This window comes from Thermobia domestica, chromosome 4 (genome assembly GCF_964235325.1).
Source record: "Thermobia domestica chromosome 4, izTheDome1.hap1.1, whole genome shotgun sequence".
Lineage (NCBI taxonomy): Eukaryota > Metazoa > Arthropoda > Insecta > Zygentoma > Lepismatidae > Thermobia > Thermobia domestica.
In genome coordinates, this window is record NC_137457.1 from 139,641,270 (window position 1) to 139,785,448 (window position 144,179).

Genomic DNA, 144,179 nt, shown 5'->3' on the forward strand with positions numbered 1-144,179 from the left:
TCTGTGCATCAGTCGCGAATTACGAAATTGTTATGAGCTAAGTGGCACAGAACCTGCAACTTTCTACGAGTTATTCGTTTTTAAATATTTGACTTTTAATTCGATGACCAGTAATTTTGTGACATGTAGTAGATGGTGACCTAATAATTTATGTTGAAATAACGCCTAAAATCGTTGCTCCGTTTAAAAGAAATTCGGTTTTACACTTTTGACCACGACAGACAGTACTTATCTGAGTTGCAGTACTTGTCCTATTACTAAATGTGGCATTAGCATCTCAATATGCTTCTTTGTTTATTAGTTATTCTGGTTTATATAGTCGACCTTTGGCCTCGACGGTCAATTCTCTTAAAAGGTGTAGTAGTTAATGAGCCATTACTGAATGTGGAAACAACACCTTAATTTGTTGCTCAGTATACGAGTTTTTTGAGTTTAAGCGAGGTGGAACTAGGAAATTCGTTCTGTGCATCAGTAGAGACTAAATATTTTAAATGGTTATGAGCTAAGTGGCACAGAACCTGCAATTTTCTACGAGTTATTCGGGTTTAAATATTTGAGTTTTAAGTCGTTTACCAGTAATTTTGGGACATGTATTAGTTGATGAAATAATAATTAACGTTGAAATTGCGCCGCAATGCTTGGCTCAGTTTAAAAGTTATTCGGTTTTAAACTTTTAACTCGATGGACAGTACTTTGGTGACATGAAGTACTTGTCCCATTACTAAATGTTGCATTAGCATCTCAATATGCTTCTTTGTTTATTAGTTATTCTGGTTTAAATAATTGACTTTTGTCCTCAATGGTCAGTACTTTTAGACGTGTGGTAGTTGATGAGCCATTACGGAATGTGGAAACAACACCTTAATATGTTGCTCAGTATATTAGTTTTTCGAGTTTAAGACAGGTGGAACTGGGAAATTCGTTCTTTGCATGAGTAGGGACAAACGAAATGGTTATGAGCTAAGTGCAGAGAACCTGCAATTTTCTAGGAGTTATTCGGGTTTAAATATTTGAGTTTTAAGTCAATTACCAGTAATTTTGGGACATGTATTAGTTGATGAAATAATAATTAACGTTGAAATTGCGCCGCAATGCTTGGCTCAGTTTAAAAGTTATTCGGTTTTAAACTTTTAACTCGATGGACAGTACTTTGGTGACATGAAGTACTTGTCCCAATACTAAGTGTTGCATTAGCATCTCAATATGCTTCTTTGTTTATTAGTTATTCTGGTTTAAATAATTGACTTTTGACCTCAATGGTCAGTACTTTTATGCGTGTGGTAGTTGATGAGCCATTACAGTATGTGGAAACAACACCTTAATATGTTGCTCAGTATATAAGTTTTTTGATTTTAAATCAGATGGAACTGGGAAATTCGTTCTGTGCATCAGTCGCGAATAACGGAATGGTTATGAGCTAAGTGGCACATAACCTGCAACTTTCTACGAGTTATTCGTTTTTAAATATTTGACATTTAATTCGATGATCAGTAATTTTGTGACATGTAGCAAATGGTGACCTAATAATTAATGTTGAAATAGCGCCCCAATGCGTGGCTCAGTTTAAAAGTTATTCGGATTTAAATATTTGACCACGATGGACATTACTTATCTGAAATGCAGTACTTGTGCCATTACTAAATGTGGCATTAGCATCTCAATATGCTTCTTTGTTTATTAGTTATTCTGGTTTAAATAGTCGACCTTTGGCCTCGATGGTCAGTACTCTTAGGAGGTGTAGTAATTAATGAGCCATTACTGAATGTGGAAACAACACATTAATTTGTTGCTCAGTATACGAGTTTTTTGAGTTTAAGGGAGGTGGAACTAGGAAATTCGTTCTGTGCATCTGTAGAGACTAACTATTTTAAATGGTTATGAGCTAAGTGGCACAGAACCTGCAATTTTCTACGAGTTATTCGTGTTTAAATATTTGAGTTTTAAGTAGATGATGAGTATTTTTTCGACATGAAGTAGTTGATGACCTAATAATTAATGTTGAAATAGCGCAGCATTATGTGGCTCCGTTTAAAAGTTATTCGGTTTTAAACTTTTGTCCTGGAGGGACAGTACTTTTGTGAAATGCAGTACTTGTCCCATTACTAAATATGGCATGAGCATCTCAATATGCTTCTTTTTTTACTAGTTATTATAGTTTAAATAGTTGACCTTTGACCACGATGGTCAGTACTTTTAGGACGTGTGGTAGTTGATGAGCCATTACTGAATGTGGAAACAACACCTTAATATGTTGCTCAGTATATGAGTTTTTTGATTTTAAATCAGAAGGAACTGGGAAATTCGTTCTGTGCATCAGTCGCGAATAACGAAATGTTTATGAGCTACGTTGCACAGAACCTGCAACTTTCTACGAGTTATTCGGGTTTAAACATTTGACTTTTAATTCGATTATCAGTAATTTTGTGGCATGTAGTAGATGGTGACCTAACAATTAATGTTGAAATAGCGCCCCAATGAGTGGCTCCGTTTAAAAGTTTTTCGGATTTAAATATTTGACCACGATGGACATTACTTATCTGAGATGCAGTACTGATCCCATTACTAATTGAAGCAGTAGCATCTCAATATGCATCTTTGTTTACTAGTTATTCTGGTTTAAATAGTCGACGTTTTGCCTCGATGGTCAGTACTCTTAGGAGGTGTAGTAGTTAGTGAGCCATTACTGAATGTGGAAACAACACCTTAATTTGTTGCTCAGTGTACGAGTTTTTTGAGTTTAAGCGAGGTGGAACTGGGAAATTCGTTCTGTGCATCAGTAGGGACTAACTAAATGATTATGTGCTAAGTGGAACTGAACCTCCAATTTTCTACGAGTTACTCGGGTTTAAATATTTGGCTTTTAATTTGATTATGAGTATTTTTGCAACATGTAGTAGTTGATGACCTAATAATTAATGTTGAAATAGCGCAGCATTATGTGGCTCCGTTTAAAAGTTATTCGGTTTTAAATTTTTGTCCTGGGGGACAGTACTTTTGTGACACGCAGTACTTGTCCCATTACTAAATATGGCATGAGAATCTCAATATGCTTCTTTGTTTACTAGTTATTATAGTTTAAATAGTTGACCTTTTTCCTCGATGGTCATTACTTTTAGGATTTGTAGTAGTTGATGAGCCATTACTGAATGTGGAAACAACTTTTTAATTTGCTGCTCAGTATATTAGTTTTTCGAGTTTAAGACAGGTGGAACTGGGAAATTCGTTCTTTGCATGAGTAGGGAAAAACGAAATGGTTATGAGCTAAGTGGCAGAGAACCTGCAATTTTCTAGGAGTTATTCGGGTTTAAATATTTGAGTTTTAATTCAATTACCAGTAATTTTGGGACATGTATTAGTTGATGAAATAATAATTAACGTTGAAATTGCGCCGCAATGCTTGGCTCAGTTTAAGAGTTATTCGGTTTTAAACTTTTAACTCGATGGACAGTACTTTGGTGACATGAAGTACTTGTCCCATTACTAAGTGTTGCATTAGCATCTCAATATGCTTCTTTGTTTATTAGTTATTCTGGTTTAAATAATTGAGTTTTGACCTCAATGGTCAGTACTTTTATGCGTGTGGTAGTTGATGAGCCATTACAGAATGTGGAAACAACACCTTAATATGTTGCTCAGTATATAAGTTTTTGATTTTAAATCAGATGGAACTGGGAAATTCGTTCTGTGCATCAGTCGCGAATAACGGAATGGTTATGAGCAAAGTGGCACATAACCTGCAACTTTCTACGAGTTATTCGTTTTTAAATATTTGACTTTTAATTCGATGATCAGTAATTTTGTGACATGTAGTAAATGGAGACCTAATAATTAATGTTGAAATAGCGCCCCAATGTGCGGCTCACTTTAAAAGTTATTCGGATTTAAATATTTGACCACGATGGACATTACTTATCTGAGATGCAGTGCTTGTGCCATTAATAATTGAAGCAGTAGCATCTCAATATGCTTCTTTGTTTATTAGTTTTTCTGGTTTAAATAGTCGACCTTTTTCCTCGATGGTCAGTACTCTTAGGAGGTGTAGTAGTTAATGAGCCATTACTGAATGTGGAACAACACCTTAAAATGTTGCTCAGTATATGAGTTTTTTGATTTTAAATCAGATGGAACTGGAAAATTCGTTCTGTGCATCAGTCGCGAATAACGAAATGGTTATGAGCTAAGTGGCACAGAACCTGCAACTTTCTACGAGTTATTCGTTTTTAAATATTTGATTTTAATTCGATGATCAGTAATTTTGTGACATGTAGTAGATGGTGACCTAATAATTTATGTTGAAATAGCGCCTCAAATCGTTGCTCCGTTTAAAAGAAATTCGGTTTTACACTTTTAACCACGACGGACAGTACTTATCTGAGATGCAGTACTTGTCCCATTACTAAATGTGGCATTAGCATCTCAATATGCTTCTTTGTTTATTAGTTATTCTGGTTTAAATAGTCGACCTTTGGCCTCGATGGTCAGTACTCTTAGGAGGTGTAGTAGTTAATGAGCCATTACTGAATGTGGAAACAACACCTTAATTTGTTGCTCAGTATATGAGTTTATCGAGTTTAAGACAGGTGGAACTGGGAAATTCGTTCTGTGCATGAGTAGGAACTAACGAAATGGTTATGAGCTAAGTGGCAGAGAACCTGCAATTTTCTACGAGTTATTCGGGTTTAGATATTTGAGTTTTAAGTCGATTATCAGTAATTTTGGGACATGCATTAGTTGATGTAATAATAACTAATGTTCAAATAGCGCCGCAATGCATATCTCAGTTTAAAAGTTATTCGGTTTTAAACTTTTGACTCGATGGACAGTACTTTGGTGACATGAAGTACTTGTCCCATTACTAAGTGTTGCATTAGCATCTCAATATGCTTCTTTGTTTATTAGTTATTCTGGTTTAAATAATTGACTTTTGACCTCAATGGTCAGCACTTTTAGGACGTGTGGTAGTTGATGAGCCATTACTGAATGTGGAAACAACACCTTAATACGTTGCTCAGTATATGAGTTTTTTGATTTTAAATCAGATGGAACTGCGAAATTCGTTCTGTGCATCTGTAGAGACTAACTATTTTAAATGGTTATGAGCTAAGTTTCACAGAACCTGCAATTTTCTACTAGTTACTCGGTTTTAAATATTTGAATTTTAAGTAGATGATGAGTATTTTTTCGACATGAAGTAGTTGATGACCTAATAATTAATGTTGAAATAGCGCAGCATTATGTGGCTCCGTTTAAAAGTTATTCGGTTTTAAACTTTTGTCCTGGAGGGACAGTACTTTTGTGAAATGCAGTACTTGTCCCATTACTAAATATGGCATGAGCATCTCAATATGCTTCTTTGTTTACTAGTTATTATAGTTTAAATAGTTGACCTTTGACCTCGATGGTCAGTACTTTTAGGAAGTGTAATAGTTGATGAGCCATTACTGAATGTGGAAACAACTTTTTAATTTGCTGCTCAGTATATTAGTTTTTCGAGTTTAAGACAGGTGGAACTGGGAAATTCGTTCTTTGCATGAGTAGGGACAAACGAAATGGTTATGAGCTAAGTGGCAGAGAACCTGCAATTTTCTAGGAGTTATTCGGGTTTAAATATTTGAGTTTTAAGTCGATTATCAGTAATTTTGGGACATGTATTAGTTGATGTAATAATAATTAATGTTCAAATAGCGCCGCAATGCATGGCTCCGTTTAAAAGAAATTTGGTTTTAAACTTTTGACCATGACAGACAGTACTTATCTGAGATGCAGTACTCGTCCCATTACTAAATGTTCATTAGCATCTCAATATGCTTCTTTGTTTATTAGTTATTCTGGTTTAAATAGTTGACCTTTGACCTCGATGGTCAGTACTTTAGGACGTGTGGTAGTTGATGAGCCATTACTGAATGTGGAAACAACACCTTAATATGTTGCTCAGTATATGAGTTTTTTGATTTTAAATCAGATGGAACTGGGAAATTCGTTCTGTGCATCAGTCGCGAATAACGAAATGGTTATGAGCTACGTTGCACAGAACCTGCAACTTTCTACGATTTATTCGGGTTTAAACATTTGACTTTTAATTCGATTATCAGTAATTTTGTGGCATGTAGTAGATGGTGACCTAATAATTAATGTTGAAATAGCGCCCCAATGCGTGGCTCCGTTTAAAAGTTATTCGGATTTAAATATCTTACCACGATGGACATTACTTATCTGAGATGCAGTACTGATCCCATTACTAATTGAAGCAGTAGCATCTCAATATGGATCTTTGTTTACTAGTTATTCTGGTTTAAATAGTTGACCTTTTTCCTCGATGGTCAGTACTTTTAGGATTTGTAGTAGTTGATGAGCCATTACTGAATGTGGAAACAACACTTTAATTTGCTGCTCAGTATATTAGTTTTTCGAGTTTAAGACAGGTGGAACTGGGAAATTCGTTCTGTGCATGAGTAGGGACAAACGAAATGGTTATGAGCTAAGTGGCAGAGAACCTGCAATTTTCTACGAGTTATTCGGGTTTAAATATTTGAGTTTTAAGTCGATTACCAGTAATTTTGAGACATGTATTAGTTGATGAAATAATAATTAACGTTGAAATTGCGCCGCAATGCATGGCTCCGTTTAAAAGTTTTTCGGTTTTAAACTTTTAACTCGATGGACAGTACTTTGGTGACATGAAGTACTTGTCCCATTACTAAATGTTGCCTTAGCATCTCAATATGCTTCTTTGTTTATTAGTTATTCTGGTTTAAATAATTGACTTTTGACCTCAATGGTCAGTACTTTTAGACGTGTGGTAGTTGATGAGCCATTACTGAATGTGGAAACAACACCTTAATATGTTGCTCAGTATATTAGTTTTTCGAGTTTAAGACAGGTGGAACTGGGAAATTCGTTCAGTGCATCAGTCTGAATAACGAAATGGTTATGAGCTACGTTGCACAGAACCTGCAACTTTCTACGAGTTATTCGGGTTTAAATATTTGACTTTTAATTCGATGATCAGTAATTTTGTGACAGTAGTAGATTGTGACCTAATAATTAATGTTGTAATAGCGCCCCAATGCGTGGCCCCGTTTAAAAGTTATTCGGATTTAAATATTTGTCCACGACGGACATTACTTATCTGAGATGCAGTACTTGTCCCATTACTAATTGAAGCAGTAGCTTCTCAATATGCACCTTTATTTACTAGTTATTCTGGTTTAAATAGTCGACCTTTGGCCTCGATTGTCAGTACTCTTAAGTCGTGTAGTAGTTAATGAGCCATTACTGAATGTGGAAACACCTTAATTTGTTGCTCAGTACACGAGTTTTTCGAGTTTAAGCGAGGTGGAACTGGGAAATTCGTTCTGTGCATCAGTAGGGACTAACTAAGTGGTTATGAGCTAAGTGACACAGAACCTGCAATTTTCTACGAGTTATTCGGGTTTAAATATTTGACTTTTAAGTAGATGATGAGTATTTTTGCGACATGTAGTAGTTGATGACCTAATAATTGATGTTGAAATAGCGCAGCATTATGTGGCTCCGTTTAAAAGTTATTCGGTTTTAAACTTTTGTCCTGGAGGGACAGTACTTTTGTGACATGCAGTACTTGTCCCATTAATAAATATGGCATGAGCATCTCAATATGCTTCTTTGTTTACTAGTTATTTTAGTTTAAAAATTGACCTTTGACCTCGATGGTCAGTACTTTTAGGACGTGTAGTAGTTGATGAGCCATTACTGAATGTGGAAACAACACTTTAATTTGTTGCTCAGTATATGAGTTTTTCGAGTTTAAGACAGGTGGAACTGGGAAATTCGTTCTGTGGATGAGTAGGGACTAACGAAATGGTTATGAGCTAAGTGGCAGAGAACGTGCAATTTTCTGCGAGTTTTTCAGGTTTAAATATTTGACTATTAAGTCGATGATCAGTAATTTTGGGACATGTATTAGTTGATGTAATAATAATTAATGTTGAAATAGCGCCGCAAGGCTTGGCTCAGTTTAAAAGTTATTTGGTTTTAAACTTTTGACCTCGATGGACAGTACTTATGTGACATGCAGTACTTGTCCCATTACTAAATGTGCCATTAGAATCTCTAGCCTATTTTTACTAGTTATTCTTATTTAAATAGTTGACTTTTGACCTGGATGGTCAGTACTTTTAGGACGTGTAGTAGTTGATGAGCCATTACTGAATGTGGAAACAACACCTTAGTTTGTTGCTCAGTATATGCGTTTTTCGAGTTTAAGACAGGTGGAACTGGGAAATTCGTTCTGTGCATCAGTCCCGAATAACGAAATGGTTATGAGCTAAGTGGCACAGAACCTGCAACTTTCTACGAGTTATTCGTTTTTAAATATTTGACTTTTAATTCGATGGTCAGTAATTTTGTGACATGTAGTAGATGGTGACGTAATAATTATGTTGAAATAGCGCCTCAAATCGTTGCTCCGTTTAAAAGAAATTCGGTTTTACACTTTTGACCACGACGGACAGTACTTATCTGAGATGCAGTACTTGTCCCATTACTAAATGTGGCATTAGCATCTCAATATGCTTGTTTGTTTATTAGTTATTCTGGTTTAAATAGTCGACCTTTGGCCTCGATTGTCAGTACTCTTAGGAGGTGTAGTAGTTAATGAGCCATTACTGAATGTGGAAACAAAACCTTAATTTGTTGCTCAGTATACGAGTTTTTTGAGTTTAAGCGAGGTGGAACTAGGAAATTCGTTCTGTGCATCTGTAGAGACTAACTATTTTAAACGGTTATGAGCTAAGTGGCACAGAACCTGCAATTTTCTACGAGTTATTCGGGTTTAAATATTTGAATTTTAAGTAGATGATGAGTATTTTTTCGACATGAAGTAGTTGATGACCTAATAATTAATGTTGAAATAGCGCAGCATTATGTGGCTCCGTTTAAAAGTTATTCGGTTTTAAACTTTTGTCCTGGAGGGACAGTACTTTTGTGAAATGCAGTACTTGTCCCATTACTAAACATGGCATGAGCATCTCAATATGCTTCTTTGTTTACTAGTTATTATAGTTTAAATAGTTGACCTTTGACCTCGATGGTCAGTACTTTTAGGAAGTGTAATAGTTGATGAGCCATTACTGAATGTGGAAACAACACCTTAATTTGTTGCTCAGTATATGAGTTTTTCGAGTTTAAGACAGGTGGAACTGGGAGATCGGTTCTGTGCATCAGTAGGGACTAAATTGTTATGAGCTAAGTGGCACAGAACCTGTAATTTTCAACGAGTTATTCGGGTCAAAATATTTGGCTTTTAAGTAGATGATGAGTATTTTTGCGACATGTAGTAGTTGATGACCTAATAATTAATGTTGGAATAGCGCAGCATTATTTGGCTCCGTTTAAAAGTTATTCGGTTTTAAACTTTTTACCTGGAGGGACTGTACTTTTGTGACATGCAGTACTTTTCCCATTACTAAATATGGCATGAGCGTCTCAATATGCTTCTTTGTTTACTAGTTTTGATAGTTTAAATAGTTGACCTTTGACCTCGATGGTCAGTGCTTTTAGGACGTGTAGTAGTTGATGAGCCATTACTGAATGTGGAAACAACACCTTAATTTGTTGCTCAGTATATGAGTTTATCGAGTTTTAGACAGGTGGAACTGGGAAATTCGTTCTGTGCATGAGTAGGAACTAACGAAATGGTTATGAGCTAAGTGGCAGAGAACCTGCAATTTTCTACGAGTTATTCGGGTTTAAATATTTGAGTTTTAAGTCGATTATCACTAATTTTGGGACATGTATTAGTTGATGTAATAATAACTAATGTTCAAATAGCGCCGCAATGCATGGCTCAGTTTAAAAGTTATTCGTTTTTAAACTTTTGACTCGATGGACAGTACTTTGGTGACATGAAGTACTTGTACCATTACTAAGTGTTGCATTAGCATCTCAATATGCTTCTTTGTTTATTAGTATTTCTGGTTTAAATAATTGACTTTTGACCTCAATGGTCAGCACTTTTAGGACGTGTGGTAGTTGATGAGCCATTACTGAATGCGGAAACAACACCTTAATACGTTGCTCAGTATATGAGTTTTTTGATTTTAAATCAGATGGAACTGCGAAATTCGTTCTGTGCATCAGTCGCGAATAACGAAATGGTTATGAGCTAAGTGGCACAGAACCTGCAACTTTCTACGAGTTATTCGTTTTTAAATATTTGACTTTTAATTCGATGGTCAGTAATTTTGTGACATGTAGTAGATGGTGACGTAATAATTATGTTGAAATAGCGCCTCAAATCGTTGCTCCGTTTAAAAGAAATTCGGTTTTACACTTTTGACCACGACGGACAGTACTTATCTGAGATGCAGTACTTGTCCCATTACTAAATGTGGCATTAGCATCTCAATATGCTTGTTTGTTTATTAGTTATTCTGGTTTAAATAGTCGACCTTTGGCCTCGATGGTCAGTACTCTTAGGAGGTGTAGTAGTTAATGAGCCATTACTGAATGTGGAAACAACACCTTAATTTGTTGCTCAGTATACTTGTTTTTTTGAGTTTAAGCGAGGTGGAACTAGGAAATTCGTTCTGTGCATCTGTAGAGACTAACTATTTTAAATGGTTATGAGCTAAGTGGCACAGAACCTGCAATTTTCTACGAGTTATTCGGGTTTAAATATTTGAATTTTAAGTAGATGATGAGTATTTTTTCGACATGAAGTAGTTGATGACCTAATAATTAATGTTGCAATAGCGCAGCATTATGTGGCTCCGTTTAAAAGTTATTCGGTTTTAAACTTTTGTCCTGGTGGGACAGTACTTTTGTGAAATGCAGTACTTGTCCCATTACTAAATATGGCATGAGCATCTCAATATGCTTCTTTGTTTACTAGTTATTATAGTTTAAATAGTTGACCTTTGACCTCGATGGTCAGTACTTTTAGGAAGTGTAATAGTTGATGAGCCATTACTGAATGTGGAAACAACACCTTAATTTGTTGCTCAGTATATGAGTTTTTCGAGTTTAAGACAGGTGGAACTGGGAAATTCGTTCTGTGCATGAGTAGGGACTAACGAAATGGTTATGAGCTAAGTGGCAGAGAACCCGCTATTTTCTAGGAGTTATTCGGGTTTAAATATTTGAGTTTTAAGTCGATTATCAGTAATTTTGGGACATGTATTAGTTGGTGTAATAATAATTAATGTTCAAATAGCGCCGCAATGCATGGCTCCGTTTAAAAGAAATTTGGTTTTAAACTTTTGACCATGACAGACAGTACTTATCTGAGATGCAGTACTCGTCCCATTACTAAATGTTGCATTAGCATCTCAATATGCTTCTTTGTTTATTAGTTATTCTGGTTTAAATAGTTGACTTTTGACCTCGATGGTCAGTACTTTTAGGACGTGTGGTAGTTGATGAGCCATTATTGAATGTGGAAACAACACCTTAATATGTTGCTCGGTATATGAGTTTTTTGATTTTAAATCAGAAGGAACTGGGAAATTCGTTCTGTGCATCAGTCGCGAATAACGAAATGGTTATGAGCTACGTTGCACAGAACCTGCAACTTTCTACGAGTTATTCGGGTTTAAACATTTGACTTTTAATTCGATTATCAGTAATTTTGTGGCATGTAGTAGATGGTGACCTAATAATTAATGTTGAAATAGCTCCGTTTAAAAGTTATTCGGATTTAAATATTTGACCACGATGGACATTACTTATCTGAGATGCAGTACTGATGGTATAAAAATAAATTTGAATAGATTTCGAATGTAACGTCCTTTTCGGCGCCGAGGACATATCAGGCGTTTAGCTACTGATTAGCGTGGAATCCGAATGACATGAGTTCACATCGATAATCGAACCGGGACTCTTACCTTAAAGTAGTGTTGCCAACGTTTTTAAGGAAAAAATCTTGACTGCACGAACAGTGTTGGAGAATTCCTTCCATTCCCCGTGGACGGCTACAAGAACGGCAATTCGTTGAAAACAATGTAAATAATCAGCGGAATAACACGAACTTGAGTGAATGCGGCAACTTATTTTTTTATTATTTTCCTGCCTACTGTTCATCACTAGGTATATCGCACACTCGGTTGAATAGTTTTACAATTCAAAAAATACAGATTTTGAGTTACCATCGCTCAAAAAAGAATAGAAAAGGAAGCTGTACCTGGTGGTATTTTCGCAGAAACGCAACTAAATAAATATTACATGCAGAAACGTACATGGCAGAAATATTTGTATTTCATATACCGATTTTGATAGAATAACAAACTTTAAAACTCATGTTCCCCCAAATGCTTATTTTTGACAGTCTTCCACCGGGTGTGCGATATGCAACAAATTCAAACCAAAACAACTGCAATTTATTTAATATAAACAGAGTTTAGAGAGATAACTATATAGAGCTTTTCGTCACAAATGAGTGTATAATAAATTACTAACAAAAGGTATTACTAAAATGAAGTCTTTTTCTTTGACTATCATCATACAACAAATTCAAACCAAACAACTGTAATTTATTTAATATAAACAAAATACAAAATTTTAAAATTGTCTCTATATATAAAGCTGCGCGTGTAAAACAGTAAGTTATTCCTTTGTAAAATGACACAGTAAAATATTAATTCACTTTGAAAGTCGATAAATATGCACAACATGCGTCCCGATGAGTGTCCCGTAGGCACGCGGGACCAATAAGTCAGGCGTCGATACACTGCCGCCAGAATCGGGACGTTTAGCAACCCCCCGTCAAAGCTGCGTACGCCAACCGTTTAGCCACAAAGAAACTCGGTATGAAGATAGCATCCACACATTACTTCATATTATTTCATCGACAGATTTCTGTTTTATGATCAGTTAAATTAGTATTTCTGGACACTGTAAGAGAAAATGTAATTGCTATTTGTTGCACTGTGAGAAAAATAAATAGCATAAACACAATAAAAGCGTAATAATTAAAAGAATTCAATGTAAAGTGCTTTGTTTCTCTCGTATAAAATACTCAATATATTACAAGTGCATAGGTACCTCGAGCATTTGTAGTAGAGCTATTAAAACGTGCTGATGGTGGTGATAACTTGTCTGTGTGGTCCAGTGGTTTGCACGTGCGTCTTTGGTGGACAAGGTCCGAGTTTGAATCTCGGTGTGAAAACTTTTGGAATTTTAAATGTTGTCAGTGTTTCTGTGTTCCAGTCTCTGTTGCTCGAGGTTACTGGAAATAACTGTAAAAAATGTATAACCGAGTAGGAAATATACACAAGTTACTGGGAACCGGAAAACAGACTTTAGTAATTGATTTCGGGACACCTTTCGCGAGGTAGGAGTGCACAATTATAGTGTCAATATTACAAACTGCAATAGCCAGATAATCCTTTTTAAAGTTTTGACTCTCCGCATAAATGATAGAACGCGTTATCAAGTGAAAGAGTGAGGAGCATCTACACCTCACGAGCAAGAGGTCCCGCTTGAGTAATTTTTGTTGCTTTGACCAATAAAGTGGCTATTTGTAACTGAAAATAAAATATTAATTCACCATATGTTCATAATACATACAACAATAAAGGTGTTCAAATCACTTGTATGCATAATTATATTGACAGTGGCGTACTTAGGGTGCCTATCGGGCTCAAGACCACCCCTAAATAAATTTTGTATGTACACAATTCATTAAAATTTTCCTGTACCCAAAAGGAAAAATGAAAGTGCTTTTTCACGTGTTTTGCGTAGCCAATCCCCCAAACAAAATCCTAAATACACCACCGTATATTGATATCAATAATTATATTATGGTTACTACAATCGTTGTGCAAAAAATGTTCTTGACGCTTCATATCCATATCTGTGGACAGTGCAAATTACAAGGGATATGAGAGGAACTCCCCTTTGGTAATACTGGATGTATGCTACAACCAGGGGCATCATTTGAAACTTCGTTTGAGGAGGCAAGAGCACCGTCGACATAAGACTTTCATGTTTTGTACAAGTATGTAATAAACAATTGATTAAATTATATTTATTCCTCAAACTATTGGAAGGTAATTGCCTCTTCTAGCTCCGCTAAATGACGCACTTGGCTACAACTGTTATAGCTTCCCATGCCAATGTCGTCTGAAATGATGCCCCTGGTTATAGGACACGTTCAGCATAAGGGGATATCAACTTATCCCCTTGTAATTCGCACACTGTCCACTAATATAGACAAGAAGCGCTAAAAACATTTTTACGCAACGACTTTAGTAACTATATTTTATCTAGTGATATCAATATACAGTGGCTCATTTAGGATTTAGTTTCGGGGAGGGACTTTGCACAACACATGAGTAAGCACTTCATAAACAAAGGGCGGGAATCAAAAATTTATGAGAATGTGTGTTAGCAGGCCCGTGCTGTGTTGTCATACGGTTAGGAATTCGCCTGCGAAATCAGATATCTTAATTTCAATTCCGCGCAAAGTAACAATTTTATGTGTACTTTTCTCTACTAAAATAATAAGTTCATACTTTTAACTTCAATAAATATAATGTATTTTTCCGCAATTTATTAACTTGCCAGGAAAAACATATTGAAACAACAATGGTTTGTTTTGTTGTAAATAATCCTATGATCTCTAATCATAATGTCCCTATTACTAAGTACCACTTCCCAAAGCTAGTTTTAAAAAATATTATCGAATTTGGATTGTGGGCAACTTCAATAAATTAATAACACTAGTTAACAAAGGTTTTGTTACATAAAAGGAAATACCTGTTCTTAAAGGAACTTTTTGCACTGAATTCGAATATGCACTCGGTTTTTCTCCATCACGTACGATTTTCCCGTAACAGAGGGATTTTCGGGAAAATCCCTCAAAAATTTCCCTTTTCGTTTATTTTACACCCCAAGATCTTGCCCCTTGCATATACTAACATAGAAATTATACCTAAGTATACTTTGGTTCATATTTAACAAACCCTCCAAGTTTCGTAATAATCGCATTATTCTTTCTAGAGAAATAAATATGTTTGTATGTATACTGTGTGTACTGTTTATTGCACCTTATAGTAATGCTTTCAGATCTCTTAAGTTGAGGTAAAACGTTTTGCTTTATTACCACAAACACATATATAAAATATAATACAATGTAATTTACAAGTGTGACAATTTACAATAAACAATAATACAAATGTACCAAAAGGTCATGAAAAGACAATCAAAACTATCACAATATATGAAACTTCCATTGGGTTACAAAAACGTACACTACTTCCTTCTTTTGTAAGAAATGTTGCATTTTCTAACAAGACACCAACAATAGTCCCCCATCATTGAAGGATCCCATCGTCCCGGGTACCTTTTCTCTATTGCCATTATATCTTCGTGGAATCTTCCCCCTGTTCGTCGCTGAGAGCACCTAGGTTAGCAGGAAAGAAGGTGAGGTGGGAGTGCAAAAAGTGGATTTTTAAAGACATCCTACAACTCAACTCTTTGTATTTCTGTATCATATCCTGTACGATTTCTGTGTAACTCTCAGCTTTATTATTGCCCAGAAAGTTGCGCACAACACACTTAAATGCTGTCCAGGCAGCTAGCTCAGCACTGTTTAACTTGCTGTCAAAGCTATCATCAAGCACTAATTTCCTAATTTGGGGACCAATAAACACTCGCACTGAAATCTTAGCATCACTCAGGTTAGGGAACTTATCTCGCAAATACTTGAAACCTTCACCAGATGTGTCCATTGCTTTGACAAAGTTTTTCATAAGTCCTAACTTGATATGAAGTGGCGGTAGTAATATCTTATTAGGATCTACCAAAGGAGCGTATTTGACGTTGCATTCTCCAGGTAAGTAATTCACTCTAGGTTCCCATTCCTTCACTTCATAATGATTGTCATCAGCTCGGCTATCCCATAAACATAAAAAACATTGGTACTTCGTGTAACCGCACTGCAGTCCTAATATAATACCAACTACCTTGAGATCACAACATATTTGCCGGTCCATGTAATTGATAAGATTTAGCAAAGTTGACATGGTGTCATAGGATTCCTTAATCTTCACTGAGTGCGCAAGTGGTATAGAAGGTTTTTTATTTCCATTATGTAAAAGGACAGCTTTAAGGCTGACCTTTGACGCGTCGATAAATAACCTCCATTCTTCTGGAACGTAAGGAATTCCTAGCTCCGCCATCAACCCATTTATATCCGTACATACGCACACATTCTTGCATTGAGAAATAGCTTGAAAATTGAACATGCCTTTTCCTGTACACTGATATGTTCGTTTCTGCATCCAATAAGTTCCACTGCTGGAGCCTTGATCCCAGAAGTTCCGCCTCTTGTTTTGTCAGGTGCAAATCACGGACTAGGTCATTAAGTTCACATTGCCGGATGAAATGTGGCTCGCGAACACAGTCAGGGATGAACGTTGGATCCTTGAATGTACATGTTGATGTCGATGGTTCATCAAGGTCATGATCATCATCAGAGTCTTTTGGCCATATCTCTTCCCAGTTGGTAGTGGGCTCGGGAAGTGGAAGTTCATCCCCGTGCGGAATAGGTCTATTTGCGGATTTAACGTTGGGATAACTTATTGTGTATTTGCTTTTTTTAGAATGTCCCTTAACTACTGTGAGACAAAAATAACAATCATCCAGATGGTTGGTGGGTTCTCTCCACACCATTGGTACAGCAAATTTCATGAACCTCCGTTTCCCTTTGGCCCATGCAAGTAAAGTGACGTAGCACGACGCACAAATTATGTTGGGTGCCCAAGTTTTTTCTGATCTCCCACACGACATCCGAAATATATATAATATGCTAGTTTCACCGATGGCGTAATGGATCTACACTGTCCTTTAACTACAAACTAGCCACAAACATAACAAAAACAATTTGGTGAGTTAACACACGAACGCCGTCATCTTGACGCCATTGTACTGTTCACAAACTAAACTTCTGGTCTTGATTGGGTATAATGCTGTTAAGATCAAACATGAAAGCACTCTTAGCAGCAAAGACAACTTTGAAAGTGAAGTAGTGTTAAACCACACGTCAATATAAACATGTACAAAACTCCCTCACCAGGTGTCAAGAACACAAGAAAGAAAGAAATGCGCGGGGGGAGGGGTAAACGATACCGTAGTGGAAAATTCAGACTGCATTAGTTCATTGTTGTCAACAATGAGTCTGTATTCCATTCTTTCTTTCTTTTGCATTCTGTTACATTTGATAACAAATATTGATAACCATTTCATGAACAAAACGAAAAAACTTGGAGAATTGTATATATATGTATTAAGATATACATATACTGTACATTAAAAAAAAATACGTTGGAAGTACATTCTATTTTTATACACTTTTCTAATTTACAGAGAGCAATACAAGTGTGTTGTTGACTATTGTAAATATTCATTTTTATGTCTGTGTTTGTAGTAATAAAGCAAATCGTTTTTACCCCAAATCAGGAGATCTGAAAGCATTACTATCAGGTGCAATAAGCAGTGCACACAGTATACATACAAATATATTTATTTCTCTAGAAAGAACAAAGCGATTTTTACGAAACGTTTAGGGTTTATTAAATATAAATCAAGGTATACTTAGGTATAATTTCTATGTTACTATATGTAAGGGGACAGGAGCTAGGAGAATAAAATATCTGAAAAAGGGAAATTTTTGAGGGAATTTCCCGAAAATCCCTCTGTTACGGGAAAACTGTACATGATGGAGAGAAACCGAGTGCATATGTGAATTCAGCGCAAAAAGTTCCTTTAAGATCATGTGATTTTTCTCATGTAACAAACAAAAAGTTTAAATTTGTTAACTAGTGTAATTGAAGCTAAAATGCATAAAAGTATTTGGGAAAAGAGATAAAGAGTTTGCCTTGTGCAGGAATCGAACTCAAGACCTCTGAGGCCGGACTCCAATACAATTACCATCTGACCACAGACTACGGGCTGATAATCACCATCTTCATAATGTTTTCTTACTCCTTTTTTGTATGTCAATTCAAGGGCCATCCGTGAAGGGCCTGTCTAAATTGTAGACCAAGACTAAGATAGGAGTTGTCTCGGTCCTGGTCTCGGTCTAGCACATCCAGTCTTGGTTTTGGTCTTCCTTTGGAACCCTAGATCTTGGTCTTGCTCTTGCACACCTAGTCATGGTCTTGGTCTTGGTCTTGCTTGCAAGAGTCTTGCAAATATTGCATTTAAGAAATCTTACACTTTTCATAGGTAAATTTTAGTTTGGGCATAAGGGATAATAAGTTCTACAATGCGCCAATAGTAACAGAAATACGAAGTATGTTTCTAAATGTAATACAGTTTACTTTTGTGTAAGTATGATGATAATGTAAAACATACGTTATGACCTTTATTTTTTAATGGGTGCTCACACTTCACTACTTATAAGATAGATCACATTGTTTCATAATCTGTTTATATTTTTAACAGATCGAACACACCATTGGTTCCCAAACTTGGGAGGCTACCCCTGAGATGTATAAAAGAAAATCAAAACATCGCAGACTATTGAAATATAATGAATTTGCAAAATCATTTTTACACTCTAAAGGAGTCAGATTTTTATTTTCAACCACGATTTGCTAATCCTTGTATTAGACAATTTTTCAATTAATTATTGAGATTTTGTTTTACTGATTCCAATATGCACTCTATGGGGCTGAAACATGGATATTACGCAAAAACGAAAATATAATTGCAGGCTTTCGAAACGTGGGCATGGACAAGAAAGGTGAGAATTAGCTGTGTTGAGCGAAAAGCAAATGAGGTGTTAGAGATATTAGCAATGGGGAAAAAAGAAGAATTTGAGATATTGTCAAGAGGAGGGCGAAGAACTAGTTCGGATATTGGCTGAGGAGGAACTGTATCATGAAAAACGTGCTAGAGAGTATAGTATAAGTAAAGACATGGAGAGACTGAAGGAGACTGTAGTTGAAAGAATGTATTAAAACAGAAAATTGCTACATCAAGAGGAAGAGAATAGCTGAGGTCCACCGTACATCGTAGCTTCTCAGTTGCAGGAAGTAACCTGCCAATAATGGTAGAATAGCTATGATTATGATGATGATGATGACATTTTGCAATATTGACAAAAAAGAGAAAAAATAAAATAATAATTATAATCAAACCTCTTAATATTTACAATAATTTGAGTGAAAACTGAAAACGACTCAAATGTCTATGTCTTTTGCTTCCCAGTCTAATTTGTCGTTATGGATTACAAGGATCAATTAACATCATCGCTGTTTTTTTATAAAGATATAGATATCTTTCGTTAGTCACTCACTTTTTACTATTACTAAAGCGCTCTCAGATATCGGTCATTTTCGGAAGTTGCGGGATGGATTTTCATTTAAATTGCATCGGTGGTGTCGCTGTTTAGCTCAGAGACACCGAAACCTAAAGATTCGGCATTTTTGGTCATTTTCAATTTAATATATATATTGTGTGGATCCCCACGTCACGACAAGATCACTTGTCAATTCAACATGTGCTATTGATTATAAACAACATAGCAAAGAAGAAGGCGACACGACAGACGCCGAGGAACGCCGAAAGAAGACGGCCTCACGGAAGGACCCGTAAAAGGACAGATAAAAGGCGACCAACCTGGAGACTGCTATGAAGCTAAGGAATTATCCTAACCACAAGTAATTCCTGGAGGCTGCTATGAAGCTAAGGGGATCACTTTGAATCCCATACCTCGTGAGGGCTGATATGAGTGGAGGTTCCTTAGAAACAAGTCCTTGAGATTCCCAGAGGCTGCACTGAAGCTAAGGAGTTGTCTGTACAAAACACTATGAACTGTTATCTTGGTCATTGAAAGATATTGTATTGTCAGACCTTTTGTAGACACAAAAGAATTAATTTTATAATAAAATTGGTGAAGGGATAAATTCTCGCTCCATTATTGTCTCTAGCAAAAGTCATTACATGGTGATAGGTACCTGAGGCTTGTACAGGACTCTCTTTTTATTAACTTCTAACAAGCACTGATATGGTCAGTATCAAAATTTATCTGAGTTTTGCTAACAAAATTCAACTAAATTTTTTATAAACCCCCTCGCTCCTTTTTTCTCTTACTTTTTAAAGTGCGATTTATGCCGTTAACTAGAGTAGGTATACAAACATACAGACCAGGAGAGAATAACACGAATATGACAGACAGTGCATCTAATATATCCTTCAACATGCCACACTTATCGAAATATGTGGGACACGTTCACGGAAACCCGGACAGGTTATTCATGCTATTGGACCATATTGCAGCCATTCAGTCATTGTCGGCGGCTAAGAAGAAGGAAATTCGACGAATATGTTTACAATACACGGCACTAGATCACGTATTGCAGCTTAAAAACCAAAATCAATTTGATACGATGACATATGCAATTAAAAATTTTATTTAGTAGCACTATGTAGTCAAAAGGTACCATCGTATAAAGCAGAACAGGAAATATTCGATGTATAACAGGGAATGGATGTTACAATAGACTCATACAATTTATGTAAGCTTCGAGCAATAGGGCGTTACTACCAGAAGCGACTGAACAGCAAGGGTTCCATCATATATCCTTGGGTTTGCAGAGGGATTTCATTATTAAGATAGCATTAGAAAGGTTCGAACGGTACACGCTCTACAAACTAAATTAAACATTTTGGAAGCCGTTAATGACCTTCTGAGGAAAAGAGAGCATGCAGAGCTATCACAGAAATTACACATGTTATACGGCCAGAATCATATACCTAACCCGCAGACTTATATCGTATGGCTTACTAACCGACCCAAAGAGAATTCATCCTGGACAACAGTTACGTCAAAATACATATCCCCTAAAAACGCAACCTGTCACACAATCAATGCACAGTTATGCACCTGTATATCAACAACAAAGTAATCCTTCCATGGCAATGTCTCAACTTAACCCTCAAGAGTTTCTAACAACAAGTCAGGAACCTAAGACCCTTCCCCACCATGAGCAAAATCCTCCAAAAGTGCCCCTCTACCTTTATCAATAAAATGGCAGAATTGTCGCTGATGATAGCCCGGAGATTACAGAAAGCAACCGAAAAATAGGAAACAGGGAAACAGAAGGAGAAATGACAATAACAACAATAAGAACAATGAGCAGGCTATGGAAGATCAAATTTTGGTATGTGCGATATGCCTTTAGCGGGAGCATGGTGCATCTGGTTCTTACAAGTGTCAAAAAAGACATGTAAAGCAGCCCCTTGACAAGTGGGCTGACAGTCATCATCACACAAAAAAAGGACACCAAAGAGAAACTGGTAAAAAATACGAAATTCCAGTAACGAAAGAACAATCAGGGCAATTGGCGGAAAGAAGGAAAAGCATTGCGTTAGAGGAGGAAAATAACAGGTTGCACTTAACAATTAAAACTAAATCAGGCCCTCAGAATGCGATAATTGACACAGGAAGTACAGCGTCCCTCTGCCCAGCCGATGTCGTTCCTCCTGAGACAAGTCTAATTCAATTTCAGACAATAATAGAAGGAATTTCAGACAATAATAAACGTTTGAACCAAATTGCATTAATAAAATTAAAATAAATCAAATAACATTTACTCATTACTTTAGAGTAATAGACAAGACTACGCCAATAATTGAAGGAATTGACTTTCTCCAACGTTCACGTTCCACCATCGACTTAAACAAGAATACAATCTCCTTTTTTAAACGTCCGAGGAAGCCACAGCTACCAGCAAGCAGAGAAAATAGATTCTCAGCTTTCAAGACTCAGATAGTATCGCATACGGACCAGAATTGTTTATACACGAAACTAAGCAAGGAACTTTACCTCCACACTCTCATACAATTATACAAGTTGCGAGAAAAAAAATAGCTAATAAAGATTTCTGTATGCTTCACTGCGTCCTGGAATATACCAGAAGCATAGTTTAAATGGACCCCATCAGAAGATAGAAATAAATAAAATGATAATTAATTTCAAATCCCAATGGCAATAGCGTCACTATAAAAAGGAATACACCAGTGGCGGCGGCTCTCGAGGTAGGGTACTAAATTTCCTTAACGCCTTAGAAGAACCATTTTTTAGATAAAGCATCTCAGTTTAAGACAAAAGAGGAAACGGAAGAACGTTAAAATATACAAAAACACTTTTTGATAAAGAGCTCTTAGACATTAACCCCGACCTGGACAGAAAGCAAAAGCAACCTGATTATGACTTATTATTTAATATACAGAGAAGTTTTTACTTTCGAGCTCAGTCAATCCAGAAAATCATATCAATTTTTGAGATGCCCAATGGGATATAAAACAAGTTTCCAAAGCTTGAGTGTGGACACGAGAATGATTTTTGAAGGACTACCAGAAAGGATTACAAGTTTTGTCGTCGATCTTGTCACCAGTTCATATAATTTTCCACAGCACTTGCAGGATTTAGAATTATTATTTCAGAAGCTTAGGAAACACGAGTTTCAGGCATCACTCAAGAAGACAGACATTGGCTACCAGGAACTTAACGCATTTGGACAAGTTGTTAGTGGGGAGTCCATTAAAATAACTCCAAAAATAGCCAAGAAGATACGAAATTTTAAGAGACCGCCTACTAAGCGATTCTCAAAAGCTTTATTGTACTATGTTCATACCTTAGGGCGCACATCAAAGACTTCGCGATAAAAATTGAGCCTTTCCAGCTATTAGTCACATCTAAACCTAATTTAAGTGGACGGAGAACCACGGTGTTCTCTTTGAACAATTGAAGGAACACATATTTAACGCCCCATCACTCGCTCATTTTGACGACTCGCTAGAATTCCGCGTCTATTGCGATAGCTGTAAAATGCAAATTGGCAGAATACTTGTCTGCTATGACCCAAAAACCAATACTGACAAGGTTGTTGCTTATTGTTCTCGAAGACTGACAAACCGAAGAGAAAACTAGCATATGGTGAAAAGAGTTGTCCGCTCTCATATACATATTGCGCAAATTTCGTTATTTTTTTTACTAAATAGAAAATTGAAACTCTACTTAGACGTAAAGTATTTGCGGCAATGAATACACAAACGGACAAGGTCGAGAAATATATAAGCTCTTCTTAGCTGATTATGATTTTGATATACTGTATTTACCTGGGTACAAACATCCAGCACACATCATCTGTAGACTTGAACAAATGGAAGATATAAAGAAATCAGGAGAGAAAGAACAAAATGACGAAGAAAAGATGAAGACTACCTTGCTTTTGAACCAAATAGTCTTCAAGTTAATATTGTAGAATCAGGAGATTACAACCTTTTACCAAACATGGCAAGGGAACAGCGTAAATAAGACAATTACAAAGACATTATTTCCGTAGACAAAAAAAAGCCAGATCAGCAAGATTTTCTGTCTCAAAAACGATATATTCTATGGAAAACAAAACCACCCTGAGTATGGCTTAGTATATCTTTAATGTATACCGAAGTCGATAGCCAATCTGTGGTTCACAACGTTTCAGCGTCTAGCGACTAATCCGCATTTTGGGTTTTGAAAATCGTACACAACCGCTATCGAGAAATTATATATGCCGTATCTGAAAAACTATCTTGCTCACAAAATACGCACGTGTGAAAATTGTCAACGACTAAAGAAACTGGCACAAAAGAGGGAAGCCGAACTACTATATCACCTGGTTTGAGAGATAGCAACAACATGGATATATGACGACCTAGGGCCTTTCCGAAGCAGAGAAGGAAGAAATAAGTACATACTTGTAGCCACGGAACACGATATGTGATCGGAAAACAGTGGATGGCATAAACCAGGAAAATATAGAGAAATCCTTGAAACATGATATTATCCTCAAATTTGGAGCTTTTACAACGCTGTATTGGGATCAACTTCCAGAACATTGAGCAACTCGTTTACAAAATGTAGCGCAGAATTACGATTTCGTCTACAAGTACTCATAAGCATATAGTCATGCTTCCTCAGGATTAGTAGAACATACCAACAATATTGTATATAATTGTCTTAGGTTTTTCGTACAAGAACAACATAGCCTGGGAAAGATGTTCACCGCACTTTATTTTTGGCATCAATACATACGTACAAGTAGGAACTAAATAATCAGCAAGCTAATTATTATTAGGTTACGAACCCAGGATCCCGACAGAGTGTACACTCGCATCAAAATAATATATACAAATTGACAGAGATAAACTAGCGGCCATCAGGAAGAAAGTACAAAGTAACCTGGAGCAGGGGTATAACAGACAAAAGCAGTTTTACGATAAGCGCCATAGACAGACAACTTAAAATCCAGGGGACCTTGTTTTGCATATTATCCCACCAGAAAAATGGGTTTACCCGTACATTTTACCGTTCACTATGAAGGCCCGACACGAATCTTGGAGAAGCTTAATTCAAATTTATATAGACTCGAATTACCATCTAAATTCAGACATAGAATTCAGGACATTGCGGTAAAACTATTTTATGAGGACCAAAGTAAGGGAACACAAAATTGAGAGAGGCACAAATCCAAGAAGAAGAATCTAACAAAATTACCGAGACCACAAGAGGAACCGACAGCCGTAGAAACCAAAAAAAAAAAAGATACACTGGCATCAAATCCGCACTTCTTTATTTCATCTATAAACTATATATCATTCTGTTACATAACTTCCCTACTGTAGTATTTCCGTTCTTCTCGCAAAATACAGGATAATCATTTTTTCTCCTTTTTTGTCTGAAAAGTATTTAATCCTTGCAAGGTCGAAATAAAACGCTTTCCTGATTCTCGCATTGCTTCTTCAATACCAAATACATGAATGCTTATTACGTCATTATTCTCTTATACAGGATGTTCATAAAATCTGGGCTTTGATTCCTGTTGGGAAATATGTTTGGACGAAAAGTAATCGCTAATATGCGAATGTTAGGGAAGCGGATGTGTAAAGAAGGTAGTTCTTATTGTCGGAGGTTTCAAATGTGTTGTTTGATATGTGTAACAAAGACTACTTAGAGCATAGAAATTTGGACTAGAAGTGGAATTATAATTATGATTTGTGTGAAGCAGAGAGTGCAGGGTGTACAGATTTAGAATAAAGATTTGTAGGAACAATTCTAGTATTTGAAAAATAATAAAAGAAATAAAGCAAATTACTTTTATATATTAGCGCAGTCGGTATGATCATAATAAATCCAACAAACAAATTATAATTAGCACAATGATTTTATCGAAACCCGTTACGATTTCTTTTCGATGTGAAATCACGATATTAAATTTATTCTAGATATAGGCGCTATTGTATCTGCTATAAGTGTTAAGCATAAACAACAATGGTTTCCATTAAAAACGGTAATGAAATTTCAATGTATATTCAGAAATGCAGATACAACCTCCATTGCTACTATGGGCTATTTTAATATCGTGGTTACCTTTCAGAATCGAAACTTTAATCTGTCGTTAGTCATTCTTCAACAAGATATGCCAATACCCATAATGGGCCGCGATTGATTAGATGTTTTAACGCAGATGTGGAGGCAGGAACGTGTTGGTAATTTTTTGAACCAGTATATGTTAGCACGTGCGTTGGAAAAAAAGAAATTACCCAGAATATCTTCACCAGAAATTTTTACAAGATTTTAAGTCAGTATTTTTTGAATATATTGATAGCCCAGTTCAAGGATATAAAGTCACGATACCTATAAAAGAAGGTGCCATACCAATATTGAGAAAAGTCTATGAAATTCCTAATGCTCTAATGGGTGCAGTCAAAGAAAAGTTATACAAGTTATGTAAGCTAAACCTTTTGCAGAAAGTGGAGAATTCGGATTGGGTTTTGACACCGATGGTGGTAGTTCGGAAAAAGAATGGGGATATACGTCTATGTTTTCTTTTCAAGCAAACAGTTAATCGTTACAAGGAAAAGTGTGCTATCCTATCCCTAAAATTAAGGATATGTTAAATAAGGTGGTGGGAGCAAGGTATTTCGCGGTTTTCGGTCTGAGCAATGCGTATTTACAATTAGCAGTGGACGAAAAAGCTACAAAGTATTTGGTTATAAACACTCCTTGGAGACTTTTTCGGCAATTAGATTACCTTTTGGATTAAATTTTTCACCTCAAATATTTCAATGTTCTATGGACCAGACTCAAAGAATGTGACGGTATTGCAACGTATTTGCATGACATACTAATTTGGGGTCAAACAGTGGAGGAATGTTATAACAGAACACTAAAGATGTTAGAGAAATTTAAGGAATTTAATGTGTCGGTGCGTGAAGACAAGAATGTCTTTTTTAGTCCAAAAATAACGTATTTAGGATACGATTTGGATGGAGACAATATTTCACCAGAGAAAAATTTTAAATAATATTCAGCCGCCAAAGGGGGTTCAGGAGTTACAATCGTTTTTAGAAATGATAATTTCTACTTTCGGCATATTCCCGGTTTGTCTATGAAAATTAACAATCTGTTTAATTTATTACATAAAGGTGTGAGATGAAAATGGAAACAAGAAAATCAAAATTAATTTGAGTTAATTCAAATTCAGCACAGATTTTACATCCCTTTAAGGAAAATGATCATTATGACCGACGCATCGTAGGAGCTGTAAAGCGTAGGAGCTGTACAGTTAAACCGCAGTAATAATCAGTTCCAAATGGTTCAATGTGCGTCTGCGACGCTGACAAATGCTGAACGAAATTACTCCCAGTTTGAAAGAAAGGTTTTGGCAGTAGTATTTGCTTTAAAAAATCCACAAATACATTTATGGAAGACCATTTAAAATTTTTACGGACTCTCAGCGAGTGTGCTGGATATTTGGGGTGAAAATACCGCCATTCACTATTATGCCACGTCTTTAAAAATGGTGTTTGTTGTTAAACAATTATAGTTTTGAAATTGTGTACCATAAAGATGTTAAAGTATCAAATTTTTTGTCAAGATTTCCATTGTCCAACTCCACCCAAGATGAAGAGATATTGACAAATTACGTAAGTCAATTACAGATATTTCTGTAAACCGAAATTGAAATAGCCGTAGAAATGCCACAAAATAGTTGGATGAAGACAGTTTTAAATTGGATAAAAGAAGGTTGGTAGAAGTAGATACATGCAAATCCGGACGCCAAAGAACATACGGTCTTTCTAAGCATAGATATGAATTTTAAGTACAAGGGAACTTGCTGTTCTTTCAGGAAAACGTAATTGTGCCGTTTAAATCACAGCATTTGTATTTAAGAAGATTACATGCAAAGCACTAGGTATTAAAATGATAAATATGGCCAAAATTAAAATGTGTTAGCCCGTGTTAATTAATGAGATACATGAGTTAGTTTGGAGGTGTAATTGTTGCTATGCAGTGGAAAATGCACCTGCAACAAGAAAGTATATTTTTTGGCTAGAATCAAAACAACCCTGAGAAAGGGTACATTTGGATCATTTTTCAATCTTTTGTTTTAGTTTATTATTGTTAACTGATCTATGGTCGAAACGGATAAAAGTATGGGTTGCGAAAAGTACAAAATGTGAGGAAATAATCGAGAAGTTAGAGGAAGTATTTCAATGGTGTGGCTTTCCGACGACTTTAGTGACAGATACTGGGTCTCCATTTTCATCGATACAGTTTACGAATCTTTGTAAGCAAAGAAATATAAAACTCTTCCAAACACCTCCTTATCACCCGGAAAGTAACGGTGTTGCAGAAAGAGCCGTTCAATCAATAAAGAAATTATTGAAAATAAAATTTATACAGGCAAATTTCTGGGCAACACAGATGATGTGTGACAATTGGTTACGGCAGGATAATTATGTGGTTTTACATACAAACTCAAAATAAGTACAAGAAACGCCTGCGGAAGCACTGTTTTCATTCAAACCCCGAACATGTTTTACCATTCAACGAAATGATCAGATTTGCGGGACTACGGAAACAGCATGTAAAAAAAAGTACAGTGTGGGTTAAAATCAACAGTCCTCTATACAAAAAATTCATAAAAGTTGAACTGCTAGGGAAAATTGGAAGGAACACGTATCGAGTGTTAGTAAATGGATATACACGTATTTATCATGTGCATCAAATTAAATTTGGTTTTCAAGATAGTAACTTAGAAGAGAGGAACGAATCAAATAGTGGTTCGAATGAAGAAAACGAAAGGGAAACCACAAATAGAGTTGACCACTTGTTTCCTACTCGGTGGAGGTATTATACGAATACAACCGGTACGAATTGCGAACAACTTACTTCAGAAGTCCAGGAAAATGTCAGAAGATCCAGTCGACAAAAGAGACCGCCTGACAGATGGGGATACACTTTTAGGGAAGCAGCACTACAGAAATGAATTATTAGTTTGTTGTTGGCTAGATTTAAATCAGTGGATCAGATACGTCCAATTCTACTTTTGTAGAGGGGGAAAATTGTCGGGAAATATCTTCGGGTGAAAAGTGCTCGCTAATATGCTACTGGTCATTACGTTGTTAGGGAAGCCGGATGTGTAAAAAATGTCGTTCATAATGTCGGATGTTTCAAATTTCTTGCTTTCTATGTGTAACAAAGAATATTTAGACCATAGAAATTTGGTTTAGAAGTGGAATTGTGATTATCATTTGTGTGAAGCATAGACTGCAGGTTGCACAGATTTAGAATAAAGATTTATAGGAACAATTCTAGTATTTGAAAAATAATAAAATAAGTAAAGCAAATTACTTTTATAAAATTCCATAATACAGAATGACCAAATATTCACATTTTATCTTTTTTAAGAAGACAAGCTACCAAATTCCAAAACTGATTCTTCTCTTTTCATTCACTCTAATAATAATTAATTTGCTTGCTAATAAAAATTGCTTTATATCCAAAATAATCTTCCAGATTATTTTTTCCCCAAATAATGACCGAAGCACATGTCAACTCAACACGTGCTATTGACAGTAAATTAATTTGTACAGTAAATTAATTCAAACACTGCCTAAGGAGGCTAAAATTATATTGATAAACGATTATTCAACGTATAAGCATCCGCCCATGAAATCAAACTTGGAGTTACATGCATTAAGTTTTTGTCAATGTCATAAAAATGTTATTTCGATATTAATTTTATGAGCACATATTCAAAATTTCCAACGGATGCTTGAGTCTTAGAGCCAAGGCCATACCTATGTAGTCGGCACCTATGGTGTATGGAATTATCGATGTTCAATACATTTCTCTTTTGTTTTGGAAGAAGAACACTACTAATATGCTTTGAAATGAAATGAAGTATCTCGTTTATCGTCCCACAGTTTTGCACAAGGGCTAAGGGAGACGCTGATGATGAGAAATAACTGAAATGGTGGACTGAAGAAAGTAGGAGGGAACGAAAAACCCCGAGGAAACCCACACACACGGTGTTGTCCACCGAGAAAACTCACATGGCGCAAGTTGACGCTATATGGATTGAAAAGAAGCAATATTTACAGAAAAGGCGAACAACCAATTCAGAAAACGAGATTCTGTAGCTACAAGCTACACTGGCAGATCGGCTCATACCAATTGCATAAACTACTGGGAACATATTAACTTCAGCGTCATTTTTACTGAAGCCAAGAAATTCAAGTAAAAGAAGTAATGATTTTTTCACTTCTTTTTAGCATTCTATAAAAAATTCAAGTACTAACGGTACTTGTGCAAGATTCTTAGTCTTAATCTTGGTCTTGCAGGTATAATTTTTGTTTTCGTCTTGCACCCCTTGCCCTTGGTCTTGGTCTTGCATCGTGATTCCTGGTCTTCGTCTTATTCTTGGTCTTGGTCTAGCATGCAAGACTCTTACAAAAACTGCAAGACCAAGATTCTTGGGCGCATCACTATCTGTTTTCAATTCTGGGTCAAATCATTGATCGTTTTATTCTGGAGAATTCAAATATGCAATAGGAAATGTGGGTTCACATTAAAAATACCACACGTGGGAATACCTCCGGTACTTCCGAAGGAGGTAGGGATAGGGGTTGCCTTTGGTATCATTGGATAGCCTTTTCAAAAGTATTTAGCACATGTATTTTCTGTTTTCCTGATATGTATATTTCGCGAGATATTTGATCGTTCCGTGGCTACGATAGCACACACACACTTACATATATATATAGTGTGTTTTCCATAAGATGTCACAATTGTAATTATTAATTTTGTCAATTTACAAAATGTTTCCACATAAAAAGTCTCACTTCCCATGGATTTAAATCACAATACTAACAATCAGTAATAGTCAGGTTTTCTATTTTTTTCGCTTCTTATAATAGCCTCGCTGCTGAAAGAGATGTTAAACTCAAAACGAACTCAACTCGTATCCTGATATAAGCGTACTGATACAAGATTTCTTATATCAGAACAGACGCTATGGTTGTTGTTGGATTGAATCGTGCTTCTGGAGTGGATCTTTAAAGTTGTTATTCTAATGTGTTGTAATAAAAGGATATACAAGTGTAGAAGGTGCAAAGCAAATACATGGTTAAGGAGCAAATATGTTCAATGATTTTTGAATGATTAGCATCCTCATCAATGGTGCGAGACATCTGAGTTTGAATCTCTAAAGTAATCTACGAAACTGCAACGAAACTTTGTGTAGTGACAATATGCAAAAAATAAGTGAATATGATATTTTTATTTTAGATCGAAAAACGATTTTAGGTGGCAAAAGCCCCCACCCAAAATTTTCAATGTAGACGGATGAAAGGCTAGAGGAGTGCACCGAAGTCAATGGAACTAGGCACAGATATTATAGTAATCTGAGTTTTGAATGTGATAGCGCATATGGTTTATTATAGAGGAAGATTTCTACTGAGAATTTTCTAGAGAAGGAAGACCAATTGACTTACATGTAACACTTCTCAAGTATAACACTCCGATTTTGCTAAAATATAGCAGGTAGATACTACACATAAACGAATGCGTTTTTTTTATTTTCTGCGGACAATGGTTTTAGGGGGCAAAAGTCCCACCCAAAATTTTGAAATTTGACGCCCGAAAGGCAAAAAGAAGTGGATCGGAGTGTATAAAATTGTGCACAGATATTGTAGATGTAAAATGATGGAATAATATTTCGTATTTTTCTGGAGAAAACGGTTGGGTGGGGCACGAACCCCTCCAAATCTTTGATCATGAAATAACAAAAGTACTAATAACAGTATGTCAGAAGTTCCTAAAGGACATGAACAATTTCAACGAAACTTTGTGTAGTGACAATATGCAAAAAATATATGAATATATGTTTTTATTTTAGATCGAAAAGCGATTTTAGGTGGCAAAAGCCCCCACCCAAAATTTTGAATGTAGACGGATCAAAGCCTCGAGGAGTACACCGAAGTCAATGGAACTAGGCACAAATATTGTAGACGTTAAGTGAGGAAATACTGTTTCGTAATGTCATATAAGAAACGTTGGGAGGGGCCACTGACCTTCCAAACCGTTGATTACGAAATATCAAATGTGCAATTCGAAAGGGGACTTGTCCCCAATACTGTTTTGGGGGCCGAAGTCCCCTCCGGAAAAAGAAAATTTTACAGTAGTAGGCAAGAAAGTGTGGACGACAGCAAATGAAATTGTGTGTAGGTATTGTGCATGTTAAATACGGCCTCTCGTGTTTGCGAAGTGTCCGCATCTGATTTGGGAACATTCAAATTGGGCTTCAAGTTGGGCACCTCAACTGTAAATAAGAAATACACCGACACGTCTTTCTCTTTATGCGGTAAAACATTATAAGGGTTAAAGGCTGCTCCCGAAATACTATATAATACGCTATACTCTTTGTGCTTAATGTTGATGTGCCAAATTTGAAGAAATTGGATGAGGACACATATTGACCACAAATGGCCTTATTTTACATATGTAATAACTACACGCAATTTCAATCTCTTCGGTCCATTCTTTCCGCCACCTAACGCTACAGTCCACAGAACCGTTCTTCTTCTTCTTCTTCTTCTTCTTCTTCTTATTATTATTATTATTATTATTATTATTATTATTATTATTATTATTATTATTATTATTTACAGGAAAATTCGAATAACGTATTCCCTTATCTTTCAATATCTGTACGCAATTTAATTCCCTTTGGTTCACTCTTGCGTTTCGAGCGTCAACTGTCAAACTTTTGAGTGGTACTTCTGCCCATAAAGACCTCTCCATAGAAAATGAAAAAAACACTTATTTGTTTATTTTTTGCGTATAGTCCCTATATAAAATTCCGCTGTAATTTTTGATGTTCTTTAGGCACTTCTGACAAACTGTTATTAGCACTCTTCATATTTCGTGATCAAAGGTTTGGAGCGGTTCGTGACGACAACCTTCTTTCTTTTTTTAAATGTTAAGCAAGAGTTCCCTACGTTACAATATCTATGCAGAATTTCATTCACTTCGGTTCACTTCTTCTTGCCTTTCGGGTGTCAATTTTCAAAATTTGGTATGGGGAGCTTTTGGGCCCTGAAACTGTTCTTCCGCAGAAAATAAGAAATACGTATTCATTTATGTGTAGTATCTACCTGCTAAATTTTATCAAAACCAGAGTGTTACACTTGGGAACTGTTACATGTTAGACTTATAGGACCTTATGCAAAGTCGTTCTGATGCGTGATTAATGCCTACTAAAGAGTTCGAGTAACATATGTTTCCTGTTGTAGTCAGGCTTTTAGTATGACACTAATCACACGTAAAGGCAACTCTGCATAAGGTGGGTAGAGTTTAAACCGGGCTGCAGTGACTCAGTAGTAAAGCGTTCATTCGCGTTCGTAAAGCGTCTGGTGCATTCGATCTCAGTTCGCGCTAAGGTTATTGCACTTGACAAGCACAGTGTGCGTTGGTTTTCTCGGGATTCACCCAGGTTTTTCATTCCAGCCTTGCATTCATTTCTCATTATTACCGTCTCGTTTAGCCTAGGTTACATAACCGTTGGACGTAAAACTTAGACTTCATTTCATTGTACAGTTTAACGCCACTTTCAGCAGCGAGGCTATATGAGACAGTACCTATTGATTAACGTGGTATCTGAACCAACGAGCTCCCGCCGGGAATGGAAAACCAACTAAGTATATAACAAGTAGTGTATATTTACATGAATACATGTACCATATACAAATCTCTTTAGTTCTGATACTAAAATACTACTACTACTACTATTATTATTATTATTATTATTATTATTATTATTATTATTATTATTATTATTATTATTATTATTATTATTATTACATACTACTCGAGATGCAACCTATAGTTGCAGTATTGTAGAAGGAATATTGCCTAACTGATAATACCTATGAGAATTGTTAGGTTTCCAAAGGGAAAGTAAAAATTTTTATATCGTTTTTTTTTTCTGTAAAACATGACTGTTTGGTTTTGCTGGAGAAAGTTGTTTCTGTCAGGAATATTGAACGTTAAAAAACAGTAATGGAATGAATTAATTTCTTTATACCGGTCAAAACAAAAAGTTATCATTTCCAAATAGACCAGAAAGATAGGAAGTAAATACAAATCTAAACATCTGCTGAGCTAGTAATCACAGAACAGTTTGTTATGTCAAAAACATTTTTTAACATTTTGATTTTATCTAATGCCTTGAGGCAATTACAAGGTCAGTACAATATATTCAGTTAACGTTTAAAAATTGCCTGAAGGAAAGTGGTACTACATTAGATCTTATCACTTGCTAAACAGTTGTGCAGTACGCACTTTAAGACAAACAACATATATTGTAATAAGCAGTAGATCCTTGGTGTTAGCAAATAAAAACTACTATTTTATAAGCTGTTGAAGCTATCAACTGCACATACTGCTAGAAATAAGAGCGATTGCTAGAAATAAAAGAGATTCAAATGCTTCAGTAAAAGTGAAAATATGCTTCTTACCAATTTAATTCCGGCTTTGAAAAATTGCCGCAGTGAGAATCGTAATGTGATTCCCACGTTAGTAGTACATGACTTTACCGTCTGAGCAGCGATTATTGCTTGCTTTTGTGTGGTATAGCAATGCATTTTCGGCTCCACTTTGGAACATGAACATGAATATTGATTTACATGAACATTGAAAGGAAATAATTAAAGTGATGGGATTGTCTGTTTGAACTCTCCACTATTGCAACGCTAGTGGAGCAATACAACATTACGCAAACTCTGTTTTTATATATAACCATTATTATACATTTCATTTTCATAAATTTGTTCTACGGATAACAATAACGATTTCGTAATTGAACTCAAGGTATAGATAATTTTTGAGTTGAGTTGATTTTGAATTTTGAGTTAAGTCATTTTCAATCTATATAAGAGATTTATAAAAGACGGAACCAACTTATTAACCCTTTTAAATTATGATGCTACAACACCTGTGCCATGGTGTCGACCTTCGTAATTTGCTTTATAAGTCTCTAGCAAAGCTCTTTAGACCGTTTTTTTTTTTTTTTTTTTTTGCATTTATTCAAATATGAAAGCATCATATACCATATTTTAAGGGTATTTTGTAGCCTCGCGTGATCTGTCTGGGGACTGTAACGTCACAAACATGGACGATGGGTTTAAAAAAGGGGTTTGAGGAGTTTCTTTTTTTTTAATATCCCTGCAACATTAGTCTTTACCCTAGAATCGCGATTTGTGCCTCGTTGGTTTTGTTATGAAACAGGCTTTTGAAAGATATCACTCACATTTTTCTATCGTGTACCTGAAGCGGGAAAATCTCGTCTAGAATGGAAAAAAGGGGATTCTTAAGAAAAATTTCCCTTTTTCCCATGTTTCTCTTCACAGGTACATGATAACGAAATTTGAGTGGAACCATTTGAAAGTCGGTCTTACACTAAAGAAAATGAGGTATTACTCATGTTTGCTAGAGTCAACAGACGTGTGTCAAAAAACTCGAATTCTTTATTTTTTTCATTTTTTACACATTTTTAGTCAATTACTTTAGTAAACTATCTACAGTACTACCACTATTAATTCTAAAATCATGATACATATCTTTGGCATAAACCAGTCTTTCAAACGAAATCACTCGCATATCTGTATCACGTACCATAGTGGAGAAAATTTGCAATAAATGGAAACTTTTGTAAACAAAAAATCACAGTGTAAAGTATATTTAAAATTTTTGGAGGCTCTGTGGGTTGAAACAGGGGCCGGCCAGAGGGGCTCAAAATCAGGGAAAAGGGATTTTTTGACAAAAATTCCCTTTTTCGCAATGGTTCTCCCCGTGGTACATGCTAGAGACATGGCGAGTGGTACCGTTTGTAAAACTGTCTCATGGCAACGAAGACGAGGTACAACGAACAGTCTTGATGATGATCATGATAGTATAGAAATTCACTAAAAAGGTATTATCAAGGGAAAATATGTAAATTGGTTGAAGCATCAAAACTATTCATTCCCATTCTATTCTTTGTATCTTATTCTCTTCACCATAAAGCAAAGTCTTTTTAGTAGCATTCTCAAGATCGTATCCTATACCAAAAAGGAGATATTTGTAAAAAAAAAAAAAAAGAAAAAAAAAGAAAGAAAGAAAAGAAATTATTTAAAAACAAAATCCTTTTTTCCCGTTTTGAGCGGAAATATCCCGCATTTAGAAAGCTTTAGGGAAATTTTACAGATGCATTTGAAAAACACTGCTTTAATTGAAACAAAACAGGGTATGAACCATGATCCTACGATAAATAGTCCTGACGCAATAGATAATTGAGTGAAAGTCTACAAAATACCTCAAAGAAGCCATAATTTAAAAGAGTTAACATGGATTCCGGTCAACATGAACTCCCGTCTAGAGTCGAATCAGTGTCTCCAAGGCCAGGCTGCTAATATTCTTGCTATAAAGTAAAAAAATAACTAAAGATGTGACGTAAATAAATGAGAAACCTAAGATATTGCGGATTACTGAAAGTGCAATTTAATTCACTTTTAAACATTGTACAACAACGGGAAGTTCTTTATAAAGATGCAGAATATGAATTATACTAATTTTTTCAATGAAATGAAATCATTAAGTATAGCTTCCCAAGCTTATGTCGGCTAGTTAAAGCAGACGGCGATCAATGAAAATTGAGAAATCGATTGAAATTATGGACCGAAGAAAGTGGGTGGAAACAGGAGAACGCTGAGAAAACCCAAGCACACGGAGTTTCTCCACCATTAATCTCAATTTGTGCAAGCTGAGATCGAACCAAAAATCCCATGTGCCAGCGGTGACCGCTCTACCACTAAGCCACCGAGGCCGTATGAAAAATACAACTATATTTATTCTCTCTCTCTCTCTCTCTCTCTATATATATATATATATATATATATATATATATATATATATATATATATATATATATATATATATATATATATAGAGAGAGAGAGAGAGAGAGAGAGAGAGAGAGAGAGATTGATAGAAAGACATATATCAGGAGTATGAATAATTTTCATTTTTGACGTATGTTTTCAAGTTACTATTTTACTCAGAACTCTATTTTTGATTAGTTGATTTGATATAGAGTTTAACGTCCCTTTCAACAGCAAGATTATATGAAATGTGGTGGTATTAATTAACTTAAAAACCTAACCATGTGAACTCTCGCCGAGTGGAGATGATGATGATTTTGAGGTTTTTCGGGTCAGGGTTAGCAGCGAGGTTATTTGAAGCGTGGACTTACTGATTAACATGGAATACGAACCACATGAGCTCCCACCGGGAATCGAATCCGGATCTTCTACGCCAAAGGCGCATACCGTAACTCCAGACAGGAATTGAAATCTGTTCTCATTGTTAGAATGTTAACGTTAATTATTTTACTTTCTTCGTATAATTTGATACACATAGCGAGTAAATACGACTGAGCTTTGAAACCTGACAGTTCATCTATTTTGTTTTTTCTAGCACTTCAAAATAAAACATTATATTTTTCAAAAAGCCATCCCTATATTGAAAAAAGAAATTCGCTCTCGCCGCTCTCGGTTTCTAGAACTTCAACAGCATTATTAAACGCGCTTGACCACAAATTCAACTGCCGAAATTGCGTAGTGATATAGCTAATAGAATCGCTCCAAGCGCAAGTTTACACTTTGAGTTTTAAATAGTTATTTTCTGTCTTTCTCAATAATTTCAACTGAAGCTATTAAACGATTTCCCATATTGGAACTTTGCGTGAAGTGTTAATTTCTAACTTCGGGTCCGCGGTGGCTCAGTAGTAGAGCGATCCCCTCTGGTGCTTTGGTTCCCGGGTTCGATCCCAGCCCCCGCCATGTGAACTTTGTTGTGGACAAACACCGTGTGCGTGGGTTTTCTCGGGGTTCTCCCGTTTCCTCCCACTTTCTTCATTCTACCATTTCGTTCATTACTCATCATCACCGTCCCCTTTAGCCTGACCGGCATAAGCGTGGGACGTAAAACTCAAAGATTTTGTTTCATTTTTTTAAATTTTTAAGTTCATGTAAAAAAAAACATATATTTCTGTTCTTTCAGTTTTGCGTACTTGTGAGTGTTCCTAACACCTGTGCACTGTGTGGGGTCTTTTCCCTCAAATTTTCCTCGGAATATTCTTCGTGTATTTATCTGATAGACTAAAGGTTCATAACATCAAAGCTTTTTGCATATAATTTTCCTATTTTGCTTTATTTTTTTCTCAAAAATCATAAATAATTATTCATTACTACACAGCTTTCTTATGGAAAGCACAAAGAAGTGATAATATATTAAGAAACCTGAATTATTAACGAAACTGTGGAGGTTACAGTATATGCGAACTTTTTTATGGCGGATGACAATATATAGAACAATTGTTATAAAGCCTGTAGAAAATAATAAAGAGAATGAAGAAATAATATTAGAGAAAGTATATAGGAAAGAATTTAAGCGTGTTAAACCTAAATACAAAATTAATGATTACGTTCGTATAAGTAAATCTAAGTTTATGTTTGAGAAGGGGTATAATAAATTGAATAAAATTTCTCTAGTCCTTCACGCATACAATCCTTAGGGAAAGGGGAAGGTCAAGGATCTTGAAATGCAGCAGCCATGGCCTTACAAAAGGTACTATTTTGGCTTTCGCCTGGTGGCACTGAGAAACTAGGAAAACTTCAGTCAAGACGGCTGCTCGGAGCAAGCTTGGTGTCCACGCTCAACCTACCGAACGATGCTTGGGAACAAGACACACTATCCCTACATCATCAGCTGAGTAGTAGTAATAATGAAAGAGATTAGGATATATAACTTTAAATATGAATGAAACGAACTTTTAATAAGAATGGAAGTAACAAATCGATTAATGGCAGATAATGTATTTTACTATTCCGTTTTCCTAAAAAAAAAAAAAAAAAAAAGCTGTCCACACTAGTATTGAAGAAAATGCTACAGTTCAATAGTACCGGTTCTCGTATAACGTTGCGGAAGTTGTTTCGATTATTAACTTTCAGATATCAACAAAAAATGGTACTTCAGTACCCGAAGTATTTAAGGAAAGACTCCTGTACTCAGAGAATGAAATTAAATATTGAGTTTAACGTCCCAAAACTTTGCTCCAAGGCTAAGGGAGACGGTGATGATAAGAATGAAATGGTGAAATGAAGAAAGTGGGAGGAAACGGGAGAACCAAGAGAAAACCCTTACACATGATGTTTGTTCAACACAAAGTCCACTTAACGCAAGCTGGAATAGAACCAGACTCCACGCACAAGAGGTGAACACTATCACTGAGCCACCGCAGCCCCGTACTCAGAGACGAATATGGCAGTATCCCATGGGCCTGTAAGGGTCTGATGAGACAGTCCACAAAATTAACTTTAAAGAAGATGGGTTTATGCGGAGGCGGCTCCGCGTTCTGGATAGGTGCTAGTATAGAGGGTTATAAGGTATTTTTTCAGACTTCCTTTAATTCTTTTCAAATGAAAGTAAAGCTTTTTTTTTAAAAAAAAATATCAAATATTAATAAATTGTAAAACCACAAGCGCATATTAGAATGCCATTCTGTGTCAAACAGTATGTTCATATCAAGAATGCCATAGAATTGATGGAGGAAAGACAGGGTCACCCTATGCGACAAAATAGATGAAAACTTGTAACTAATACACAGGGTTTGCCCAAGTGGGCGCAGCCCGAAAAAACCCGGTGGGTTTTTTCGGGTTGGACCCACCTAAAAAACCCACCTGGGTTTTTAACCTATTTGTTAGTATATTAGTGGTACAACTAAGGTGATCACATTGTAAGTGATTTTCATCAGATTTTAGACTTTCCTTGGGCAAATTAGAGGCTTTCACGTTAAGGTATACAATAACATTCAACATAAGACCTTTATAAAGTTTTAAATGTACTAAACGATTTTTTTTTTTAAAAAAAACTTACCTTAGCTTGAGATAGTTATACAACAAATTAATGTATGGGTTATGCTTATAGCCTATTTGAAGTAAAATAAGCGATTTTGTACTTTCGAAAATTTTTCCGTGAATAGTATGCTCGTCGACTTGGCGACACCGAGGGACATTATCACTCATACGTTTGACGGGTTTAAGGAAATAGGTGCCGGTACTAGTTGTACATATGTAAATACATTAGTAAAACTACTAGTATTATTTCTTACTTTTGATGTAAAACACAAGTTTCTTCAACTAAAATTTGGTTCTCCAACAGTAACAGTTTAGTTCAGTCATTTATTGCTACTCTTCAAATAAGCATTCTGTAGAATCAACAATAGCGTAAAAATTCTTGTCACATTTAAGAAGCTTAATGCTCGGGGTTCCGAAAACTATGTACCGCTTACTCTTTCAAGTGCTGAGTTCAAATTTCCGTACAAATGGAAGTTTTGATGTACACGCCGTGAAAGAAGTGCTCGGGAAATTAAACGCAGAAGGATAGGAAATGAATACTTCAACAATAAAACTTTTTATTTTACGCTTAAGCCTGCCATACGTCCCGTAAAAAACGTGACAGTCCCGTTTCTGGGCCCGAGTGTCCCGCGTCCCCGTAAATTTAGTCGTGACAGGGAAATGTCCCGTATTTTAACTCCGTTCCATTTCTGCTATCAATATCAGCTTATTCGAAAAGTGAAAAAGAAAATCTGACTGGCTGGAAATCCTCTAATTAGTGAATGAACAGTGCGCTGTTACAGGTAACAGTTTCGAGGAAGTTATTACACCACCCTGTTTGACTTAATAGCGAGCGAAATTTGCAATGGTACTTTTTCCATTGCACTTTATGGAAACTCGGATACTTTCCGGAACATTAAAAAAAATGGCTTTGAGTGTTTCTACATTTACAAACACAGGGAAGATGACTAACCTTTTCTCCAGCAACACATTAGATAAGTTAACAAGAATTATAATCATTTTCAGAGGCTAGGGCACAGAATTGTGCTTGGGTCCAGGTCTTAGAAAAATGTAAATCTGGTCATGCCAATTACACAAGACACAAGGAGAAAAATCAGCTTTTCATCAGATTAAACTGACGAACGTAATTTTGGCAAATACAGCCATGTAAATAAATATCGCTCAAAGCGTGAAGAATATTGAAGGTAGATTGTACCACTGATTTAAATAATTTGCATATTGTTTTCCTGTAAAGCATTTTTATAGCACATCTTAAGTTTTTAGGCATCTTCAGTCCGTACAACTAATTGCAGGGTACGAAGAGAGAAAAGCAGCTGGTGCTTACTGAACTTTCGCTTATTATATATTCTTGAAAAAAAAATAAATCTTTTAGTTTTAGTCTCACGGTTATGCCTGCTATGCTCAAGGTGATGGAGATGATGAGAAATGAATGAAATGACGGAATGAAGAAAGTGGGAGGAAACATAAGATTCCCAGAAAACCCACACACAAGGTGTTTGTCCACTACAAAGCTCACTTGGCGCGAGCTGGGATCGAACTAGGGACCCCATGCACCAGAGGTGAACGATCTACCACTGAGCCACGGCGGCCTATTATATTTTTGTTCATAACCAGACTACAGTTCGTTGCATTGTGTTGGAAAGTTGAGGCGGGATCTGAGGTGTCCGTATTCTCATGGAGAAAATATGGGAAGTTCATTTACGCTGGAAGATGTTAATTTCATATAAAACATTTTGAAACATTTATTTATTTCATATAACATGAATTGTATCTTTGTTTTAAACTAATAGACCCCTTTTAGTATTCATATTTGGCAAACGTCAGTCAGGCTTCTGGATCACTTGATCTATATTTGTTCGTTTGTCTGCCGAGCTCCTTCATGACTAAGCGGTTAGTATACGCGTCTTCGGCGTGGGAGACCCAGGTTTGGTTCCCGGAGGGAGCTCATGTGGTTCGGATTTCATGTTAATCAGTAGGTCCCGTCTCATATAGCCTCGCTGCTGAAAGGGACGTTAAACACAAAACCAAATCAACTTGTTTGTCTGCCTCTACCACACACACTACAGGGTAAAACTTCCGGCCTTTTAAGTTAAAATTTTCAGAGTACAAGCACGAGACACACTAAATTTCCTGTATAGATTTTGGCGGTATATCAACGTAAAATATCAAAATGGCGGCCATTTTTTCAAAACAGCGAGAATCCACTGTAAAAGCGCAATTTTCAGTCTTTTAAGTTGAAATTTCGACGGTAGAAGCACGAGTTACGCTAAATTTGCTGTACAGATTTTCTCGATAAACGAATGTAAAATTTCAAAATAGCGGCAATTTTTTCAAAAGAGTAGTGAGTAGAAAATTGTTGCAAGTTGTGACAATGACAATCTTGAAATATAAATCACATTTTAACACTTTTAGCCCAAAGACATTGAAATATTTCGAAAAAAAACGAAAAAACCCAATTAAACCCGAAAAAACCCATATGGGCCCAAGTGGGTTTGGCTTTTTCAAAAAAGCCCGGGTTTTTGCAAACCCTGCTAATACACAGCATATTATTTATTTATTTAAATGTGGTGTGTAAACAGATGTGATAAGAGTTATTGTAGCTAAAATAAAACTCACTATGATTATTTATCCTGTATTTTGGAAAATACAAATAGTTCACCTTTTGCTGGACCTCGTTCAATATCTGTTCGATTTAACAAACGCGGTGTCGTTCTAAAATATTAGCAACTTCCCACAATCCAACGATGCGGTAACATTCCGCTAAGTAATTCCATCATCCCTTATGAAACAAATACAACTTCACGTATTATCAAGCATACAGACGACAAATTCTCCATTTCGCACGGTAATTTTCTCAAAACTTTGACTAAAATTACGACATGCCCCTTTCCCGGTTTCCTATGGTGACTCGATAATCTTGTGCCTTTGTTTGCCCTCGGGTAATTTGGAAGCGGATCCATGGTTCCCAAACAAATCACTAGCTTCAGTTAGCTTAGTTCGGGGAAGGTTTTAGAACACTGATCCTCTCACGTGAGACAGATTGGCTGCTTTCTGTACAACAAATGGTTGTACTTAATCCACACGGACTATTGCCGAGCGAGTGAAAGCGCGTTTGAAGCCCCGCAGGGCACGTTGCTTCTAGGTTTATTAAAACTCAATGGAGAGGGAGAGTGTTCTCGAATCTTGCTTCTCGTCCCAGAGCAAGCAGGATGGGGAAGGGGGGCTTCGGCACTTTTGTGGCAATATATGTTGGTGTTCCGGGCAGGCGGTTAATACACTTATGTCGTTTGGGTGATTGGGACTGTCATATTATAAAGTTTTTGCAGCATCATAGTGTGTTAAAACGTATAATCAACTATGTGGCGTGTGGAAAAAGAAGTAAAAATTCAAAACAAACGAATCTCTCCTCGCAGCGGGTCATTTGTACCCGGGAAACCAGTGAAGCCATTTTGAAAGTAAGAGTTATTATAATTATTTAAGTGTTTTTGAAGGTGAAAACTATTGCGGATGTCTTATGTATTTTTACACTATCATTGTTTATGCGTATGCTCCGCTCGGCCCCCCTGCTGCGCTCCTGCCCTGACTCGGTTCGATAGCATTCGTGCTTTTAGTGGCCACCTAGCACAAATTAGTTCGTGGTTTATGCATTAGCTCCTCTTTTGTGCATTCTCTGCAAGAAGAAATCGGAAAACGCAATAAATGTGTGAAAATTCGGTAGAGCCGTCTGCTCGAGTAATGCCGCAGCTTTTTACAAAGTGAAACTGGAGGGGCGTTCCTAGAGTTCTCCATTATTTTGGATTAACTTTAGTTGCTCCCCTTCGTTTTGACAAGACATCTGCAAAATTTGTAGGAGAAATGAGGTAAGGAATGGTAATTTCGAGTTCTTCCTACTGCTACTACTACTACTACTACTACCACGGTAATGAATTTCAAAAACACAACGAGCGTTGCGGGGCTACTAACCCACCTTAGTTCACTCGGCGATACTGCGTGAATTAAGTAGGCTATTGAACTTATTCGTAGGTTTGATAGAGCAGGGATACATCTAAAAGGTAATAGTACTCTGTGAATTAAGTATTTCGATTTTTTTCTAGGTTTGATAGTGGAGGGGAATAATTAAATCTAAGCCATTATTTGCAATTACCATCGGTATCTCTCCCCCGTTCTCGATTTTAATGGAGCGGAAATCAGGATCAAAAAGCTACAATTACATAAGTATTCAATTAACTATCAATGTACACAAGGGTATAATGCAAGTAAACTTCACAGTAAATCTTCACTTGCAGTAGCACAGTATTTAAACATGAGTTCGAGTACATATTAAATACAGAAGTCACATTGTGGCCAATGTTACAAAACATATTTTTACATTGGTTTTATTAACCAATACATATTAACATCGAATAATGATAGAGATGGATCAGTGATAAGTTATTTTGATTTTTTTTTTTTTTTTGTTCTGATTGTTCACTTCATAGTAACAACTGAAAATAGAAAGTAGGAATTACGGCTCATATCAGATAATTAAGATGTGTGTGTGTGTGTTTTTACGCATATAAAGACATATTCTGCTGTAGAAACTGATTAATTTTGTATGCCACTTACAAACCAAACATTTACCGTATACGCACATACATTCAGTATATTTTTCTCAACAACTTAGTCAAACAATACACGTTTAAAATATAAATTATCTCTAAATCTGGATACTTACGTAATTATCTTAATTATCCACTTCTACCTATATACGAACCTTGCTTCTATCTACACTTAGCACCTGTACAAATGGCGACCTGACAGGAAATTTCTAAAATTAGACTTTTGTGCCACCTGTTGGTAGAAACTAGAACTGATACACTTGCTACAAATCTCCAGCAAGCCTCCGAGGTAAGTAAAATCTAGCAAGTGAAAATCAAATTACGACATTTGCGGGTAACTCTTTCAAACAGCCTGCAGCAGGTGTACAGTGCACGGAAAGTCTAGCAAGTTAAAATCAAATATAATGAAAGACTTGCTGCAAACCAACATGCTATTAGGGTTTGATAAACGTTGTCTCGATGAAATTCCTATCGAAGATACTATATCAGCATAATCACTTATAAAGTGCTCAGATAAAGTTGGAAACCATCATAAACCATTCCAATCAACCTTATCACCAAACTCTATTATGAAATCTGATAAGTCGTTGTACGTTTAGACTTCCTAATTGATCTCATTCTTATATTTACGTATAAAATCGTCTTTAACATTTTCAGTAAAACGCTTATATGACCATTGCTTATCTGTTGGTGTATCTAATATTTCATCTTACAAATTCATAATATACTTCTCATTAATATTTTGTTCAAGGCATTTGATATGCTCCTTAATAGCTGTTTTTAAATAAATGATACCAATAGAAATACAAAAATTAATCAAAAGAGGTTTATCAAAATTAACTCATTCATCTGGATAATCTGGGTCATAATCATCATCATCTTAATAATCGTCTAAATAATAACATACGATTGGACACATGTGTAAGAGATAATACTTTTTCAGCAAGTGATAAGTTCGATTACGATTTTCTCTAAAAATTATAGTTAATTTCATATTGAAAGATTTTCTTCATAATAAATATAGATAATTCAATATATGATAAACTTAACCTTATTCATAAAGATCTTAAATAAATAGCAGGACTACTGAAAAAAAAAACAAATATTATTAAATGAAAAATTAATGTTGTTAAAATAAATAGAATTAAAGGGAATACAGCACTAGAAAGATATACACTAGATTCAAATTGGGATAGTGATAAAGAAAACGAATCCGTGCAGAGTGATGATGAGATAGGTTCTTAAATATATAGTTCAGAATCTATGGTTTCTATGTGATAAATTCATAGAAGCCACTCTATAATAATTAAGACGAGTACTGTTAAGAAAATGAAATCAGATCAAAATTCGCAAGTACGAAATAAGATGAGTTTAAGTATTAATAGTAGTGTTACGAACGACATAACAAAAATGAAATCAGACCAAAATTTGTAAGGACAAAACAAGAAGATGAAATCTTTAGTTAATCATGTGGTGGTAGAGTTAAGGACTATATGTAAAGATAAAGAGATAAGAAGTTATTCCTCAATAAGCAAAGTAGAACATTTTGATCGTATTAATAGTAGTGTTGAGAACAATATAACAAAAATGAAATCAAATCAAAATTGCAACGACTAAACAGGAAAATGAAATCTTTAGTTAAATATACTGTAGTAGAGTTAATGAGTATATGTAAAGATAAAGGGATAGGAGGTTATTCCAGACTAGGGAAAGCCGAATATATTTACTTACTAGAAAAATATGATCTTTAAGCATTTAAAGAAATTCCAAGCAGACAGAACGTTTTCCCATTCCATGAAGACATTTTTAGAGAACCAAAACTTAAGCTTTAAAACTGTTTCAATTTAAAAAGAAATAATTGAAGAACCGAGTGCAACCTAAATCCCTACCAATTATGTAAAGTTCCAAGACTCATCATTTAAATCAAGATTAGAAACGTGGAGGTTTAAAACAGATTATAAAGAACACGATCCTTTAAAAAACAATATATCACTTTAACTAGAGGAGGTCAAAATTCTCAGTCAAAACTCCCACACTCAGAAAATGTCAAAACGCCCACACAAACGGTCATAACCCCTACACAAATTGAGATATCTCCCAAATACAGGAACGGTCATACCTCACACAGCGAAAACTCCTACACTCAGATAATTTCAAAAACGTCCACACAATTGGTCATAACTCCCACACAAATGGACAGAACACCACACCTTGAAACGGTCACAATTCCCACACAAATGAACAAAACTCCTAGACGTCAAAAATTTTGACTCTTATAATTAGAAAATTACACTTTTCCTCAGTATATGGAGTTTTCTTTTTTTATCATTTATTTCTCCACTCCTAACATTGTATCTGTCAATGTATCCCCCTTTACCTATTTTAATCTTTCTCCCTCTTTTTTCTCTTAATATTGTCCGCCATGGTGTTCTCCCGCTGCAACACTTCTTAAAAAGGACCCTGGTTTGGACCACTTCATCACTCATGATGAGGAATGTAGCATATATTCTGGTTATGAGCTCCCATTTCTTTGCTCGGAGAAAAGAAGCCAGCTCGAACAAGTCAACAGAGAAATATGTAAACTATATAACCAAATGAGTTATTAAAGAAGTATAGCGTAACAATTGTTATATGTCACATATTATGATAAGGATTTGCGACTATTTTACATAGTATATTACAATAAATGGGCTACCTAAATCAGAAGTGGCCCACCTACAAAGATACTATATAACGGACTCACATTTATAATCATTTCCAATGATATCTTTTTTTAAAAAAATAACTGTAAACAGCAAACTATAAAACTACAAGCTACATAATTATGTTTTTGCTAACATAACAGAAACATAGATTCTTCTTGAGATACTGAACTTCAACTTTAGTTGTGGAAAATTTCAAAATTTTGAGTTAGGCCATTTGGCACCCAGGAAGTGCACTTTAAAATAATTCCCTTGTCAATTTACTCTAATAGTGTAGGTACTTTTGGAACCTGTGGATCTTACATCCTCTCTAACGGAAGCTAACTGATTACTCATTATATGATGATTACATACAGGGTGGCCCATTTTAATATTTACACGAAACTATCTCGGAAACGGTTGAACATAAATGAACTGAACCAAACCTCAAATAAAGACTACCATAGAGCAAATCGATTAGTGATGTCGCGGTGTCCCCCAGGTCCAACTGTCAAGGTTCAAGTGGGCTCCAGATCCAACTTTAACATTTTAAATAGAAACTAGAGGGAAGTGACACAACATTTGGTACATCTTTAAAAACTAAATGGCGATGTGGCAAAATATTTTTTATATTGGTTATCGTATTCAAATGGGCCGCCAATATTTTTTACCTGTATCAGATAAACTTTCAGTAGCACTAATATGAATACGGTTTAACATAAATGAACAAAACAAAAACTCAAACAAGAATGCCATGGTAAAAATTGAATGATGTTAGGGAGGTGCCTCCAAGGTCTTCTCTCATAAAGCACAGGTCCAACTTACATATTTTAAACGAAAATATGGATTAAGTAATACCACGTTCGATAGATCTTCATACACCAAGCAGCGATGTCTCAAAAGATTTTTCATATGAGTCACCATTTTCAAAATGGCCGCCAAGACATGGGACCTGTATAAGATAAAACGTCTTGCACCACTACTATGAAAACGGTTGGAGATAAATGAACAGGATAAAACTCGTATAGGAAATCACAGAGGGTGTTTATCATTTCACGCCTCGAGAATAATTCAAGGCAGAAAAATATTATTAATGTATAAGTGACATATTGCTGAGGTGGATATCTAATTTTGAGAATATTATCTTTCCAATCTCCCTTCGTAAGTGGGTGAAACGGGAATGAATGGTAAAATCTCAACTGATAACCCCACGTTTACTTGCAACAGGTATGGCTTGTCTGAAACACTTTGGTGTACAAGTGACTGGTACTGTAATGAACCAATAATCTGTAGACGACTTTGGAGGAAAATCCACGCTTGTACACATTGTTCTAAAATTGCATTGTCCGACCAAATGGTTTCGCATTCAGTTGATTCATTTTTGCACAAATCATTGCCTGCAGTCAAAATGGAAGGTATCATGTAATAAGAATTTTACCTACTCTCTCCATTACATATATCTATCTCTTATAAAAACACATTTGAGATAATTTTGTTATGTAGATACAATGTGCAAAAACTAAGGTTCACATTGCAATTTCAACGTTCCTTCCCGTCTCGTCTTACCAGAGGACATTAGAACGATGATTTTCTAGGAATTAGTTTTCCTCCTTTACATTATGACACTTTTACTCTAATCATCTTCTCTGTTGCAACATTTTCGAGCCGTGAAATGATAAATACACTCTGTGATTTCCTACTGGAGTTTTATCTGTTCATCCGTTATTATCTTCAACCGTTTTCATATTTGTGGTACTGGACGTTTTATCTGGTACAGGAACCATGTCTTGGCTGCGAGTTTGAAAACGGTGACCCATATGAACAATATTTTGCCACAACACTGTTTAGTGTATGGAGAGCTATCGAACGAAGTATCACTTAACCCATATTTTCGTTTAAAATTTCTAGGTGGGACCTGGCTCTAAATGAAAGTTGGTCCTGTGGGGCACCGCGAAAACATTATTCGATTTTCCTCATGACTTTCCTATTTGAGGTTTTGTTTGTTTCAGTTATTATAAACCGTGTTCAAATTAGTGGTACTGGACGTTTATCTGATACAGGTAACTTATCTTGACGGTCATTTTGAATACGGTAACCGATATGAAATCTCTTTTGCCAGGTCGCTTTATAGTTTTAAAAGATCTATCGAACGATGTGTCACTAGCCCTAAGTTTCCATTTAAAATTTTAAAGTTGGGCCCCAGGACCCCTTGAAGAGCGACCCTGGGGGACTCCGCTACATTAGCATTCGATTTGCTCCATGGTATTTACTTTTCGAGTTTTTGTTCAGTTCATTTATGTTTAACCGTTTTGGATACATTTTCGTGGAAAGATTACAATTGGCAACCCTATATAGGCATTCTCTGAAAGTTAAATAGGGTGTTAACTTTTTAATTTTGTCTCGTGCACATCCGTACTTAGTATATTACTAATATATATATATATATATATATATATATATATATATATATATATATATATATATGTAAGTTTCTATTAATATGAATATATATAGGTTTTATTCCTTATTAACTTGACAAAGATTTCTCGGTCTTATCACGTAGGTTTCTTTATTGAATAGATATTGATTCTTTGAATCGCTGAAAGAGAGATGAATTTAGTCTTTCTTTCTTTTGTTTTCAGAAATTCAAGTTTTTCTTCGGAAGCGTTATTTCATTCGTTTACCAGTCTGGTTTTTATCTGGTGGCTATTTCCTTTTATTCTTTCCATGGAAATTGCAGATAGTTTTGTCTTGTGCTGGCAGCATCCTTTATATCGATTCACGTGAAATAAAGTATTCGTTTTGTATTTAGTTTTCAATTTTCAGAAGCTTTTAAATTTACAGTATATGCGCTAAATGTTCAATACGCTTAAATACTTTTATTTTTACGTAGCTCACTGAGGAAAATCTATTTAATAATTATAACATTATGACTAAGAATTTATGAATGTAAAGAGAACTTGAACTAGCCCTGAACTAGACACCCACTCTGAATCAGATCTCTCTTGAGTTTTCCTCATTCACACCACGCAAATGTCAGGATGGTATCTAACATTCACTTCCATGGAAAGTGTGCTTGACGATAGACGTTGTCCCCTATACGTGACGGACTAGATGGCGGTAATCCCAGAAATATTTTTAAATAAATAATCAAAATAATTTTTAAAACGGACCGAAGCCAAAGCTTTCCGCAGAAGTATAATCCTCTTTTATTCTTCTACTTATACTTATTCTTCTACTTATATGAGTAGTGAGATGATATGAGTAGTGGTTTTTCACCAGAAAGAGACTTAAAACTATGGTATATTTCTGAATCCAAGATGCCTCCGATTCCAGGATTATCCCCCATTTTTCAACAAACGGTTACAAAAAAATTACATGTGCAGGACATACTGGATATATTTTTAGAACTTACTATAAAAGTATACGAAAAATCATATGACAATATACTTAGCTTAATCTTAATCACTGGACGGATTCACTGAATCTGCAAAAGTTTGCTCTTAAGGAAAGCTCGTGATTTCGTTGAGTAAAGGAAACCAAAATAAAGATCACATGAAGACGACCCCATACTTTAGAGCACAAAATTACGGCAAAAAATGTCATCTCGAATTCAATCAATTATATAACCTTTTTAACTTACTATTGATAAATATCCTGAAGTTCATAATGATTCTGATTGAGATTCATATTTTGTAAATATCTTACACACTGTTTTCAAAACCGAAAGTATGCGTCTTCTACAAGTTTCTATCATAATTAACCATTTTGGGATCCTATGGACAATTTGTACCATACGCGTTTTTCATGGTACATTGCGTTAATCCTCTTCTATTTGAGCATTTTCGTCCGTTTTTTTTCAAGTACAGAGGCATTGTAGAAGACATTACCTATGGTTTCAGACCGTCCTGCGTCCAGACATAGGAGGTGATGACGTCATAATTCTAAAATATATTCTTTCATTTATTAAGCCTATGTTTAATATTTTTTGGAGCGCTTATTTTTGCACGTAGAAGATTGAAATTTTGCACAAGCATTCAGTCTATCAAATAATATTTACCAGATTTTTTTTAGATGTGTGAGCTAAAACAGGGGGGAACTAGAGGGGCAATGGGTTGAAAAAAGGGATATTTTTACCCCCAAAATCCCTTATTTCGGGATTTTCCCGCCATATATACATGATGGAGACACGTGAGTCATATCGTCTGAAAGGCAATTTTATTCTGAAGAGAATGATGGGCGAAACATGACCCTAGGGAAATTAGAGATGTCTCAGGGAATTTTTAAAAAGTATCCCTCTGTATAGGGTAATATGGTACATTGTCGGTATATATATTTTTGGGCGGGCTTACTTTTGTACCTAGAAGATTGAAATTGTGCATAAACATTCAGCCTATTTAGTAGTAGTTATCAGATTTTTTCAGATCTCTGCGTTAAAACAGGGGGTCCAGAGGGGCTAAAAGTTGAAAAAAGGGATATTTTACCGAAAAATCCCGTTTTTCGTCATTTTCCAGCCTTGGATACATGATGGAGACACGTGAGTCATACCGTCTAAAAGGCAGTTCTATTCTGAAGAAAATTATGTGAAATCCATGACCCTAGGTTAATTAGGGATGTCTCAGGATTTTTTTCCCTGAGATCATAGTGTATTGTGGTAATTGGGGGCATTGTGGGAATTCATGATAAAATTTCTCCCTCCCTTAGTATTAAAGATAGAAACTTGAAATTTGGCACACCCATTCAGTATACCAAGTAATATTTATCAGATTTTTCCCAGATGGCTACGTTTACACAGGGCCGTTCCAGGGTGGGCCAAAATGCGAGAAAAAATTTCCCCCCGAAAGTTTTCCCTTTGATATCATTTTTCCGCTCCTGGTATGTGGTATGAGCATGCAAGTGATACCATTTGAAAGCCAGCTCTGTTCTGAAGAGAATTAGGTATGAACCATGATCCGAGGATAAATAGTGACGATGCAGTAGCTGCTTGACTGAAAGTCTAAAAAATACCCCAAAAAGCCGGGATACCAAAAGGGTTAAATAATTGACATTAGCTTTAATTTGCAAAGAAATAAAGAACTAAGCCTGGCATATACATGCACAAAAGTACGAGTTTCGAAGTTAATAAAGCAGTTGAGACGACTGAAAATTCTTGAAAGAAAAGCAACTCGACAGATTCGACCAAAGTCCATTTGTTTTTAATAAACATTATCATCGATAATACTTCTGTAACATGGGTGAGGGCCATTAAGTGAGTCATATTCGACTGACTTCAGCTCCAAGCACAGAGGATTATGTGAGAATCTTGGTAAACATATACACCATATTGGGTCGAAAATTGAACAATTTTCACGAGAGTAGAACATATTTTCTTTAAACCCGTGAAGGGGGAAAGAATATAAGTTTAGTCTCAGATTCTTCATTGATTTCATATCTATGTATTGAAAATAATAGTGCAGTCTGAATAAACATGCGCAATATTGCATGAAAATCCAACAATCTTAGATATCACGAATCATATTTTCATATATCATATATCACATGAATCATATATAAACGTGTCTGATGTAGTGGGGATTAGTCCATCACAAATTTGGGGGCTAAATTCACTGCTCTTATTTGACTGATTTTTATCAAAAGTATCGGGAATTACAAAAAAGAGCAAGCAAACAGGCAATACACAACATTATATCAAAATGAAATGAGATTTGCGAAAGTTGTGTCAGCTATTTTGCCGGTGGTCGCAGAATACGTATACTTATGATGATTATAACAGTTGAAACTCTACTAAAAGAAATGTCGTGGAGTTCACTACTTTATTCTTTACAGATTTTAACTACGTAGAGAGAGAATGATTATGAAGCCTGAAAGAAATGTATGATTTACCAAAATCGAACATTTTGTAACGAAAATAAACGTTTAACTTTTCCTACATTGGAGAGGGAGTAAATTTGCCCCTTTTATTCGAGTCAGATTTTAACTCCAAGCTTTGGGGACAAACAGAATTCCATAAATAAATTATAAACTAAGTTTTGTCATAATGGAATATTTTTTACGTGATTTACGTTGCAAAATTATCTTGAATGTACTATCTACCTTCAAATTTACGAAGTATTGCTGGATTCTACGCCATATTACTCTTTATTCTTTATGGATTGCAATCCTAAACAATGATTATATCTTCAAGTCGAGACGAAACACCTACAGGGAATCAATATAATTGGGTATATTTTGCAAGAATTGTAGTGAAATATACGAAAGAACGGCGAGGGATTTCTGTGTAACATTGTGGGGGGCCCTATGGGAGATACATATTACTAAAAGGGAAAAGCGAATGACCATATTCCGTAGAAATAGAAGAACCTACTTCAACTTAGCATTAGGGGATCCCATTTCAACCTTGAGGGGAAGGTTCCCATAACCCCTGGGATCGGTGCACTTAACAGACAGATAGACCGGCAAACTGGCGTACATAGAAATACCGGTCGAGTTTAATGGTAGAAGATTCGCAACACTCGCATCAATAATAATATTACACGGATAACCATTCGCCACGGCAAAATTTTCGGGATTAGCTGTTTTAACCCTCGTCTGGAACCACGAAAAAAATTACACTATAGGGACCATGGGGTCAAATTTGAAAAATGAAAATGAAATTTTTGAGTTTTACGTCCCACGATTATGCCTGTTAGGCTAAAGGAGACGGCGATGATGAGAGATGAATGAAATGATGGAATGAAGAAAGTGGGAGGAAACGGGACAACCCCGAGAAAACCCACGCACACGGTGTTTGTCCACCACAAAGTTCACTTGGCGGGAGCAGGGTTTGAACCCGGGACCCCAAGCACCAGAGTTAAACGCTCTACCACTGAGCCACCGCGGCCCCGTGGAGGTCAAATTTGACCCCACTTACAAAACACTACTATACAAATAATATTACATCTAGAATTATATTTCTTTATCCAGACATCTTTATTAAAGAATGTGAACAACATTTTCATTATGCTTGAATATCAATGTGTTATTTGTGTACTCTCATCTTTAGCACATTGCACATTGCATTTATACAAGAGTATTCGTTATTTCTGTAATTGCTCCTTTGTAGTTCTGTTTAGTTGTCCTTGCACACGTCGCACTTTACAAGATTCTTGCTATGCTGTTTGCATACAAAGTTGATGCACTTGGTGCAGAATTCTTAAGATTTTGCAAGGAATGAAGGTGGTATGCATCTCTTGTTTTTCTTCATGATTCCGACCAGTGTCGGGCCCCATGACTTGAGTTGATTGGCCAACGGAATTGGTATATAATAATTGACCGTTGTAATGTAGCGATTGGTCGCAGGAAGAACTCCTATCAAGTCGAGTGCAGCTTGAGTAGGAACTGGCATACCAGGATCGTGAGTACCTTTATATATACTTTGGAACACAAAGAATAGAAAATCGTGATATTAGGTAACACGTACATTTTTATTCCATACTTACTGGGCTTTTTCCGGATATACTATTTGAAACCGCATCTTCCTCGAAACTCTAACAGAGATTCATCCACGGTACACTCACTCCCAGGCATGTAGTTTGCTTTGCAAGAGTCCAAAAAACATCTCAAAAACTTCCCCGATTGTGCTAATTTGTCAACAGCCCTACACTGGTCTCGAATACTCCTGTCATCGAATCTCAAGCAGTAAAGAAGAAATAAGAACCGCTTCAGAGTCATAGCTGCAATGCAGAGAAGTTTTCCAATACCATCCATTGCCCAAATGCTTCAGAAACTTTCCTTTGAATCTTTAGTTACACCGAGAAAGAGTCATACTCCCAAAAGTTCTTTTAGTTCATCCTCATCAGTCTTGTAGGTGAAACAGCATCTACCCTTGTACGTGGATTCACAGCTTCTATTTTCTGGTTTGTACATTTCACTATCACAGATATCATTCGCTATCACGTGAATAGCGAAAATGCTTTCAATGGAGTGTCGGCTTGACTTCCAGCTCCTTTAGGACCTGGTTTTCCGCTTACCAAATTTCTTGCGGGTGTTGTTTTTGATCGTTTTGACTTTGTTTTCAAGACGTATCTATCCTTCCCAAGCACACACCACTATCGTTTTATTCATCGCACTCAGAATCACTTCCACTTTCCTCACTCTGGAGTCAATCGCTCCGTTGAATTCTTTGTCAGTCTCATCCCAAACTGTCCTGGATAGTCTTCTTTGTCACTGACTTCCTCCAAATAGGGCAATGTTTCTTCAACAGGTAGCTTTTGTCTCGCCCTAATGTTGTTTCGTTTACCTCTGCTTGATAACAATGTGTTTACTGATGCTAGCGTTGCCAACTACAGGTGGTGTAATGAAGCCAAGTCTAGGAAAAAATATCTCATATTCCAGGAAAATATATTAGACTCAATATGATCCCGTATTCAAAGATTTGTTCACTTTGCGATTGTAATAATAATAATAATAATAATAATAATAATAATAATAATAATAATAATAATTATTATTATTATTATTATTATTATTATTATTATTATTATTATTATTATTATATTATCTGCTATTTATTTTAGTAGAAAAATTAATACATAGGGTCTAAGTCATAAAAAATGAATCTAACATACTACATAATTTAGAACACAAGAGGTACCATGGGGTCAATTTTGACCCCAAACACTTATACTAACAAATACCTGTCATTATGTAAACCCGAGGTCAAGTGTGTACTAAGCATAATTGCTGTCTGAAAGCAAAGGTAAAATACAAAAAAGGGCTTGAAGCTATTTCGAATGTATTAAAAGTTACAGCAGTGGAAAGAACACTGGGGTTAAAATTTGACCCCATGGTACCTGAAGTGGGTTAATAATACGAACTATATCAAGTAACACATATTCATCAACTTACGTGCTTATTGTAAATCCTTTAGTCCTGCTTTTATTACATGTTTCGGCATTTTATGTAATGGACTTTGACAAATAAATAAAATAGTTTTTCTATAAATTACAATTATAAAAAAAATTATCAATGGTAACATTCCTGTGCACATTATAATTATGAATACGACATCAGGTCACATTTATTACTGAAAGTGCAGTAGTTAGCAACATTCAGGAGAATGTTTCATGTAGCGAAATTCTTAAAAGTTGTATTTTTTTTTTTTTAGTTTTTCCCCTTATCTATTATCATCATAAATACACGTATTGTGCGATGACTGGCAGATCTTTTGTCATAAATTTATATCCTTCTATGCTAACGGTGCAGCCAATGTCTTCGTATTGACGGAAGAATGTAATGCGTAATCCGCAATCATAAACTTTTCCTACTCTTATCTATCAATTTTAGACAACACTTCTTTGGAGATCGCATAGCCGGCGGTACCTCAGTGGTAGAGTATGCATCTCTACTGTTTAATGTCCTTGGTTTGATCTCGGCCATTGTCAAGTGCTATCTGCGTTCAACAAGTACCGTTTACGTTGCTTTTCTCATGTTTATCTCATTCCTTCCAACTTGACTCCACTAAGTTTTCCATTATCATTCTCGCCTCCCTTCATTCATACTCTCGAAACATGACGGTGAGATATTACACTTATATTTTATTATATTCGCTTGTCTTCTAAGTGGGTTCCACTCAGCCAATTCTCTCCAATCTTTTACATTCCTTCATTTCCAAAATTTCTAGATCTTTTACATCGTTCTTCCGTAATATTCGCATTTCTACCCCGTACAGTACAATTCTCCAGACGAAGCATTTGTTGAGTCTCTTCCTTAACTCTTTATTTACAAATCCACCAAATAAGATTTGATTATATTGTTGTGATCAGTGCACGAGCCTAAGGATATTCTCTGCAATGTTTTCGGTCGAGAGAGAGGAAATACTTTTGATGGTCATGTTTGTGTTATATGTGTGTGTGCACGACGTCTCCTAGACAAAAATGGTGAAATCCGTTCAAAAATAGGCTTAGTGATTATCTTATTATAAAGAAATAAAAGATCTATCGAACGTTATAATTCCGACATAGTATTCCAACAATGAAATAAACAGCAACGGAAATTCGTTAAAAACGAACATTTAAACTTTTTCAAATATTAATATCATCAATACTTCTTTATCACTGATAAAAATTATTTTATTTTGTTGTGCACCTTCTTACACATAGATATACGATATGAATTAATGGAATCTTCAAGCAGCGTTCCCAGTGTTCAATCTCCATCAGTTAATTCAGCGGAATCAGGTGAAACCGATAACCCCGGCAATGACTTGGACTCCAGCACTGGCAGACCAGCCAGAGGCCACTTTTCAGCCACTCCTAGATCTGCGAAGGCGTTACCTTGTCCCCATTGTGGAAAGTTTTATGTGAATGCAAGAGGATTAGCCATTCATATAGGTAAAAAGCATCCGATCATAAACGCAGAAGAGGACTGTCTTCATATCAATAATAATAGCCTTCCTGACTGTAGAGCCACAAATGTAAGCATCACTAACTGCAATGGTAGCACAAAGGATTTAACGTTACCTAACTTGGGTAAACTGTTGACGTCATTAAGATACTCTACACACATCCTAAGACGTGTCCCTCGTGGTGATCGAACTGAGGTTGCCGATGCACTTTCCAAGTTATTACAACAAGTAGCTATTTCAAATGGAGAAAGAGAATGAATCAACCTGTTTATATTTCCATTTGTAGCACTAACTGCTCCCAAACAATCCGAGAATGTAAAGAACCCTACCTCATGGGTAAAACAAAGAGTTCGTGTTTGGGATAATACAGGTGTTGACGCCTTAACCTTGCAATCGACAAAGATCAAGAAATCCATGCCTAAACAGAATGTGTCAAATCTGAAAATTATAGAAAACAAACTAGCCGATGGTGATATCCGAGGAGCAGCCCGTTTACTAATGTCAGATGCAAAAATAGCAGCCCCTGACACTTCAGTGTTTGAGACGTTGTTGGAGAAACATCCAGCCCACCCTGGAACATTTACTTCACCGAATCTTCCAGAAGATGAAAACAGGGTTCAAGGAGTTTCAATTAACGAAGTTAAAAATGCTATACATTCTTTTCGATCTGGCAGCTCGGGAGGTCTAGATGGTCTTCGCCCTTCGATTCTCAAAGATCTTTTATCTTTTCAAATACTCGAATCGAAGGAAAAGCTATTAAAATCACTTTCTGATCTGTTCAATCTCATTATTTCGGGAAAAATACCCTTAGAAGTTCGACCTTTGTTTTTCGAAGCAAGACTTATCGCTCTTAAATAGAAGTGTGGTGAAATCAGACCTATCGCCATAGGGAATATTTGGCGCAGAATATCAGCCAAAATTATATGCTTCAAAATACGAGAGCCTGTTAAGAACTTTTTGTCTCCCCATCAACTTGGAGCTTGTATTCCCAACGGAGTCGAAGCAGCCGTTCATGCAACCAGGATATATTTCTCCTCCACACAAAGAGCTCCAAAGGATATCGTAAAGCTGGATTTTCGCAACGCTTTTAATGAACTTCGCCGGGACTCCATGCTTACTGAGGTATTGAAATATTTTCCCGCAATATACCCATATGGTCACCAGTGTTACGCCCAACCCAGTAACCTATTCTTGGGCCAAAAAACTATTTCATCCCAGAGAGGAGTACAACAAGGTGATCCCTTGGGCCCAGCACTTTTTGCCATAACAATACATTCTTTAGTAAATTCGATTAATACTGAACTAAACATCTGGTATTTGGATGATGGGACTATTGCTGACACACCTGAGGCAGTCCTTTCAACGTTAACACATATAAATGAGAAATGTCAGATCTGGGCTTACATTTGAATTTCTCAAAATGCGAAGTTGGTTTTCTTGGATCAGATGAAGTCACATCCGAACAATTATTCAGACGATTTGGAGAAGTTGCACCAGGAATACGTTTCCTAAGCAAACAGAATGCTTGTCTTCTGGGTTCTGCTCTCACAAAGGAAGCATTTACAATTGTGCTATCAACTAAAATATCCAAATTAGAATATTTTCTGTCTCGTTTTGACTCGATTTCAGCACACGGAGCTTTTTTCCTTCTACGTCCTTCATTGTCAATCCCTCGCCTAAACTACTTTCTACGGTGCTTTCCATCTTGGAATCAGACTCCACTGCTGAAGAAATATGATCATATCCTCAAAATGGGTCTGGAGTCAATTTTGAACTGCTCCTTGAGTGACGAATCTTGGATGCAATCATCCTTACCTGTTGGATTAGGAGGCCTTGGTATTCGACGAACCGTTGATATGGCGATTTCTACCTTTATAGCGTCCTACCACGGATCCCTTCGTTTAATCGAGGCTCTCCTTCCTCAAGGCTACCACCTGGACCCAGATGGGATAGTTGAAGAAGGCTCTACCAAATGGATAAATATAACAGATACGGACCTTCCAGAAATCAAAAAAGAGGTTCTCAGGCATCTTGGTACACACGAATAGTAGTACATTTCCATAAACTTCTTTTACAATCCGTTTCTGTTCCAGAGGATAAAGCTAGACTTCTTGCTGCGTCATCTCCCCATGCTGGTGCACGGTTAAATGCGTTACCTTCTCCCCAATTAGGTCTTCACATGTCTAATGAAACCTTTCGAATCACTGTAGCCCTAAGACTAGGTTCAGCTGTTTGTGAGCCACATCGCTGTCCAGCTTGAGGGGATCAAGTTACCCAACGTGGCCTGCATGGCCTCTCATGCATGAAGAGCATAGGCAGAAACACCAGACATTCATCTGTTAATGACATCATTTTGCGAGCCCTCACGACGGCAGGAATTCCTTCGATTCGTGAACCGTCAGGCTGTTGTCTTTCCGATGGTAAACGACCTGATGGCATGACATTAATACCTTGGATGAGAGGCAAATCTCTGGTATGGGATTTTACATGTTCGGACACATTCGCCCATTCAAGCTTGCCGTTGACCGTTGTGAATGCTGGAGAAGTTGCTAGACGTAAAGAGGCAGAAAAGGAAAGGAAATACAATAATCTCCTCGATAAATTTATATTTGCTCCAATAGCTATCGAGACCAGTGGAGCATGGGGTTCTAGAAGCCTTGATTTTATCAGAGTGGTAGGCAGACGCATATCTATCGTTTCTGGAGATGTTCGTTCAGCATCCTTCTTATTCCAACGTATATACATTGTGGTCCAACGTGGAAACGTTTCGTCAGTTGTTGGTACGTTGCCACCTGGAAAGTAACTGGAGGAGGAGTTTCTTCTCTAGTGCAACAGAAACAAGCAAACAATAGAATAATGAAAATAATATATCAACTGTTCAGACAAATTTTACATATATATTATATTGTTATCCATTGTTTCTAAATACTACATACTATACGCTATATCTCCGAAACTTATTTACATATTTTTACAATCATATATTGCTGTAAATTACTGTTTGATGCAAATGTATAATATCACAGTAATTGAATAACATATTTTTATTTCTATTTATTTCTTCTGAGATTCCCGTTCTTTGCTCTATTTCCATTTCGCAGTTTAAGGTTTCTACAACAATCAACATATTCTACTTTCTTCTCCTCAAGCAGGGCGCAGTTTCCCTTGGCATGCTATTCTATTGTCTCCAGAGAGGTTAATGCCCCTGCAGTTAAAAGGGTAGAAGAGATGGAATGTGAAAGTGGTTTTCTATTTTGCTTGTGTTCTATAGTGACAATGTATAAACATATCGGCGTGTTTCCTGAACAGTTTCTGAAAAAATCCCATCTTAATACCAGCAAACATGGTTCTGAGTAATACTTCAAACTCCCAATATGTCGCAAAACTAGGACGTAAATAATAACTTAACTTGAAGGAAGTCGAATGATTCAAGTATAAAAAAGAGGCTTTTAAAATACATTAACAAACAAACAAATAAATGATAAATATCAAACTTTGACTTCCCTATTAAAGTCTATGCATGGTGTATTTCTTGGAAAACAGTATTTTAAACACCAGTGATATTTTCGACAGAAGAAGCGCTATTATTTTAATGCACACAGAAGACAGCATTCTTTTGATTGCGTATATTAGAAGTCTTTTCTCGTAAAAAGCTTTCAAAGTACTGATAGAAAACTTTATCTTCATAGTAGGGATGAGAGAGAGGTATACAATATTGTTCTTAATTATAAACCTTTAAATGCTGGGGAAATAATTTGAAACTAACACATTACCATCGCCTTAATTACCAAACTTAGTTCAGCATTCCACAAGGTTTAAAATAATATATTTCACTGCTTGTAATACTTTTCGGAATTATTAAGAAATTCATTCTTAACCGACAATAGGAAGCATTCTTAACCTTGGGTATCTAACTATTCTGGAGACGTTAAACAAAAGCAACTTGTTTCATTGCCGCTATAACGAAGACTACACTGAGAACAAATTCTGTAAGATATTCAGGGATTCTTGATGCTATATTCTAACCGTATATCAAAATGGAAGTAAACTAAATTCCCCTCTCTCCCACACACACACCTCTGTAGCGGTTCATTCCCATTCTGCCTAAACACCCTTCAGCACTGTAGAAATATTTCCAATAATCCTATATTTAGGATTAACGGAATTCCGCTCTGCTTAATCATTAGACACAGATAATTTTAGGTTCCCTCCTGTTCTGCCTAATGACCCTCTAGCACTTTGTAATAAAATATTACCTACTCCTATCTTCGGGCAGAACATGAATTCCTGTTCTGCCTAATTCTTGCAAAAGGTATATGTAAATTTAAGGGACATATATTATAATATATTTTCTCTTGATTTTCAAATATCATTCCAGAGTCCTCTCCGCTACTGTAATTCTTTAAGAAATAACAAGTCATACAGTCATGTTAAAAATTGTACTTATCATAAGGACTATATTTAACGCTAAACACTATTTTAAAAAAACTGATGGTATATTCTACTGTATTCTTTACATGTTTCAACTTATTAGCTTGAAGGACACAAGTGACACATTAAACTATAAGTGTAATTTCTGTCAACTGTTTTCTATAAAAAAAATGCATAAAATTTTAGCTTGCAGGTTGAATAGAGAACATTAAAAAGAAATGGATGTTCAAGGTTTTGTTTACCTTCATTGCTGAGCTTGAGGTAACTCAATAGTTAGCTCGCGGCACTTCAGTGTGAGGATTACGTGTTGTTTGCCACGATGTAATTTCCACGACTCGATTTTGGTGTTGTTTGCCAGGGTATTGTTCTCTCTGGCTTATCTTATATCATAATCGTGAAAGACTTATAAAAATTGATTCATAAGCTGTGGGTTGCCAGATGAACATATTATAAGAATCAAATATCGCATATTTATAAACAGAATACATACAATACAAACGGTCCCAAACACGTTATTGGGTTATTGCTCCTATTATGTAACCTAGTTCTTAGTATTGATTAAATATTTCTCTCCAAAGAGATTTTAGGAGTGTTTTAGTTTATTCTTAAAATTTAAATACAGCATGTTTAAATTGGGCAATTTCCAAAACTGAAGGGGTGGGTCAAGGTACAACTTCCAAATTTTAAGAAGGGTGCACAAATATACCTATGTCTTATGTAAGATAATTGACCCCTATCCATATACGTATAATCATATAAGATAATAGGATTACATATAAGGGGATAACTTATGTCAAAACCAAACACGTGGTCGTACTAATTTTCGAAATTTTTTACCCATGAAATGGAACGAGTTGGACCTTCCAAATTTAACATGATACGTATTGATATCCTGTCCTATAGTACCGAGTGCTTAAATTGGAGAATTTTTAAAATTTAAGAGGTGGGCCAAGGTACCCCTCCCAAAAATTTAAAGCGATGCATCAATATACCCATGTTTTATGATAGGGAATTTACCCGTGTATACGCCCATATAACCACATAAGGTAATAGGACCTAATCAAAGGGGATATTCCAAAATTTAATGGCTGGGTCAATGACCCTTGCCAAAAATTTAAAGGGGTGCATCAATATACCGATGTCTTATGAAAGGGAATGGACCTCAGTATACGCCCATATAACCATATATGGTAATTAAACCTCATCAAAGGGGATAAATTAGGTCAAAAATCCCCAAAATTTGACTTTTTGTCATTTTTCTGCCCACGAAAGGGAACGAGTTAGACCTCCAATACTTATAAAGGCACACACTATACTTCTAGGCTACAAACCAAATTTTTGATTTGACAATTTTACGAAATTGAAGGGGGTGGCCCTATGTACCCCTGCCAAAATTTAGAGCGTGGCCCCAGGTTCCCCTGCCAAAATCTGTAGGGGTAGTCCTATGTATCCCTAGGTTCTTGAAACCGGGAGGGAGGTCAAATTCCAAAGTGAGACGAAGTGGTTCTTGTACTACTATGTATCTAACACCTCGACCAGAGTATCTGGCGGAAAGTTGAGCTAGTCGATGACTATTTTAAGAATAAGGAGGTGCCCCGCCATGTTCGGATGTCTGCAGCACTGGCCCTAATACCAATAGAATATATTCCTTGTGGTTGGTTGATCATCATCCAAAACTGCCCAACTGGACAAAATGTCGATGATTTTAACGATTACTATTTAAGGAACAGTCCCCGGAAAATCCAAATCTTCCTATCGAAAGTTGTAATTGTAGCAGTCAGGTGCATCGAACAAATAATACCCTAGATTGTTGGCGTAACTGATTAAAATAAACGATATCCAGAACCTCTCTGCACATGTTTAGCCTTTAGCAGGTGCTGAAGGAAGGTGCTATGTTTAATTTTAATGTTTGCAGAAGAATGGAAATGCAGAGCCTTCATAGGAAGAAAAGAAGAGTAATCTATGTAAGACTTGATAATGGGATACATTTAACACAAAATGTGACCTGAGGACATATCTCAGGAACTTGAGCTTTGTACATATATTTCAATAGTTAATAGCACCATTTTATTACGGATTTATATTTTTCTGCATAGACGACGTACAGTTTATACAGAATGCAGAGGACAAGTTTCTAATAGGCGAGGCCTAGGAGTATGAGCAAAATGTGATATAGTAATAATAAATACTTTATTTCATGCTTGTTAGTTTAAAAATTGTAGCCTATAGTATGTTATCTCTATAGAAAGCCTGCTGCGGAATATCAAAAGTGAGTTAGAAATAGCAGAAGGGCTATATGACATCAACTATGACCTTCGTAACATATATTTGTTTGTTACAGTTGACATTTTGTAACTTTTCCTATTCTTAAGACCGCTTGAACTATATATTTTTCTTAGGCATGTAGGGGCAAAGGTGGGTCAGTAGGGTGGATGGATTCATCTCTGGTGCTTGGGGTCTCTGGTTAGATTCCAGCACGTGCGAGGTGAGCTTTGTGGTGGGCAAACACTGTGTGTGCCGTTTCTTGGGGTTCTTCTGTTTCCTCTCGCTTTCTTCAATACACTATTTTTATTCATTATTATTATCTTCATCATAATATCCTTTATCTTACACGGTATAATCGTGGGACTTAAAACGCAAATATTTCATTTCGTTTTTCTTAAGTAGTCTATTTAAAATCCAGTTCTTCAGTCGCGTAGCATAACGAAGAAAAGAACATTATGTAATAGGAGATGATATTAAGAAATCCGTTAAATAAGAAAATGCAATAATAGGATTATCAATTTGATAAGCTATTGTGATATTAATGATGTTTTGTGTTCATTTGTTTGCAGCTAAATGTTTTCTCTCTGCAGCGAATGTAATGAGACCTCTCTGCTTTGAAGGCGAGAACACTTACCACTTGTCCCAGAGAATCAAAATCAAAAGTGCGTGGCAACCCTTTCTTTCACTTCAAATGTCCGTGTAGCTTCGCTATAATCAGATCTGATAACATCAAAATACAAAGACTGTGGCACAATCGTGGCAAACAATATCAACATTGAGTAGTGGAAAACAACACCGTGGCAAAAAACACGCCACCAGTGTGAGTGGTCGCTGATCTTAATGTCGTTAGAATCACTAAACGTTTGTCGTGACCCAGCAAATTTTGTGACATTGGAGAGTTTCCTCGTCACATTTAAATGTGAATCTTGTAGTTCTTATTTTGAAGAAAGAAAAAGTAAACAAAGTCAAAAATTAGATTAATGAATTGGTTGGTACTAATTGTGTTGCATAGCCAAAGAAAGGAACACCTACTTTCTATGTTAGTTGATTTTCAATTCTCTGCATCATTTTATCATAAGCGCAGTCCACATATAGAACACATAGGAATAAGCTACTCTCCGTTGCACTGTATTCTTACTCGCAAACAGAAGATAATTTTCCCTTCTGACCGATGACGTACAAAAAATGACAGTCTTTTTGTTGAGGGCAAGAGTGAGATGCATAAATTGAATGTTCAGTTTGGTTTGTTTCTTCTCATTGGCGAAAAAAATGTTTTATGCTACCAAACAGCCCTAAAAGTATTTTTAGTATTAGTGGAAGTGTCCAGAATGATGCAAAAAATAAACGTAGAGTAAATAATTCCATAATTTGTTGCAGATAAATACTTTCAAATACAGTAAAAAGTCGTTAATACGCACGCACAGCACTCAGAACACCGCCTTACTCAGAACGGCTTCCAGTTGTCGTCTCTACATACAATAATGCAATCGTTACATTTCCATTTTACAATAATGCAATCGTAAACAACTGTAAACAAAACTGTCGGGATTAGTCAGGTCAGTCCATGTTCAACGTTGTACAGTATGTACATGCCTGTACTGTTGTTGCTTGCAGTAAGCAGGGAGTTAGCAAGATGTCGTCGAAAAGCAAACATGTTACTCGAACTTTAGAAGATAAGTGGAAGAATATAAAGAAACTGGACAATGGAGAAAGTTTAGGAAAACTTGCTTCAGAATACGGTGCTTTCAAATGGACAGTATCATTAAAAGTAAGAGAGATACATTATCTCTCACTGCTCTCGCAGGAAAGCGGCAAACTTTGAGAACGGTTAAAATGTGGATGTTGAACAAGCACTTTACATATGGATGATGCACCAGAAGGCCAAAACTAGCATGCTAAGTAGAGACATTCTCGCAGAGAATCCTAGATCTTTTTTAACAGAAAAGTAATGGGCAGTGATAACTACGGTCAGTAAATTTATGTATTTTAAACTTTGCCGGTAGATTTTTTAAAACATTCCTTAGTAATCCGAACTTTGTGACAATCCGAACAGCTCCAGCAAACAAGAAGCTTTACAAGAAAAACATTGCGCTACAATAACAATTTAAAATACCGCAACAAGAACTTAAGTTTTAAAATCTTAAAGGCTTCACACATATCTAATTAATTAAAGAATAACAGAACCTCGAAACTTTAAAATTCGTTCTTATGTACACATATAATTGAAACATGGACATATCCGCTCACACACAACTTTCATTGTTCTAAATGTAAGCAGTAGGAGACAGCGTCTACATACAAAACTAAATGTAAACGAGCTCATTCCAATCTACTGTATAAGGACTTGGCCCTATTGTGCACACGCTTTTATTTATTATTTTTTCTTTCTCTTTCTCGGATTTTTTCCGACATCTAACATCTTTTGCTAAAGTTTCAATGAAATACGTATGTTCTAACACAGGGTTAGAAATCGCAACATTCGAAGTGGGAGGAGACGGAAGTGCATAAGGAAATGTTTTTCGCACTGAAATGTTTAGACATAGGGAGCTCATACATTTGAATATCCATAATTATCAAACACGCGACTAAATATTAGTTCATCCAGGGACGTGGTGGCTCAGTGGTAGAGCGTTCACCTCTGATGCATGAGGTCCTTGGTTCGATCCTAGTAGCGCCAAGCGAGCTTTGTAGTGGCAGCATATAACGTTTTATTATGATCAAAAAACTTTTTGAAAGTCAGGGAGGGCCGTAAGTTTCGTATTATTATGATTCATGGTGTCAATCACCTTCCCAACAAGACGTTATGTTTTGCCATATAGTGATAAAATGTAATGTGTTCATCGGGCAGACAGTCTCCGTTTGGCAGGGTGTGAGCATATTTGCGTACATCATTAGCATGAAGTTGTTTTATCCATGCCTTCCTTTTGTGAATTGCAATCATATTTTGAGGGGAGCTGGGTAGGATCCAAAGTTCATGAAGCGCTCTGTAAAGATACGCTAGGGCTTCACGTTGTTCTCGTTTCTGTTCAGCTCCATGCCATTTGAAAAAAAAAACTTGTTATTTTAGGCTTCGCATATTTGACCCACCAGTCATTTAGTGTCGGGCAATAGTGACGTCGTGGAAGCCAGTACGTCCATTTAGTTCTAAATAAACAATTCGTGTCGGCGTCAGTAAGTAATTGAGTATTCAGTTTCCAAGCTGTTCGTCCATAGGTTGTAGAAACACCTAGCAAATTTTCATGTCAAAATTACTGCGACATGATCATTAAACGGAACTAATTTTAAATGAATATCAGTGATAGAGGATACTAAATCAGTGGATACCAAAACTCGGTCCAACCGACTGCTCATAGTAGAATTTTTAAAAGTGAATTGGAGATCTCGCCTGTGGTGTACCCAGACGTTCTTGAAAGGTATTGACGAAACTAGCTGCTGTAGGGCAGGGGAGGGAATAAACTTTCCAGTGGTATCGATTGCTCTTGAGACAGCATTAAAATCACCTGCAAGTATTATGTTAGTCGGGATACTCGGAAACACTGGTATCATTTCAGTAGAGTAAAACTGTTCCCGTGCTATTCGATTATTAGTGCCAGAAAACGCATAAATATTAATGATAATAATATTTTCATAAGTAATGTTAATACCCCTGCCAGACGGCAAATAAATAACATTTGAGACCTCTATAACTCGTTTACATAATATAGCTGTACGAACTTCTTGCAGTAACACGGATATAGCGCACAGGAACAGCAGAAACAAAAAAGAAAGGAATTGACATCTCTGGTACGTTTTGTAACAAACTGCACATTTGTAAACAACCTATATAACAGCTTATAATAGAAGGACATTGTAAATGAAGCTTTGTTATCGCAGCCACTATCACGTAAATCCTACTTTAGAGTCAAAATTACAACCATACCGTGAAACTATCAATCTTGAAAGAAAAAAAGAGAGAGAAGAGCTGTTCGGTGTGTTGTTGGTCTTGTGTCTGAAACGTGTAAGATCGCAGAACGATACAAACACGTGGAACATGGTTTCTTGGGAATCCACTGGCTAAAATTGTTTTCACCATTTGCTGGAGTGATGGAAGACACTGCACTAGAAAGCCACATGGATAAAGCATTTGCCACGTCATTCCGTTCATTAGACACTTTTGTTTTCCTTTTCTTTAATACGTTTCCACTTTGCCTTGGCTGTAACGGAGGCTCTAGTACAAAAGGGGCAGTTACGGGTGCTTCTTGCTTAATAGACAATTCTGGCTGTTTAGAGTCGGGCGAGAGGTCAGATGTCAGGGTCGTTGCAGTAGTGGGAATCATCGTCGCGGTGGCTTGAGGAACACTGCCCTCTTTACTCTGCTTCTCGGATACAGCTGACTGAAGAAATCCACTTTTGAGGGCAACTGGGGAGAATTCCTGTCATCCTGTAAATTAATAGCCGAAGGGGAGGGGGTGCTCTCTAGGACCATTGGTTGGGCAGTAGAAACCTTTGGTAACTGTAAATCGGGGGAAGAAGGGCAATAACTAGGAGTTGTACGCATCTTACCACCCAAAAGTTCACTCATCTTAAATTCCTTGGTAGCTGAAGTAGATATCAATTGGGGTTTAACTTTCCGTGGACAAGCACTTGCGACATGGTTAGACGCCAGACAAATAAAGCAAGTAGGCGGTTGACCTTGATACATGACACTAGCACGACATGCACGAACCACAATTTAAAGGGAATATCTTTCCCTAAAATCATTTGAACGAGTCTAGTGCCACTATAAGATGGAAATGGTAACGTACTGCAACACATTTCCTCCGCGATACGTATCACTTTTCCATAGGGGCGAAGCACTGCTCTAAGTTCATCATCAGTGATTTCCATGGGGATATCCAATATGAGAACACGGGTATATTGTAGACTTGCAGTGGACAACTGTACTTGACTTATTGTGCCATTTTCATGCTCAAAATTCATGGTTTCCGGGTACTGACGAAGAAATTTGTCCACGTGATCTTGACATTTAAACTTGATGTACAAACTATAATCCTCATTATGAAGTTGAATCGCTGAAATATCCTTAATATGTAACTTCAATTCGTTTGTCAACCAAGCCTTTATCCTGGCTACACTGGGCCTGATATTACGCGTCATCTTGTCAAATGCAATTCGAACTATACTTTTACGTACAGCATTGTTGTACGTGGTACATAACTATTGTAGAGTGAAACAACAACTAATATTCACTAAAGAAAACTAAGCAGAAATCCTGATTAGGTACACTGACAGAAACACAACTGAAATTGTATCACGCACGAAGTCCGTCAAGGCGAACGTATAACCAAGTTGCAGCGGAGCTGACACAGAGGTGCACTTAACCGCGTTTCACAACGAACTCCATCAGTCAACCACGATCACTACACCGTAAACGTTAGGTTTCTTTGCCTCCGCTTGCAAAGTTGTATGTTATATTTTATCGTTTCAGACCGTCTTTTGTATATCTTTTATGATGATGTAAGTGGATAATATCCGGCAAAGTTTATTATAATAACTTGAGTTGTTATTAAACCTTTGGTTCACAAGTTTGTTTCTTCTACACACGAAACTACAGTTATGACAAATTTAATTCTCATACTTTGCACTTGCTTTCAAAGCAGTCACCAATCACTGGTAAAGCATTTTTTTCCGTCACGGTTAATGAATTTTGTAAAAAAAAAAACAGTCAAGAAATGAGTTAAATAAAGGATGGAAGAGTTGATATCAAAGTTGAGTACTGTAAGCTAATGAAAAGCATGTAATGTCAGCTACTTTTAATTCACTAAGTGGTATTAGATTTGGTTCAAGCTTGAAGATCTGGAATGCACAAACTCAGTGTAGCTAAAAGAAAAGCGCAACAAGAATAGACGAGATTCGAACGTAGGACCACCAGTAGAAAACCCGTTCACTATCGCCTCATCTACCAAGCCAACACGATTTATAAATTATAAATTTGCATGCAAAATATACCATTATACGTTTGTGCAATCAATGTTTTGCTCTTTTTATGTTCAAAAACGTAGCATGTGTACGACGATTCGTTTCGTTTTCCATTAAAGCTTTGAAAGACATGATTTGTGCTTTAGTACAACATCTTACTTAAAAAAGGCAATAGACTGATATCGAAAAAGTAATTAACGAATTCCTCTCGGAGAAAGATCACATGTACACTTATTTTTCAAATGGTAATTTATAATTATACTTTGGTTGAAATTTCCCCATAGTTACGGGGGCGAGACACTGAAACCACCCCTATCAAGAGGTAAAATGACATGTAAAAGACATCAAATACGAACGATATTAGTGTCGCATTCATGTGCAAAGATGAACAGTGACACTGTGGATGCTGCGTAAGACCAACCCACAGAGCACATCACAGCCAGTGGACGTACATATTAGATCCAGAACGTCCAGTTTTAGTAAATTGACTAATGCGTAACATCCATTGGTGGTCCATATTACGTTCGGCAATGGATATCCACATTCTGAACTTGAGTGGACTGTCCATTGGATGTCCATATTACGTTCAGAAGTGAATATCCATTTTCTGGACTTCAGTAGATGGTCCATTGGATGTCAATATTTAATCCACGAATGAAACGTCCACGGACCTACATGATCTGGATAAAAAAGGGACGTACGGAAAACAACATTCAATTGTTAGTGACGGCACATGCGCAGATCCATGCACAGTACACTCTCAGCCGGTTTGAATTGAGTGGTTGATTACAAGCGTAGAAATTTCAGTAATATTAATTCTTTTAGTTCTATGTTGGAGTGAAGAAGGAAGAGAGAATAAGAACTGCGAAAAGTAAGACATGATGAGTGATTTGTTTATATAGATTTATTCTGGTGCACCATTTATTATACAACTGAAAATTTGTGTATGTGGACAAAAGTAACTCATTATCAATTATAAATCAATTCTTAATTAAGAAGGAACAATTCAGGACGTGGATAACTTCACTATTACGTCGACATGCCATTTCAAATCTTATATTCGGGTGTATTATAATAGGCTGGGGTAACGTAGATGGGTACAAGGGAATTGGTAATATATATATATATATATATATATATATATATATATATATATATATATATATATCAGTGAATTCAGATGGTGAAGGGTGTAATAACACCCTCATATAAGATACTAGTGAGGTTCGTTCCTTCAGTACCAAAGCTCAGGACTCAATTCGACATTACTCAAGAAGACGGTTCTACCAAATTTTGACAGATTTCTTACATTCCCAGGTTAGATTAGAGTTTTGTATTTCTTTTAGCCCAGCATGCACAAAATGAGGAGCTCCATTACTACTTGCAGATTGACTTCAGGAGGGCTCAGTATGGGTTAACTACTGTATCGCCGGACCAATTTTAGAAAATTTACCAGATAAATTGGAGAGTTTCTTTTGGTTCGTGAGTAAAAGTAAGTTGAGGGTCATAGTTACCAAAATACTTGTCGTTAGTTATTTTTGATATTGTAAGCTACATGGGGGGGCGGCAGGGACTTTTGGCGGTATATTTGTTATGATTTTTGGGAAAGGCAGTGCGTAAATGACAAGGTTGTGTCATATTGTGATTGAGTTTTATGAAGTTATACAAAAATGAGTGTCAGTTGTCGAAATTGTGTGAAAGGCATGGTCTACTAAACAGGCAAAAAGTTTATTGTGACTAGTGCAAATTGAAGCTACAGAAAAGAAGAGGAACATTTAACCAAACCTAATCGAGTATAATCTAATTTAGTACATTTTGGTACTTTTTGGATTGCATGTATTACCTCCCCCAAAGCTGTGCAACACATAAGGCGTGCATTGTATGAAATAAACTGTTTGATGAAATTGATTTTCCACCATCCTCGTTTATGCGTATTCTCATCGCCGCTGACACGCTTCTCCCTACGGACGCTGTTCCTGCTCTCCTGTTTTAACTCGGTTAGGTGGCATTCGTGCTTTTTACTGGCCACGTAGCAAAAATTAGTCAGTGTTTTATGTACTAGCTTTTATGCCCTACGTTCACATCGTATTTCGAACAATAATCATTATCAATGAGCCAGGGCCAATATCTAGTATTTTGGGTGAGAATCTAAATAATATTCCTTTCCTTATTTTCGTATTCTGGCAATACAGCAGTAATACCATAAGTATAAATACATTGCGGATGTGAGCTCCTCCATGGCTAAGCAGTTCGCGTGCGAGACCCAAGTTCGATTACCGCCGAGAGATCAGGTTGTTCGGATTCCACGTTAATCAATAAGTTTACGTCTTATATAGCCTTACTGGTGAACGGGACGTTAAACTCAGCAGCAACGACATTGCGGATACCGGTTCTGAAAGACTGGCCTGAGCCTAATAAAAAAAATTACGGGTATGTGGCATAAAGCCTACAGTGCATGATGATGTACCAACTTGTGCTAGGTGACCAACAAAAAGCACGAATGCTATATTCCCGAATCAAGGCTGGGGCGCGGTAGGGAGGGCGTACGTCCGTAGGGAGCGGGCGTCTCAGCTACGAGAGTTATACGCTAAACGAGGATAGTGGAAAAACACATATACACATAAAATACTTCCACTATCACTCGAATTCATTTTAATATGGTATGCACTGACAGTAATTACTCATATTCACACTTTTATTCCTTCACGAAATGTGTTTCCCATCATATTTTACCCATAAATTTTCTATTTGGTGGAATCGTTTGCTTGGATGAACCCCTCAATTCACATAGCGATCGATAGCGGATAAAGGCGGGTTGTTAGAGCCTCGTAGGGCACATTACTTTCTTGTTTCATTACAACTGAATGGGAGGCGAGTCAGTGGTCTGCACCCCTGCCGCTTGAATATGTTGAAATGTTCTGGGAATGATCTAGAAAACTGTTCCAATATTATAAGCATTTACATCAGATTACGTTAGGCCTAGTTTGTTTCAGAGTATAATGAGGGTTCTTGGATATTTTACACTTCAAGTTATCGCTTAAAAGCTCTTCTCGCATCATTTCTCGTCTGCTCAGAGGAATGGGGTGAACATGTATTCGCCAAGCGGTGCTTAGTCTCTACTGAAGTTGCATACAGCACAACCCAGTAATGTGTATGGTCCACCTCTTTTCCTTTTTTTACCTTTCTTCTCTTCACTTGCCTCCCCTTCCCCCTTCTAATCACTTATGCTCCGTCGTTTCGTAAATGAATGAAAATTATATTTTTGAGTTTTACGTCCCACGGTTATACCTGTTACGCGAAATGAGACGGTGGTGATGATTAGAAATGAATTAAATGGTGGAATGAAGAAAGTGGGAGGAAATGGGAGAACCTCGAGGAAATCCACGCACATGGTGTTTGTCCACCACAAAGTTCACTTGGCGGGAACAGGGTTTGAACCCGGGGCCATATGCAGCAGAGGTGACCGCTCTACCACTGAGCCATCGTTTCGTAAAGTGAGAATACTTCAAGTCAACTGAAGGCATTATTTTATAGTGAAGATACGCTTTCACAATACGATATACTAAAAACTTTTAGATGCAGTGTTTATCTACTTAAACATATCTGCAGATATTGTAATATAAGTACTGAAAATACTCCACAATAAAAACTGAAGATGCTGGATCATAGACACTCAGATGAAAGTATTCGCCAAATTGTGTATTTCTATGTACTTGTTTTTTATTTTATTTTAATTTTTTTATTTTTATTTATTTATTTTTTCCCCTGAGTTATTTTTTCTCTGTTCTGCCTGAAACACTCCCGCATTTCAATACTTCAGTGTGTAACTTATCGTTACAATGATTAGAGAGAGAGAGAAAAAAACTCTTTTCATACCCTCCCCCTTTTCCGTATAGATTTTTTTATCGTGTATTTAAATATCAGCGCTTTGCCAAGAAACAAAAATGTCAGTTAATAAATAAACGTAAAAGGTCTATAGCATTATTTTCATGGGAGGATAATAATAGTAAAGTTTATTATTTACAGTATCCTTTATATTTACTAAGTTGAAATAATTACTAGCAAATGCTAGCAGTGTAATTTTTTCTTCGTCACATCTGCCACAGGTGGATAGAAGAAATGTCATTTGTTAAAGATTTTTAGCTCTCAGATTTCTAGAAGCTGGGAGTAGGAGATGTAGAAGCGTCTTTTCTTCGAACATCGGGGTTGGATTAACACGTACAATGTAACTATAGAAATTTTCAGTTTTAAAGTTTCGACGTAAAAGATATATCGACCAGATGAGGTTGAGTGGAATTTAGTCGCAATTCGGTGTGTAAGTGAAGACGAATAGTGTAATGACATCTATGCGTATTGGTATCTTGCGAAATTTCATAAATACGTCCATATATTATTTAGTAACGTTATTATATTATATATTTACAATATTTCCAATAACGAGGAAGATTTAGTAAGGAAAAAGTAATACAGGTTAACACATCCTATGGTTTTTTTCATTATTTCGGTATTTTCCAGTTTTTTGGTTGTACTTTATTTTCATTCGAATTAAGTACTTTCTTCCTTCTTTGTTTTCGTGTGAGAGGAAATTTTCATCTCCTTGTATACTTCATGGCGTTTGTCATGGTTCCTTCGGGGCAGAGCGGTGTGATGTGGAGGGACATGTGTGTGAGCTCACAGTAAGAAAGTTTAACGTTATTTTCCATCACCGATGGGCTTGTACTAATAACTATCCTATTTAATTTTAAGCTTTCCTCCGGATATGTAATTTATTCCTATTTACTTAGTTCACCTTTTGATTAGAGTAATTTCTATTATTAATTTTTTTAAACTGGATTTTTTTATTTTCCTTTCTATTATCTTTGCTTTTTAACCAACTTTTGGTGGTAACGAAGTTTGTTTGTTATATAGAATTTGTAAATTCCAATTCTGAAGGTCGTCTAGTTGACACGAAATAACTAAGACGCAGTTACTAAGAGGGAACTTTCTAACGGTGGTCCTCCTTCGTATCTCTGCTTGGTCACAGACTTATAGCTGGTTTGAGGATAGTATAATCGGTCTGTATTGAGAGGACCATACGTTTTTAGGGTATATGTCTAATTGTTTCGGTTTAAGTCAACAAATGGTTATAAGTTTTATAAATCCATAGCACACCATCTCCAGAATTAAATGGCATTTGCAGTACTGTCCTAGTAGAAATGCAGTGTTAGATTCATACGTGTAGCATGTTACCAGAGACACGCGTTTGAAATATAAAAAAATGTCAAAAAAATTGCATCATCAATTTGGTTTTAGTCTTAATATTTAAATATTTGGTTTTAGTCTTAATATTTAAAGGCTAAATTGTAAGCTATAATGGACGTAGACAAAATTGTAATTTAATTTCATAATTTCTTCTAAGACAGTTAATGATTTTTTTTTTATCCAGGATAACACGGAAATAAAATTTACTTGAAAGAAAAGGGTCGGGTTGAAAATGGGCTGTAGTGTAATAATTTGACGTGCAATGACTCAAATATGTTTATCTCCTTTTTTTTAAAAAAAAAAAATAGTACAATTTTTATGTTCCACATTTATGGGCGATAAATATATTTTCGTAGTAAATGGGCTGAATGTTAGATACATAAAATTTTTAAGTCGATTACAAATATCTACCTTATAACATTTGTCCTTTCAATTACACATAATATATCATGCCTTCCTCTAAATTAAAGTTAGAGGCAGCGCCGTAACTTAGATTTTTGGGGGGCGGAAAGCATTAATATTTGAGACCCCTCCAAAAGATTGTTTTGGATTCCCCACAAAATTCGAAAATAGATCTCGTCTTTCCATCTTTCTCTTACTCTTTGCGGGCCGACAATGACAAATTAACTAAAGGGACAATATTTACAAATGTCAAAGCCATAAGAATAAAGATTTCTGGGGCACTTAATAATATAGACATTTTTTACTGAAGTGAGTCCATGACACATTTTTGTTTTATCTACCTGTTGTGTGCTGTTTTGTGTATGTAATGTAGTGAACCTGTTTGATGCTTCATTTATAATTACATGTATTACAGTATACGGAATAAAGAATTGTCTTAAAGTAGGCCCCTCGAACGGCGGGAAGCTTCCCTGGAGGGGCAGTTGCCCTCCCTGCCCCCACAAGTTACGGCCCTGGTTAGAGCAAACAGGCATGATTACGTTAATTGCTGCAAAATTCTTTAGTTGCTGTTTTTACATTTTCTGGTTATAACTATTTTAATTCTCATAGATTTTCAGATGTTAGAATGTCAAAATAATACACACAGACTCAAGTATAACACTTATTCTTCTTTCCACAGAATCCGTAGAAAAAGCTTGCGGGACAGTTACAGAGAAAAAGTGGAGACGATAATTCAGAAGCGAATGCGACGAACGAAGGAGAGACAGGAGGGAAGAGAACAAAGGTTAGTTATGATTTATTGAGCAAGTATAGTTTTAAGTTATAAAATTAAACAAATTTCCAAAGTAGTAAAATGATATTACGGTTGTTTTAATAAATTGCGTAGAACATAAGGTAGACGAACAAGGTAACGTACAGAATAGAAACTGAAGTTTAATGTACTCTGGCAACAAACTCTACGATACCAAGAAGCTGTGTTGTATTGAAGTAATAGTGTACTTGCTTACTATTACCGTTTAATTTAATTTTTTAAAAATATCAGGGTGTTTACTCAGTGTTTAACAAAACTTTTGAAAAGAAAAATGATAGTTTCACCGAACAGCCTCATATTCATTTGTATTCATGCTGCATAAGTAGTAGATTAAGATACGAAACTATAAATAAATACATAGAAATGTTTAAACCTTTTAGGATTTCCCCTTTTTAAGTAAACCTGAGACTCTCACTCAAACCACTACTGCTTCCTTAAAATCTGTCGTAGGATCAAGGTTCATATCTTGTTTCTTAAGGATAGAGGATACTTTCCAATGGTATCATTCGCTTGTCCGTATTATACACTAGAAAGGAAAAAAAACTGGGAGATTTTTTGGAAAAAAGAAGTCGAAATTTTTGCGCCCTTCTGGCCCGGGCCTGGGTACAGTCATGGTTCAAACGTCATTTTCTTCAGTATAACGAGCTCTTTCTAACAGTACCACTACATGTCCGTATCGTACACATCAACCGGAACAATCGAGACAATCGAAAATTTTTCAGAAAAACTCACCGCTTCAGACCCCTCCGAAAAACACTAGAGCCCCTCGTACCCGACCCTGGTTTCACATAAGGATCTCAAAAAGAATGAGAAATACCTAATGGTGCACGCAATCAGTATGCAAAATTTCAATCTGATATCTTGAAAATTAAAGGCGTGAAAAATTTCAGAAATTTGTTTTGTGAAAAATTTCACGCCCCTCCGCCCCCACTTGGCGTCGCCAAGTTCACCATCCGGTTTCAAAACGCATCTGGGGTTTTCTTTGGTCCATTCTAAACTTGAGTAATAAAAAAAACCGGCTTAAATATTTGTTATAGAACCTAAATAAGCGATCAAATACGATACTACGCCGTGGTAACAGAAGTTAGTATAAAGCCTAAGAGGGTTAATCCTTGGAAACAGAACGCCACTGTTGAGCTTCGCACTGCCGCCACCTGTATATATATTATTTCGGAAAGGTGGGGATATATTCGTACTTACAGTATATATTTCTTTCGATATTTTAGAAAATCGGAAAACCTTTAACATTCTTCGATCTTACAATGGGATGATAAAGCCTGTTTCTTAGATGGAACGACTTTTGGGAGTTAAACTTGAAATATGAGATTCATTGTATTGTGCTTGAACAGAATAAAGTATGAAAAGGAAATACATTTTGTGGCCCAAGGCTGCAAGAAAAAAAGTAGATTTTCAGAAATTTGAAACTGCTGCTAATAATACATTTTGTAATTTATATTGATTAATTTATTTTTAGTTTAACGTCCGTTTCAGCAACTAGGCTATATGAGACGTGGACCTACTGATTAACGTGGAATGCGAACCACGTGGGCTCCCGTGGGGAATCGAACCCGGGTCTTTCGCGCCAAAGGCGCTTATGCTAACCGCTTAGCCACGGAGGAGCTGATTTTTGTAATTTGTAGTTCCATTTGGAATTTGTAATTGTAACTTTGTATACCTTTGAGTCCCGTTTGTATAGTTTAAAGCCAAAAGGTCCCAAGTTGAATCCGTCATGTAATTTGTACTCTTTAAATTTAAACATAAAGAACCTTACTTAACAGCAACCTCATAATCTGATTTTAATTTTGATCGTTGTGATGTTGATTATACCTAGAATTAACTTTCCCATTTTCTTAATTTCAGAAGAAAGAAAAATGGAGCGCACGAAGAAAGAATCTCATGATATATGAGTGAGAAGGTTAAAATTCACTTGCTTTTAAAAAATATTTATTTTAGTAACAATATTATGCGTTTATAATACATTTCATAATCAAGAATAAAACATGTATACGAAACTTTTAATATCATTGAGATGCGAAAGAAAATCGTGTTACAATCTTATTCACTATATTAAAAAGGCAAATATTGTGGAGCAGTATATGTAATTAGAGGTAATCCAATAAAGTGTATTGTTATGTTATTTGTTTCTTTCTATGTTACGCCTTTCTTATTCTTTAATGTATATAAGTTCAATAATTTGTAACGTTGTCGGCTATTAATGGATGGCATATTTTGATTGAAGTTAATGTTTCTCCTATGGGTATGATAATATGCAAAAAAGGGGGGGAATAGTGTTAAAAAGTTTTGGTCATCATTTGTTTCAATATGAGAAGTGAAGCGTAGCTGTCTTGTCCTCAATACTAAGGAAAAGGGAGAACTGATATTTCCAAATGAATTTGAAACTTTAGAGTGAATCGAGGGAGGTTTCGGTTTGTGATATCTTTCTATGCATCTACAAAGAGTGGAAAAGGATGCAGGTTTGAAGCTTTTTTAATCAACAAATTGTATTAACTGAAGCGTATGGGCAGAATACTTTACTTTGTTCATTATATTTTGAGTTCTCATTTTCGGGAGATAAGGATGCATTATTGTAAGGAAGGATTAATTCATGTAAAATTGGAACTAGATTTGCTATTGATACCGAATCTTCCAATAGTTTGACCTTTCAGTAGATAAAAATCGAAAACCAATTATTTTCGTGGAACACAGAACAAGAATTTTGACTGGAAAGGTACGACATATTAAACGTATTAAAAATATTTCTCATTGTTTTTTTGTTTGCTCATAAAACTTTATAGTATAAATGTTGACGACGTGTGTATTTGTTAGCTGATAGTAAAAATTGATGGAAGATGGCTTATTTAAATGTCGCTTTGATATGGTAAAATTTAACCTATGTTAAAAATAGATTGATTCCAGATAGTATGGCTTCTGTATCGGGCTTTAAGTGAATAATCCTTTTGTTACAGCCCTTTAGAACATTCAGTGAAAGGCCATAATTGGTCCGTGTAGGAACCAAAAATAGTCACAATTTGTACGTTGAGGTTCCCATGATATCCACATATGGACATCCTCTACATCAGTTTGAAGTCCATAATAGGTCCATTTTAGCTCCGAATGGACGTCCAGGGGATGCATGGCAATTGTCCCAAAGTAACATCTTGTGTATATCGAGTGGACGTCATACGGACCAAAAGAACATGTCCTCTGAACGTCCATTGGGCGTCTGTACGTCCATAATTAGATCGTTTTGGTACCAGAAATGGACATAATATGTACGTTCTGGACGTCCAGTAGATGCACGGCAACTGTGCCACCTGTACTCTCCCGTGTACATCCACTAGACGTTGTATGGACCAAAACCACACGTCCACTGGACATCCCGTAAATCCTTGCCCAGACGTTAAATGGATGTACATTGGACGTCGGTGTGCTGTGTGGGAAATTAAGCCTTTGTTGGCATGGAGTTGACAATGGGAGAGTGACAGGCAAAAAGAATCGAAAATATCCTATATTTGTGTCGAATGGATAGTTTTCGTGAACTCTGATATAAAAAGTGATATTTCAGGTGTGGAAATATCCAAGGTTGACCCTATTGCCATGAGCTCATAGGGGAGACCGGTGAAGACTTCAGAACAGTTCATTTTAGTACTTTTCAATACACTACAGGTGAAGAGTGATAATGCACAGATGCTGATATCACACTCGGAAAAATCGGAAATATAACTTCTGGGGAAACATTATTAACTGCTCACTTTCTAAAATTTTCACTGCTTTGAAGGGGCGTAGACAAGGCTTTTTGATGACATGTTTTACTAAAATGTCTATCATCATCTCTAAAATTAGATATAATTTACAGAAAATTAGTGATTTCGTGGGGCAGGAGCTCTGGAATGCCAAGGCCTGCATTCTGTGTATGTCCCTGCTGCTCTGAATTTTCATAAGCTCCTCATCAAATGTAAGACGTAATATGTAATTAAGAAACGTATAACGTAGAAGATAACATATATAGAAAATAAGTTCCTATAAATAAGAAATACAATAGAAAATAATTATAAAACAAAATGTTGAAGGACAAGCTTTTTTAAAAAAAGCAATCATACTTGAATGTCAAATATACATTTAAAACAATTTTCCATTTATGCAAGGCTAGAAACAAGTGAGGAGTGCCATCTGGTAGCCGCTATTCATTTCTTCGAATCCGAAAAGTATGAATTTGACACCAATATTCGTATTCTATTTTTCGTATTCTATTACTTTTTTTTTTTTTACTTATAACCCTTTTCCCTCCCTGGAATGGTTTCATTGTCTTAGCCCCTACAGTAGATTGTTGGGATTGTAATTTATACGTATAGTAAATTCGTTTGAAATTCCTCCAAGAGTCAATGTTGCACTGTACGTTTTTTTCTTAGTCATACTTTCCAAATATATATGAATATATTCCAGTAAGAACTGAATTTTGTATTAACGTCTGCCTGTCGTCGTTGTGCAAACATTCATGATGATATGCCGTAGGGAAATGAGTTACATTAAGGTTGTAAGATTTAATATCAAGTTTAAAACATCGCAAGTTAAAGAAACGCATGTAATAAAAAATATCACATTTGAAAATAATTTCGAATTAAACTAGCTGTGACTACATTACTTCAAAATTGAATTTGTGGAATGCACAGTATGAGCGTAGCTCAAAGAAAATAATCAATTAGAATGGTCTTGATTCGAAGCTCGGACCATACACGTAGGAGTAACTTACATTAACCATTCACCTAAGAGACGATGACGCACAAGGTTTGGCACTACTTTATCAGATGGTTCTATCAAACGTAACCTAATTAACATAATAGTAACAAATTTTACTGCCCTAAAAGTGTTCTGAACAAGGAAAAGTTCATTATGAACATTGTAACTAAGTTACAAGAGATTTATATCCTATCAGAACGGCGCATCCACCAAGTCAACTTTTGGAATATTACATTAAGTTAGCTTTCAACAAGGTGAAGAAAACGTATGTTCATAAGCACCGAGTTCTCCGTAGCAGAGTGGATAAAATCATGGTTCCATAAGTACAATTTTCGCGGTTCGAAACCTGCCTCGGAGCTTCAGATTTTTAAAATTCTTAATTCCTCAGTTCTCAAGATCTTTCTCTCCATTCGTAATCATCTGATGCTCTCAAAAGTTTTCTCCACCTTATTTCGACAACTGCCTAATGTGGTCCTCGCAGTTCGAAACCTTCTCTTCTTCTGTATCACAAAATCAATTTCTGTCATCATGCGAATGTTGTCCGATCATTTGTCCCCAGTTCTAAATCTGTGTAAATAAATCATTCCTCTCTGTCTCCATATTTCAATCTCTCTCTCTGTCTGTCTCTCTCAATGTCGCCCAGGAACTCATATGGCTTGATATCAAACCTTCGAATCTTGAAACCAAATGTAAGCTCTCTAGCAGTGTACTATCGTAACTCTATTGGTTTGTTGCTAAAAGCAGTGTCATTTTAGATTTTATTCAGGGGGAGGAGAGTCTCCGCCGACAAAAAATTTCCACCTTTTTATTAGTGTATTACTATACATTTGCTCAAACAATATGTATTTATAAAGCTCAAGGAAGGGTAAATTCCTGTCCCCTTCTCTCCTGCCCAAATGACGCTCTTGGAATATTTGCTTGCAATTACTGAAAAGAAATGAAATGAATCATTGAATAACATTCATTTTTGTCAGTAAATTTTCTCGAGCTCTGTGCGTGCATTACAGGCTTTAGGAAGCACAAAGTTTATTGACAATTTCCATAGATTTCCTAGGGAGCATCTTATTAGCTTGCAGTCTTTAAAGAAGGGGAAGAATGAAACTAATGGTATTAATGAAGCTATGGGAAGATTGTGTGACTTCTTTAAAAATAGGCTCTTAAAAGGTATTTCAGAACAAACGAACGAAGAAGACTGTTTTAGGGCTAAAATATTGTAAACTTGATTCCTGTTTTTTTCCGACTGAATGGAAAGAGTGTATTACGTCGCACACGCTGCTTTATTGGGGTAGAGGTGGAGGAGGGAGGGATTTGGATTGAAGACAAAAAAATAAGTAAAAGATCGAGACATATATTTCTGGATTGCTTAAGAAAATGGGGCAAGAGTTTGTTATTAATTTGGACTTAGAATTTTTTAACAATTTCAAAGCCGCGGTCTGTACAAGGACTTTAGAATTGATAGATGAGTAGTTTACTGCTAGTTCTTTGGTTCCATTCACGATTATTAACTAAAAACATTATTTTCGGGACTTTAAACTTCCTCGAAAATATTTTTCTATATCAATTGGTTTATGTATTCGTCTAACCCACGCAATTTATGACGGGGCATTGGATTTGGTTGTGTTAAAGTGGGACTAGGATCATTTATTTTAATTTCATAAATAAAGTCTATCACAGTCCCTAATTCTTCATTAATTACGTCCTTGTACTGATCAAACAAATTTTCATCATATGGGATTTAATGAAGTGAAACGATGTTTTCACGAATTTTTTTAGCGTACCTAAGTGTTCTTCCTCCGGATAAACATCATGGATAGTTGGATTTGAAATTGATACGGATGAAGGGTCATCCTGGTAGTGGGCCGAGTTAACATCCAAAACATATTTCAATGTTTTAGATGAAGATTGTTTATCACTCTCCAAACCAGGTGGCCGGGCCTTGGTGCCGTCCGAAAAAAATTATCTTCGCTTTTTAGATTGCGTATGGAAATACTTCTGGGCTGACGACATTCCTCTATTCCGATTCAGCTGTTCCCGATTGACAAGTTGGTTGCAGCTCATGCCCGTCCTTTCCGTACATCTTGAAGGTTCGCTGCTTATTTCTGTCTTTTCCCTCTTCCCGTGCGTCAGGTTCGTGTGGCGACACAGAGATTTCAAAACCAGAACTAACACGAGAAATTCGGAATTCCATAGATCACTGGATTTACATCTAGGTTGTTTCAATTCAGATAGTTTTACAGTTAAGTTAATGTCTGCAAAATTCAACTTCCTTTTACAAATGTTTACATTAACATCATACTGTTGTAAGAAATCAAGTCCTACAAACAGTTTTAAATACGGGCAACGAACCACAGAAGACTAATTGACGAACTTAAACTCCATTGATGAAATATATCAGTTCCACTTGTTTATATATTTTTATGGGTTCAGAATTTATATCCGAAATGGTAAAGTCCACTGCTTGGATTTTACAAAAAAACTCTTCTTCAATTAATCAAAGACTAGCCTACTTCCAGATTCGATGACACAAGAATATAAATCTCTATACATTTGGCATATCGGCATTTGTAACAAAAAGGGACGTTGATACTCATAATATGTTTTCTCACCTCAAGTAATGTTCTTATTGTAAGGACAAACTTTCCAAAAATGATTGTTAAAACTTCAAGAATAACATCCACGTGTTATTTTTTCTGTTTATCTCTCTCACTAACACAAACAAAGCACTTTATATGTTGTTGTTTTGCAAAACAAATTTATAATCTATACTATAGCGCTAATTGATTTCATAACTCTCTGCTACTTCTATTACTTCATTCTCTGAATGAGGGACACTAGTAATTAAAATCAAGTCACGGATTTCAGGAGTTTGAAGATTAGCAATAGTGTCACACAATTCATAGTCAGATATATTCATGTGAAAATAAATAATACGCTAAGCTTTTCTTTGATAAAATGTACCTCTGCTGGCATACTTCTGTACAAGGTAATTTTCAAAAATTCCATTTTCACAAGGGAAGTTACAAATCTTTCAAGAAATTAAATCATAATACTTTCCCAATCAGTAGTTACGTTTAACAACCCCTGCACTTCTTCGAATGTTGAGGCGGTACATATATTTAAAGAGGCTACCGACAAGGCTTCTGTAGGAGCTTCAAGTTGGGCTTGTGACAAGTCAAAATTTAATAAGAATTTACATATTCGAAACCCATTGCGTCCGTGTATTTCTGGTAAGTTACTTACCTGCTCTTCTATTGCTTTATACGTATGATTACAAAGAATTTCATTAAAATTAAATTTTATTGCTGGTATCGCAACTGGTTTTCGGTACGCTATTTGAAGAACAATAGATCCAAATTGAGACGAAGAACAGTTATTGCTTTCTCGCCCGCCCCCAAAGTATTCACTACTTCTCCCTCGCCACGATTAATTAAAAAAAGCATAACCGCTGCGGTCCTCCCTTGTAGTATCACAATCTATAATTTAGTTTAACATTTTTCTTCTCCCAGATTAAAACCAAACTTCTACAATTTGTAAATATATACCTAAGTACCTTCTTACTATTTTCACTTATTATATTTATGCTTCCAAATAATGACTTACAATCCATAAACATTTTTCTTCCCAGATTCTATTCCGAAGTCATTAAAATGACCCTTTCTTTTTAACTCAAGTGTTAAAGTCAGTGGTACTTAGACAAGGTAAAGATATGTAAAGATTAAGATTTGATTTGTTAAAAGATTTGTAAATAATAAAATTATGCGTCTGAGTCGGAAGGTCTAGTGCTTAATAGCTTGAAGAGGAAGAATGGTTAATATTGACGTTACATCTATCTATCTATCTGTCTATATCTAGGTCTATCTATCTATCTATCTATCTATCTATCTTTAGCTGCTAGGGGTCTAAAAAGGACGGAACAATAGATACATTCTATATTTTCTAACTTTGATTTATTTGCTCCTCTCTATACTATATTGACTAAATCTTGATCTGAAGAAATGCGTGAAGCAATAAAACTATGAATATGCTATTGCCATCAACACGTTCTGTTCTAATTTAGTTTTCGGAATGTCATGATATATTTCCTAAAATATCACTATTTTTGCAAAAATGACTTTTGATGTCACCGTTTTACAAAGAAATAAGTATAAAAAGCTTTATCGACCCTATTATCTATTCACAAATAAATATTTTGTTGTTTTTTAAGAAACAGAATATATTTTGTTCACTACATATCACCAAGGCATCTTTCTGTGAGGCGAAAAAGTCGAAGGACAAAAAAGTTTATATTTTCGAATAAATTTTGTTGAGAGTGGTAAAGAGCTGTGAGAAACATTGTTATAGAAAGTTTCGTTAATTGATTTTAATAAATAACATATTTATACATATCTATAATTTTGAGGGGTTTAAACGGGACGAAATGTTTCCAATAATTTGGATTATTTTAAAATAACAACAATATTTTACATCTTATTGCAATGAATCTGACATAATTCAATCTAAGTAGCATAAGAAACGTTTTCCCGAGACGTGTCAGTAATTAGATAGAAATAACGTTGATCGATATGACGATATTTTTTATGGTCAAGGGGTTTTTTCGGGACGATTTTTGGTTATTTCCAGGTATCCAACTCTCAACAGAATGTGTAAGAAAATGTCGGCAACTGTGAGCGTACTCTTTAAAACGTCTCCTCTCAAGCATTTCTCATTTCATAAACTATTCTGTTTAAACAGTTCACAGAAATTAGGATGGAAAATTGACAAAAACAGTGTCTACCAACATTTCAGATAGAACATCATTGCCATAACAATTGCTTCGGAGAAAGTCACACCACCGTTCGCTCATAGCAAACAGCATTGAGAAGGGGGAAATATGTAGAGGAGGAGCCCTCCCCACGTGCGTCACGCAGCAGCTCAATAGTTGATTGACACCTGAAGTTCCTTTATAGCTGTTTTCTTCCGCTGGTTATAAAGCAGTAAAGCGAACAAGAAAGACTGGTTACAGATTTCAATAACAATTGTATAGGCTGTGCTCTACACAAACATATTTAAAGCTGAGAAAATATGTAGAAGCCCTGGACTAAAAGACACACATCATTTGAAATATTATAATAAATAACTACAATACATGTATATAGAATAAGAAATACATGTTACTCAATGATAATTAAATAATCCAGTGTAACACCACTCTACAATATATCCCATATTTTCAGGAACACCATCAATAAGACCGTTATATTACTGTTTTATTTATGGTTTAGTGTCTCACTGGTAATTACACTGAAAGGAGAGGTTCCGACTTCATATGATCGCATGCAGTTTTTATATGGTTTCTTGCCTTTCACTCCTTACATTGTGTCGTTTATTATTATTATTATTATTATTATTATTATTATTATTATTATTATTATTATTATTATTATTATTATTATTATTATTATTATTATTATTATTATTAGTGAGTTGAGTTGATTTTGAGTTTAACGTCCGTTTCAGCAGCTAAGCTGTATGAAAAGTGGACGTACTGATTAACGTGGAATCCGAAACACATGAGCTCCTACTGGGAATCGAACCCAGGTACCCCACGCCACAGACGCGTACGCTAATCTCTTAGCTATGGAGATACTACTACTACTACTACTACTACTACTACTACTACTACTAATAATAATAATAATAATAATAATAATAATAATAATAATAATATAGTTTAAATTAAAAGACAAATTCTGACCAAAGCATACATTAACTAATAAATAATAGCATTACAGTTTCGGCAAATTGCTTTGGTTAGACTTTGTCTTTTAATTTATACAAGAAGTTCCAAAGCTAGAATGAGTGATATTCAAATAATATAGTTAATAACATCAAGAAATTTTGAAAACAATAATTTTGGGAGAAAATAGTTTTTGTGGTGGTAAATTAAAGAAATGAAATTAACACTAAAAGCATTTGCGAGATTAAATGTTTTTATAAACTAAACTACTTCCCTGATATTCGAGAAAACCGCACTCAATGTTTTTAATTTCTTCATTTTATCTTCTCAAAAATAGTTTCTTCTTTTTAATGCATTTTATAAAAACTTTGCTTTGTTATAATTTCAGCATCATCTTTACCAAAGGATTTACCAATGAATAAATGAGAACTTTATTTATGACCTCTTTCTAGTACCGAAGCTATACGTTGCTTGAAAACAGTAATGGTTTTAGATTAGGTGTGTAAAGTAATATTGTTGAAATGGTGGGAAATCCACATTTAACATGCCCAGGAGGAATTCAATTGCTCCAAGGGGCTCCCTGTCACTCTCTGAAATAATCACTGCTTGAAAATGAAATCTCTGAGTTTAGTGCCACACAATTATGCTCCAAGGCTCAAGGAGATGGTAGTGAATGAAACAAACAAGTGATGGTAAAATCTTGGCGATATAAAAAGTAGGAGGTAATGGAAGGTCTTCGAGAAAACCCGTGCACATAGTTTTCATCCTTGGCGAGAACCAGGACCGAAGCAGGGGCCACATATCCTAGGAAGTAGATAGGTGCTCTATCACTGAGCCACCGAGGTTTCCGTATAAGTGAATCCATACCTCAAGATCGAATCAGATCTACGTTAATAAGTTCAAATTTTAAAGCTGATCAATAGAGACCGGATGTTAGGCAAAATGCCTATTCTCTAACATTAAAGATATGATCAAAAATAACATTTTAAAGTTTATATAGGGGGTTATACCTTCGATTTAAGCCAATTTTATTTTGCCTATTTTGCCTATTTCGACCTTTACTGCCTAAATAATTGCTTTAGTGCCTAATGTTGCCTATTTTATGCATTTTCTTCAAAATAAGCCTTCATTGGGAAAATATATAATTTATATAACATAAATAATACATACATATATACGTATATTAGGTGTTTGTAAACACAAGCACGTGGTACGTTACAATATATACACAGGGTGAACTTCAAAGATGTGCACATCCGAGGTGATTAATGCTATCAAAAAAAGACAAAAAAGTTCTCCTGTAGTTTGTCGAATCCCGTGTGGTGTGCGAGTGATAGTGATGCCAACTTGGAATCGAAAATCGAATCTTGACAATTGGAATGGAACAGACAGATGTACACATACATTGGGAGGTGATTCGTGACATGAAAAGAAGACAAAAAGTCGTGTTGCATATGGAACTCTGCGTCGTGTACGAGTGACAGGGTGCCAACTTGGAATCGAAAATCGAATCCTGACAAAAGAAGACGTGAAAAGAAGACAAAAAGTCCTTTTGAATGTCACGAATCACCTCCCAAAGTACGTGCACACTTTTATGTCTCGCTCCAATTGTCAGGATTCGATTTTCGATTCCAAGTTGCCCCCCCTGTCACTCGTATACGACGCGGAATTCCATAACATGTAAGAGGACTTTTTGTATTCTTTTGATGTCACGAATCACCTCCCAAAGTATGTGCACATCTTCCAGGTTCACCCAGTATATATGGAATCCATAACAAACTTCGTTTTTATATATACAATAAAAGAAGATATTGACAAAGAAATATGTTTCTATATTCTTTGAGCATTATTTATGACTTGAATCTATTTTTTAATGGTATTGAGTATTTATCTTCATTATTTCGACCTACATTTTAGTGCCTATTTTACTGCCTATTTTTTAAATTTTTAGTGCCTATTTGCCTGCTTATTTTCTAGGTTTTTAGTGCCTAAACATCCGGTCTCTACTGATCAAGAATCGAACTCGGAGCCTCTTACATCACGCTCGTTAACCACTAGAACAGAGCGGGGACTGTAGGGGGTGAAATACAGGGACCTGATCCCTATTAATTGTAACTTCCTGAAGTTAGCTCTCCACTCATCACAAATATATATTCCAAATATTATACTTTATTCCTTTTAAGTCATTTTTAGTACTCAAAGAGCATGTTCCTTAAAAATCTCGAAATCTAATTTTGTAAAACAAACACAGGGGCGGATCCAGGATAGCGATCGGGGGCGATCGCAACCCCCAGAATAGGATTTAAAAAATAAAACCCATTACGGGGCCGCGGTGGCTCAGTGGTAGAGCGTTCACCTCTGGTGCTTGGGGTCCCGGGTTCGATCCCAGCCCCCGCCAAGTGAACTTTGTGGTGGACAAACACCGTGTGCGTGGGTTTTCTCGGGGTTCTCCCGTTTCCTCCCACTTTCTTCATTTCATTCATTACTCATCATCACCGTCTCCTTTAGCCTAACCGGCATAACCGTGGGACGTAAAACTTAAAGATTTTAAAACCCATTACAAAGTTGTAGCTCTTGATTTTTTTTAAAACATTGTATTATAATTATAGAATAAAACCTAAAATAAATAAGTCTTCAATTGCAGAAGTTAAATGAATCAATACATCTCAATAAATTACTTGCATTGGAATTCTTGCTCAGAAAATGCCCACTTTTGAAAATGTAGGTGGTAAACAGTAAGCTATAAACCCATTTGTCCGCAAGTGTTTGCCAATATTCCTTAGGACTTTGACAGTACAGAAAGTCAATAAACGTAATGGTTCTGGCATTTTACATGCAAGTGCAATTGAAAATACAAAGAAGGAAGTAATATAACTAGCGTATGAATAGAAATTAAAGTTCATGATTCAAGAAGAATTCGTATTCTTATTATTATTCTTATTCTACTGCTACTACTGTTTATTATTATTATTATTATTATTATTATTATTATTATTATTATTATTATTATTATTATTATTATTATTATTATTATTATTATTATTATTATTATTTGTAATCCATCCGTATCAACGTTTAAACAAGTCAACATGCATGGCAGTGCATGGCAGCCAAGTTACGCGAAGAAAATGAAAACTGGCCTGCACTGCCGTAAGCATATTATACACAATTAGAGGTTTGGGTAAAATCGCCGATTTCGAGGCTCTGTAAAACCGATTCTAGTAACGGGAAGAAACATGAAATTTAGAATTTAAGGAGATATCCGAGAGATGTGATCATATACCAAATCTCACATTCCTACCTTCAACCATATTCGAGCACTGGACCCCTAAAATATGCAGTTTTCAGGCTCACTGACTCACTGACTCATTCATCAAATTGATTAGGTACTTCTCAATGAGACAGAGACGTAAAACTTAGCACAAAGGTACCTTATAATGACCTGAGTATAGAAAAAGTCCGAAATCTGATGAATGTGCTATGGGAAATTTTACATGGGCAAAAAACTGTCCTTAGCTAAGCAAGAAATCGTTTCACTCACTCACTCATCAAATTGATAAGGTACTTCCCAATGAGATAGAAACGTGAAACTTTGCATAGAAGCACCCTATAATGACTCGAGTACAGAAAAAGTTGGAAATGTGAGGAATGTGTTATGGGATTTTTTTATGGGCTAGAGACTGTCCTTAGCCAAACATATATAGGTTCGTCCTCTCATTCATCAAATTGACTACGTGCTTCTCAATGAGATAGAGATGTGAAGCTCTTCTTAAAGGTACTTTATAATGACTAGAGTGTGAAAAAGATCCGTAATGTGAGGAGTGTGCTATGGGAAATTTTTCATGCATGAAAACTGTACTTAGCAAAGTAGAAATCGGTTCATTCATTCACTCATCACATTGAGTTGCTAGTTTCCAATGAGATAGAGATGTAAAACTCTGCATAAAGGTACCTTATAATGACTTGAGTGTGATATGTCCGAAATGTGAGGAATTTGTTATGGGAATTTTTTATGGGTGAAAAACTGATTTTAGCCAACCAGAAATAGGTTCATTCACTCACTCGTCAAATTGGTTAAGTACTTGTTTATGAAATATTGACGTAAAAGTGTATATTGGTACCTTATAATGCCTTGAGTATGGAAAAGGTCTGAAATTTAAGTAATGCGCTAAAGGAAAATTTTTATGGGTGAAAACTGTCCTTAGCCAAGCAGAAATCTGTTCACTCACTCATACCATTGATTAGGCACTTTCCAATGAGATAGGGGCATGAATGTCCGCATAAATAAACCTTATAATGACTTGAGTATGGGAAATGTACAAAATTTAAGGAATGTGCTATGGGAATTTTTTATGGGTGAAAACTGTCCTTAGCCAAGCAGAAATGGGTTCACTCACTCACTCATCACTTTCATTTGGTACTTCTCAATGAGATAAGATGTGAAACTCTGCATAAAGGTATCTTATAATGACCTGAGTATGGAAAAAGTCCGAAATGTGAGGAATGTGCTATGGGAAATTTCTTATAGGCGAAAAATTGTCCGTAGCCATTAGATACTTTCCAATGAGATGAAGATGTGAATGTCTACACAAAGGTAGCTTATACAGTAATAGCTTGAATATGAAAAATGTCCGAAATTTAAGGAATGTGCTATGGAATTTTCTATAGGAAAACTGTCCTTACTCAAACAGAGATCGGTTCATTTACTCACTCATCATTGATTAGGTGCTTCCAAATGAGATAGAGATTTGAAACTCAGCATAATAGTACCTACCTTATATAATGACTTATCTAAGTAAAAGGTTCCAAATTTAAGCAATGTACTATGGAAACTTTTATGGGCCAAAAACTGTCCATTAGGTACTTCTTAATGAGAAAAAGATGCGAAACTCTATGAAGGTACCCTGTAACGGCTTGAGAATGAAATTTGAGGAATTTGCTATGGAAAATTTTTCATTGAAAAAAAAAAACTGTCCTTAAATCAGAAATCGGGAACGATTCCGTTATTAAACACATCACGTGCATTGTGATAATGTTGTCAATCGTCCGAGTAGTCGAGTTGGTGCCCTCCTCGCTGTCTATCACGTGCGCCTTTGGAGTATGGGGTCCCGAGTTCGATTCCCGGTAGAAGAGCCTTTGGAATTTTAACTCTCCTCGATGTTTCTGTGTTCGTGTCCCTGTCGTTCTAGATTAATAGAAAAACGAGCTAAGGTCACCGAGAAAAATCCGTTATCCGGACATCGGTATATTGTACAAGTATACGGGATCCTTATGTTTACTATAGAAATCAATAGTTAACATACGTTATCCATATGCTACATACGTACTGGCCTCTTTCCCGCGTAGATGTTACTCAGTGGCATTACAGGATGTCTGACATCTAACAGCCTTCCATACATTACGTACGTCAACTATAAGTTACAAACGGCCATCTGTATGTGAGATTCTGACTGTCTACATAGTTCTTTCCTTTGTGCGGAAAGTACGTTTATTCGGAACACTTATACGGAAAGTATGTTTAAAATATACTTTTTCAGTTATACGTTTAGTGTACGTTAAGTCCAAAAACTGCAGGATTTACATATGTAACCTACGTACGCCACATACCTACCTATGTAACCTATGTACCTACGTACATTTTTTTCTCAGTGTGCGAGTAAAAAAGTGAAAGCTAGTAATAAGTAGTTAAGCAAATTAATGAGGTATATTCTGTGCATCAGTTAACTTTTAAAAACGTGGGCTAAGACACGTACATACTGCCGTAAATTTCGTGGTTGGAAACCCAGACAAGGGAGCCAATATTGTTTTTCTTTTTTCGGTGAAGATTTTCCCTTTATTGCAGTCATTTGTATTAAATAGATATTGAAATTAATTGATAAGTAAGAGATTGTAGAAGTGAGGATATTTAGAATTAATGAAGTTTCCGAAGAAATGAGAAATTTAATTGTTCGAGTTTACGTGAGACTAGCAACAAAATGTAACCGATTTCGTAAATATATTGGTACCACGAGTTGTATTATGGTTACCACAGTCATTATGTAAAAATGTTCTTGATGCTTCGTGTCTCTATCTGCGAACAGTGTGTGAATCTCTTACGTATCGGCCTTTTCATCAACAGTGAATTTTGTGCCTTTGCTCTTCATATTCCCTGAATTTGCCCACCTGGGGGTTCGCCCCCACGCGTCTGCCTTTGCTCGGCCTACTTCCTCACACCTCTTAAGCTCACAATTCTACCGAATTTCACATTTCTTTTCCTATTTCAACTATCTAAAACATAAGATTTTGTATCCCAGGAAAACGCCTATTTAAATAACATGGGGATTTCTTCATCTCCCTTTAGATTCCTTAAATTTTTTTTTTTTTAAATCACTTTTAGCAATTTTCTTGTAGGTTAGTCGCGAGAGGCTACAATTGTGCCAAATTTCATCATTCTAATCCTGCCGGAAGTGAATAAACATTTTGGGGTGTAGAAGACGTCCAATATAAATAACATGGAAATGGTTTTTCAGTTCCTCATTAAACCACTCTAAAGTTGGAATTGTTTATCTTTACTGATTACTTAGGTAATACTAACGAAAACGTAGAAGCATACTGAATTTCAAGTTCTTATTCCAATTCCAAGTTCCTAAAACATGAGATTATAGGTCCAAAAAAGACCCATTTAAATAACATGGGGAAATTCTTCATCCCCCTTCATCATTTCAACTTTCCACGTCAACCGGAAGCACCTCTTTAATTTATGTCAGTTCATTTAGTTTTATATACAGTTGGATATGTTGGTGGCAAATATTATTAAGATTACAAGCTATTTGAAAGGTGTATATCATTGCAAGGAAAACCCGAAGCAGTATGAAACTGCGCAACATGCGCGTCATGTAATGAACTCCGTAATTTCGCAATGTGGAATGGCAGAGAACAATTAAATATATTGAAATACCAGCCATGTCTAGTGATGTAGCAGCGAGGATTCAGCATTAAGGGTTTTGGGCCCTGTTGATACTCTTCGTATTTAGGTAATGAAAAATGAGATGTTAGCGATCGTGATTTTGTAGTTCGGGTAAATGAATTAGAATCACGTTTGGACATAACTCTCTGACAGATATTTAATAGAATAAATCCTCTCCACTGTTCTAGTGGCTAGCATGTGCGCCTTTCTTGTACGGCGTCCTGGGTTCGATTTCCGGTGGGAGAGCCCTTGGGAACTAATGTTGCATGTGACACATTATGACTCCTTTAAAAATGTACAATTTTAAATTTAAATCCAATAATATACCACAATTAAGATAAACGATATTGACATGGTGAATTACAAAAAGAAGTGAAATATGAACAAAAACACCAGAGGTACAAAAAGTGCAGCCAAGTTCGTCAGCCTCAAAAAGTGTTGAGATGAGGATGGATGAACCAAGTTCCTTGGCCCTGCATCCGAAGCGAACACTGGAACTTGGCGCGAGGTGTCAAGGAAAATGATGCTAAGGAACCTTAGGGATAGTGGTGGTGGGCGTGGTGGGTTTGGGACCACCACCAACCTTAAGAATATCAACTTCGCTAAGGCGCTAAGGCACATATACAGTATACTGCAGTAAGATTGGTGGTTCGAAACTCAGACAAGGAAAACTTATATTCCTTCACGAAGTGTCAAGGTAAATGATGTTAACGAGCCTTACGGATGGTGTTTGTGAGTGTGGTGGATTTGGGGGTCACCATTAGCCTTATGGCTGAAATGTCCCGGCCGTGAAACTAGGAACAGACATCTTAATGTATTCGAATATGTTAGACATCTCGCGCCAAGTTCCAGTGTTCGTTTCAGATGCAGTGGTAAGGAACTTGGCTCATCCATCCTCATCTCAACACTTTTTGAGGCTGACGAACTTGGCTGCACTTTTTGTACCGCTGGTGTTTTTGTTCTTATTAATTCTACAGAAGAGTCCATTCCCTTTTCTAAAATTGTTTGACTTTTCGTTTTTTCTTTCTTCTTTCTTTTTTGCAATCTATTATGACCTTGTTTTGAGCTCGAACGACTGCCCCCCCCCCAATATTCAACTTGGATCCGCCTCTAGTTACACAATTAAGGAATTATCCACAGAAAGATACATTAAAAATTTTTTGTTGTTTATTACAAGCGCTTGCGTGCGTGGAATAAAAAGAAATTTCTATTTTACGTAGATAGCAATGTAAAGTAAAGCTAAATAATGTTAACTGGAAAGCAAAGTTGTTAATGTTTAATTTAGTCGGCAATGTCCTAGTGAGATCAGCGAAGTTAAATTGTACCGGATATGGCCCGAGTGACCATGCGTACTCATTACATGGTATCGACATTTCGGTATACACCCAGCGTCGTGAGGACAATTGGGGAACTACTTGAATGAAAGTATTGAACTCGGTGACTTCAACATTCGGCCATTCAAGATTCGTCTAATAACCTCAGGCAATGAAATTTGCAGATGTTAACTCAAGAGAAAGTGTAAGCGAATCTTGAATTCAAGATTGCCTAATGTGAAATTATGTTGGTAGTACTGACAAGAAATGACACAATTTAAGAAATTTGTAGTTTCTAAATTTAAAAAAAAATGAAAATAAAAAGTACACATCAAAACAGTATAAGCGCAATTACACTATATGACTAGATATTATATGTTTGACACCAAGATATGAAAATATTACATGAAGTTACAAAATGCATTACAGAAAATATAAAATGAAGTCACAAATTCGACGAGAGTTTGCATAATTCATGAAATAAAATTAAACAAAGCACCAAAGATCAGTATAAGCACAATTACGGTATAGATAGCATACGCTTGACATCGAGCATCACCATTAAAAGTGTAAATTTTTAATTAAGTGCAAACTGTTTTAGTGCAGTATGCAGGGGTCTGAACCGAAAAAAAAATAGTAACAATAAAACTTATGGGACAGATTCTTCCCATCAAGTATAGACATATCCTAAAAGTGATCAGATATTCACTTAAGCTTCACCCAATATGGCTGCTATATCTCATGTGATCGCCGCAGTCTATAGAATATCCATGTTTCCTTGATTTCTTACCTTTCGTTCAATTATACGATTTTGAAACTTATAACAAAATATTTTGTAAACAAATTTCTTCTCGCTTGATACAATCTCTGTAGGTTAGGTAGATATAAAGTTACAAATGAAGGAAAGGGTTGTGTCGTTTAATCTTGTATCTGTTTTTTTTTTTTTTTTTTTCTCAAGCGTATTTTTCTGATTTTTCATAAAGAAAGCAGATTTGATCAATCAGTCAAAATGTTTAAATACGTGAAAATACAGCAGGAAACATGGATGATGTGATGATATTTTTACATGAATTTTCAGGATGTAACATGGCTTTGTCTCTGTTCCAAAAAGGGAAGAAAACCTCTGAAACTACTCAAGAGATAGACAGTTAATTGTAACAGGTTATGAGTATATGCAATAATTCTACCACGAATTCTGAAGAACTAGTAAAAGTGGGATAACGTTTCCAATTATACTTTTATGCATCCCATGGGATGACGCACTGGCTTTCTGTCGATATTTCACATACAGAAGACTTATTTCACACCAGTCACTTACTCCTCAGTTTTACTCTTAAGAGCAAATGTGAGCAGACGGCACGTATAGAAAGTGTACCATGAGGAGCTAACTTTGCTGGAGCAACATATTCAAGTAATTGATATGGGGGAGCAAGATATTCAAGTATTGAGGATCGGAAGAGAAAATGGAGAACGCTACCTAGTTTGTTGTTTGCAAATAGCAGCACCATTTTTTTTTAAAGCTCGTGTATTGCAAATGTAAAACTCTCATGTACTTGGGCCTATCGTTTATGTTCGAGATTGTTTCACTCAGACATGCAGTGGCGTAACTAAGGGCTTGGGGGCCACCCAGCAGACAACGTGGAATGGGGTCCCTTCTCTACGTCCTACATTACGATTTGTGGCCCCGTGATGGCTTCGCCCCCCCCTTGCAATGCGGGACCTGCGGGGCCCTTATTTACGCCCAACCGTATCGTTTATGTCCCAACAGTGTACCGTGACTTTTTTTTTGGTCTTTTATGTACCATAAATTATTTCTATCGCTTATAAAAAACTGAATTTTGCTTAAATAACGTTTTCTCTACAGATTATTTTGCTAAATAAGATTACAGAAACTTCCGTATAATGCCCTATTGTTCTCAAATGCATCATATTTTGTATATGTCAAGTGTAATTCTAGCATGTTCACATATTTTCTTTTTCTGTTTTTTTTTTTACTTATATAAATATTATTTGTATAAACAAGTAAAGAAATCAGAAAAATACGCTTGACAGAAACACAGGCACAACATTAAGCGATGCAAGCCTACTCCTTCATTTCTAGATTTATATCTACCTGACCTACAGAGATGAATATACGAAAGAAACGTAATTTTATTCACAAAAATATTTTGTTACAAGTACCAAGACCGTATAATTGAACCTAAGCTAAGAAATCAAGGAAAACATTTTTCTATACACAGTGTCGGCCAAATTGAATATGGCAGCAACATTGGATGTAGCTCAAGAGGAATGTTCGGGAACTTTCAGGATATTACTATACTTGATAAAAGGAAACTATCCTGCAAGTTTCGTTAGGCTACCAATTTGCGCTGGGTTTGTCAAAATTTTCCGCTACATACTGGACTATTTAATAAGAACGTGAAAATACTTTCAAGAAAAAATGATAACTATTAATAAGGTGCAGGACTACCAACGTATGTGAGCTAAACGAAGTGCTTTAAAAAATCAACTTTCGCCTAGTAAGAAAATTAACTGTGTCATCGCTTTGATTGACGTTTGCATAGCTAGGAGGTATTAGGCGAATCTTGAATAGGCGAAACTTGAATCCCGGTGAACTCCCGTCTAGTAATCCAGCATTAACGGCGAGGGGGGCGATGTGCTGACCACACATCACTCCAAAGGCATGAGTGCCGTAAAACAGCTTTCAAGCCATGGTCCCATAAAGGCTGTTACGCCAGTGTTTTCTTAAAGTTTAATTCAGTGATGGTAGGTACTATTCGGAGATTTATTATTTTTCTTTTTCCATTTTGCATAATTATGTTTTTTTCTCGTTATTATATATATATATATATAAAACATTCTAGCAGTTTCGATTTGCTCGACTACAAACACGGAAGTGTACGATAATTTGGAACTATTCATACTGTTAGGTGAAAAAAAAAGGTTGTATACCTATATAATATATCACAGTCTTATGAGCTTGTATAAGAAACAGAAAGTGAAATCTGAACTAGGAGAGATATCTGAGTTTGAATCTCGTGTTTGGTGACACAACCCGAGACCATAGATAATACAAGATGATTGATGGATTTGAGTTTAGTGTCCCGTTCTGCACCAAGGCTATATGAGACGCGGACCTACAGCTTAATGTGTAACTATAATATTATGGAGAATAAGCGCATCCTAATGTTGCAATTAGCTCGTGTTATAAAGTGTCAATTAAAGTTGGTGTTGTGAAAGGTAATTAAAGATTTCATCCATTTGAAACAAATATTGTATTAGTAAAATATATATTTGTTAAGATAATGAACGTGATTTTCTTTGTTTAACATGGTAGTCAAAGAAGAATTAATGGATAATAAATACGAAATTGTAAAATTTAAATTTCCTATCGTTTAAATACATTCTTGCTACTATCGACGGCATTATCTGGTAGGGATGTTGAATAACCCTGATTCAGCAGGAAGAAAATAAGCTATAGTATTGAAGTTGATTGATTAGAGTTTCACTATATAACAAATATTGAGTTATATGAGACAAGATATGTTGTTTAAAGTGAAATGTGGATCACTATTCAAGTTTTATCCAAGGCTTGATATACGCACTAATGATTGAATCCGCAAACACGCATACGAAGCACGAGCATTGCAACTTAGCTACGAATGGACACGCCATTCAATAATTCTAATTCAAGAATGAAGGCTAAAAATAAGAAAGATGAAACGACAGTCTGTAAGATGATACTACTTTCACATTTTTTATTTCACACTACTTATTCTGAGACGAAATCGAGACTTGCCATTCTAAATCGAGACAAGCGTTTATCGAGACGAGATCAGGATCGAGGCCATTATTTGTCAAACGAGACAAGCCCTACACTGCGGTCTCGTCTCTATACCATCCCTAATCCGAGCTCCTCTAAATTGGACGATTCTCTAAAAGAAGTTGAAAGAATTACAGGCTCAACAACCATTTGTAACATAGTTTAGAAAATTTTCATGATTTTTTGATAATGAACTTTATACCAATTTACCATCATTATTAGGGAACTATTCACACAGGTCCTGGGAATAATCAAGAAATCACCACTGGAACTGTTCACATAGGCGGTGACAAATATAACTGTGTGTAAAATTTTGGATGGCTGATGCCGTGAATGATAAGAAATAGTAGCATGTTTTGTGAAGTTTATTTCTATGTGCCAAACAAAGGAAAGACAAGCGGAAACAATGAAAGGAGAAATTTTATCTGCTTTAAATCCACTCGCTCATTTCAAACATGGGAGAGTGCGACAAGTGAGCGATGAAAAAAAAAAAAACCGAAAGAAAATAGGAACGAAAAAAGACAACTGACATAAGTTACCTGGAATATTGATCATAAAAGAAAGTTCAAAACAAAGAAAACATTTTACTGGATGGTAGAATAATTATTTCGTTCTGATCAGTAACCTTAACAAAAAAGGAGGTGTGTAAAATTAAGCACGTCTGCATGAACTCGTTTCAATCTCTGTACTCGTTTCAAAATTAACGTGGCATTTCTAGACATTTTCTACGTTCTATCTTCGCACTTTGCCCTCACTTATCTCCCACCCAGTATACGGTCTGCCACTAAACACTCTCTTTTTCTCTGTTTATTTTGGTGCTGAATCCAGTGCTAGTAATCAGTTTCAACAATTTAATTCACCAAATCGGAATGTTCTATTGTGAGTACTATATGTTCACGGAGTTATTACTTGTTCTTTAGAAACATTTCGTATATGTCGTTACTTTGGGGATTAAAGTCGATCCTTTGGCGATATCTCATATGGGCAGTAATGATATCAGATTTGTTACTGATGGATTTCAATACATTGGATGTGAAAAGTATTACTGCAAAATACTGGGAATCCCCATTGAGCTCGATATGAACTATGCCCTGGGGGAAATTTCGTAGTTCCGGGAGCAATACCTTGGGCCACCTCTTGAAAAATATTACTGCATATGGGTGCTAGTGACCGCAAATTATTCATATAACAATTAGTTCTTCGTGTAGCTGCGGATCTCCTATTGATTTTTCTTGTAAAGTTAAACATTTTATAAAAAGTCTCTTTACTGAAGTTTTTGCGCGAAAAACTGCTTTGAAAGAGAAATGGGAATAGACATTATTATTATTATTACTATTATTATTATTATTATTATTATTATTATTATTATTATTATTATTATTATTATTATTATTATTATTATTATTATTATTATTATTATTATTATTGTGATGCTTTATTTTGTTTAACCCGGGAACGGTCGACAGGTGAGCGCAGCGCTCACCCTATTTTATATTTTCGTTTCAAAGTCGCCCTAGTGGGGTCACAGACCTGAGACGCTGTCTAGCTGTGTCTTATGTGTGAGAGCCAAGTGTAATCTTTTCATTCTCTTCTGTTCGAGTAGTACTGGCTTTATAAATGTGACCATGCGTAATTTGTGAGCGCCACGCTCACGTGTCGACCGACGACGTGAGTGATTACAAAAGAAAGGATTGCTGCGCTGCATGTTTGTGTGAGAAGCTGAAAATATATATATATATTAATAACCTCTAAAACGTTACTTGCAGTTTTGCTTTAAAAAAAGAAACAAAAGGAAGGGAAAACAAGGAAAGATTGTATTTAAAGGGAACAGGAAAATTCGGTGTAGGAAAATTCGGTGTAAGAAAACTCGGTGTAGGAAAATTCGGTGTACAGAAAATTCGGTGTACGGAAAACTCGGTGTGGGGAATGTTCGGTGTAAAGAAAGATTCGTTGTAGTAGACAGTAGTATTTATTAAAAACTTAACTTTGAGCATAAATGAGCGTATTAGTTTTAAGTTCAAACTTTGTGTAGAACGTACTTTTACTGTGTGCTATACCAAATTTTGAAAAATTGTGATCGTGAAATAATTTGAATTCTAGATTTCGACGGATTTTAGCATTTCATGGCCCTTACATGACGAGAAATTTGTTTATTGATGTCCGTTTGTGTGATTTAGCGAAGCGATCATCGATACCAATCGGCATTTCATTTAAAACTTAAGTTTTTGCGTCCTGTTTTGGAGGATGTCTCCTAAAATTTTATATTTCAAAAAAAAAAAAAAAAAAAAAAAGTATGTTACTAGACGGGTAAAGTTGAAAATTGTAGATTTTTCAAAAATGTTCTGACGATTTTATGTATATTTTATAAATAAATATTTAAATTTAAATTCTTCAAAACCGACATAGTTTATTTATGTTACTCAAAGGTGTAAAAATAAATGCCTCAACTAAAGTATCTACGCCTGATTGGAGGAGAAGTCAATAAGGAGTCAATAGGGTTGCAGTACTTGTTTACCTTAACTTAAGGCAAACAAACTAAAGTGTCTGATTGGAGGAGAATTAAACTATTTGTACAAATATTATATGATAAAACCATCCTGCTTTATATTGCCCTTTCCACTAAGACTTTTCTGATCAATATATTTTTGCATCTTACATATGTATATGCAGAGTGATACTCCCGGATTCATTGGGCTCTAGAATTTCCAACTAAAGTCCGGTTTTCATGCGGTTTGTTGCAAATTATCAAGGGAGAATGGGAGGTTTATGGGACTATGTTTACTGGTTTAAATTCATCCGGGGTAATATCGAGCAGGCCGCAAGAAAAACAGCAAATATTCGCCATTGTACGTTACAGTTCGAATTAGATATTGGATATTTGAAGCGAAATTGAAGAATACAAATTAAGTGTTAGTGAGAATACAAATTAAGTGTTAGTGAAATGAAATGAAATCTTTAAGTTTTATGTCCAACAACATCCGCCAGCAGTGTCCGATGCTTCCCTGCCTTACTCAGAAGAGATCCTGTTTCCTGCAATTTATTCACTAGCGACCATATTATGTTCCTGTTTGGGGCAGAACGTGAGGCAAAGTTGCGTGTAGCTGCCCTTTCCGTAGCAACAACAGATCCCGGCCTCTAAAATCTTTTTAACGATAAAATCACGTTGCTCCAAAGAGTACATTATTGTAACTGCGTCCTGATCATATTGGTACAGTAGCACAGCATAATTCTCAATACGAAGGCCCAGTTTCCTGTTTCTTATTGACCGTCGCGAGGTTGCCATCTAACAAAGAAACTCAAATCCCCATACCGCACCTCACCTAATTCCAATTCGGTACAGTGGCGAATATTTGGTGCTTTTCTAGAGGCGCGGCCTATATTACCCCAAATGAATGTAAACCAGTAAGCATAGTTCCATAAATCTTCCAACGTTCCTTGATCATTTGCCACAAACCGCATGAAAATCGGACTTCAGTTAGAAAATCTAGACCCCCAAATGAAATCCGTGAGTTTTAAAAGAATCACCTTGTATATGTTCTATGATGTACTATATAGGAAAGGTGTTTTTAGTTGTTCCTATAACTATTCTCTGAACTTATAGTTGTAATTGTTTTATTTCTGACAAAAAGTGTCAGCTTCATTGTGTGATGAAAAGTAGTTTATAGTAATACCCCGCAAAAGACATGCAAGAGGTATTGGACTCAAGGCAGAAAAATAAATTTGCTTTTCTTGAAATAGGTAATAACATTTTATTCGTTACATTATATGGTTTTCGTTTTCACCATATGAAATGTCGTAAATTATTGTAAGTAGTAATATTCAATATGTATTACACCGAAACTACCGTACACCAAAATTTCCCCACACCGAGTTTTCCGTACACCGAATTTTCTATACACCGAATTTTCCTACACCGAGTTTTCTTACACCGAATTTTCTTACACGGAATTTTCCTACACCGAATTTTCCTAGATCCGTTCTTTATACGTTCTTTTATGTTCTTTAAATAATATTCGAACATTGTTTTGAAAATTTTCACAAAAATAAATAAATAAATCTCATGAACTTTGAACTTTCGTTTACAACATCCTAAAAATTGATCATGCGCACCAAAGAAACAAAAAGCAAGACTTGTGAAACTTAGTATGCTTTTCAAAACAATGTTCGAATATTATTTAAAGAACATAAAAGAACATATAAAGAACATAAGGAAATTTTTGTAATAACTTGAAATTTACACAAATAATCCAGCTTCCAAATAATTTATCGCATCTATTATACTTTCTAATTTCAACGACATGGAGGACCTACAACTATCGATGGTATTAAACCTCGTTGTATATGCTATGGCGAAATAATTATTCAAGAAAAGCAGGACCGGGCTGGATAGGCACTCTAGTTCTATTGAAACATTCAGAGCCAAGTAGCACAAATTGACTATGAAATGTATATTTCACTTTAGTTTGATATTAAGTTTTTCTATGCAGTGTCAGTACAACCCCGAAAATAAACAAGCTAACCCTGTACGAATCTGGTTTTACAACTTTGAGGAAGGGGTACAAAACATCACGGCCGTCTTGCACTGCAGCGACTGCGGACTTGTTATCCCAGTCACTGCTTCCGTGATGTATTTCTCATAAGTGCAAGTATAATAATTAATCTGAAAGTTATTTTCGATACCAGTTTGCTTGGAACCTACCACAGCGTTCCGTTTCTTTTTAATTTTCATTTCAAACTCACGATTAAATATTTCGGGTTGTCAGTATTATAATAAACATGAATAGATTTAAACGAGAAGGATGTGAGTGAAGCCCTTAAACTGTATGCCCATGTGTCATATGGTCTAACTGTAAAAAAGAGACGTTAACTTCAATAAACAACAAGCAAAGGGGATGGTAAGGAATGAGAAAAACGAATGATATTAAAGAAACAAGTGGAATTAAGAAAATAGGAGGAAAGGGCAGAACCACAAAGAAACCTACACACATTGTTTTTGTGCAGCACAAAAGTGCAATAAGCATGAGATTGATTGAATCAGGGATTCAGTACCAGAGGTGAATACTATTCCACTGATCCACCGCGGTCCCGTAGTTAGAAGTCCATATCTCAAGCCTCCCTCCCCCTACAAACACACAATTTTGAAATTCAAAGTCTTTTGTACGGCAAAGGCTTGTGGTATTTTTTTACCTTTTGCATCGAAAACCCCAAGTTTTGTGCTCTCGCCGTTCTCAAGTTATAGTAAGAATAATTTGGGAGGGCTGGAGACTTTGGAAGTTGAAAGTTCATTCTGTGCAAAATTTTTGTACTAGTTTTGTGCTGAAAGCTCCTAGTTTTGTTCTCTTTCCATTTTCGAGTTCTCTCTCTATTAAATATGGGGTACCCATCTCTCCAGCCACTATTTTAGAAATTGAAAATCTTTTCTATGCCAAAGTTTTTTTTAACCCTTTTACTCTGAAAACCCCAAATTTTGTGCTCTTGTCGTTCTCAAGTTATAACAAGAATAAATTTGGAGGTGCGGGATGAACCTACCACTTTGGAAATTGAAAGTCTTTTATATGTCAGTTTATATCCCCAGTTCCGTGCTCACATTTCTCAAGTTAAAGCAACAATAAATTTGAGGGGGCTGGAGACATGCAACAACCCACTTTAGAAATAGGAAGTGTTTTCTATGCTAAAGTTTGGTGCCGTTTTTTGCTGAAAACCCCGAGTTTTGTGTTCTCACAGCTTTCGACTTACCCCCATTTTAAATGTGGGGGATGTATATCTCTAGCTCCCTTTTTAAAAATTGAAAGTTCTTTGTATGCGAAAGTTTTATGCATCTAGTCCAACTTATCGCGAATATTCTTAGAACGTACACCAATCGTTTATGATTTGTTTGGGAGGATATAGGAGTGAAGTCCCGAAGTTAGAAGTTTACTATTTTAAAGATACATTACCGCAAAATTGGGGGCCAACTTCGTGAAGTTATGACCCCATACGTCACATATAATTTTAAAACCTACAAAAATTGCTTTCAAATTTTTTGAGAGGATTTAAGACTGAAATCCTAAAGTTTAGAAGTTTACACTTCTCAAGATACAACCAGTAAAATAAAGGAGGGCCCCCATTCGAATAATGAAACCTACGTTAATTGTTTTGGATTTGTTTCGAAGGATTTAGGGGTGAAATTGTTAAGTTTATGAGTTAAAAGTTCTGGATATATAGTGCAACAAAATAGTGGGGTCTCCCATTAGTCAAACTCTTCGTGAAAATCAATCGTTTAGGAGTTGTTTGCGAGGACTTACGAGTGAAGTTCCAAACTTCAGGATTTTTTTTTTTTTTTTAAGATAAAGGGCTGGAAATAGTTTACGTGTTGTTTGCCACGACTTCATTTTGGTGTTGTTTGCCACGGTATTATCTCTGGCTTATCTTATGTCACAATAGTGAAGATTTATACATAATCGACTCATAAGCTGAGGGTTGCCAGATGACCATATCATAAAAATCAAATCTATTATATTTATAAACATAATACATGCAATACACACTGTCCTAAGCACGTTATTGGGTTACTACGCTATCAGCTGCTAACGTCGCTGTTAAATTTATTGAAGTTGAGTTCAAGCACTCGATGTAATCATTTGTGTGCTTAAAATCTCCCCAAATGCATTTTCAAAATTTATATGACGTACAATTTGTGTGCGTTCGAATGTGTAGCCAATGTTGAATGTAGGCATTTCATCAGGACCACCCATAAGTAGGAGGTAACCATCTCGAAAAATGAGAACCCGGACCTTCAGGAGGGGCATGTTTTTTTTTTTTTTTTTTTAATCTTTCATAGCTTTCCTAGAGATTAAATTAAACAAAATTAGATTTAAATATATGGATTTAGCAATCTTTTAAACATCTTTGGTGAGAGGAAGGAAACTTCTATTGGTAATACAAAAATTTAGTGACTTTTGTATTGTTAGTTGGCTAATTTCAAGCCCACTCAGAGAGCTCCTTTGTGGCTAAGCGGTTAGTGTACGCGTCTTTGACGTGGAAGACCCGGGTTCGATTTCAGCTGGAGCTCATATGGATCGGATTCCACGTTAAACTGTAGGTCCACATCTCATATAACCTCGATGCTGAGCGGGCCACTAAAAATTAAATCAAATCAATTCAACAGAGATTATTAAAATACATGGGTCGGCAATCCCTTTATGGCTTTTTTGAAACAAGATGGAATGTGCATGAATTGGAGTAGATTTGAGTTAAACATCCCATTCAGTAGCAGACTGAGACATGAACCTACATCTTAGCATGGAATCCGATCCAAATAAGTTTTCGCCGGTAATCTAACCCAGGTCTCCTACCCCAAAGGCGCGTGGCTATCCACATAACCACAAGGGAGCACGGTGTACGATTTGATACAATAAAACCTATGGCAGAAGTAAACTAGCAGATTACATTTCTCTAAGTTTGAACCATTAATTCTCTCGAACGTTTGAAGGTAAAATTTAGACCATATATAAATGTAAGAAGTTGAATTCCGCAATCGAAAGATAAATCATTCGATACTGAACCACCCCCAGAAAAAAAGAACAATTTAAAATATTGTTTTTGTGGTGTAATCGTACACAAGATCGTATCTCAGATGGATTCTAGGGGTGCAGAAATGAGAAATATTTGCTTAATTTTTCAAGCAAGTCTCAGAGTAAACACTTTAGATGACAGTGATGCAGTGGGTTCTTCTGTTTCTTACCACTTTCTTCATTACACTATTTTTCATTCATTCTGATCATTACCATATCCTTTAGCTTACACGTCATAACCATGGGAAGTAAAACTGAAATATTTCATTTCATTTTTCTAAAGTATATGAAACCCAGTTCTTTAGTCGCGTAGCATAACGGAAAAAGTAACATTTTGTAACAGCCCACATTAAAAACTCAGTTAAAAGAGAAAATGCAATTATATCAATTTACTAAGCTATTGTGATATTAATGATGTTTTGTGTTCAAAGGCGAGAACATTTACCACTTGTTCCAGAGAATCAAAAAGAGAGGTGCCTTGCAACCCTTCCTTTTACTCCAGGTGTGTGTGAATTTTTGCGATAATGAGATATGGTAAGATCGGAATGCAAATCGGGACAAAATGGTGGCAATCAACACGAAAATCGAGTCGTGGCAAACAACACGCCACCTGAAAATACTGGAACTTCGTGAGGGAGTAACTTCCTGAAACTAGCTCGTCACAAAAAAAAAAAAAAAAAAAAAAAATCAAGCTCACTCTCGAAAGTCTCGGTCTCTCGTTTCGAATATCGACAAAAAAATACATATATATATACCATTGTCTTTACTCAAAATGCACGCATTGTTAAGTTACATTTCTGATAGTAAACAATTACCCTTGGGTGACCGTGTTCAGAGTGGTATACACGGGAGAAAGAGGAATTCCACCTCTGATCACAAGGTATGTCGAAAGTGTTTAAAACAACTCAAATTTTGAGTTGTGACTCAATATACTGTAGATCTATTCCATTTCAAGTCATTTTTAGTCAAAGAGCATGTTTTCAACAAATTCCGAAACCTAATTTTGTAAAACAAGCACATAAGATTTCTACCTTCTAATATTATTTTGTTACACATAGCGGTAGATCCAGAGGGGTTTTTTTTTTTTTTTTTTTTTTACGTTGTAGAAGTTTAATGAAGCAATACATCGCAAGAAATTACTTGCATTGGCGTTCTTGCTCAGAAAATTTCGACCTTCGAAAATGCAGGTAGCCATTTCTTGTTCTTTCTTTTTAAGATGTGATATTTTGCGCTATCGCTTCGTTCTGAAGGTTTGGTGCTGATTGCCACGTGTGCTGACTGCCACAGCCAATTACACTAGTTAACAAATTTAAACTTTTTGTTTGTTACATGAGAAAAATCACCTGTTCTTAAACGAACTTTTTGCGCTGAATTAGAATATGCACTCGGTTTCTCTCCATCACGTACAGTTTTCCCGTAACAGAGGGATTTTCGGGAAATTCCCTCAAAAATTTCCCTTTTTCAGATATTTTATTCCCCTAGCTCCTGTCCCCTTACATATAGTAACATAGAAATTATACCTAAGTATACCTTGATTTATATTTAATAAACCCTAAAAGTTTCGTAAAAATCGCTTTGTTCTTTCTAGAGAAATAAATATATTTGTATGTATACTGTGTGCACTGTTTATTGCACCTGATAGTAATGTTTTCAGATCTCCTGAGTTGGGGTAAAAACGATTTGCTTTATTACTACAAACACAGACATAAAAATGAATATTTACAATAGTCAATAACACACTTGGAACTTATTGGATGCAGAAACGAACATATCAGTGTACAGGAAAAGGCATGTTCAATTTTCAAGCTATTTCTCAATGCAAGATAATGTGTGCATATGTACGGATATAAATGGGTTGATGGCGGAGCTAGGAATTCCTTACGTTCCAGAAGAATGGAGGTTATTTATCGACACGTCAAAGGTCAGCCTTAAAGCTGCCCTTTTACATAATGGAAATAAAAAACCTTCTATACCACTTGCGCACTCAGTGAAGATTAAGGAATCCTATGACACCATATCAACTTTGCTAAATCTTATAAATTACAAGGGCCATTGTTGGCAAATATGTTGTGATCTCAAGGTAGTTGGTATTTTATTAGGACTGCAGTGCGGTTACACGAAGTACCAATGTCTCTTATGTTTATGGGATAGCCGAGCTGATGACAAACATTATGAAGTGAAGGAATGGGAACCTAGAGTGAATTACGTACCTGGAGAATGCAACGTCAAATACGCTCCTTTTGTAGATCCTAATAAGATATTACTACCGCCACTTCATATCAAGTTAAGACTTATGAAAAACTTTGTCAAAGCCATGGACACATCTGGTGAAGGTTTCAAGTATTTGTGAGATAAGTTCCCTAACCTAAGTGATGCTAAGATTTCAGCGGGAGTGTTTATTGGTCCCCAAATTAGGAAATTAATGCTTGATGATAGCTTTGACAGCAAGTTAAACAGTGCTGAGCTAGCTGCCTGGACAGCATTTAAGTGTGTTGTGCGCAACTTTCTGGGCAATAACAAAGCTGAGAGTTACACAGAAATCGTACAGGACATGACACAGAAATACAAAGAGTTGGGTTGTAGGATGCCTTTAAAAATCCACTTTTTGCACTCCCACCTCAGCTTCTTTCCTGCTAACCTAGGTGCTTTCAGCGACGAACAGGGGGAAAGATTCCACCAAGATATAATGGCAATGGAGAAAAGGTACCAGGGACGATGGGATCCTTCAATGATGGGGGACTATTGTTGGGGTCTTGTTAGAGAATGCAACATTTCTTACAAAAGAAGGAAGTAGTGTACATTTTTGTAACCCAATGGAAGTTTCATATATTGTGATAGTTTTGATTGTCTTTTCATGACCTTTTGGTACATTTGTATTATTGTTTATTGTAAATTGTCACACTTGTAAATTATATTGTATTATATTTTATATATGTGTTTGTGGTAATAAAGCAAAACGTTTTACCTCAACTTAAGAGATCTGAAAGCATTACTATAAGGTGCAATAAACAGTACACACAGTATACATACAAACATATTTATTTCTCTAGAAAGAATAAAGCGATTATTACGAAACTTGGAGGGTTTGTTAAATATGAATCAAAGTATACTTAGGTATAATTTCTATGTTAGTATATGCAAGGGGACAAGATCTTGGGGTGTAAAATAAACGAAAAGGGAAATTTTTGAGGGATTTTCCCGAAAATCCCTCTGTTACGGGAAAATCGTACGTGATGGAGAAAAACCGAGTGCATATTCTAATTCAGCGCAAAAAGTTCCTTTAAGATCAGGTATTTCCTTTTATGTAACAAAACCTTTGTTAACTAGTGTTATTGGTGCTGATTGCCTCGACTGGCGCTGATTACAAATATCAAGGTGCTGACTGTCACGACGGTGAGCTGACTGCCACGAGCCTGTGAGAAACTATTTGGAAAGAGCGGAATTAATCCGTCATACTAAATTTACTAATCATCATACTAAATTAATATGAGGGATTAATGTAGTAATCATCACAGTAAATCTATGTAGTATCCTGTAAGTTACAAAGTTGCTCACTAAGTGTAACGACATACGCTTGGATGTTTATAAAGGGATTGGGTTTTTTCTATTATATGTACAATTTGCACATTTCGTTGTTTAAATTAATTGTTTTATTGTATTATTTAATGGATAAGTATTATAAAGTAAAATTAGTGTGTATTTATTCACAAAAATAATGTTTTTAGAGTCAAAGGAAGGGCTATTTAAACAATGATAGAAGGACAGTTCTTGGCATTAATAATAATAATAATAATAATAATAATAATAATAATAATAATAATAATAATAATAATAATAATAATAATAATAATAATAATTCCACGTCTAAAGAACTAGATTTTCCGGATGATCATCTTCGCTTCGAAGATGGAATTTCCTTTCTGCAGTACAATAGATTGGAACAAGATAAACGGATTTTGTATTTTGGATATGATGGTCTAAAGTCAGTGCTGACAAGGGAAGTTCGGGACAAAGCACTCGCCTGCAGAGAAACTAAGCATACCATTTGAAGGACCAATTCATGCTGATTTCAACAGGTAATAATATTCCTGTACAGTTGAGAACTGTTCGAGATATTCAGATTGGAAGTTTATATGAAAAAATGAGTGGATGCATATTTAAAAGCGTTAAGTATTTTCTCCCATAGCGAAGCCTGATGTTTTGAACTTGCTACTGCTTGATCACTGGGTCCATTCACAGACAAATTGTTAATTACAAGTTGCATGACGGATGACAAAAGACGTAATGGTTGAGAAGATACCAAAGAACTGCTGCACACGGGGATACAACCATTTGATGTGTTTGGATTCCTATCAATCAAAGATTATGGCATAAGATTTGTACAGAGTATGAAACAACTTCATCAGGACGTTATGATGTACCAACGAAATAATCAAATACAGTTCGTGTCCATACGAATCAGTTCCGATCACCGCAATACATTGGATTGTTTCATTTTGCGTTTTAGACAACTAAAGTTATGTGAAAATTATGAATAATCTGAAATCTACTTTACTAATGACATCCGCTCTTTCTAGCCTTAGCAACACAGTTCATCATAATTTTCTTCCATCACTTGCCGAAAAAAAAATATGTTTGTATGTAATATGGTTATTAGGTAATTTCTTCACCTTGACATTCCTACCGTTGAATTCCTGTTCAGTTTTCTTAAACGCATTCGCAGCAGTATAGTTTCATAGTCCTCATATATTTCGATTCTTTAGCTAACAAATTCTTAACTCTCTGAAAGAAGTCTTACGATCCTGCTTGATTTGATTGTGAATTTCGATTAAAAAAAAAAATCTTCTGCATTCTTAATGAACTCAAAATGTATATTATCTACCCTTTTGTTCTTAATTTTGCTGTATGTCTTTGAATTTGTCCAATGAACCATCCTCGTTTACTTCATTTTCCGTTTTAATGTCTAAAATGTACTGTTTATTCTTGCTGTCATCCGACTCCTCAATGTATTTTTTTCCATCTTCTTCAAACTCAATTCACTCATTAAACACTCATTTCTATCTTTAATTTCTATATTGTCATAGTAGTTGTCCCTTGCTGCCGTTCTACAGTATTCGCATGAAATTTACTCTCATATATAATATTCAAATTTCTCTATCTTTTTAAATCCTTTTTGGTCACCTTTGCTTCTATTGTATATTTCCGTCCTTGTAGATTTCCCTTCTTCATTCGCAGATAAACTTTCTATACATCCTTTCCTTCCCTTATCCAGTCCCCCTTCCGTCATGGAAACCAATTGTTGCTGGTTAAGCAATGAAAAACTTATGTGCCTGCAGCAGATACTACTTTGACTAACCAAGAAGCGTAACTTTAAAAATAAATAAATAAATAAAATCCTTCTTTCAAAGTGACATACGTCAGGCGGACATTCTATTCACGTTAACCTAAGGTTTAAGAGCAGGCATAATTTTAATTTGTTCTGTCTATATTTTTATTTCTTCCACATAGATCTAAATACTTTCTGCATTGATCCATTTATCTCCTACACAGAATATTTGGGGGACGCGTCCCCTCTTTAGACCGCCAGAGACGCCCGTGAAGTCAATAGAGTTGACACTAGCACCAATTATTATCTTAACAATCGATATAACTGTTTGATGGATTTGTAGAGCGATGCTAATGCTCACAATTAATATGCAATGTTGCCACATAGTGAAATTTTAATTCCCCATACCAGCTGAGGGAGGCCCCGGGGAGCATTCCATCATATAAGATTTTCTCTTTATTTTGACCTGCAGAATAGTGTTCTGTAGTTTGTGGGCGCCATTTTTAGGACACCCGATATATATATTTATATCTATATATATAAATAACCGATATTAGTGTCGAATCCATAATTTTCGGGGTCGCTGAGACGAACAGTGACACTTCCGATGCTGTTTAAATCTTCTAAGTCCAGCTCCCATTAGTGCTCTTAAAGGGTATGGTGACTTTAAAATAATTGAAAATGATCGATATTAGTGTCGAATTCATAGTTGGTGGGTGACAGTATTTTTGCACTATATGTCCAAAATGAAACTTATTCTCCCCGTGCAAAGAATGGGCATTCTGGTAGCGAAAAATAAATGAGAAATTGTACAATTTAAATTTCCTATCATTCAAATACATTCTTGCTGCTATCTACTGTGTTATCTGGTAGGATATTGAATAACTCTGATTCAGCAGGAAGGAAATTAACTATAGTATTGAAGTTGACTGTGAAGAGTTTCTCTGCATAGCAAGTACTGAGGTTATATGATAAGATCCGTTGTTTAAAGTGAAACGTGGATCACTATTCGACTTTTATCCAATGCTTGATATACACCCTAATGATTGAACACGCGAACACGCATAAAAAGCACGAGTGTTGGCCACCTAGTTACGAATGGATATGCCACACAACTCAAATTGAATAATATAAGCAAAAAATGATACTACTTACACATTTATTTTATTTTATACTATTTACTTTGAGACGAGATCGGGACTGAGACCACTTTTGTCAAACGAGACGAAACCGGAACTGCAACCTCGTTTTCGAACTGCTTCAAATTTGACGATTCTTTAAAATAGCTTCAGTCTCAAAAAAAAAAAAAAAAAAAAAAACTATAATTTAAATTAGAAAGTTTAAATGATTTTTTATGATCAATTTTATATCAATTTGCGATCATTATTAGCGAATCATTCATATAGGTATTGAGAGTAATCAATAAATCACCATAAATCATCACCAGGACTGTTGTTCACACAGGCGGTGTCAGATACAACTATATGTAAAATTTGAATGGCTGATGCCATGAATGATAAGAATGGTACCATATTTTATTAAGCTTATTTCTATGTGCCAGATAAAAAGGAAAGACAACCATATCTTTGAAGTTTTTTAGGGTACACAGACAGTAGAGCCTACAAACAATGAAAGCAAATATTATCTACTCTAAATGCACTAGCTCATTCGTAACACTTGAGCAAGTGACAAGAGAGCGTTGCTTTTTTATAATAAGAAAAAAGAAAAGAAAAAGAATGAAAAAACAACTGACATAGTTTTCTTGAAACATTCATAGTAAAGGGAAATTCAAATGATTTAAGAACACAAAGGAAAAATTTAACTTGATGATAGAACTTCTATTTCACTCCCGTCAGTAACAAAAATGCAGGTGTGTAAAATTTTTGTTCTATTTTCATGTATTGAACCAACAACTTGCCACATGGGAGGAGTTCCCCACCCCTTCCGCATTATGAAACCTTTTGCTGTGATTTAGCTTTTTCCGTTTCCCGACTATCCACTACCGATTTCTTCACACAACTGGATACTTGAGATGCAGTTTACAGAGGTCACATGGATCACAAGCACTTTGGAAAGAGACACCTGTGAAAAAGGGGGAAGGGTAATCGGGTTAATGATCCCTAAAGGGTACCGCAGTGACTAAGTGCTAAAGGTATAACATCTGGTGATATTCGTCCTTTGTTCAATGGCAGGAAGTTTCATGTGAATTTTATAGTGTACAAAGCGGTGTTTGAGCTTTATTCTACCTTTCTTTGGCGTTACATGGGTTCCTCCATTATAATTCACTGTATATCATTGTTGTTCTTCATCTCAATGGGAGTAAAACGAAGATGTTGAGGGCTCATGCTTGGTTTAGAGGTTAGAACGCTTGCCTTCGGCGCGCGTAGCCCTAGGTTCGATTCCCACTGTGATACGAAAAAAGTGGTTCTGATTCCACAATAATAAGTAGGTTCACGTCTCCTTCAGCCACCACGGCGTAAGAGTGGAACGTTAAACTCAAACAAACCAAAAACAAAAAAAGGTTAAGCTTTCATTTCATGTCGAGTTTTCTTCAATTATGAGTTTTATTTTTAAAAGTAGTGTACTTAACCCGTAGTGTTAAACACAACTTACGAGTAACGAGTAAGTTCTATGTTTAATTCTATGTCTAAAATCCGTCGATCGAGTTTTTCATTGTTGCAATGTTTTGAAATATTTTCCATAAAATTTATTCTACCTGTGCGAATAGCGGGCATCATAGGCACTGACTTTGGGGGGGAGGACACTTTTGGCCCCCCAATATTTAAAGGTGGGGTCCTTGCCCCCCAATATAATCCAGTTTAGGAAAAAGTAACAAAGAGGAGAAAGAATTTATGTCGTAAACTCCGTCGTACCTTTAATTCAATATTAGGAACAGCCTTCTTATTCGATACAAAATGCCACTTTCAAAGTTGTGTTTAATAGAGCACTGAAGCTTCAACCAACACTATCGCAGCACTGATATGACAAGGGACGATCAACGTGGTGCGCAAACTTCCAGTAAAGTTCCCAAATTTTGAACTTGAATTTGTTTCAGGCAAATTTGATTTAGGTCTTGAAATTCGCAGCGGAACGGATGGAGCGGACCGAGATCCTGTGGGGGAGGGTCTTTCATCCAGCACCTAATAGAAAACGTCTGAATATGATTATATATTTATTCATTGTTTGCCCTCCCCCGATCGGCGTAAATCTGTCTTCAATATTGAGTGGGTGGAGTAATATATATTCATAAAATATTTATAAAATTCAAAAACAATGTTGTGGAGGATCAGGGGAGCAGAGTTGTCTTCAGTGGCGTATAGGGTGCTATCGGGCTCAAGATCGCCCCGTAATAAATATGTTAGTTTTTCGCAAATCAATGATTGTTCTTAGCATTTCTAAGAATGTCATTGACTTTCCATTTTCTTATGCTCTTTGTTCAGAAATAATACTGTATTTGCCAAATTTCATATAATGTAAGAATTGCGTCCTCTTTTTCTTTCTTTTGTCCTTTCTAATTTTCTGTTTCTTTTTCTTGGTGTTACTATCTTTGGTTTCGCCTATCATACTTTATCGACCGTTGTTAGTTGTGATTCAAGTCGGCCGTCATCAGTAACACCTAAACTAACAGGAGTTGATAAGCGAAACTGGTGTTCCACACCAACTTGAGCGGATATCAACATGACGGAACTTTAGTTATTATAACAAAGAAAAAATTATATCGTTTTGTTATTTTAAAAAGAAGGAAATGTTTGAATTAAAGAAAATCAAAACGGGGGAATAATTAACCTGGAAAATTAGGTAGGCCAAGAGTATACTTCCTTTTTCTTCTATGGATATAATAAAAGGTGAGATTCACTCCTAAGATTTTGTATTATACAATATAGGATTTATCGGTCTGCAGTTCTTGCCATTGAAATTTCAATTCATGCATAAATTAAAATACATTTAATTCTCAAACTCAGGTGGGCAATTGTCACTTCCTTCCCTGTGTTGGGCGTAGCCCCTCGAAACACAATCCTAAAGCCCCCACTGGTTATGTGCAACATTGCGAGGTAGGCAGATTTGAGACTTATTCTAGGGAAGGGAGATGAAATCCATATTACGGTAAAGGGCCGCAGTGGCTCAGTGGTAGACCGTTCACCTCTGGTGCATCGGGTCCCGGGTTCAAACCCTGCTCCCGCGACGTGCACTTTGTAGTGGTCAAACACCATGTGCGTGGGTTTATTCGGGGTTTTCCCGTTTTCTCGTTTTCCCGTTTCTTCGTTCCACCATTTCATTCATTTCTCATTATCACAGTCTCCTTTAGCACAGCCAGCATAACCATGGGACACAAAACTCAAAGATTTTCATATTACGGTAGATGAATCTGATTTCTGTGATGAACACGTTGTAGAGTATATTATATATTAGGCGATGCAGATGAAGTAGTAGTAGTACACATCCGTATTACAAATCACTGCCATGAACGCATTCTGAAATCTTAATACATGAATATTTATAATTGGTATGTTTCCAATTAGGCATCAACAATTATCCACGTTAAAATTTTGGACACTTGTTTTATAATAATATAAATAATGACTTCCCCAAAATTATGAAGAAAGAAAATTATGTATGACGCAACAATACTCTTATTTGAGCAAAATGATGATAATCTCAACAGCATTACAGGAATCGTTACAGAAATCTGACACGTATCATATACACTTTAGTTAACAGATGTAACCTTAAAATTACGGAGAAAAATATTCCAGCAATTAAATTCTTTTCTTTACTTACGAAGCATGAGTAGATGCCTAGTCTGATACTACAAATAGATAAAATGCGCGTTTACTGAAAAGATGGGTTCTACTGACGTAGGGTAGTCTATATACTCTTCGTGTGCTAGGGCCTAAGAGGGAGGAGGAGATAAGATTTCACATCAGGTTACGTCACGCACAGTCGCACACCTTCATTTTCATTAAAAATGGAAAAGCCAAAAGAAATCAATTTTATCTCACTTTCCTTTGAGGCAGTCGGACACAAATCATCACACTTATCTGCAAAAAGCACTTTTCAAATCGGATTATTGGGGGAGCCTCCAGTTCCAATAGTGGGGGACATGTCTCCCAATTTCCCCCGGGATTTTTGCCCGTACCGACAGCTGGGACAATTTTCCAGAATGAGTAGAGGGACATATTCTCCTCTGGCATTTATTGCAATTTGTGCCCAAGTAGCGGATGTGTAATTAATACATATTGATGAAACTACTAAACGCACTACAGCACGAAGTTCAGTTTGAACTACTACTGAATACGATTCTTTCTAATATATATATATATATATATATATATATATATATATATATATATATATATATATATATATATATATATATATATATAAGCTGAGAGAAATAAATTCCATCATACATTCCTTTATGGCACACGGACACAAATCATAACACTTATCCCAAAAAGCACTTTTTACGTCAGATTATTGGGGGACTGTTCCCCAGGTCCAAGACTGGGGGACATGTCCTTCTCATCCTCCCGGGATTTGCGCCAGTGGCTCCCCCAATATTTTCTTCAAGTCGGCGTCTATGAGTGTTACATTCCGTTATTTTCATATTTTTTATTAAATTTTCTGAGCATGATGTGTGTATGTTTGGTATAAGTTATTATTAATGTCTGTGAAACATGAATTATGATATTATTCTTATTAACACTCCTAAAGGAAATATTTAGATGCATGTAGCAAATTCCTTAGTGTGTCGAATTTTCAACAGCTTCTCTTTCTCTACTATGTTCTAAGAATATGGGTATATTTTATAGGTTTTAAAATATATTACCGATAAAAGCATCAACCAGAATAGCTATAGCGCAAATTCCATTGCAATCAGTACAATACTTTCCAACTTACAAAGGTGTATACACAAATTTGAATCAACCTTTTATCTTATCGGTGTCATTATGAGGTTTCACTGTATATTATTACTAATATTATTATTTTATGTCATTCTTTTTTCACGACGTAGCATTCATATATCACATAGCTGGAAAACTGGGATTATAATTCTGTAGTTGATGAGACCATGTAATACATTCGTTTAATGTATCTTTTAATGTCTTTATTACTGATCTTGAACAATAAAGCACATTTTACTTATTTTTGCATAAAGCGTGATACTTGATATGCTTCTTAGTAGATATAGCAAATATGTTCCTCAGGGATATTGCTATTTCAAGAATTTCAAACCAAAGTATTCTAAAATCAATACTTTGTATTTTTCTGTAAACATAAAGTATGTAACTGAATTAAATTATGTACCGCTGTATTTTCTAGTTTTCTTGTATTGCTGATAAAACATTCTAGTCTTGGATTTGTGTGCTGTAATATGCATCTCTATTACAGTACACAAATGGCATGTGTGTTACAGCATAAATATTCATGAGCCAAGTGAGTTTATATCATAAGTTTTGTAAAAGGAGCTTAAATTCTGCCCAGATTCCGTATGCAATAAATAAACTCTTTCTTGTGACTTTGCCATTGCACCCTCGGTATTCATATCTCCCTCACGTAAGAAATCCGTCTGGCTATCGAGGCCGCGGTGGCTCAGTGCTAGAGTGTTCACCTCTGGTGTATGGGGTCCCGGGTTCAAACCCTGCTTCCACCAAGTGAACTTTGTGGTGGACAAACACCGTGTGCGTGGGTTTACTCGTGAATCTCCCATTTCCTCCCACTTTCCTCATTCTGCCATTTCATTTATTTCTCATAATCACCCTCTTCTTTAGCCTAGCCGAAATAACCTTGGGACGTAAGATTTCACCTTAATTTTTCCGGCTGGCTGTTGACCTTCTAATCCCCCTTTTCCTCGGTAATAATATTTCTGTGTAATTGGCAATCGCAGAAAATAAACTTCCACATATTCTAAACATTTCATCTCAATTTCTACTGCGAAGGCACGGAAAATTCTGGAGTGCTAGATGTTAATAGAACGACGTCATAATTCTATCTTTTTAATCGATTATTAAATTTGGAAGTGGTAAAAACAAAGTAATATGGAAATCAAAGAATCGGAACAAAACTCTCCCAAAAGACAGAATCTACTGCCATGATGGCTTGTAGTTAGGGATGGACATGGCGAGTCCGAGAGAGTTTTCTTTCAATTCCACTCGAGAGCTCGGCTTGGAAAATTTATCCAACTCGACTCGAGTCAAATCCAGTCTAGTTTGAAGTACACTGGATGGGCGGATATATGAAGGGGAAAGGATCACACGCGAGCATTTTCTTTGTTCAAGGGAAGGATACAAGGAGGAGTTCGGACCTTCAGCACCGAGGTCACATTCGCCCTTTAGGTTGGGCTAGGATTAAGAAAGAAAGCGGCTCTAGCCTAAAAGAGTAACTATCATCCCAGCATTCACCTGGAGGGACTGAATAAATTAGGAAACCCCTCAGTCAGGATGTCCTACCGGAGCATGGATTCTTGCCAACCTCGACCTACTAAATAACGCGTGGCAGGCATAGTGATCTGATCTCTACTCCACTGGCTGAGTGATTACACACGACTTCAATATTCATGGCAGTACCGTTACTACTCACAAACAAGAGGAAGGGGCAAATACAAAACAAAATTAAATTAAAACAGGGTGAATTTTACTATACATATGTTTATTAAAACGTTGACATTTACTTATGATTAATAACCGAAAATATAGAAAAAGAAATATCTGTCTACTGAGCAATGAGCATTACTATCTAAATAGAGGTGACCTAATAGATTAAAGAATTTGTCTTCAGAACAACAACTGGTAGTTAAATGTTAACTCGTACTGTTCACCAGCGTTGGATAAAGGGAAAATGTCTGCCTATTAAACGGTTTATTCATTTCACAATAAATGAAATTTCAACGTTGAATCAACATATGTATTACTAAGGTTTGTGGTGACGCCAGTGCCGTGAACATTGAAGTGGGATATGCTCCTTCATCCTTCATATGCTCGTCTCTTCCATCTTTCATCTTTCATGGTTCAGAACACTTCAAACTACCCCGTCTTTCATTCACTTTGTCCATTAATGGTGTGGCGTGGTAATGCTACATTATTCTTTAATTGAGCGCTACACCACTGTAGAGCTCAGATGCTTGGTTCAATTTGAAATATTGAAACATTTTAGACCGAAAGCCTATACTTTCCAGTAGCATTGCTCTCTTATGTCTCATCACTTTTTGATATCTTTAATCGCTATCTAGATGGCCTGTGCAACCAGACTTATGGGGCACCGTTTATTTATACAGTACACTTACATCCTATATAATATACTGTATATACGGGGATAATGTGTGCAGATGGACGTTTGTTGTTCATGAAACTAATCATACTTCAGATGTTTTTAATAATATTGAAAACATCTTTCACAAAGCCTGTAACACATTGTTGGAAATCCCTGAGAAATTGAATCGTTGCAGAATGTTAAGCAGCAAGCAGGGGTGCAGCTGCACTGCAACAGAAAAAAAAAAACTAGACTTATTCCTTGTTCACTTTGTTGAAATGATCTGAATATTTTCTTAAAGAAACGTAGCGTTCAGAAAACAATGCTCTGAATAAGTACATTTCTCCACCAAAAAAACGGGAACGTGCACTCAATTGGTGCTACTAGGTTTAAAATGAATGAAAATAAAAGTTTTATATAATTTTAAACTTAGTTTTAAATTTTATATAAGAAGTGCTCTCAAGGTACTCGTATTAGTAACCCCTGAATCAAAAGGCCAGCCTAAAAAAATAACTATATGCATGTGATGGAAATGGATGAGAATAAAGTGTAACAGTTTCAAAAGTTTCAATTCTGTAAAAATGCTCCAAAGAACCCTGTCATAGTGTTTCTGAGGTCAACTTGAAAATTTTAAGTGATAACTGTTACAAAAAGTAGTGTTTTCTAATTCTCGAAGTTAAAAAAGTTACTTCAGAGTCTGAGGGAGAAGCCCCGAGAGGAGCTTTGGGGACGAAACCCACATGCGTAGAAACATGGAATATGATTGCCTATACCTACGCTTGGTTCGTCGGTGTCCGGGTCAGGGCTCCTTGCGGCGGAATATCAGGGTTCTACGGTAATAGATTTTCACGCTATTCTTCCGAATTCATCCGCAGGTTAGTAAGCACTGTGTTAGCATTTTCTCGAATTACTGGGAAAGAATCCTATTTACAAAATTTTAGCTTGATTTTGCTACATGCAGCGATGTTCATGAGACGATATTTGGGATTGTCTCAGGGTAATGTAGTCTCGTCTCGTTTTCGGGATGTGACGAGATGTGAGAATTGCCCTTTCTCGGGAGCAACACTAAAATTATTCCACATTACTGCTTACTTTTTCATAGCTTTCGTTTTCGAAACAAAGAAATCTATGATCTCTAAATGAGCTAAAAGGAGCCGCACGGGTGAACGAAGTATCAAACTCGATTCGACTCGAAAATCGACCTAAAAACTGTGACTAGAATACAGAAAATTTCTCTGCCTCGGCTGAAAACTCGACTCGTGCCCATTCCTACTTGTAGTAATCTGACAGTCTTTTAAGGCTATTCGTGGTATTTCTCGTGCCTTAACCGGCCTCTGGGGCCGCGAGTGTGCACCATTTTGTGTAAAAGTAAACACAACACTATTTTGGCAGGATATTCTTAAATATTCACGAATATAACCAGAACTAGGAATTCAGAATATATGTGTGTATGGTTTTGTTCGGAAAGCATGTCTATGTTGAGGATAATGACGTATAATACACGACCCACATGACTACACCAGCAAATCAATTTGTAGTTGTAACTATATTTTCGGAATGTGCGTTTTCAGTTCTCCGAGAAGTATAGAAACCCTTGCAAAATAGTCCAAATTGTTTGAAATTTCAGTTTTCCTGAAATTATTTGTCTTTCCTCAAGAGAGTAACGCATAAATAGGTGATTATATTACGATAATTATCGAACGGTCTATGGACCCTCGAAAACGGACATTTTTCTTGTAAATATATGCTGATAGAAGAATTCTTAAGGGAATATTACACATGGCTTTACGCTTCTCTTTAAGTCCAATTCCACTTTGGAACTCTTAAGTAACAAGAGCATTTGGCCGTAGAAATAACAATGGAAATGAAGATAGTTTCGAAAGTAAACTGTGTAATTTGAATTTCCTTATCTTGTGTTCCATTCTATTATTTTTATATCTGCTCCTTTAAAGAATTATAAATGGGTCACGATAAAACTCTATATTATGAGAATTCAACTAGACAATAATACATTATAATTCATTTTAGAAACAAAGTCAATCTCAAAAGTCGAGATGTGACTACGTGAGATAGCTTAGTGCTGCAACGTAGAATAGTGGTCAAAGTACTTGTTCCAGTTTCTATTCTCGGTAGCATACTAAGCCGTGAATGAAGAACAGGCAAAACGGACCATATCTTTACAGAAACATTATATTATGTAGCTTCGTTTATGAACAAGAACGTCAGATTGCACCTAATAAAATAATCGAAAACTTCCAATTTTATCACTACAAGACGCTATATACCCAGGAATACTTCCTTGTTACTTACCCCTAAGCAAAAATCGACCGTACTCACCATCATTGATTGGCATATTCTTTGCATAGCCTGTTAAAATGGAAGACAAAAGGAGCTGTAAAGCAATAAATCACTTCTAGTTTTCACGTGCCAGTACCTCACTAATATTCTTTTCCTCTTGGGAATTCACTCTACTTGTAGTTTCAACTTATACACGATATACCATAACAAGTAAGCGGAAATGATGTGTTTGTTATGATTTTCAGTAATATTTTTGTTATTTTTTATTTTCAAAATTTAATACCTACCATGTTCCATATTTAGTCAATTGTAAACACACAATAATCTCCGAGTTGCTTCGTGTAAATAGACAGAAGGCATACTAGCTGAGAGCAGGCCCGTAGCCAGCCGAAAAATGTAGAGGGAGCCCGGTAGAAGTTAGGGGGGGGGGGCGAGCCAACCATATTATAGTTCTTCAAATAGTAACATCAGCAATTCATCATACCGGTATCTGCTCTTGAATGTTTAAGTATTTTGCTTCTACTTAATTCTATTATCCCCCCTTACACACACACACACACATTAAGTTAACATTCTGTAATCTACATGAAAAAAACTTGAATTTTATTAAATGGGTATTACTAACTACACGAATTAGAATTAAAATATAAATGTTTTGATAGTCCACATGTAATACTAATATTAAGTTCAAGAACGAGAGATGATCTACTGTGAAATAAGGAAATGCAACTTTACTTAGGCTCTTGTTTAGGGTTAACTTGCGAAGTTGCCCTTCCGTTTTTATCAAAATTACCTAGAAGAAATTGATAATTTGATTGTTTGTGTGCTTGATAACATATAAGCGAAGCGTAATTTATGTGTAATACCTTTTGATAAGCGGTTATAAAGACGGGACTAATTCGCAAGTAGAGGGAATTACTTGTCTCTAGGTTAAGGACGGTTGGATTGTGGATAATTTTCGAGTAAACGTGTCTGCAAGTGTACAGGGTCTTTGCGCTGGATGTGAATTGACAGTAGTAACATTTGTAAAACATGATGTTGATAGTGAGGTTAATCTTCTGAATATTCATGGCTTAATTAGTGAAAGAACAAAGACCACCAACAATCGTTTACGAGTTTCTGCTTGAGATAGGAGAGCTCTACAAACCTAAGTACGTACTAAGGTAAGTGCAAAGTAGGCATAACCTAACCTAAGTAACCTAGTAGTGCATCATCCCACCTTACTTCGGCTTCTCCCTTCGCTCGTTCTTCCCAACTGCGCACTCCCCATTAACTACCCACAACCGTGCTCCGCGCGGCCCACCAATCTCCCCTTTAGGTTAATAATGGATTTCCATATGTAATTGTGGTTCCTCCCCCGTACTCACACCCTCGAGGTAACGTAACAGAACATAAAATGAGTAAAGTTTAAGTAGAAATTGATGATTGCAGATTTTATTCTGTTTTTTGTTAAATATTAGGTGGATGGGTAACTTTGAAGTAATTCCCTTGTTTACAATTACAGTTGTATTTTTGGGGGGCGCGGTGGCTCAGTGATAGAGCGTTCACCTCTGGTGCTTGGGGTCCCGGGTTCGATCCCAGCCCCCACCAAGTGAACTTTGTGGTGGACAAACACCGTGCTCGTGGGTTTTCTCGGGGTTCTCCCGTTTCCTCCCACTTTCTTCATTCCACCATTTCACTCATCTCTCATCATCACCGTCTCCTTTAGCCTAACCGGCATAACCGTGGGACGTAAAACTCAAAGATTTCATTTCATTTTTACAGTTGTATTTTTTTATTTAGTATTTGTACTAAGTCCTTGTTTAAAATCTTAAATTAAACTCGTTTTATATAAATGAACCACCTGCACACTATACCAAGACGACACATACCAAAACAGCTTAAAAAATACTATAATGTTATTAAAAACTACACTGAGAAAAAATGTATGCGGCTTACGTAATATCGTAGGTTGCATTTGTAAATCCTGTACCTTAGTTTTTGGACAACAAACAGCAAGCGTATACATGAAAACGCATGTTTTATAATACTTTCTGTATAAGTGTTCCATCTATACATAATTTCCGTATGAAACAATATAGGCTGTCAGGATCTCACATACAAATGGACGTATATAACATATAGCTGACGAACGTAGCATACATATATGTATGCAATATAAGGGAGACTGTTAGACATCAGACATCCTGCAAAGGCATGATGTAACAACTAAGGGCAGTTCCTATGTAGCATACGGATAAGCTATGCTGCGTTCTGATTTTTGTAGTAAGCAAGAGGATTCCGTATATTTGTACAATATACCACTGTCCGGAGAACAGATTTTTCTCAATGTAAGTAAAACGCTGCACCCATCTAGTATCGAGTAAAAGCATCACTGCTTCTTTCATGTTGAATTACAACATTATTACGCGTACGCGACTAAGAAATAGTTCCAATTTACAACGTTTTTATATGAAAACTAGCTACTTCCACGGGATCTCCCACCCCAAGTACAATACAAAACATTTTGCTACTTAATTTCTCCTCTAAATCTTGCAAATTTTTACTAGTCCTGGCTCCACAACCCGGAATTTAATCCTTAAACTTAAACGTTAAATATGTTCACTTGCTCAGTTACTCATCTAATTAAGGTAATTTAGCTTAACTTTATTCTTCTACGATAACAAACATATGAAAGTCTTTGCAACCATTACTTCGGTGAATGTTCCACCACAGTTCTTGTTTTACATATCACATCACAATAATTTGGCCCTACTAGAATCAATCGCCTTTAACGGAACTCGGAGCTCTTAATTCAATTCACAACTAATTGTTCCACAGTTAATCTAAGGTTTGCTGTTGACGAGGATTTTGCAATGCATGTATGTACTACAACTACACAATAGAATAACAATAACCTACCGCCGTTACAGCAATCGACAAAGATAAACGCTTTGTTCCTGCTCCTGTTTTTATGATTTGGCTTGCAGTAAGCACTTCGTCTCCTACCTCCCAGATCACTGTTACAATTGTGGCGTAAAGTATTATGAACATATTCCTTCTTTTCGGAAAACTTGCTTCAATATATATTGTGTAATTTCATATCGAGATTCGAGAAGACTGATAAACTTTACTTTAACTCCTTTAAACTATGTTTAGAAGTGTTCGTCAAATAGTTAAAATGGAAAAATTCTTGGAATAATCTCTTTTATATTGCATTTTATTCTTAGTGTTCACACATAGAATTAATCGAGATTTTTTTGCAAGTCTTCAATTAAAATTTTAGAGGGGCCAAGAAAAATTTAGGGGGGCCCGGCCCCCTCTTGGCCCCCCGTGGATACGGGCCTGGCTGAGAGTAAGCGAAAACTTGCATTGACGCACTGTAGTGTCCATAAATCATGTCTATTTACTGTATAATTGCAGTATCTTTTCTTCTTTACAGAGAGAATGAAAATACTGTAAAGTATATCGAGAATGTAGATTACACTTTATAACCAGCGTGAGCCAAAACTATATTTGTAACAAGTTTTGGCTATTTTTGTCTCATGGTATCTAGCTACCTCAGCCTTTTAAAACGGGAGTGATAACAGTGTATAGAAAAATAGTCGAAAACGTTGTTTCATTTAGTCGTCCGTTTTAGACCCCTTGCATATTGTAGTTCATTCCAAGATGGGTCTAAACGCGCCGGAAACGATCCGAAAAGACCCATTGGATAAGCAGCGTATCTATCTACCTCTGGTTAAGACTAACAAATGGCTACAGTAAACCAAGTAAAGTACTTTGGCTCAATAATATGTGGGCAACACCTAGACTTCCAATACTATTTATCGTTTATTTCTTTCGAAATAGAGATTTGATAACTCACAATTCAAGCGCTTTCCAATTGTCTCAAAACACGAGATCGACACCGTAATAGTCAAAATTATTTAAATTGTGATAGAAATAAGTCATAAATATTATAATGTCACAATATGTGCTTTTGGATTTTTCTCCCTAATTTTCTCTTATAGGGGCGAAAATTGGAAGTTTAGAGTTTTCTCCCTTTACCTGTACTATAAATCATATATATGAGGCATATGTTTAGTTGTTATAGACAGGAAGTTGCCTATGGATTTTGAAGAAAAATATCACAAGTGAAATTACAATGTTTAATTTCACAAATGGACCCTAGTTTACTCTCTTTGAGGGGAAATTTCGAGTTTTCGAATTTTTATTATATACTTGTGTCACAAAAGATATATATTTGCCAAATTTTAAGTTCCGATATTTACAGCAAATATTCTATAAGCTTTGATGAATGAACGAGTGAGTCATATCCCAAATATATAAGGTTTGCAGGACCCTGTTATTTGTAAATGAATTTGAAATGGAACTTCGAATTTTCAAGGCTGTCGGCTGGTGCAGTTTAGAATAGTAACGCAGTAAATTCTCATTGTATCATCTTCAAGAAAAGATAAATTTGTACATGTGCAGAATAATCCCTGAGTTGCTCCTCGTAACTAGACACACTGCATGCACCAGCTGAAAGTAAGCGTTTTAGACAGCCAGTTGAGACTTTGATCAAATTGGGGGGCCCCATCCGCCTTTAGGCTCAGGGCTACAGCCCCCTAAGCCCTACTTAATCCGGCCTTCATCCGTGAGTAGAAAATGAAATGAAATCCTTGAGTTTTATGCCCCACGGTTATGCCGGATAGGCTAAACGAGACGGTGATGTTGAGAAATGAATGAAATGGTGAAATGAAGAAATTGGGAGGAAATAGGAAAATCCTGAGGAAACCCACGTACACGGTGTTTGTCCAGCACAAAGTTCATTTCGCGCGAGCTGGGATCGAACCAGGAACCCCAAGCCCCAGAGGTGAACGCTCTACCACTAAGCCAATGCGGCCACTAATCCCTGGGTAGGTTTAACAATATTTTTATTTAATTATGCTATATCAATTCCTCTTGTTCATAGAACTTTCGTGTGGCCTTAAACTTAAAGTAATTTGACAATAATTGAATTTAAAAAAACGCAAAATAACTATAGAAGAATATACTCAAAACACAAACTGCACAAAACATAAATTTAGATGAGAAATCAGAGTAAATACTGGGATATTAAGAAACATTAGAAATTTTTAAACTTGGAAAATTAAGTGCATTAAAAATGTTTACTTTAAATTGGAATTATCATATTTTTTTAATAATATAAAGAATAACACACAGTGGCGTATTTAGGAGGGTCTTCCGGGCTTAAGCCCTCGGAAATCTTACTTACTATAGTAAAGTAAATGAAATATCTTGCAAAATTTTCACATTTACAGGCAAAGCCCCCCCCCGAAAGTTAGCAAAGCCCCTCCCGAAACTAAATCTTAAATACGTCACTGATAACACATATTGCAATTCTCCACTCATTCAATCTAATGATTGTAATCCTTCTCTCTTTGAATTATAGAATCTGTAAATCCGAGAATGTTAACACAAATAAAAAGCTAGTTGTTATTAATTATCCTATTAGCTATGGTGATTACTGAGGGAGTAATCAAAATTCGTATTACAAAATTGTCAATTAAAGAAACACTCATTTTGGAACAGGTTGGCCCCTTTTGTAAGTGCGCATTCATGGTATGTCTTCCACATATAAGGGCACGGGTTCAATGAGATGACATATATCTTTCATGTTTAACTTAAACCAAACATAATGGTGCCCCTTCGTTATTTGATATACATTTAGGCTTTATGCCTAACTTACCATCCATCCAACTGGAAGCTTCCAAATATCTAATTCTTAATTGGGTTGTAGCCAGGGAAGTGTGGGGTAAATGACAAAGTATAAATGAATCATTATGTGTACCTCTAACAAGCCTGCGGTGATTGGAGCGCGGTGACTAGAAACTGTTTGCCACTAGATGGATTTAAAATACTTTTTCCCCAAGTTAAATTTTTTCCTTACCAAAAGCGTAAGAGTAGTGAACTTTGAATGCATACTACAGGTATCTCTTTACTGTTTCATAAGATGAGACTAATCTAAAACGCTTTTTTTTAGTTCTTGTGAAAGCTGGTAGATCAATTTTCAAGATGTAATATATACATTTTTAATTCACCAAACTTTTCGCTGGTCTAGTAATTAACACGCGTCCTTGGTTCATTAGATCATGAGTTCGATTCGTGATGAAAGAGTACCTAAATTTTAAAGTATTATGGTCGTTCACATACCATTTTTCACTGTAGATCTACGTCTTATATAGCCTTGGTGCATAAAAGAGATACTAAACTTCAATAATCATCATAGTCTTTCATCCACATACTTGTAACCGGTTTGAGTTTTATGAAAGTTGAAACACATTTAGTTTGCAACATCATACTTGAAAAAGGACTTTGACCACATTTCGTGAAAATAGTGGAACTTCCAAAATGATTTTTTCTACGGAGGCTACTGAATCCTCCCACACTTGATAATAGATGAAACGGGAGAATCCAGAGAAAACCGATGCACACGGTGTTTTTATATCTCAAATCTGACTTGGCACTAGCCACCATCGAACCATGAAACGCCACCATAAGCGGTCTACCACTTTATCAATAAGATATTTATAAACTATACCGAAAAGATGTCCCAAATTGTAAGTGCTGCATCAAGTGTTTAATGTTTTACGTTTCTATTTTAATGTTTTTGTGTATTTATCTTTTTATTTATTAAGTATTCCGAATTACTTGGAATTAAGATGTGTTTTGTTTACTTGGATGACTGTACTTTTAATGGTATAATGGTAGAGTTGGAAACTAGTATAATATTTCTCAATTTTAAAAAATCCCAAATGAGATGGAAGAAATATAATGGATATATGTAGTTTGATACTATAATGCTACCACAAGCTCTTATGCCATGCTTATTGCTATTCTCGTTGCTATAGTGGCTAGCACTCATGACTTTGGTACGTGGGGTCCCGAGTTTGATTCCCGGTTGAAAAAGAACAGAAATTGGAACTCACAAATATAGTTCGGATTCCACCTCAAACTTTAGATTCAAGTGTCTAATAGCCTTACTGCTGAAAAGAAACACTAAACTTCAAATCACTATCAGATGAGCATAATTTATAAAGTTTCAGTAAACACTTCAAGAAAAGTATGTTGGTAGCACTGATCGTCCTACTTAGACCCCTCCGTCCTATTTAAACCCCTATCGTCCGGCTTAGACCCATTTTTGGTCCTCAATAGACCCATTCGTCCTGTATAGACCCCTTGGGTATTTTCGTGCATTGCAAAAGGGGTCTAAACTGAACGAAAACGTCCGGAATAGACCCATTGCAGCTACCTATCTATATCTATCTATCTATCTATCTATCTATCTATATATATATATATATATATATATATATATATATATATATATATATATATATTTGTCAATGGTGACTTTGTATCATTGAATTCAGCGTTTCTATCAGTACTAAGCCATTAGGAGTTGTAACTGCAGGCTGCAGGATTTGGCAAGGGCAATGAAATCCTGCTATACGGCACTAATGAACTTCTAGTATGGTAAGTTAAATAAAGTTTCAGAATCTTCGACGTTTCCACCTTTATCATTTACGTCTAAACGATGGGTCTAGTTGTGACTGTTTTTCATACTTCTTTTGCTCCTCAAACTCATTTTTAAGCTTCCGATACTGAATTCTGATCACCATTCTCTAAAACATAAACACTTTGGCGACTATGTATTGTGAATACGAAAAACAAACGAAATGCTAAACCTCCTAACATGTAAGTTGTCTAAGAAACAACAGAACGCACTAGTACAAGTGCTGTACAAACCTCAACTTGATTTGGGTCTATATTTTGAATATTGAATAAACCGTACAAAAATATTTTATCTGACCTTAGATGTTAGCAAACCAGATGAACAAGATAATAATATGTTTACGGTAGGAAAAATCTTATGTTTCACATTTAGCGAAATATTTTATTTATCTATTAAATAGGGAATTATGACAACGATATTGCATATTTACAAGTCACTTCTATTTTGTTTTTTTTTTCATTATTTTGGGCAAAAGGTGCTACTTCAAGTGCATAGGCTGTAATTACGAGGAAGAGAAAAATATATAGAAAAATGTGTTGATGTAATGATATTTAACCGCTGTTATTGTAACAACAGATTCATTTTTTTTGGGTTGCTATGACAACCGGATTATGTTGAGTAAGTGACTAAGAGACTATAGTAATTTCGTGTTATTAATGGTAAACGTACTCATAATGCAAAAGCCAATTTTGGATTTTTTCGTACCGGTAATATAAATGAACCTAATTGTAATGGTAATATGACCGATTCTAATTTTATAAGAATCAGAAATGGTAATCATACAACTATTATGAATAATGAAAATAATCGACCAAATTATCTACGTACTCCCAGGTTCCGCACTAATTACATAGATGGCAGAAATATCCGGGATAAAAACAAAGAACTGGTGAGTTCACAACGTACAGAACTGTACCCGAGATACAGCTATTCAATGCAACTTAATCGAATCGTTTGGTAATGTCACTATAAACTAGAGATGGCTGACGTGGAACAGTATAAAACCATGTCAGCAACTTATTCGAAAGAGTGTGGAAATAGAGATTTAGATTTATTTAATGATGCTACCAATTCTATGGCTAATTCTTCGATAAAGGAACTAAGGTTAATACTTTAGATCCTAGTAGTGATCATCAATATATTCCCGTGAGCAACTGTTATTGGATGTTTGATGATGAGACAGAAGAAGTATGTTACCCCGATAATGATTTTGTTTTCTTGAAAACATTGTGCAATCCTAATATATAAGTTAATATTAATGATATCTGTTTTCCTAGTTCTCATTGAAACAATGGTGTCGCATCACTTCCTGGATATTCATTTTTATCGTGAACTTACAAAGAACTATTCTAACCGTACACTGCAAAAGATAGATATATATAAAAGTTTTGGCTCATTATACAGGCAAACACAAGAAGAGAGTAAGGGGAAAATTTCAAGTCATAATCTCTATACAAGAATATGAAATTACAATCCCCATATTAGTTATAAACGAATAAAATGAAAACGTGTTAATGGGACTGTATTTTCTATCTCAATTACGGGCAATCCTTGATTTCGAAAATAAGACTTTTTCTATACATACCCTCAATGATAAAAACGTTCAAGATATAATCCCAGTTAGCGATAACGTTGCTTGTCAATGTCAATCCCTTATCAATAATGCTATTTTATTCGTAAATGAATGTGATAATAATGAAATAACCATCAACAATCTTGAAACTGAAAGTGCTATTTAAACAACAATGATCTTTTATTTAATAATTGTGTTGATAAAACTAAAGTGACCATACACATAAAACTCGTTAATACACATAAAACTTTGTACCTGGGTTCAAGAAAATTCTTTAAAAATATAGAAGTGTATTTTCCAAGAGACCTGGATCTTGCAAAAACTTTATGCCAATGAAGTTAATATGGAAATCCCAGTTGTAACGAAACCGTAAGTTGTACCATATCGATTTATAGAGAATAGAAGAAAATAAATTAGTGAAATGTTGCAAGATGGTAAAATAAGACCCTCTCAGAGCGTTCACTTAAATCCGTTACAGGTAGTGTCTAAAAAGGAAGGCAAACGATTTAGATTAGTGCTCGATCTTATAAAGTTGAATAAGCACATAAAATTGCAAAAAGGAAGGTATCCGCGCGTTTGAAAAAATTCTTTGTTCTTTAACAGGATATATAGTATTTGGGAATCAGGATCTTGTAATAGAGTATATTCAAATCTTATTAGTGAAAAACTTCAGACAATATACTTCTTTTTTTTTTGTTTGAAGGACAGTTGTATGAATATAACCGAGTCGTCTTTGGATTAATTAATTGTAGTTCCGGCTTAGCGTCGTGCTTAAATTATGTGATAAGACAAGATCTTGCAAATGTGGTTGTCTGTGCTGGTGAAATTTTAATTATGGAGAAAACATTTGAAGGTTATTTAGAAAATTTAGATGCTGTTCTACAAGGTTTGGGGTTACAAGATTAACTGTAAACATAGAAACGTAAAAATTTTCAAAAAGTCTATTGAATTTTCAGGATATGCTATAGATGAACACGGGATGAGTTTTAGTTGGTCTAAGATTCAAGCTATAAAGAATTTGCTAGTTCTTATAAATTGGATAAAACACGACAAGTTTTGGGATTGTTCAACTGGTTTACGAAATCAATACCTCGATTTCCAGAAATAACTGAACCCCTTTTTTAGTAATTAAAATAGGACCTCAGTTGCAATTGGTTGTTATTCAAGGTTGCTTTTAAACATTGAAAACTTGAATTATCTAAAATATTCGCTAGATTCATCCTAGATTCTATCGTTCTTTTAATTTTCAGCGTGATGGTTCCTTATTTGGAATTTCTAGTACAATATGACAACCTAACCGTACTGTGGAACACACAACAATAATACATTTAATCAGTCGTACATTGAAGAAGGCAGAAAACGGATACACAAATACGGAAATCCAACTTTTAGGTGTACGCTTTGCGCTCCACAAGTTTGCTACATAAATAAGTGGATGTTATTTTATAGTTCGAAGGGACCATAATTTTTATATCATTTTAAGAAAGTCCAGGGATACAATAACCGTTTGCTGCGATGGCCACTAGAACTTTAATCTTTTGATTTCGAAGTGCAACATATTAAAGGCGTAAATAATATTTCTGAGCATACCTTGTGAAGATTGTTTCCGGATAACAATCATAGAATATTATCCATAAACAACTTGAAAATTTTACAAGATTGAGATAGCTAAAATATAAAGAGAGGAATTGAAAAGCAGCAAAAGAAATACGATGGTTATGCTAAAATCATCTATCATTTAACATCTTGCCGTAAGGACTGTGACAGTCCTCGTAATTGCAGTGGAATATATGAAGTTTCCAATGATGTAATTTTGATTAAAGATTTCAAATATAAAAACAGAAAGGAAGTTTGTATTCCCCCGATATTAGTGCCTCGTATATTAAAAACATATCATGTTGATTTTGGTCATTTTGCATATTTGAAGTTATATTCACTAATTAGTAAGTGATTTTATTGGAAATCACTTAAGACGCAAACTAAGAGTTATATAATGATTGCGATGAATGCATGATAATTAAGCATAGTTTCCAATCTATATACAAACCCGTGATATCAATCATGCATATACCACATTGTGGGAAAATTGAACATATTTTGTGTGATAATGGTAGTCAATTTCGTAGTAATGTATATATCCGTGCGATGAATATAGCCAACATTAAAGTACATTTTGTTACTCCATATCATTCAAGTAGTTCCATCGTTTAAAATGTTCAGTGAAATCTTTGCATGTTATTTCGACACTGTTGCAAGAGTAAACACATAGATTGGATTAAGTACGTAACGAAAATTATCTACTTTTTAAAATATTCAGTTTCCTATACATTCTGAGTTTCCCCGGTGAATATTCATAATAGAAGTAATTCTATAAGAACCATAGAACAGCATTTTAACGTTAAACTTAATGAGAATGATGAATTGGATTATTCACATCTTGTCAGTATGGGACGTCTACGTACAACACGAAAATCTCTTTTGAGAAACCTAAAGAATGAACATCAACAAAGAGGTAGATCCAGAATTCAGATCAATAATCTTAATTTTGTGAGGTTACATCCACAAAGTGACTGATCATTTAAGAGATTATATGCGATTTATATGCTGGACCTTATTTATGTACGAGACAAATTAATCGCAAAGTTATGAGATGTAAAGACTGGTAAACTTTTAGGTTTATGTAATATTGACGAATTGAAGTTATGGTGTCCGTCGAAACACACGAAAGATAAATGGTTACAACTAATGGAAAATTAGTTCCTATGTAAGTTTTGTCCAAGATTAACAGATATTGTCAGGTTTTTAGACTGATGCTGAATATAATAATTTCTTCATTATATTATTTTTAATATGGTATTGATTAGTTCTTGTTTTGTTTAGCCTTGAATATTGTTACGATATTTTGTAATTCACTCTTCTTCTATGTTATATGCAATCACATGTTTACTTACAAGTATAATGTGTATTTATCAAAGTTTCGCTAACAATGCCCAAATGGAAGAATTAAGTTATGTTGTATTTCTAGCTTACACTAATTTATTTTGTCAAAAAATACATGCTGTTGAAGTAAAGAATCTCTTTTAGGAATGAAATGACAGAAAACTTGTCACATTTTGAATATCTCTTTCATATTTGAGTTGTTTCAAAAATTGGAATTAAAATTCGTTAATAATAATAAAATAAGAATATAAGAATATAGAATATAAGAAAATATAGAATGATAATGAAATAAGATGAGAACAATATATTGTTCCATGGATTATAATTTTCATCCGAATGTAAGGACCATTCGGAAAGTAAGGTAACCGTGTATGTGCAATGTCTAACAGTACAAGGGTTCTTTCATTAATAGTAGACAATTTAAAAAGTCTGTTTCTGGAGCCATATATACAAATATATTGTATATTTCTAAGTCGCTTCGATTTTGTATTAATTATTTTGTGTAAAAGGTGTTACTTAAAATTGCACAGGTTATGATTATAAAGAAGAGAAATATTTTGATGTTGTAATGATTTTAACCGCTTTTGCTGTAGCAACAGACACACCGTTTTTGGGTTGCTATTACAACAGGTTTTTGTTGATTATTTAGCTAGTAGAGTGCAGATAATGAATGTAGACATTGTTTAAAATTGTTGTGTATGATCTCAAGGTAGTAGGATCGATATTTCTTGCTGAATACATAGATACAAAACTACGACTGTTTGATTATTTTGTGTGACTTCATTTTATTTAATATCATATATGCATAGTATTTAGCAGTAAAGTAACGAATATACTTAAGAAGATATCGTTACACTATAGGCCAAACAAACTTATATAATCGCTAAACGTTTATTGGTTGTCCTCGATATGTCATATTTTGTCAAATTTAAACCTTTGATTTGAGTTCGACAATGAGTACACGAGTTACTAGATTATCACAGAAATTTCAGTGATGTATTGTGTCTTTGCAGAAACTACTAAGAGATTCTCATGAGATACTCCGATTTTCCTTAAGTTTCTTGATTATCTGCAAGGTTTTCTGCGAGACAGGGAAATCAAGGAGCACAGATTTGAGGTTAGAAGATGTGACCTCGTATTAACTTCAGATGTGCCAAGAAGTAGTTTCATAATTGTGGATATGAGGAAGGTCGTTAATCAAGAAGTGACTGAAGAGATTACCCGACCTTTACTGCAAGAGAGAGGGTGAATATGTGCTGGGTGAAGACTAGGAACTAAATAAATAGTATTTAAATTTGCTATTAAAAGAACCATCCGCCCGCATGGGAGAAAGTATTCACGCCTAAAGCCAAGGGTTTCAAAATTTTCCGAACTTGAAAACTCATGTAGAGTGGTACTGTACAAAATACCTTTCCGAAAAGTTATTCACTTTTGATCTCTGTCTTTTACATTTCTTTTATGAATTGCATTTCCTAGTTTTACGACTGTTTTATCTTGGAGTCTAATAAAGTAAACCCTAATTTTGGAGAATGACGAAGATTTATATTTGTGAATTATTTTTCCTACTTATAAGTTGAAGTTACTGAGCTGAAGAACTGATATCTCCTATTCAATAATAACATAATCCACAAAACTTTGATCATATTGCAGCAATAAAGGTTACCAACTGAGCATAGTGATATTATTATAGTTATATTTTACGTACTGTAATTGTATTTATGTATTATATTGGAAACCTCGTTGCGATTATAATATACTTTTTGTAAACCCATACATTATACTTATCTCTTTAAGTATTTTCCCAAACTTTAAAATTATTTCCCAAGTATATTCCTAGAAACAGTGAACTACATGAGTAAGTTGTCTGTAAGTTTTACAAATTCTTTACATAAGCTAAGTGAAAATCTTGCACCGTGCCACTCTATATACTCAGAACAAATCGAGTAGTTTTTGACCTTGGCGAGTTATTCTCTAATAATATAAGATAGTTTTGTTGTAATAACTATTATGGAAATATTGTATCCCTTCAAAGCACTTAGCGCCTTGTAGTTTGTTATCCATTTCTTTGCTTAAAACAAGTATATACGGTCTATATATTGCATAATGTAATATATGGGGAATAAATCTTTATTTTAATGCACACAATTCTACCCTTGTAGTGGGTTTAATTATGATGTAATATTAATGACTAACTTAAAAATTAAAACGTTATTTGTACGATACGCATGTAAATAGATAATTCGACCTAGACCTCTAAAGATCATTATACAAGGAAATACGTACATACAAATAAAGAAATTATTTGACTGTCTTTAAAAGAGTACGCTTTCCTCCTAATTTCTAAATGGGGTGTATAATCCAATTCCTGCTTTGTTTCTTTTTTACTTCAGGTATTAGCAAAACCGAGAAAACAGACTGTTAATATTTTAAAGATTATTGCGTACTAACCTCTTTAAGCGTGTTTCTGTGGAAAATGTGTCGCATTATGAACTACTTCAGTGCCCATCATATAGCACCTATTCGCTTCCATCACATACTACATCAAGACATTTACTAAAATTGGTAATTCGGAATAATTAGATACGCTGTAAGCTCAGTCAACTATTACATCCTTTTCTTTATTGTGGTATGTTAAACAATGAAAATAAACCCTACTAAATATTCTTATTCAAGTTGTTACAGGGCTGAATGTTTCGTGAGTTGTTTCTTACATAACAAGTGTAGGGAATTCTTATTCTTCAAATGCTATTTACGAATTTGGAATCAGGAAAAGTATATCCCATTAAGGAATAATTACAGAGTGGACATGAACATTACTTCAACTAAAGAAACATTCGAGGGTAGCCATTAACCAATTAAAGAGAGGACAAAGGCGACCATTATATTTTAGTTTACAAAACGAAAAAAATATATGTTTAACGGAGGTGACGTAAATAATACCAAAACACAATCTGAGCATATCTGATTCTTATTCTGAAATCTCATATCTAAGGATGCTAACCAAACAAATTATTTTTTAGGAAAGGATGACATGCTATTGCGGAAACATTCTTTATTTCTGGGAATATTCATTTTTCACTCATTGATGGAATTTTAGATATATCGAACTTTAGATGTATGGATTATATTATGGAACTTTAGATTTGACACACTTCTGCAGAACTTTTGATTACTAAATATAACATTGTACTTACAATTACACCTTTCTGAAATCATAAAAAAAACAATTATGGTTAGAATTGATATAGTGTATCATTTCGTTAAATATATTGAATAAAATGTGTAAAAAATTAATATATCAACTATACATTTAAAATAAAGTAAAATTGTAACCTTTCATACATTAGAACCCCTAGAACAGATATAAGTAAATTGGTTAACACAAAATAGTGACTCTAGGTAAAACAATGTAAGTATCAATTTCAGAGTTTGCAACACCAAACAACACCAAAACGTTTTTAACACTAGAAGCACTGATCTAGTCTGCCTACCTTTAATTACTGATGAGTCATTTTGACCCATGTGAGATTTTCATTTGCTAAATAAGTGTGATTCATGCATTGGACCATCTTACCAAACAAAAATATGTTTTATTAATATTTGGGAATGTGATTGTGGTTATCTGGCTCCACCAATAGAGTGTCCTGCTGTAAATTATTGTCTCGGGTTCGATTCTTCCTGGGTATTAGTGAAAATAGTTATGTAAGCTGTAAACTCCGAAGGTGGATTAGCCTTGGGAAATTAATTTCGTAGGTACTCTAAATAATAATAATAATAATAATAGTCTCCGGTTGGTGAATGGATAAGTTTGCATCGTAGTCCATTTTTCGATACTTACACTGATGACAATAAATACTACTAGTTCTACTACTACTACTACTACTACTACTACTACTACTACTACTACTAATTACTACCACCACCACCAACAATATTATTATTATTATTATTATTAATAATAATAATAATAATAATAATAATAATAAATTAACAATATTTACATAATCATGTAACAACTGGGCAGGTGTGGTTAACAGTAACTAAATCATCTACATTTTTGTTATTTCTATTGAAAGAAAAATTAAAATACGCATTCAACACTTCTAATCTGTACAAATAGCAGTTTGGTCTTATTTTTTTCACTTATTTCTGTACTCAACGAACAGCATATCCTGAACTATCCTTATAAACATATAGTTGATAGTCCAAATACAGTTACGTGGACACCAACACATTTTGACCAACACACCTTCGTCACCGTTGTACACTTTCCACATACAAGTTTCTTGCAACCTATGCACATGTCACGAGGTTTGTTCCCGGTGTGCTGCCCACGGTTGAAGCTGCCCATGCATTACCGGGGGGTACAAGATGAGCAGCCAAAAACTACCCCCCAATAAATCATATTGACATCCGCTTTTATTCTTTCCTTCTTGTGGAACCAGATATATTACCAAAAGGATACCGTCTTTTAAGTTGGTTTCAGGGTTGCCAGTAATATAAAGGTAAGAGTCAGAGACAGGATGATCATTCAGCGATTTCAAGTAGTTCTTACACAAAGATTACCCCCCAATAAATTATTTTGACAAACACATGTAGTACCTCTTTCTTCTAAAAGGAGATGACCTTCACCAACAGGTGCCGTCTATGAATACCAGTTTTAAAGAAAACCGAAGATTGACAATAAAGCAGGAGGAAAGGATAAGGAAGTTTAGTTCTCCCTACCTGCTCATGCGGTCATCGGGTCTCTAGTTGGCGTCAAAAGACATAAACAAAGCTCTTTATTCGATTCACAGCCACACCCTTAAATTCTTCGACCTTTTTAGCCAATACGAATCCAGTGTCTAATGTCAAACTCTCATCAACTCCACGTGGAGTAACACTTCTTTGAGAAACTTTTGTGTATCCGTTTGTAATGAGTAACGTAAGTTACGAGGGGCAAAAGCCAACGAAGAGAATTGTGAAAGTCAGCTCAAATAATTGTCATATTTCTTACCTGCTGTAATGCTTACAGATTCATTGAAGCTATTATGTCTATTCCTTCTTGCGTTTCATGTTAATTTTATTTGTCTGATTTTAAAGTAGGAAATTTTCCATAATATTATTGCAAATATATATCTGTTTTGTGGTTTTCTTTGTTTTGTTTCATTTTCAAGGCGTGCTATTTTTTTAAAACATTTCTTTTACCGAGAGTTACTTTTTTTTAAAAAAAAAATCCGACTTTAAAAAGTCAGTTATTATACAAGAATAGTTATTATTCATTACTTTATTTATCGTACTTTTTATTAATTTTTCTTTGTTTCTCTGCCTGCATTATGTTTTAAATAAATATTTTAGTAATGCTTATAAGAAAAAGGGACAAATGATTTAATAATGAAACAATTAGTTAAAATAGATACACATATTTTCCCAAGTTGTAGTTCATAAAATTACCTGTATGCTTATTCAAAGTGACTGCAAATTGCAATTTCACTTTGAAAAAAGTATAATAGGCTATCTGATTCTCGTTTTATTGGGTTGGATTAGATATCTGAGTTTAGTGTCCCGTTCAGAAGCAAGGCTGTATGAGACGTAGATCTACAGCTTAACGTGGGATCCGGACCACATGAATTCCCGCTGAGAATCGAACCTGGGCCTCCCACCCCAAAGGCACGTACGCTATACACATGAGGGAGTTATTTCTGGTCTGGTATACACTAACGCACATACATATTATATATATATATATGTATATTTATATATATATAATATGAGTGTGTTATGTATCCACATAATTAAAACAATACACAACTAGATAGGTATGCAGAGAAGAAATATCCTGGCGATACAAGTAGTTGATGGAGAAATCGTAACAAATTCCTTCAAATTGGAAGCATTTCATATGTCAATGGAATGGAATAAAAATCACTGATAGTGATCCGTCTTTGAAAAAGACGAAATTCGCTGGGTTAAGTTATGACCATTAAGCTCCTATTCTACAATTGCTTCAACTTCAAAAATGTTATTATTCCCCTTGTTTACCTTCATTTTCAACGAATTTAAATAGTTGGTTACTGAATTCTCTATGTCTGTGTGTCTGATATCTGCGTTTTTTTTTTTTCAATTTTGAGTCGCCCATTCCATAGAGCATCAAAAACTACCTGAAAGAAGTGATGACATTTTTTGCGTCACTCTTACCGTTTACAAGATATTGGGAGAAGTTCCGATTTCGGTAGATTTAAGAAGCCATATCTCGGGAACCTTAAGTGATAATGAGATGATATTGGTGTTGATCAATACCTAAGAAAATGGTGAACATTTTGGTACCAAATAGTAACCGGTGGCCACTGGTTATATCTGCATATTCAGTATATATACGGTGATAAAAATGTGACAGCTCTATATAGCTAATTCAATAGATCCCCTAATACGCAGGTTCCAAATATGTAAGTGTATTATCTATCGAATTTAAACAAATAAATTAATTATTAAATTTCATATAAATTTCGGAAAAAAATTAATTCGTTTTAAATTACTTCTGGCAATACTCTTCGAGCATTCTCAACTGGTTAATGTTCCTGCGCAAACAGCAACTTGCATGTCTCTTCGCTACTCTCATTTTCATATCTTCATTCTCGCCATCGTGGTTAGTCTGATTGAGTAAAAAATTATGATTAACTAAGCAAATTCATAACCATCGCAATGCCGAAGACGTATTTCAAACTTGGACCGTTTCCGATTTTGAAAACGCTCCTCCGTACACTATAAGATAGTTTTACACCCTACCTTTTATATCCCATCGTTATTAAAAAATCATATACAATACATTTTTTAAGTAATAAGTTAAAACTTGCAATCACTCTTATTTAAACGTTCGAATTGCAAGCGGAACGAGCAAAAATTTTTTGCAAACTGACAAACATATTGATTTAATAGGACACCAATAAGTTTTTGGAATGACTCGTCATTTACTCATTTCCAGCGCTTTTTCTTTCTTGCTTGTTCGTCGCCCCTTACTATCAGCGCCCGGTGCGACCGCTCTTCTTGCCCCCCTTTAGCTACGGCTCTGACAATGTACGAACTGCTTATTTGAGTTTTCAAAATAGCAGGATATTGAAGAATTTATTCCGTGTTTTCATAATTACTAACAAATTTCAATGAAAATATATATCCTAGCACAGTGGTGAGCAAATTTTTGTGAGTCCAAAGAGAAAACTGCTACCTACTCATGCTGCTACCTACCATACCCCTACCTTTTCAGATCCGCTTTTACCCGTAATAACAATTAATACGATTATCAATAACACGCATGCTAAGATAATTTTATAATTAATGTCACGTATTTATGTATTGTTATAACGCCTTAACGTTAAATAATCTTAGTGAGTGCCTCATCATTACAAAACACTCATCCTCTGAAACACTCATCACAGGTTTGACAACAGCGCGCTGATCACTAATTTGTTGCCAAAAGTTAGTTTAGCTGGCTCACTGTATATGGTGAATATAAGTGTTGTGAATATAAGTGAATATAGGTGTTGTCTACTGTAGGGATATGTATATTTCTTTAACTTAGAAATATTTAGACATTTCTGGTAACCGTAGGGACATATGGAAGGAATTTTATAAATTGGTGCGGAAGATAGGGATTTAAATAAAAACATTGTGAGTGAAAATAAAATGCAATTAATCCTAATATTGGTAATAGTAATTGTTCAAGGTCAGAGTGTTTTATACTAGAGATGGAGTGGGTCAGTGTGTAAAGTTTTCTGAGTAGGTCATTGGGTCGTGGGTCATCAGCATGTGACCTACTGAGACCCACCACCCATCATGACTCACTGCAACCCACCACTCACCATGGCTCTCTTTGTTCCACCGACTCTCTGCATTATAGACAGCAGAGATGGAGTGGGTCAGTGGGTCAAGTTTTCTGAGTGGGTCAGAGGGTCGTGGGTCAACAACATGTGACCCACTGTGACCCACAACCCACCGTGACCACTGTGACCCACCACCCACCGTGACCCACTGCGATCCACCACCCACTGCGACCCACCACCCACTGCGACCCACCACCCACCATGGCCCACTGCGTCCCGCCGACTCAGTATGTTCTACCGACCCTTTCTGCTCAATGCATTATAGACAGTATCTTCTGAAGACTGGTAAATTTGTCTTCGTTTTACTTTCAAGACCTTCATTTCCGTTCCTTTTCCACTTGTTTCTGTCTACTTACCTGAGGTGAGTATATCTAATTAAGTGAAAAAAGAACTTCAGGCACTTTGGGATATTGATATTTTTAATTGTAATAATAGCAATAGCACTTAAATTACTACTTGGCTTTCGAGATCTGTGACTTTTTAGAGGAGCTAACTACTGGAAAAATACATTTTTGAATCACTGTAATATATAAATTATTATATAAAAAAATGAATATAACTATGTATGCCTGATCATCACGGTCAAATTGCAAAGTCAAAATGAAATTACTTTTGGTATATAGTTAGACCTTAATCCAAACTGGGATATTATATTGCTTTTATTTTATTGCATAATATCCTAAGAAGATAGAGAGGATCCGAATTTTTGCGGAAAAAATGAGTATCTCGCAAACCGTTAAACTTACAGAGCTGAAATTCAGTGTATTAACTCTTTATTGAAAATGAACAGAATGTGTCCTAGCATTTTTTAAAAATTCTTCTTTATATGTGTGTGTGGCGGGGGCACTCTCTATATATGGACAATTGGTAGTGAGTTGGTTTGTAAAAATGATCGAAAACGATCGATGTTATTTAAGAAAAAAAATCAGAAACAAAAAATACAGTGCTTAGCTTCATATATCCACAGCTTTCTACTATAATAATTGCTGAAGCTTATGTTTATTATATGAAGCGCTTACAGCACAGGACAACCAACCAAAAAACTTGTCACTAAAATAGGCATAAAATTTGTACTGTAAGCTTAATTGCACGGAAATTTTAAGTTTGGATTGTACCCATAATTATAGGCCCCTATGGAAAATTTTACACTTTGTTTTCCCTTTACGTTGGTCTACTTACCTTGATTTGGAACTTTGAAATTTCATCCTTTTTTTTCCACTGAAAAGTATTGATAATTCAACAAGGAAATAATTATACTATGATAATTTAATTGAAATTCCTTGTAATTTGGCACATGGCAAACAGCAGTGTGGTAATTGAAGGAGAAGAAGGAGGGAAATTCTCATTCACCTCTGAACACTTTCCAGGAACCTCATTCCCTTTCGCTTTCTAGACGAGGTAGGGAACTTGGTAATAGCATCAAACCTTCATGTGTAATTACAAAAATTAAATTTATAAACAAATAAGAAATCATCAGTTTATCAGGCTTTAATTGATAATTTATTCACAAGATTACCTATCGAAGGCGTGGTAGATGAAGTTTCTGTTTTCCATGAGTCGACATTGCCAACTGACATTGTCGATATGGAAAAGATGGTGTATGGTGATAGAAAGATGATACTTCTTGCTGAGTATTTCAAAACTGACTAAGAAAAATCGTTATCAGACTTAAGTCTAACAAGCAGATTGTCGATGATGAGTTGCAGAAATCGGGTAGAAGTATTATCAATTTCCACGACAGAGTGCGAACGGGGATTTTCCCTTATGAATTTACAGATGACTGATATTAGAAATAGACTAAGTGATCAAACATTGTCTAACTTGTTCATCAATGTTAATGGCCCACCGCTAGACAAGCTCAAAGTACACGAGCTAGTTATTTCTTGGCTGAAGGATGGACATCATTCCGCTGCGGATAATTTACCACGAAAAAGTTACCAACAGGAAATAAACCTGATATCAGATTTGTTTTAAGGTGGAAAATTAGGAGTTATAGAAAATGTATACTTGTATTACTAATGGCTTATTTGTGTTATCAGAGCCGTAGCTAGGGATTTCGGCGCCCGGGGCGAAGAAGAATTCGGCGCCCTCTACACGCACCTTACCAATTATATATATATGAAAAGTAGCTTTTGTTGTTATGCTGAACTGAAGTTTTATTAATCTTCTTGGAAGACCATTGCAACAACCAAAAACGACCATTATGTATCCTTTTTCAAATAAGAGCTGTTTTCAAGAGTCTCATTTTGGACTTTTTGTTAAAC